We start from the raw sequence: 144,179 nt of genomic DNA on the forward strand, positions 1-144,179 counted from the left end.
CTCTCAACCTGTCCAAGAGGCCTGCTGCCCGCCGCACTCGCCGCCGGGCCGGCCCGCACCCCGCCATTGAGACTGAACGGGGATTATTATTTTTTTTAACTCGGCCTCCGGGCCGGGGCGGGCTTCGCCCCCGGTACCTCCAGCCGCTTCTATTTACGCGCGCCGCGTTCCAACATATTCACCCCGGCCAAGAGGCCTATTCCCCGGCCCGCACCCCGCCATTGAGACTGCAAGGGAATTATTATTTTTTTATCTCTCAACCTGTCCAAGAGGCCTGCTGCCCGCCGCAATTGCCGCCGGGCCGGCCCGCACCCTGCCATTGAGACTGAACGGGGATTATTTATTTTTTTAACTTGGCCGCCGGGCCAGGGCGGGCATCGCCCCCGGTACCTCCAGCCGCTACTATTTCCGCGGGCCGTGTTCCAACACTATTCACCCCGGCCAAGAGGCCTATTCCCCGGCCCGCACCCCGCCATTGAGACTGCACGGGAATTATTATTTTTTTATCTCTCAACCTGTCCAAGAGGCCTGCTGCCCGCCGCACTCGCCGCCGGGCCGGCCCGCACCCCGCCATTGAGACTGAACGGGGATTATTATTTTTTTTAACTCGGCCTCCGGGCCGGGGCGGGCTTCGCCCCCGGTACCTCCAGCCGCTTCTATTTACGCGCGCCGCGTTCCAACATATTCACCCCGGCCAAGAGGCCTATTCCCCGGCCCGCACCCCGCCATTGAGACTGCAAGGGAATTATTATTTTTTTATCTCTCAACCTGTCCAAGAGGCCTGCTGCCCGCCGCAATTGCCGCCGGGCCGGCCCGCACCCTGCCATTGAGACTGAACGGGAATTATTATTTTTTTATCTCTCAACCTGTCCAAGAGGCCTGCTGCCCGCCGCAATCGCCGCCGGGCCGGCCCGCACCCCGCCATTGAGACTGAACGGGGATTATTATTATTTTTAACTCGGCCTCCGGGCCGGGGCGGGCTTCGCCCCCGGTACCTCCAGCCGCTTCTATTTACGCGCGCCGCGTTCCAACATATTCACCCCGGCCAAGAGGCCTATTCCCCGGCCCGCACCCCGCCATTGAGACTGCACGGGAATTATTATTTTTTTATCTCTCAACCTGTCCAAGAGGCCTGCTGCCCGCCGCACTCGCCGCCGGGGCGGCCCGCACCCCGCCATTGAGACTGAACGGGGATTATTATTTTTTTTAACTCGGCCTCCGGGCCGGGGCGGGCTTCGCCCCCGGTACCTCCAGCCGCTTCTATTTACGCGCGCCGCGTTCCAACATATTCACCCCGGCCAAGAGGCCTATTCCCCGGCCCGCACCCCGCCATTGAGACTGCAAGGGAATTATTATTTTTTTATCTCTCAACCTGTCCAAGAGGCCTGCTGCCCGCCGCAATTGCCGCCGGGCCGGCCCGCACCCTGCCATTGAGACTGAACGGGGATTATTTATTTTTTTAACTTGGCCGCCGGGCCAGGGCGGGCATCGCCCCCGGTACCTCCAGCCGCTACTATTTCCGCGGGCCGTGTTCCAACACTATTCACCCCGGCCAAGAGGCCTATTCCCCGGCCCGCACCCCGCCATTGAGACTGCACGGGAATTATTATTTTTTTATCTCTCAACCTGTCCAAGAGGCCTGCTGCCCGCCGCACTCGCTGCCGGGCCGGCCCGCACCCCGCCATTGAGACTGAACGGGGATTATTATTTTTTTTAACTCGGCCTCCGGGCCGGGGCGGGCTTCGCCCCCGGTACCTCCAGCCGCTTCTATTTACGCGCGCCGCGTTCCAACATATTCACCCCGGCCAAGAGGCCTATTCCCCGGCCCGCACCCCGCCATTGAGACTGCAAGGGAATTATTATTTTTTTATCTCTCAACCTGTCCAAGAGGCCTGCTGCCCGCCGCAATCGCCGCCGGGCCGGCCCGCACCCTGCCATTGAGACTGAACGGGGATTATTTATTTTTTTAACTTGGCCGCCGGGCCAGGGCGGGCATCGCCCCCGGTACCTCCAGCCGCTACTATTTCCGCGGGCCGTGTTCCAACACTATTCACCCCGGCCAAGAGGCCTATTCCCCGGCCCGCACCCCGCCATTGAGACTGCACGGGAATTATTATTTTTTTATCTCTCAACCTGTCCAAGAGGCCTGCTGCCCGCCGCACTCGCTGCCGGGCCGGCCCGCACCCCGCCATTGAGACTGAACGGGGATTATTTTTTTTTTTAACTCGGCCTCCGGGCCGGGGCGGGCTTCGCCCCCGGTACCTCCAGCCGCTTCTATTTACGCGCGCCGCGTTCCAACATATTCACCCCGGCCAAGAGGCCTATTCCCCGGCCCGCACCCCGCCATTGAGACTGCATGGGAATTATTATTTTTTTATCTCTCAACCTGTCCAAGAGGCCTGCTGCCCGCCGCAATTGCCGCCGGGCCGGCCCGCACCCTGCCATTGAGACTGAACGGGAATTATTATTTTTTTATCTCTCAACCTGTCCAAGAGGCCTGCTGCCCGCCGCAATCGCCGCCGGGCCGGCCCGCACCCCGCCATTGAGACTGAACGGGGATTATTATTTTTTTTAACTCGGCCTCCGGGCCGGGGCGGGCTTCGCCCCCGGTACCTCCAGCCGCTTCTATTTACGCGCGCCGCGTTCCAACATATTCACCCCGGCCAAGAGGCCTATTCCCCGGCCCGCACCCCGCCATTGAGACTGCACGGGAATTATTATTTTTTTATCTCTCAACCTGTCCAAGAGGCCTGCTGCCCGCCGCACTCGCCGCCGGGGCGGCCCGCACCCCGCCATTGAGACTGAACGGGGATTATTATTTTTTTTAACTCGGCCTCCGGGCCGGGGCGGGCTTCGCCCCCGGTACCTCCAGCCGCTTCTATTTACGCGCGCCGCGTTCCAACATATTCACCCCGGCCAAGAGGCCTATTCCCCGGCCCGCACCCCGCCATTGAGACTGCAAGGGAATTATTATTTTTTTATCTCTCAACCTGTCCAAGAGGCCTGCTGCCCGCCGCAATTGCCGCCGGGCCGGCCCGCACCCTGCCATTGAGACTGAACGGGGATTATTTATTTTTTTAACTTGGCCGCCGGGCCAGGGCGGGCATCGCCCCCGGTACCTCCAGCCGCTACTATTTCCGCGGGCCGTGTTCCAACACTATTCACCCCGGCCAAGAGGCCTATTCCCCGGCCCGCACCCCGCCATTGAGACTGCACGGGAATTATTATTTTTTTATCTCTCAACCTGTCCAAGAGGCCTGCTGCCCGCCGCACTCGCTGCCGGGCCGGCCCGCACCCCGCCATTGAGACTGAACGGGGATTATTATTTTTTTTAACTCGGCCTCCGGGCCGGGGCGGGCTTCGCCCCCGGTACCTCCAGCCGCTTCTATTTACGCGCGCCGCGTTCCAACATATTCACCCCGGCCAAGAGGCCTATTCCCCGGCCCGCACCCCGCCATTGAGACTGCATGGGAATTATTATTTTTTTATCTCTCAACCTGTCCAAGAGGCCTGCTGCCCGCCGCAATCGCCGCCGGGCCGGCCCGCACCCTGCCATTGAGACTGAACGGGATTATTTATTTTTTTAACTTGGCCGCCGGGCCGGGGCGGGCATCGCCCCCGGTACCTCCAGCCGCTACTATTTCCGCGGGCCGTGTTCCAACACTATTCACCCCGGCCAAGAGGCCTATTCCCCGGCCCGCACCCCGCCATTGAGACTGCATGGGAATTATTATTTTTTTATCTCTCAACCTGTCCAAGAGGCCTGCTGCCCGCCGCACTCGCCGCCGGGCCGGCCCGCACCCCGCCATTGAGACTGAACGGGGATTATTATTTTTTTTAACTCGGCCTCCGGGCCGGGGCGGGCTTCGCCCCCGGTACCTCCAGCCGCTACTATTTCCGCGGGCCGTGTTCCAACACTATTCACCCCGGCCAAGAGGCCTATTCCCCGGCCCGCACCCCGCCATTGAAACTGCATGGGAATTATTATTTTTTTATCTCTCAACCTGTCCAAGAGGCCTGCTGCCCGCCGCACTCGCCGCCGGGCCGGCCCGCACCCCGCCATTGAGACTGAACGGGGATTATTATTTTTTTTAACTCGGCCTCCGGGCCGGGGCGGGCTTCGCCCCCGGTACCTCCAGCCGCTTCTATTTACGCGCGCCGCGTTCCAACATATTCACCCCGGCCAAGAGGCCTATTCCCCGGCCCGCACCCCGCCATTGAGACTGCACGGGAATTATTATTTTTTTATCTCTCAACCTGTCCAAGAGGCCTGCTGCCCGCCGCACTCGCCGCCGGGCCGGCCCGCACCCCGCCATTGAGACTGAACGGGGATTATTATTTTTTTTAACTCGGCCTCCGGGCCGGGGCGGGCTTCGCCCCCGGTCCCTCCAGCCGCTTCTATTTACGCGCGCCGCGTTCCAACATATTCACCCCGGCCAAGAGGCCTATTCCCCGGCCCGCACCCCGCCATTGAGACTGCATGGGAATTATTATTTTTTTATCTCTCAACCTGTCCAAGAGGCCTGCTGCCCGCCGCAATTGCCGCCGGGCCGGCCCGCACCCTGCCATTGAGACTGAACGGGAATTATTATTTTTTTATCTCTCAACCTGTCCAAGAGGCCTGCTGCCCGCCGCACTCGCAGCCGGGCCGGCCCGCACCCTGCCATTGAGACTGAACGGGGATTATTTATTTTTTTAACTTGGCCGCCGGGCCGGGGCGGGCATCGCCCCCGGTACCTCCAGCCGCTACTATTTCCGCGGGCCGTGTTCCAACACTATTCACCCCGGCCAAGAGGCCTATTCCCCGGCCCGCACCCCGCCATTGAGACTGCATGGGAATTATTATTTTTTTATCTCTCAACCTGTCCAAGAGGCCTGCTGCCCGCCGCAATCGCCGCCGGGCCGGCCCGCACCCTGCCATTGAGACTGAACGGGATTATTTATTTTTTTAACTTGGCCGCTGGGCCGGGGCGGGCATCGCCCCCGGTACCTCCAGCCGCTACTATTTCCGCGGGCCGTGTTCCAACACTATTCACCCCGGCCAAGAGTCCTATTCCCCGGCCCGCACCCCGCCATTGAGACTGCACGGGAATTATTATTTTTTTATCTCTCAACCTGTCCAAGAGGCCTGCTGCCCGCCGCACTCGCCGCCGGGCCGGCCCGCACCCCGCCATTGAGACTGAACGGGGATTATTATTTTTTTTAACTCGGCCTCCGGGCCGGGGCGGGCTTCGCCCCCGGTACCTCCAGCCGCTTCTATTTACGCGCGCCGCGTTCCAACATATTCACCCCGGCCAAGAGGCCTATTCCCCGGCCCGCACCCCGCCATTGAGACTGCATGGGAATTATTATTTTTTTATCTCTCAACCTGTCCAAGAGGCCTGCTGCCCGCCGCAATCGCCGCCGGGCCGGCCCGCACCCTGCCATTGAGACTGAACGGGATTATTTATTTTTTTAACTTGGCCGCCGGGCCGGGGCGGGCATCGCCCCCGGTACCTCCAGCCGCTACTATTTCCGCGGGCCGTGTTCCAACACTATTCACCCCGGCCAAGAGGCCTATTCCCCGGCCCGCACCCCGCCATTGAGACTGCACGGGAATTATTATTTTTTTATCTCTCAACCTGTCCAAGAGGCCTGCTGCCCGCCGCACTCGCCGCCGGGCCGGCCCGCACCCCGCCATTGAGACTGAACGGGGATTATTATTTTTTTTAACTCGGCCTCCGGGCCGGGGCGGGCTTCGCCCCCGGTACCTCCAGCCGCTTCTATTTACGCGCGCCGCGTTCCAACATATTCACCCCGGCCAAGAGGCCTATTCCCCGGCCCGCACCCCGCCATTGAGACTGCATGGGAATTATTATTTTTTTATCTCTCAACCTGTCCAAGAGGCCTGCTGCCCGCCGCAATCGCCGCCGGGCCGGCCCGCACCCTGCCATTGAGACTGAACGGGATTATTTATTTTTTTAACTTGGCCGCCGGGCCGGGGCGGGCATCGCCCCCGGTACCTCCAGCCGCTACTATTTCCGCGGGCCGTGTTCCAACACTATTCACCCCGGCCAAGAGGCCTATTCCCCGGCCCGCACCCCGCCATTGAGACTGCACGGGAATTATTATTTTTTTATCTCTCAACCTGTCCAAGAGGCCTGCTGCCCGCCGCACTCGCCGCCGGGCCGGCCCGCACCCCGCCATTGAGACTGAACGGGGATTATAATTTTTTTTAACTCGGCCTCCGGGCCGTGGCGGTCTTCGCCCCCGGTACCTCCAGCCGCTTCTATTTACGCGCGCCGTGTTCCAACATATTCACCCCGGCCAAGAGGCCTCTTCCCCGGCCACACTCGTCCGCCGGGCCGGCCCGCACCCCGCCATTGAGACTGCACGGGAATTATTATTTTTTTATCTCTCAACCTGTCCAAGAGGCCTGCTGCCCGCCGCACTCGCCGCCGGGCCGGCCCGCACCCCGCCATTGAGACTGAACGGGGATTATTATTTTTTTTAACTCGGCCTCCGGGCCGGGGCGGGCTTCGCCCCCGGTACCTCCAGCCGCTTCTATTTACGCGCGCCGTGTTCCAACATATTCACCCCGGCCAAGAGGCCTCTTCCCCGGCCACACTCGTCCGCCGGGCCGGCCCGCACCCCGCCGTTGAGACTGCACGGGAATTATTATTTTTTTATCTCTCAACCTGTCCAAGAGGCCTGCTGCCCGCCGCACTCGCCGCCGGGCCGGCCCGCACCCCGCCATTGAGACTGAACGGGGATTATTATTTTTTTTAACTCGGCCTCCGGGCCGGGGCGGGCTTCGCCCCCGGTACCTCCAGCCGCTTCTATTTACGCGCGCCGCGTTCCAACATATTCACCCCGGCCAAGAGGCCTCTTCCCCGGCCACACTCGTCCGCCGGGCCGGCCCGCACCCCGCCGTTGAGACTGCACGGGAATTATTATTTTTTTATCTCTCAACCTGTCCAAGAGGCCTGATGCCCGCCGCACTCGCCGCCGGGCCGGCCCGCACCCCGCCATTGAGACTGAACGGGGATTATTATTTTTTTTAACTCGGCCTCCGGGCCGGGGCGGGCTTCGCCCCCGGTACCTCCAGCCGCTTCTATTTACGCGCGCCCGTTCCAACATATTCACCCCGGCCAAGAGGCCTCTTCCCCGGCCACACTCGTCCGCCGGGCCGGCCCGCACCCCGCCGTTGAGACTGCACGGGAATTATTATTTTTTTATCTCTCAACCTGTCCAAGAGGCCTGCTGCCCGCCGCACTCGCCGCCGGGCCGGACCGCACCCCGCCATTGAGACTGAACGGGATTATTATTTTTTTTAACTCGGCCTCCGGGCCGGGGCGGGCTTCGCCCCCGGTACCTCCAGCCGCTTCTATTTACGCGCGCCGCGTTCCAACATATTCACCCCGGCCAAGAGGCCTATTCCCCGGCCCGCGCCCCGCCATTGAGACTGCACGGGAATTATTATTTTTTTATCTCTCAACCTGTCCAAGAGGCCTGCTGCCCGCCGCACTCGCCGCCGGGCCGGCCCGCACCCCGCCATTGAGACTGAACGGGGATTATTATTTTTTTTAACTCGGCCTCCGGGCCGGGGCGGGCTTCGCCCCCGGTACCTCCAGCCGCTTCTATTTACGCGCGCCGCGTTCCAACATATTCACCCCGGCCAAGAGGCCTATTCCCCGGCCCGCACCCCGCCATTGAGACTGCATGGGAATTATTATTTTTTTATCTCTCAACCTGTCCAAGAGGCCTGCTGCCCGCCGCAATCGCCGCCGGGCCGGCCCGCACCCTGCCATTGAGACTGAACGGGATTATTTATTTTTTTAACTTGGCCGCCGGGCCGGGGCGGGCATCGCCCCCGGTACCTCCAGCCGCTACTATTTCCGCGGGCCGTGTTCCAACACTATTCACCCCGGCCAAGAGGCCTATTCCCCGGCCCGCACCCCGCCATTGAGACTGCACGGGAATTATTATTTTTTTATCTCTCAACCTGTCCAAGAGGCCTGCTGCCCGCCGCACTCGCCGCCGGGCCGGCCCGCACCCCGCCATTGAGACTGAACGGGGATTATTATTTTTTTTAACTCGGCCTCCGGGCCGGGGCGGGCTTCGCCCCCGGTACCTCCAGCCGCTTCTATTTACGCGCGCCGCGTTCCAACATATTCACCCCGGCCAAGAGGCCTATTCCCCGGCCCGCACCCCGCCATTGAGACTGCACGGGAATTATTATTTTTTTATCTCTCAACCTGTCCAAGAGGCCTGCTGCCCGCCGCACTCGCCGCCGGGCCGGCCCGCACCCCGCCATTGAGACTGAACGGGGATTATTATTTTTTTTAACTCGGCCTCCGGGCCGGGGCGGGCTTCGCCCCCGGTACCTCCAGCCGCTTCTATTTACGCGCGCCGCGTTCCAACATATTCACCCCGGCCAAGAGGCCTATTCCCCGGCCCGCACCCCGCCATTGAGACTGCACGGGAATTATTATTTTTTTATCTCTCAACCTGTCCAAGAGGCCTGCTGCCCGCCGCACTCGCCGCCGGGCCGGCCCGCACCCCGCCATTGAGACTGAACGGGGATTATTATTTTTTTTAACTCGGCCTCCGGGCCGGGGCGGGCTTCGCCCCCGGTACCTCCAGCCGCTTCTATTTACGCGCGCCGCGTTCCAACATATTCACCCCGGCCAAGAGGCCTATTCCCCGGCCCGCACCCCGCCATTGAGACTGCAAGGGAATTATTATTTTTTTATCTCTCAACCTGTCCAAGAGGCCTGCTGCCCGCCGCAATTGCCGCCGGGCCGGCCCGCACCCTGCCATTGAGACTGAACGGGAATTATTATTTTTTTATCTCTCAACCTGTCCAAGAGGCCTGCTGCCCGCCGCAATCGCCGCCGGGCCGGCCCGCACCCCGCCATTGAGACTGAACGGGGATTATTATTTTTTTTAACTCGGCCTCCGGGCCGGGGCGGGCTTCGCCCCCGGTACCTCCAGCCGCTTGTATTTACGCGCGCCGCGTTCCAACATATTCACCCCGGCCAAGAGGCCTATTCCCCGGCCCGCACCCCGCCATTGAGACTGCACGGGAATTATTATTTTTTTATCTCTCAACCTGTCCAAGAGGCCTGCTGCCCGCCGCACTCGCCGCCGGGCCGGCCCGCACCCCGCCATTGAGACTGAACGGGGATTATTATTTTTTTTAACTCGGCCTCCGGGCCGGGGCGGGCTTCGCCCCCGGTACCTCCAGCCGCTTCTATTTACGCGCGCCGCGTTCCAACATATTCACCCCGGCCAAGAGGCCTATTCCCCGGCCCGCACCCCGCCATTGAGACTGCAAGGGAATTATTATTTTTTTATCTCTCAACCTGTCCAAGAGGCCTGCTGCCCGCCGCAATTGCCGCCGGGCCGGCCCGCACCCTGCCATTGAGACTGAACGGGGATTATTTATTTTTTTAACTTGGCCGCCGGGCCAGGGCGGGCATCGCCCCCGGTACCTCCAGCCGCTACTATTTCCGCCGGCCGTGTTCCAACACTATTCACCCCGGCCAAGAGGCCTATTCCCCGGCCCGCACCCCGCCATTGAGACTGCACGGGAATTATTATTTTTTTATCTCTCAACCTGTCCAAGAGGCCTGCTGCCCGCCGCACTCGCTGCCGGGCCGGCCCGCACCCCGCCATTGAGACTGAACGGGGATTATTATTTTTTTTAACTCGGCCTCCGGGCCGGGGCGGGCTTCGCCCCCGGTACCTCCAGCCGCTTCTATTTACGCGCGCCGCGTTCCAACATATTCACCCCGGCCAAGAGGCCTATTCCCCGGCCCGCACCCCGCCATTGAGACTGCATGGGAATTATTATTTTTTTATCTCTCAACCTGTCCAAGAGGCCTGCTGCCCGCCGCAATCGCCGCCGGGCCGGCCCGCACCCTGCCATTGAGACTGAACGGGATTATTTATTTTTTTAACTTGGCCGCCGGGCCGGGGCGGGCATCGCCCCCGGTACCTCCAGCCGCTACTATTTCCGCGGGCCGTGTTCCAACACTATTCACCCCGGCCAAGAGGCCTATTCCCCGGCCCGCACCCCGCCATTGAGACTGCACGGGAATTATTATTTTTTTATCTCTCAACCTGTCCAAGAGGCCTGCTGCCCGCCGCACTCGCTGCCGGGCCGGCCCGCACCCCGCCATTGAGACTGAACGGGGATTATTATTTTTTTTAACTCGGCCTCCGGGCCGGGGCGGGCTTCGCCCCCGGTACCTCCAGCCGCTTCTATTTACGCGCGCCGCGTTCCAACATATTCACCCCGGCCAAGAGGCCTATTCCCCGGCCCGCACCCCGCCATTGAGACTGCATGGGAATTATTATTTTTTTATCTCTCAACCTGTCCAAGAGGCCTGCTGCCCGCCGCAATCGCCGCCGGGCCGGCCCGCACCCTGCCATTGAGACTGAACGGGATTATTTATTTTTTTAACTTGGCCGCCGGGCCGGGGCGGGCATCGCCCCCGGTACCTCCAGCCGCTACTATTTCCGCGGGCCGTGTTCCAACACTATTCACCCCGGCCAAGAGGCCTATTCCCCGGCCCGCACCCCGCCATTGAGACTGCACGGGAATTATTATTTTTTTATCTCTCAACCTGTCCAAGAGGCCTGCTGCCCGCCGCACTCGCCGCCGGGCCGGCCCGCACCCCGCCATTGAGACTGAACGGGGATTATTATTTTTTTTAACTCGGCCTCCGGGCCGGGGCGGGCTTCGCCCCCGGTACCTCCAGCCGCTTCTATTTACGCGCGCCGCGTTCCAACATATTCACCCCGGCCAAGAGGCCTATTCCCCGGCCCGCACCCCGCCATTGAGACTGCACGGGAATTATTATTTTTTTATCTCTCAACCTGTCCAAGAGGCCTGCTGCCCGCCGCAATTGCCGCCGGGCCGGCCCGCACCCTGCCATTGAGACTGAACGGGGATTATTTATTTTTTTAACTTGGCCGCCGGGCCAGGGCGGGCATCGCCCCCGGTACCTCCAGCCGCTACTATTTCCGCCGGCCGTGTTCCAACACTATTCACCCCGGCCAAGAGGCCTATTCCCCGGCCCGCACCCCGCCATTGAGACTGCACGGGAATTATTATTTTTTTATCTCTCAACCTGTCCAAGAGGCCTGCTGCCCGCCGCACTCGCTGCCGGGCCGGCCCGCACCCCGCCATTGAGACTGAACGGGGATTATTATTTTTTTTAACTCGGCCTCCGGGCCGGGGCGGGCTTCGCCCCCGGTACCTCCAGCCGCTTCTATTTACGCGCGCCGCGTTCCAACATATTCACCCCGGCCAAGAGGCCTATTCCCCGGCCCGCACCCCGCCATTGAGACTGCATGGGAATTATTATTTTTTTATCTCTCAACCTGTCCAAGAGGCCTGCTGCCCGCCGCAATCGCCGCCGGGCCGGCCCGCACCCTGCCATTGAGACTGAACGGGATTATTTATTTTTTTAACTTGGCCGCCGGGCCGGGGCGGGCATCGCCCCCGGTACCTCCAGCCGCTACTATTTCCGCGGGCCGTGTTCCAACACTATTCACCCCGGCCAAGAGGCCTATTCCCCGGCCCGCACCCCGCCATTGAGACTGCACGGGAATTATTATTTTTTTATCTCTCAACCTGTCCAAGAGGCCTGCTGCCCGCCGCACTCGCTGCCGGGCCGGCCCGCACCCCGCCATTGAGACTGAACGGGGATTATTATTTTTTTTAACTCGGCCTCCGGGCCGGGGCGGGCTTCGCCCCCGGTACCTCCAGCCGCTTCTATTTACGCGCGCCGCGTTCCAACATATTCACCCCGGCCAAGAGGCCTATTCCCCGGCCCGCACCCCGCCATTGAGACTGCATGGGAATTATTATTTTTTTATCTCTCAACCTGTCCAAGAGGCCTGCTGCCCGCCGCAATCGCCGCCGGGCCGGCCCGCACCCTGCCATTGAGACTGAACGGGATTATTTATTTTTTTAACTTGGCCGCCGGGCCGGGGCGGGCATCGCCCCCGGTACCTCCAGCCGCTACTATTTCCGCGGGCCGTGTTCCAACACTATTCACCCCGGCCAAGAGGCCTATTCCCCGGCCCGCACCCCGCCATTGAGACTGCACGGGAATTATTATTTTTTTATCTCTCAACCTGTCCAAGAGGCCTGCTGCCCGCCGCACTCGCCGCCGGGCCGGCCCGCACCCCGCCATTGAGACTGAACGGGGATTATTATTTTTTTTAACTCGGCCTCCGGGCCGGGGCGGGCTTCGCCCCCGGTACCTCCAGCCGCTTCTATTTACGCGCGCCGCGTTCCAACATATTCACCCCGGCCAAGAGGCCTATTCCCCGGCCCGCACCCCGCCATTGAGACTGCACGGGAATTATTATTTTTTTATCTCTCAACCTGTCCAAGAGGCCTGCTGCCCGCCGCAATTGCCGCCGGGCCGGCCCGCACCCTGCCATTGAGACTGAACGGGGATTATTTATTTTTTTAACTTGGCCGCCGGGCCAGGGCGGGCATCGCCCCCGGTACCTCCAGCCGCTACTATTTCCGCGGGCCGTGTTCCAACACTATTCACCCCGGCCAAGAGGCCTATTCCCCGGCCCGCACCCCGCCATTGAGACTGCACGGGAATTATTATTTTTTTATCTCTCAACCTGTCCAAGAGGCCTGCTGCCCGCCGCACTCGCCGCCGGGCCGGCCCGCACCCCGCCATTGAGACTGAACGGGGATTATTATTTTTTTTAACTCGGCCTCCGGGCCGGGGCGGGCTTCGCCCCCGGTACCTCCAGCCGCTTCTATTTACGCCCGCGTTCCAACATATTCACCCCGGCCAAGAGGCCTATTCCCCGGCCCGCACCCCGCCATTGAGACTGCACGGGAATTATTATTTTTTTATCTCTCAACCTGTCCAAGAGGCCTGCTGCCCGCCGCACTCGCCGCCGGGCCGGCCCGCACCCCGCCATTGAGACTGAACGGGGATTATTATTTTTTTTAACTCGGCCTCCGGGCCGGGGCGGGCTTCGCCCCCGGTACCTCCAGCCGCTTCTATTTACGCGCGCCGCGTTCCAACATATTCACCCCGGCCAAGAGGCCTATTCCCCGGCCCGCACCCCGCCATTGAGACTGCAAGGGAATTATTATTTTTTTATCTCTCAACCTGTCCAAGAGGCCTGCTGCCCGCCGCAATTGCCGCCGGGCCGGCCCGCACCCTGCCATTGAGACTGAACGTTATTATTATTTTTTTATCTCTCAACCTGTCCAAGAGGCCTGCTGCCCGCCGCAATCGCCGCCGGGCCGGCCCGCACCCCGCCATTGAGACTGAACGGGGATTATTATTTTTTTTAACTCGGCCTCCGGGCCGGGGCGGGCTTCGCCCCCGGTACCTCCAGCCGCTTCTATTTACGCGCGCCGCGTTCCAACATATTCACCCCGGCCAAGAGGCCTATTCCCCGGCCCGCACCGCGCCATTGAGACTGCACGGGAATTATTATTTTTTTTATCTCTCAACCTGTCCAAGAGGCCTGCTGCCCGCCGCACTCGCCGCCGGGCCGGTCCGCACCCCGCCATTGAGACTGAACGGGGATTATTATTTTTTTTAACTCGGCCTCCGGGCCGGGGCGGGCTTCGCCCCCGGTACCTCCAGCCGCTTCTATTTACGCGCGCCGCGTTCCAACATATTCACCCCGGCCAAGAGGCCTATTCCCCGGCCCGCACCCCGCCATTGAGACTGCAAGGGAATTATTATTTTTTTATCTCTCAACCTGTCCAAGAGGCCTGCTGCCCGCCGCAATTGCCGCCGGGCCGGCCCGCACCCTGCCATTGAGACTGAACGGGGATTATTTATTTTTTTAACTTGGCCGCCGGGCCAGGGCGGGCATCGCCCCCGGTACCTCCAGCCGCTACTATTTCCGCCGGCCGTGTTCCAACACTATTCACCCCGGCCAAGAGGCCTATTCCCCGGCCCGCACCCCGCCATTGAGACTGCACGGGAATTATTATTTTTTTATCTCTCAACCTGTCCAAGAGGCCTGCTGCCCGCCGCACTCGCTGCCGGGCCGGCCCGCACCCCGCCATTGAGACTGAACGGGGATTATTATTTTTTTTAACTCGGCCTCCGGGCCGGGGCGGGCTTCGCCCCCGGTACCTCCAGCCGCTTCTATTTACGCGCGCCGCGTTCCAACATATTCACCCCGGCCAAGAGGCCTATTCCCCGGCCCGCACCCCGCCATTGAGACTGCATGGGAATTATTATTTTTTTATCTCTCAACCTGTCCAAGAGGCCTGCTGCCCGCTGCAATCGCCGCCGGGCCGGCCCGCACCCTGCCATTGAGACTGAACGGGATTATTTATTTTTTTAACTTGGCCGCCGGGCCGGGGCGGGCATCGCCCCCGGTACCTCCAGCCGCTACTATTTCCGCGGGCCGTGTTCCAACACTATTCACCCCGGCCAAGAGGCCTATTCCCCGGCCCGCACCCCGCCATTGAGACTGCACGGGAATTATTATTTTTTTATCTCTCAACCTGTCCAAGAGGCCTGCTGCCCGCCGCACTCGCTGCCGGGCCGGCCCGCACCCCGCCATTGAGACTGAACGGGGATTATTATTTTTTTTAACTCGGCCTCCGGGCCGGGGCGGGCTTCGCCCCCGGTACCTCCAGCCGCTTCTATTTACGCGCGCCGCGTTCCAACATATTCACCCCGGCCAAGAGGCCTATTCCCCGGCCCGCACCCCGCCATTGAGACTGCATGGGAATTATTATTTTTTTATCTCTCAACCTGTCCAAGAGGCCTGCTGCCCGCCGCAATCGCCGCCGGGCCGGCCCGCACCCTGCCATTGAGACTGAACGGGATTATTTATTTTTTTAACTTGGCCGCCGGGCCGGGGCGGGCATCGCCCCCGGTACCTCCAGCCGCTACTATTTCCGCGGGCCGTGTTCCAACACTATTCACCCCGGCCAAGAGGCCTATTCCCCGGCCCGCACCCCGCCATTGAGACTGCACGGGAATTATTATTTTTTTATCTCTCAACCTGTCCAAGAGGCCTGCTGCCCGCCGCACTCGCCGCCGGGCCGGCCCGCACCCCGCCATTGAGACTGAACGGGGATTATTATTTTTTTTAACTCGGCCTCCGGGCCGGGGCGGGCTTCGCCCCCGGTACCTCCAGCCGCTTCTATTTACGCGCGCCGCGTTCCAACATATTCACCCCGGCCAAGAGGCCTATTCCCCGGCCCGCACCCCGCCATTGAGACTGCACGGGAATTATTATTTTTTTATCTCTCAACCTGTCCAAGAGGCCTGCTGCCCGCCGCAATTGCCGCCGGGCCGGCCCGCACCCTGCCATTGAGACTGAACGGGGATTATTTATTTTTTTAACTTGGCCGCCGGGCCAGGGCGGGCATCGCCCCCGGTACCTCCAGCCGCTACTATTTCCGCGGGCCGTGTTCCAACACTATTCACCCCGGCCAAGAGGCCTATTCCCCGGCCCGCACCCCGCCATTGAGACTGCACGGGAATTATTATTTTTTTATCTCTCAACCTGTCCAAGAGGCCTGCTGCCCGCCGCACTCGCCGCCGGGCCGGCCCGCACCCCGCCATTGAGACTGAACGGGGATTATTATTTTTTTTAACTCGGCCTCCGGGCCGGGGCGGGCTTCGCCCCCGGTACCTCCAGCCGCTTCTATTTACGCGCGCCGCGTTCCAACATATTCACCCCGGCCAAGAGGCCTATTCCCCGGCCCGCACCCCGCCATTGAGACTGCACGGGAATTATTATTTTTTTATCTCTCAACCTGTCCAAGAGGCCTGCTGCCCGCCGCACTCGCCGCCGGGCCGGCCCGCACCCCGCCATTGAGACTGAACGGGGATTATTATTTTTTTTAACTCGGCCTCCGGGCCGGGGCGGGCTTCGCCCCCGGTACCTCCAGCCGCTTCTATTTACGCGCGCCGCGTTCCAACATATTCACCCCGGCCAAGAGGCCTATTCCCCGGCCCGCACCCCGCCATTGAGACTGCAAGGGAATTATTATTTTTTTATCTCTCAACCTGTCCAAGAGGCCTGCTGCCCGCCGCAATTGCCGCCGGGCCGGCCCGCACCCTGCCATTGAGACTGAACGTTATTATTATTTTTTTATCTCTCAACCTGTCCAAGAGGCCTGCTGCCCGCCGCAATCGCCGCCGGGCCGGCCCGCACCCCGCCATTGAGACTGAACGGGGATTATTATTTTTTTTAACTCGGCCTCCGGGCCGGGGCGGGCTTCGCCCCCGGTACCTCCAGCCGCTTCTATTTACGCGCGCCGCGTTCCAACATATTCACCCCGGCCAAGAGGCCTATTCCCCGGCCCGCACCCCGCCATTGAGACTGCACGGGAATTATTATTTTTTTTATCTCTCAACCTGTCCAAGAGGCCTGCTGCCCGCCGCACTCGCCGCCGGGCCGGTCCGCACCCCGCCATTGAGACTGAACGGGGATTATTATTTTTTTTAACTCGGCCTCCGGGCCGGGGCGGGCTTCGCCCCCGGTACCTCCAGCCGCTTCTATTTACGCGCGCCGCGTTCCAACATATTCACCCCGGCCAAGAGGCCTATTCCCCGGCCCGCACCCCGCCATTGAGACTGCAAGGGAATTATTATTTTTTTATCTCTCAACCTGTCCAAGAGGCCTGCTGCCCGCCGCAATTGCCGCCGGGCCGGCCCGCACCCTGCCATTGAGACTGAACGGGGATTATTTATTTTTTTAACTTGGCCGCCGGGCCAGGGCGGGCATCGCCCCCGGTACCTCCAGCCGCTACTATTTCCGCCGGCCGTGTTCCAACACTATTCACCCCGGCCAAGAGGCCTATTCCCCGGCCCGCACCCCGCCATTGAGACTGCACGGGAATTATTCATTCATTCATCTTCCATACCGCTTGATCCTCACTAGGGTCGCGGGGGGTGCTGGAGCCTATCCCAGCTGTCTCCGGGCAGTAGGCGGGGGACACCCTGAATTGGTTGCCAGCCAATCGCAGGGCACACAGAGACGAACAACCATCCGCGCTCACACTCACACCTAGGGACAATTCAGAGTGTTCAATCAGCCTGCCATGCATATTTTTGGAACGTGGGAGGAAACCGGAGTACCCGGAGAAAACCCACGCAGGCCCGGGGAGAACATGCAAACTCCACACAGGGAGGCCGGAGCTGGATTCGAACCCGGTACCTCTGCACTGTGAAGCCGACGTGCTAACCACTGGACTACCGGGCCGCCTGCACGGGAATTATTATTTTTTTTATCTCTCAACCTGTCCAAGAGGCCTGCTGCCCGCCGCACTCGCTGCCGGGCCGGCCCGCACCCCGCCATTGAGACTGAACGGGGATTATTATTTTTTTTAACTCGGCCTCCGGGCCGGGGCGGGCTTCGCCCCCGGTACCTCCAGCCGCTTCTATTTACGCGCGCCGCGTTCCAACATATTCACCCCGGCCAAGAGGCCTATTCCCCGGCCCGCACCCCGCCATTGAGACTGCATGGGAATTATTATTTTTTTTATCTCTCAACCTGTCCAAGAGGCCTGCTGCCCGCCGCAATCGCCGCCGGGCCGGCCCGCGCCCTGCCATTGAGACTGAACGGGATTATTTATTTTTTTAACTTGGCCGCCGGGCCGGGGCGGGCATCGCCCCCGGTACCTCCAGCCGCTACTATTTCCGCGGGCCGTGTTCCAACACTATTCACCCCGGCCAAGAGGCCTATTCCCCGGCCCGCACCCCGCCATTGAGACTGCACGGGAATTATTATTTTTTTTATCTCCCGACCTGTCCAAGAGGCCTGCTGCCCGCCGCACTCGCCGCCGGGCCGGCCCGAACCCCGCCATTGAGACTGAACGGGGATTATTATTTTTTTTAACTCGGCCTCCGGGCCGGGGCGGGCTTCGCCCCCGGTACCTCCAGCCGCTTCTATTTACGCGCGCCGCGTTCCAACATATTCACCCCAGCCAAGAGGCCTATTCCCCGGCCCGCACCCCGCCATTGAGACTGCACGGGAATTATTATTTTTTTATCTCTCAACCTGTCCAAGAGGCCTGCTGCCCGCCGCACTCGCCGCCGGGCCGGCCCGCACCCCGCCATTGAGACTGAACGGGGATTATTATTTTTTTTAACTCGGCCTCCGGGCCGGGGCGGGCTTCGCCCCCGGTACCTCCAGCCGCTTCTATTTACGCGCGCCGCGTTCCAACATATTCACCCCGGCCAAGAGGCCTATTCCCCGGCCCGCACCCCGCCATTGAGACTGCAAGGGAATTATTATTTTTTTATCTCTCAACCTGTCCAAGAGGCCTGCTGCCCGCCGCAATCGCCGCCGGGCCGGCCCGCACCCTGCCATTGAGACTGAACGGGGATTTTTTTTTTTTTTAACTTGGCCGCCGGGCCGGGGCGGGCATCGCCCCCGGTACCTCCAGCCGCTACCATTTCCGCGGGCCGTGTTCCAACACTATTCACCCCGGCCAAGAGGCCTATTCCCCGGCCCGCACCCCGCCATTGAAACTGCATGGGAATTATTATTTTTTTATCTCTCAACCTGTCCAAGAGGCCTGCTGCCCGCCGCACTCGCCGCCGGGCCGGCCCGCACCCCGCCATTGAGACTGAACGGGGATTATTATTTTTTTTAACTCGGCCTCCGGGCCGGGGCGGGCTTCGCCCCCGGTACCTCCAGCCGCTTCTATTTACGCGCGCCGCGTTCCAACATATTCACCCCGGCCAAGAGGCCTATTCCCCGGCCCGCACCCCGCCATTGAGACTGCATGGGAATTATTATTTTTTTATCTCTCAACCTGTCCAAGAGGCCTGCTGCCCGCCGCAATTGCCGCCGGGCCGGCCCGCACCCTGCCATTGAGACTGAACGGGAATTATTATTTTTTTATCTCTCAACCTGTCCAAGAGGCCTGCTGCCCGCCGCACTCGCCGCCGGGCCGGCCCGCACCCTGCCATTGAGACTGAACGGGGATTATTTATTTTTTTAACTTGGCCGCCGGGCCGGGGCGGGCATCGCCCCCGGTACCTCCAGCCGCTACTATTTCCGCGGGCCGTGTTCCAACACTATTCACCCCGGCCAAGAGGCCTATTCCCCGGCCCGCACCCCGCCATTGAGACTGCATGGGAATTATTATTTTTTTATCTCTCAACCTGTCCAAGAGGCCTGCTGCCCGCCGCAATCGCCGCCGGGCCGGCCCGCACCCTGCCATTGAGACTGAACGGGATTATTTATTTTTTTAACTTGGCCGCCGGGCCGGGGCGGGCATCGCACCCGGTACCTCCAGCCGCTACTATTTCCGCGGGCCGTGTTCCAACACTATTCACCCCGGCCAAGAGGCCTATTCCCCGGTCCGCACCCCGCCATTGAGACTGCACGGGAATTATTATTTTTTTATCTCTCAACCTGTCCAAGAGGCCTGCTGCCCGCCGCACTCGCCGCCGGGCCGGCCCGCACCCCGCCATTGAGACTGAACGGGGATTATTATTTTTTTTAACTCGGCCTCCGGGCCGGGGCGGGCTTCGCCCCCGGTACCTCCAGCCGCTTCTATTTACGCGCGCCGCGTTCCAACATATTCACCCCGGCCAAGAGGCCTATTCCCCGGCCCGCACCCCGCCATTGAGACTGCATGGGAATTATTATTTTTTTATCTCTCAACCTGTCCAAGAGGCCTGCTGCCCGCCGCAATTGCCGCCGGGCCGGCCCGCACCCTGCCATTGAGACTGAACGGGAATTATTATTTTTTTATCTCTCAACCTGTCCAAGAGGCCTGCTGCCCGCCGCACTCGCCGCCGGGCCGGCCCGCACCCTGCCATTGAGACTGAACGGGGATTATTTATTTTTTTAACTTGGCCGCCGGGCCGGGGCGGGCATCGCCCCCGGTACCTCCAGCCGCTACTATTTCCGCGGGCCGTGTTCCAACACTATTCACCCCGGCCAAGAGGCCTATTCCCCGGCCCGCACCCCGCCATTGAGACTGCATGGGAATTATTATTTTTTTATCTCTCAACCTGTCCAAGAGGCCTGCTGCCCGCCGCAATCGCCGCCGGGCCGGCCCGCACCCTGCCATTGAGACTGAACGGGATTATTTATTTTTTTAACTTGGCCGCCGGGCCGGGGCGGGCATCGCACCCGGTACCTCCAGCCGCTACTATTTCCGCGGGCCGTGTTCCAACACTATTCACCCCGGCCAAGAGGCCTATTCCCCGGCCCGCACCCCGCCATTGAGACTGCACGGGAATTATTATTTTTTTATCTCTCAACCTGTCCAAGAGGCCTGCTGCCCGCCGCACTCGCCGCCGGGCCGGCCCGCACCCCGCCATTGAGACTGAACGGGGATTATTATTTTTTTTTAACTCGGCCTCCGGGCCGGGGCGGGCTTCGCCCCCGGTACCTCCAGCCGCTTCTATTTACGCGCGCCGCGTTCCAACATATTCACCCCGGCCAAGAGGCCTATTCCCCGGCCCGCACCCCGCCATTGAGACTGCACGGGAATTATTATTTTTTTATCTCTCAACCTGTCCAAGAGGCCTGCTGCCCGCCGCACTCGCCGCCGGGCCGGCCCGCACCCCGCCATTGAGACTGAACGGGGATTATTATTTTTTTTAACTCGGCCTCCGGGCCGGGGCGGGCTTCGCCCCCGGTACCTCCAGCCGCTTCTATTTACGCGCGCCGCGTTCCAACATATTCACCCCGGCCAAGAGGCCTATTCCCCGGCCCGCACCCCGCCATTGAGACTGCAAGGGAATTATTATTTTTTTATCTCTCAACCTGTCCAAGAGGCCTGCTGCCCGCCGCAATTGCCGCCGGGCCGGCCCGCACCCTGCCATTGAGACTGAACGGGAATTATTATTTTTTTATCTCTCAACCTGTCCAAGAGGCCTGCTGCCCGCCGCAATCGCCGCCGGGCCGGCCCGCACCCCGCCATTGAGACTGAACGGGGATTATTATTTTTTTTAACTCGGCCTCCGGGCCGGGGCGGGCTTCGCCCCCGGTACCTCCAGCCGCTTGTATTTACGCGCGCCGCGTTCCAACATATTCACCCCGGCCAAGAGGCCTATTCCCCGGCCCGCACCCCGCCATTGAGACTGCACGGGAATTATTATTTTTTTATCTCTCAACCTGTCCAAGAGGCCTGCTGCCCGCCGCACTCGCCGCCGGGCCGGCCCGCACCCCGCCATTGAGACTGAACGGGGATTATTATTTTTTTTAACTCGGCCTCCGGGCCGGGGCGGGCTTCGCCCCCGGTACCTCCAGCCGCTTCTATTTACGCGCGCCGCGTTCCAACATATTCACCCCGGCCAAGAGGCCTATTCCCCGGCCCGCACCCCGCCATTGAGACTGCAAGGGAATTATTATTTTTTTTATCTCTCAACCTGTCCAAGAGGCCTGCTGCCCGCCGCAATTGCCGCCGGGCCGGCCCGCACCCTGCCATTGAGACTGAACGGGGATTATTTATTTTTTTAACTTGGCCGCCGGGCCAGGGCGGGCATCGCCCCCGGTACCTCCAGCCGCTACTATTTCCGCCGGCCGTGTTCCAACACTATTCACCCCGGCCAAGAGGCCTATTCCCCGGCCCGCACCCCGCCATTGAGACTGCACGGGAATTATTATTTTTTTATCTCTCAACCTGTCCAAGAGGCCTGCTGCCCGCCGCACTCGCTGCCGGGCCGGCCCGCACCCCGCCATTGAGACTGAACGGGGATTATTATTTTTTTTAACTCGGCCTCCGGGCCGGGGCGGGCTTCGCCCCCGGTACCTCCAGCCGCTTCTATTTACGCGCGCCGCGTTCCAACATATTCACCCCGGCCAAGAGGCCTATTCCCCGGCCCGCACCCCGCCATTGAGACTGCATGGGAATTATTATTTTTTTATCTCTCAACCTGTCCAAGAGGCCTGCTGCCCGCCGCAATCGCCGCCGGGCCGGCCCGCACCCTGCCATTGAGACTGAACGGGATTATTTATTTTTTTAACTTGGCCGCCGGGCCGGGGCGGGCATCGCCCCCGGTACCTCCAGCCGCTACTATTTCCGCGGGCCGTGTTCCAACACTATTCACCCCGGCCAAGAGGCCTATTCCCCGGCCCGCACCCCGCCATTGAGACTGCACGGGAATTATTATTTTTTTATCTCTCAACCTGTCCAAGAGGCCTGCTGCCCGCCGCACTCGCTGCCGGGCCGGCCCGCACCCCGCCATTGAGACTGAACGGGGATTATTATTTTTTTTAACTCGGCCTCCGGGCCGGGGCGGGCTTCGCCCCCGGTACCTCCAGCCGCTTCTATTTACGCGCGCCGCGTTCCAACATATTCACCCCGGCCAAGAGGCCTATTCCCCGGCCCGCACCCCGCCATTGAGACTGCATGGGAATTATTATTTTTTTATCTCTCAACCTGTCCAAGAGGCCTGCTGCCCGCCGCAATCGCCGCCGGGCCGGCCCGCACCCTGCCATTGAGACTGAACGGGATTATTTATTTTTTTAACTTGGCCGCCGGGCCGGGGCGGGCATCGCCCCCGGTACCTCCAGCCGCTACTATTTCCGCGGGCCGTGTTCCAACACTATTCACCCCGGCCAAGAGGCCTATTCCCCGGCCCGCACCCCGCCATTGAGACTGCACGGGAATTATTATTTTTTTATCTCTCAACCTGTCCAAGAGGCCTGCTGCCCGCCGCACTCGCCGCCGGGCCGGCCCGCACCCCGCCATTGAGACTGAACGGGGATTATTATTTTTTTTAACTCGGCCTCCGGGCCGGGGCGGGCTTCGCCCCCGGTACCTCCAGCCGCTTCTATTTACGCGCGCCGCGTTCCAACATATTCACCCCGGCCAAGAGGCCTATTCCCCGGCCCGCACCCCGCCATTGAGACTGCACGGGAATTATTATTTTTTTATCTCTCAACCTGTCCAAGAGGCCTGCTGCCCGCCGCACTCGCCGCCGGGCCGGCCCGCACCCCGCCATTGAGACTGAACGGGGATTATTATTTTTTTTAACTCGGCCTCCGGGCCGGGGCGGGCTTCGCCCCCGGTACCTCCAGCCGCTTCTATTTACGCGCGCCGCGTTCCAACATATTCACCCCGGCCAAGAGGCCTATTCCCCGGCCCGCACCCCGCCATTGAGACTGCAAGGGAATTATTATTTTTTTATCTCTCAACCTGTCCAAGAGGCCTGCTGCCCGCCGCAATTGCCGCCGGGCCGGCCCGCACCCTGCCATTGAGACTGAACGTTATTATTATTTTTTTATCTCTCAACCTGTCCAAGAGGCCTGCTGCCCGCCGCAATCGCCGCCGGGCCGGCCCGCACCCCGCCATTGAGACTGAACGGGGATTATTATTTTTTTTAACTCGGCCTCCGGGCCGGGGCGGGCTTCGCCCCCGGTACCTCCAGCCGCTTCTATTTACGCGCGCCGCGTTCCAACATATTCACCCCGGCCAAGAGGCCTATTCCCCGGCCCGCACCCCGCCATTGAGACTGCACGGGAATTATTATTTTTTTTATCTCTCAACCTGTCCAAGAGGCCTGCTGCCCGCCGCACTCGCCGCCGGGCCGGTCCGCACCCCGCCATTGAGACTGAACGGGGATTATTATTTTTTTTAACTCGGCCTCCGGGCCGGGGCGGGCTTCGCCCCCGGTACCTCCAGCCGCTTCTATTTACGCGCGCCGCGTTCCAACATATTCACCCCGGCCAAGAGGCCTATTCCCCGGCCCGCACCCCGCCATTGAGACTGCAAGGGAATTATTATTTTTTTATCTCTCAACCTGTCCAAGAGGCCTGCTGCCCGCCGCAATTGCCGCCGGGCCGGCCCGCACCCTGCCATTGAGACTGAACGGGGATTATTTATTTTTTTAACTTGGCCGCCGGGCCAGGGCGGGCATCGCCCCCGGTACCTCCAGCCGCTACTATTTCCGCCGGCCGTGTTCCAACACTATTCACCCCGGCCAAGAGGCCTATTCCCCGGCCCGCACCCCGCCATTGAGACTGCACGGGAATTATTATTTTTTTATCTCTCAACCTGTCCAAGAGGCCTGCTGCCCGCCGCACTCGCTGCCGGGCCGGCCCGCACCCCGCCATTGAGACTGAACGGGGATTATTATTTTTTTTAACTCGGCCTCCGGGCCGGGGCGGGCTTCGCCCCCGGTACCTCCAGCCGCTTCTATTTACGCGCGCCGCGTTCCAACATATTCACCCCGGCCAAGAGGCCTATTCCCCGGCCCGCACCCCGCCATTGAGACTGCATGGGAATTATTATTTTTTTATCTCTCAACCTGTCCAAGAGGCCTGCTGCCCGCCGCAATCGCCGCCGGGCCGGCCCGCGCCCAGCCATTGAGACTGAACGGGATTATTTATTTTTTTAACTTGGCCGCCGGGCCGGGGCGGGCATCGCCCCCGGTACCTCCAGCCGCTACTATTTCCGCGGGCCGTGTTCCAACACTATTCACCCCGGCCAAGAGGCCTATTCCCCGGCCCGCACCCCGCCATTGAGACTGCACGGGAATTATTATTTTTTTTATCTCTCGACCTGTCCAAGAGGCCTGCTGCCCGCCGCACTCGCCGCCGGGCCGGCCCGAACCCCGCCATTGAGACTGAACGGGGATTATTATTTTTTTTAACTCGGCCTCCGGGCCGGGGCGGGCTTCGCCCCCGGTACCTCCAGCCGCTTCTATTTACGCGCGCCGCGTTCCAACATATTCACCCCGGCCAAGAGGCCTATTCCCCGGCCCGCACCCCGCCATTGAGACTGCATGGGAATTATTATTTTTTTATCTCTCAACCTGTCCAAGAGGCCTGCTGCCCGCCGCAATTGCCGCCGGGCCGGCCCGCACCCTGCCATTGAGACTGAACGGGAATTATTATTTTTTTATCTCTCAACCTGTCCAAGAGGCCTGCTGCCCGCCGCACTCGCCGCCGGGCCGGCCCGCACCCTGCCATTGAGACTGAACGGGGATTATTTATTTTTTTAACTTGGCAGCCGGGCCGGGGCGGGCATCGCCCCCGGTACCTCCAGCCGCTACTATTTCCGCGGGCCGTGTTCCAACACTATTCACCCCGGCCAAGAGGCCTATTCCCCGGCCCGCACCCCGCCATTGAGACTGCATGGGAATTATTATTTTTTTATCTCTCAACCTGTCCAAGAGGCCTGCTGCCCGCCGCAATCGCCGCCGGGCCGGCCCGCACCCTGCCATTGAGACTGAACGGGATTATTTATTTTTTTAACTTGGCCGCCGGGCCGGGGCGGGCATCGCACCCGGTACCTCCAGCCGCTACTATTTCCGCGGGCCGTGTTCCAACACTATTCACCCCGGCCAAGAGGCCTATTCCCCGGCCCGCACCCCGCCATTGAGACTGCACGGGAATTATTATTTTTTTATCTCTCAACCTGTCCAAGAGGCCTGCTGCCCGCCGCACTCGCCGCCGGGCCGGCCCGCACCCCGCCATTGAGACTGAACGGGGATTATTATTTTTTTTAACTCGGCCTCCGGGCCGGGGCGGGCTTCGCCCCCGGTACCTCCAGCCGCTTCTATTTACGCGCGCCGCGTTCCAACATATTCACCCCGGCCAAGAGGCCTATTCCCCGGCCCGCACCCCGCCATTGAGACTGCATGGGAATTATTATTTTTTTATCTCTCAACCTGTCCAAGAGGCCTGCTGCCCGCCGCAATCGCCGCCGGGCCGGCCCGCACCGTGCCATTGAGACTGAACGGGATTATTTATTTTTTTAACTTGGCCGCCGGGCCGGGGCGGGCATCGCCCCCGGTACCTCCAGCCGCTACTATTTCCGCGGGCCGTGTTCCAACACTATTCACCCCGGCCAAGAGGCCTATTCCCCGGCCCGCACCCCGCCATTGAGACTGCACGGGAATTATTATTTTTTTATCTCTCAACCTGTCCAAGAGGCCTGCTGCCCGCCGCACTCGCTGCCGGGCCGGCCCGCACCCCGCCATTGAGACTGAACGGGGATTATTATTTTTTTTAACTCGGCCTCCGGGCCGGGGCGGGCTTCGCCCCCGGTACCTCCAGCCGCTTCTCTTTACGCGCGCCGCGTTCCAACATATTCACCCCGGCCAAGAGGCCTATTCCCCGGCCCGCACCCCGCCATTGAGACTGCATGGGAATTATTATTTTTTTATCTCTCAACCTGTCCAAGAGGCCTGCTGCACGCCGCAATCGCCGCCGGGCCGGCCCGCACCCTGCCATTGAGACTGAACGGGATTATTTATTTTTTTAACTTGGCCGCCGGGCCGGGGCGGGCATCGCCCCCGGTACCTCCAGCCGCTACTATTTCCGCGGGCCGTGTTCCAACACTATTCACCCCGGCCAAGAGGCCTATTCCCCGGCCCGCACCCCGCCATTGAGACTGCACGGGAATTATTATTTTTTTATCTCTCAACCTGTCCAAGAGGCCTGCTGCCCGCCGCACTCGCCGCCGGGCCGGCCCGCACCCCGCCATTGAGACTGAACGGGGATTATTATTTTTTTTAACTCGGCCTCCGGGCCGGGGCGGGCTTCGCCCCCGGTACCTCCAGCCGCTTCTATTTACGCGCGCCGCGTTCCAACATATTCACCCCGGCCAAGAGGCCTATTCCCCGGCCCGCACCCCGCCATTGAGACTGCACGGGAATTATTATTTTTTTATCTCTCAACCTGTCCAAGAGGCCTGCTGCCCGCCGCACTCGCCGCCGGGCCGGCCCGCACCCCGCCATTGAGACTGAACGGGGATTATTATTTTTTTTAACTCGGCCTCCGGGCCGGGGCGGGCTTCGCCCCCGGTACCTCCAGCCGCTTCTATTTACGCGCGCCGCGTTCCAACATATTCACCCCGGCCAAGAGGCCTATTCCCCGGCCCGCACCCCGCCATTGAGACTGCAAGGGAATTATTATTTTTTTATCTCTCAACCTGTCCAAGAGGCCTGCTGCCCGCCGCAATTGCCGCCGGGCCGGCCCGCACCCTGCCATTGAGACCGAACGGGAATTATTATTTTTTTATCTCTCAACCTGTCCAAGAGGCCTGCTGCCCGCCGCAATCGCCGCCGGGCCGGCCCGCACCCTGCCATTGAGACTGAACGGGGATTATTTATTTTTTTAACTTGGCCGCCGGGCCAGGGCGGGCATCGCCCCCGGTACCTCCAGCCGCTACTATTTCCGCGGGCCGTGTTCCAACACTATTCACCCCGGCCAAGAGGCCTATTCCCCGGCCCGCACCCCGCCATTGAGACTGCACGGGAATTATTATTTTTTTATCTCTCAACCTGTCCAAGAGGCCTGCTGCCCGCCGCACTCGCTGCCGGGCCGGCCCGCACCCCGCCATTGAGACTGAACGGGGATTATTATTTTTTTTAACTCGGCCTCCGGGCCGGGGCGGGCTTCGCCCCCGGTACCTCCAGCCGCTTCTATTTACGCGCGCCGCGTTCCAACATATTCACCCCGGCCAAGAGGCCTATTCCCCGGCCCGCACCCCGCCATTGAGACTGCATGGGAATTATTATTTTTTTATCTCTCAACCTGTCCAAGAGGCCTGCTGCCCGCCGCAATCGCCGCCGGGCCGGCCCGCACCCCGCCATTGAGACTGAACGGGGATTATTATTTTTTTTAACTCGGCCTCCGGGCCGGGGCGGGCTTCGCCCCCGGTACCTCCAGCCGCTTCTATTTACGCGCGCCGCGTTCCAACATATTCACCCCGGCCAAGAGGCCTATTCCCCGGCCCGCACCCCGCCATTGAGACTGCACGGGAATTATTATTTTTTTATCTCTCAACCTGTCCAAGAGGCCTGCTGCCCGCCGCACTCGCCGCCGGGCCGGCCCGCACCCCGCCATTGAGACTGAACAGGGATTATTATTTTTTTTAACTCGGCCTCCGGGCCGGGGCGGGCTTCGCCCCCGGTACCTCCAGCCGCTTCTATTTACGCGCGCCGCGTTCCAACATATTCACCCCGGCCAAGAGGCCTATTCCCCGGCCCGCACCCCGCCATTGAGACTGCACGGGAATTATTATTTTTTTATCTCTCAACCTGTCCAAGAGGCCTGCTGCCCGCCGCACTCGCCGCCGGGCCGGCCCGCACCCCGCCATTGAGACTGAACGGGGATTATTATTTTTTTTAACTCGGCCTCCGGGCCGGGGCGAGCTTCGCCCCCGGTACCTCCAGCCGCTTCTATTTACGCGCGCCGCGTTCCAACATATTCACCCCGGCCAAGAGGCCTATTCCCCGGCCCGCACCCCGCCATTGAGACTTCAAGGGAATTATTATTTTTTTATCTCTCAACCTGTCCAAGAGGCCTGCTGCCAGCCGCAATTGCCGCCGGGCCGGCCCGCACCCTGCCATTGAGACTGAACGGGAATTATTATTTTTTTATCTCTCAACCTGTCCAAGAGGCCTGCTGCCCGCCGCAATCGCCGCCGGGCCGGCCCGCACCCTGCCATTGAGACTGAACGGGGATTTTTTTTTTTTTTAACTTGGCCGCCGGGCCGGGGCGGGCATCGCCCCCGGTACCTCCAGCCGCTACTATTTCCGCGGGCCGTGTTCCAACACTATTCACCCCGGCCAAGAGGCCTATTCCCCGGCCCGCACCCCGCCATTGAAACTGCATGGGAATTATTATTTTTTTATCTCTCAACCTGTCCAAGAGGCCTGCTGCCCGCCGCACTCGCCGCCGGGCCGGCCCGCACCCCGCCATTGAGACTGAACGGGGATTATTATTTTTTTTAACTCGGCCTCCGGGCCGGGGCGGGCTTCGCCCCCGGTACCTCCAGCCGCTTCTATTTACGCGCGCCGCGTTGCAACATATTCACCCCGGCCAAGAGGCCTATTCCCCGGCCCGCACCCCGCCATTGAGACTGCACGGGAATTATTATTTTTTTATCTCTCAACCTGTCCAAGAGGCCTGCTGCCCGCCGCACTCGCCGCCGGGCCGGCCCGCACCCCGCCATTGAGACTGAACGGGGATTATTATTTTTTTTAACTCGGCCTCCGGGCCGGGGCGGGCTTCGCCCCCGGTCCCTCCAGCCGCTTCTATTTACGCGCGCCCCGTTCCAACATATTCACCCCGGCCAAGAGGCCTATTCCCCGGCCCGCACCCCGCCATTGAGACTGCATGGGAATTATTATTTTTTTATCTCTCAACCTGTCCAAGAGGCCTGCTGCCCGCCGCACTCGCAGCCGGGCCGGCCCGCACCCTGCCATTGAGACTGAACGGGGATTATTTATTTTTTTAACTTGGCCGCCGGGCCGGGGCGGGCATCGCCCCCGGTACCTCCAGCCGCTACTATTTCCGCGGGCCGTGTTCCAACACTATTCACCCCGGCCAAGAGGCATATTCCCCGGCCCGCACCCCGCCATTGAGACTGCATGGGAATTATTATTTTTTTATCTCTCAACCTGTCCAAGAGGCCTGCTGCCCGCCGCAATCGCCGCCGGGCCGGCCCGCACCCTGCCATTGAGACTGAACGGGATTATTTATTTTTTTAACTTGGCCGCCGGGCCGGGGCGGGCATCGCCCCCGGTACCTCCAGCCGCTACTATTTCCGCGGGCCGTGTTCCAACACTATTCACCCCGGCCAAGAGGCCTATTCCCCGGCCCGCACCCCGCCATTGAGACTGCATGGGAATTATTATTTTTTTATCTCTCAACCTGTCCAAGAGGCCTGCTGCCCGCCGCAATCGCCGCCGGGCCGGCCCGCACCCTGCCATTGAGACTGAACGGGATTATTTATTTTTTTAACTTGGCCGCCGGGCCGGGGCGCGCATCGCCCCCGGTACCTCCAGCCGCTACTATTTCCGCGGGCCGTGTTCCAACACTATTCACCCCGGCCAAGAGGCCTATTCCCCGGCCCGCACCCCGCCATTGAGACTGCACGGGAATTATTATTTTTTTATCTCTCAACCTGTCCAAGAGGCCTGCTGCCCGCCGCACTCGCCGCCGGGCCGGCCCGCACCCCGCCATTGAGACTGAACGGGGATTATTATTTTTTTTAACTCGGCCTCCGGGCCGGGGCGGGCTTCGCCCCCGGTACCTCCAGCCGCTTCTATTTACGCGCGCCGCGTTCCAACATATTCACCCCGGCCAAGAGGCCTATTCCCCGGCCCGCACCCCGCCATTGAGACTGCATGGGAATTATTATTTTTTTATCTCTCAACCTGTCCAAGAGGCCTGCTGCCCGCCGCAATCGCCGCCGGGCCGGCCCGCACCCTGCCATTGAGACTGAACGGGATTATTTATTTTTTTAACTTGGCCGCCGGGCCGGGGCGGGCATCGCCCCCGGTACCTCCAGCCGCTACTATTTCCGCGGGCCGTGTTCCAACACTATTCACCCCGGCCAAGAGGCCTATTCCCCGGCCCGCACCCCGCCATTGAGACTGCACGGGAATTATTATTTTTTTATCTCTCAACCTGTCCAAGAGGCCTGCTGCCCGCCGCACTCGCCGCCGGGCCGGCCCGCACCCCGCCATTGAGACTGAACGGGGATTATTATTTTTTTTAACTCGGCCTCCGGGCCGGGGCGGGCTTCGCCCCCGGTACCTCCAGCCGCTTCTATTTACGCGCGCCGCGTTCCAACATATTCACCCCGGCCAAGAGGCCTATTCCCCGGCCCGCACCCCGCCATTGAGACTGCATGGGAATTATTATTTTTTTATCTCTCAACCTGTCCAAGAGGCCTGCTGCCCGCCGCAATCGCCGCCGGGCCGGCCCGCACCCTGCCATTGAGACTGAACGGGGATTATTATTTTTTTTAACTCGGCCTCCGGGCCGGGGCGGGCTTCGCCCCCGGTACCTCCAGCCGCTTCTATTTACGCGCGCCGCGTTCCAACATATTCACCCCGGCCAAGAGGCCTATTCCCCGGCCCGCACCCCGCCATTGAGACTGCATGGGAATTATTATTTTTTTATCTCTCAACCTGTCCAAGAGGCCTGCTGCCCGCCGCAATCGCCGCCGGGCCGGCCCGCACCCTGCCATTGAGACTGAACGGGATTATTTATTTTTTTAACTTGGCCGCCGGGCCGGGGCGGGCATCGCCCCCGGTACCTCCAGCCGCTACTATTTCCGCGGGCCGTGTTCCAACACTATTCACCCCGGCCAAGAGGCCTATTCCCCGGCCCGCATCCCGCCATTGAGACTGCACGGGAATTATTATTTTTTTATCTCTCAACCTGTCCAAGAGGCCTGCTGCCCGCCGCACTCGCCGCCGGGCCGGCCCGCACCCCGCCATTGAGACTGAACGGGGATTATTATTTTTTTTAACTCGGCCTCCGGGCCGGGGCGGGCTTCGCCCCCGGTACCTCCAGCCGCTTCTATTTACGCGCGCCGCGTTCCAACATATTCACCCCGGCCAAGAGGCCTATTCCCCGGCCCGCACCCCGCCATTGAGACTGCATGGGAATTATTATTTTTTTTATCTCTCAACCTGTCCAAGAGGCCTGCTGCCCGCCGCAATCGCCGCCGGGCCGGCCCGCACCCTGCCATTGAGACTGAACGGGATTATTTATTTTTTTAACTTGGCCGCCGGGCCGGGGCGGGCATCGCCCCCGGTACCTCCAGCCGCTACTATTTCCGCGGGCCGTGTTCCAACACTATTCACCCCGGCCAAGAGGCCTATTCCCCGGCCCGCACCCCGCCATTGAGACTGCACGGGAATTATTATTTTTTTATCTCTCAACCTGTCCAAGAGGCCTGCTGCCCGCCGCACTCGCCGCCGGGCCGGCCCGCACCCCGCCATTGAGACTGAACGGGGATTATTATTTTTTTTAACTCGGCCTCCGGGCCGGGGCGGGCTTCGCCCCCGGTACCTCCAGCCGCTTCTATTTACGCGCGCCGTGTTCCAACATATTCACCCCGGCCAAGAGGCCTCTTCCCCGGCCACACTCGTCCGCCGGGCCGGCCCGCACCCCGCCATTGAGACTGCACGGGAATTATTATTTTTTTATCTCTCAACCTGTCCAAGAGGCCTGCTGCCCGCCGCACTCGCCGCCGGGCCGGCCCGCACCCCGCCATTGAGACTGAATGGGGATTATTATTTTTTTTAACTCGGCCTCCGGGCCGGGGCGGGCTTCGCCCCCGGTACCTCCAGCCGCTTCTATTTACGCGCGCCGTGTTCCAACATATTCACCCCGGCCAAGAGGCCTCTTCCCCGGCCACACTCGTCCGCCGGGCCGGCCCGCACCCCGCCGTTGAGACTGCACGGGAATTATTATTTTTTTATCTCTCAACCTGTCCAAGAGGCCTGCTGCCCGCCGCACTCGCCGCCGGGCCGGCCCGCACCCCGCCATTGAGACTGAACGGGGATTATTATTTTTTTTAACTCGGCCTCCGGGCCGGGGCGGGCTTCGCCCCCGGTACCTCCAGCCGCTTCTATTTACGCGCGCCGCGTTCCAACATATTCACCCCGGCCAAGAGGCCTCTTCCCCGGCCACACTCGTCCGCCGGGCCGGCCCGCACCCCGCCGTTGAGACTGCACGGGAATTATTATTTTTTTATCTCTCAACCTGTCCAAGAGGCCTGATGCCCGCCGCACTCGCCGCCGGGCCGGCCCGCACCCCGCCATTGAGACTGAACGGGGATTATTATTTTTTTTAACTCGGCCTCCGGGCCGGGGCGGGCTTCGCCCCCGGTACCTCCAGCCGCTTCTATTTACGCGCGCCGCGTTCCAACATATTCACCCCGGCCAAGAGGCCTCTTCCCCGGCCACACTCGTCCGCCGGGCCGGCCCGCACCCCGCCGTTGAGACTGCACGGGAATTATTATTTTTTTATCTCTCAACCTGTCCAAGAGGCCTGCTGCCCGCCGCACTCGCCGCCGGGCCGGACCGCACCCCGCCATTGAGACTGAACGGGATTATTATTTTTTTTAACTCGGCCTCCGGGCCGGGGCGGGCTTCGCCCCCGGTACCTCCAGCCGCTTCTATTTACGCGCGCCGCGTTCCAACATATTCACCCCGGCCAAGAGGCCTATTCCCCGGCGCGCGCCCCGCCATTGAGACTGCACGGGAATTATTATTTTTTTATCTCTCAACCTGTCCAAGAGGCCTGCTGCCCGCCGCACTCGCCGCCGGGCCGGCCCGCACCCCGCCATTGAGACTGAACGGGGATTATTATTTTTTTTAACTCGGCCTCCGGGCCGGGGCGGGCTTCGCCCCCGGTACCTCCAGCCGCTTCTATTTACGCGCGCCGCGTTCCAACATATTCACCCCGGCCAAGAGGCCTATTCCCCGGCCCGCACCCCGCCATTGAGACTGCATGGGAATTATTATTTTTTTATCTCTCAACCTGTTCAAGAGGCCTGCTGCCCGCAGCAATCGCCGCCGGGCCGGCCCGCACCCTGCCATTGAGACTGAACGGGATTATTTATTTTTTTAACTTGGCCGCCGGGCCGGGGCGGGCATCGCCCCCGGTACCTCCAGCCGCTACTATTTCCGCGGGCCGTGTTCCAACACTATTCACCCCGGCCAAGAGGCCTATTCCCCGGCCCGCACCCCGCCATTGAGACTGCACGGGAATTATTATTTTTTTATCTCTCAACCTGTCCAAGAGGCCTGCTGCCCGCCGCACTCGCCGCCGGGCCGGCCCGCACCCCGCCATTGAGACTGAACGGGGATTATTATTTTTTTTAACTCGGCCTCCGGGCCGGGGCGGGCTTCGCCCCCGGTACCTCCAGCCGCTTGTATTTACGCGCGCCGCGTTCCAACATATTCACCCCGGCCAAGAGGCCTATTCCCCGGCCCGCACCCCGCCATTGAGACTGCACGGGAATTATTATTTTTTTATCTCTCAACCTGTCCAAGAGGCCTGCTGCCCGCCGCACTCGCCGCCGGGCCGGCCCGCACCCCGCCATTGAGACTGAACGGGGATTATTATTTTTTTTAACTCGGCCTCCGGGCCGGGGCGGGCTTCGCCCCCGGTACCTCCAGCCGCTTCTATTTACGCGCGCCGCGTTCCAACATATTCACCCCGGCCAAGAGGCCTATTCCCCGGCCCGCACCCCGCCATTGAGACTGCAAGGGAATTATTATTTTTTTATCTCTCAACCTGTCCAAGAGGCCTGCTGCCCGCCGCAATTGCCGCCGGGCCGGCCCGCACCCTGCCATTGAGACTGAACGGGGATTATTTATTTTTTTAACTTGGCCGCCGGGCCAGGGCGGGCATCGCCCCCGGTACCTCCAGCCGCTACTATTTCCGCCGGCCGTGTTCCAACACTATTCACCCCGGCCAAGAGGCCTATTCCCCGGCCCGCACCCCGCCATTGAGACTGCACGGGAATTATTATTTTTTTATCTCTCAACCTGTCCAAGAGGCCTGCTGCCCGCCGCACTCGCTGCCGGGCCGGCCCGCACCCCGCCATTGAGACTGAACGGGGATTATTATTTTTTTTAACTCGGCCTCCGGGCCGGGGCGGGCTTCGCCCCCGGTACCTCCAGCCGCTTCTATTTACGCGCGCCGCGTTCCAACATATTCACCCCGGCCAAGAGGCCTATTCCCCGGCACGCACCCCGCCATTGAGACTGCATGGGAATTATTATTTTTTTATCTCTCAACCTGTCCAAGAGGCCTGCTGCCCGCCGCAATCGCCGCCGGGCCGGCCCGCACCCTGCCATTGAGACTGAACGGGATTATTTATTTTTTTAACTTGGCCGCCGGGCCGGGGCGGGCATCGCCCCCGGTACCTCCAGCCGCTACTATTTCCGCGGGCCGTGTTCCAACACTATTCACCCCGGCCAAGAGGCCTATTCCCCGGCCCGCACCCCGCCATTGAGACTGCACGGGAATTATTATTTTTTTATCTCTCAACCTGTCCAAGAGGCCTGCTGCCCGCCGCACTCGCCGCCGGGCCGGCCCGCACCCCGCCATTGAGACTGAACGGGGATTATTATTTTTTTTAACTCGGCCTCCGGGCCGGGGCGGGCTTCGCCCCCGGTACCTCCAGCCGCTTCTATTTACGCGCGCCGCGTTCCAACATATTCACCCCGGCCAAGAGGCCTATTCCCCGGCCCGCACCCCGCCATTGAGACTGCACGGGAATTATTATTTTTTTATCTCTCAACCTGTCCAAGAGGCCTGCTGCCCGCCGCACTCGCCGCCGGGCCGGCCCGCACCCCGCCATTGAGACTGAACGGGGATTATTATTTTTTTTAACTCGGCCTCCGGGCCGGGGCGGGCTTCGCCCCCGGTACCTCCAGCCGCTTCTATTTACGCGCGCCGCGTTCCAACATATTCACCCCGGCCAAGAGGCCTATTCCCCGGCCCGCACCCCGCCATTGAGACTGCAAGGGAATTATTATTTTTTTATCTCTCAACCTGTCCAAGAGGCCTGCTGCCCGCCGCAATTGCCGCCGGGCCGGCCCGCACCCTGCCATTGAGACTGAACGGGAATTATTATTTTTTTATCTCTCAACCTGTCCAAGAGGCCTGCTGCCCGCCGCAATCGCCGCCGGGCCGGCCCGCACCCCGCCATTGAGACTGAACGGGGATTATTATTTTTTTTAACTCGGCCTCCGGGCCGGGGCGGGCTTCGCCCCCGGTACCTCCAGCCGCTTGTATTTACGCGCGCCGCGTTCCAACATATTCACCCCGGCCAAGAGGCCTATTCCCCGGCCCGCACCCCGCCATTGAGACTGCACGGGAATTATTATTTTTTTATCTCTCAACCTGTCCAAGAGGCCTGCTGCCCGCCGCACTCGCCGCCGGGCCGGCCCGCACCCCGCCATTGAGACTGAACGGGGATTATTATTTTTTTTAACTCGGCCTCCGGGCCGGGGCGGGCTTCGCCCCCGGTACCTCCAGCCGCTTCTATTTACGCGCGCCGCGTTCCAACATATTCACCCCGGCCAAGAGGCCTATTCCCCGGCCCGCACCCCGCCATTGAGACTGCAAGGGAATTATTATTTTTTTATCTCTCAACCTGTCCAAGAGGCCTGCTGCCCGCCGCAATTGCCGCCGGGCCGGCCCGCACCCTGCCATTGAGACTGAACGGGGATTATTTATTTTTTTAACTTGGCCGCCGGGCCAGGGCGGGCATCGCCCCCGGTACCTCCAGCCGCTACTATTTCCGCCGGCCGTGTTCCAACACTATTCACCCCGGCCAAGAGGCCTATTCCCCGGCCCGCACCCCGCCATTGAGACTGCACGGGAATTATTATTTTTTTATCTCTCAACCTGTCCAAGAGGCCTGCTGCCCGCCGCACTCGCTGCCGGGCCGGCCCGCACCCCGCCATTGAGACTGAACGGGGATTATTATTTTTTTTAACTCGGCCTCCGGGCCGGGGCGGGCTTCGCCCCCGGTACCTCCAGCCGCTTCTATTTACGCGCGCCGCGTTCCAACATATTCACCCCGGCCAAGAGGCCTATTCCCCGGCACGCACCCCGCCATTGAGACTGCATGGGAATTATTATTTTTTTATCTCTCAACCTGTCCAAGAGGCCTGCTGCCCGCCGCAATCGCCGCCGGGCCGGCCCGCACCCTGCCATTGAGACTGAACGGGATTATTTATTTTTTTAACTTGGCCGCCGGGCCGGGGCGGGCATCGCCCCCGGTACCTCCAGCCGCTACTATTTCCGCGGGCCGTGTTCCAACACTATTCACCCCGGCCAAGAGGCCTATTCCCCGGCCCGCACCCCGCCATTGAGACTGCACGGGAATTATTATTTTTTTATCTCTCAACCTGTCCAAGAGGCCTGCTGCCCGCCGCACTCGCTGCCGGGCCGGCCCGCACCCCGCCATTGAGACTGAACGGGGATTATTATTTTTTTTAACTCGGCCTCCGGGCCGGGGCGGGCTTCGCCCCCGGTACCTCCAGCCGCTTCTATTTACGCGCGCCGCGTTCCAACATATTCACCCCGGCCAAGAGGCCTATTCCCCGGCCCGCACCCCGCCATTGAGACTGCATGGGAATTATTATTTTTTTATCTCTCAACCTGTCCAAGAGGCCTGCTGCCCGCCGCAATCGCCGCCGGGCCGGCCCGCACCCTGCCATTGAGACTGAACGGGATTATTTATTTTTTTAACTTGGCCGCCGGGCCGGGGCGGGCATCGCCCCCGGTACCTCCAGCCGCTACTATTTCCGCGGGCCGTGTTCCAACACTATTCACCCCGGCCAAGAGGCCTATTCCCCGGCCCGCACCCCGCCATTGAGACTGCACGGGAATTATTATTTTTTTATCTCTCAACCTGTCCAAGAGGCCTGCTGCCCGCCGCACTCGCCGCCGGGCCGGCCCGCACCCCGCCATTGAGACTGAACGGGGATTATTATTTTTTTTAACTCGGCCTCCGGGCCGGGGCGGGCTTCGCCCCCGGTACCTCCAGCCGCTTCTATTTACGCGCGCCGCGTTCCAACATATTCACCCCGGCCAAGAGGCCTATTCCCCGGCCCGCACCCCGCCATTGAGACTGCACGGGAATTATTATTTTTTTATCTCTCAACCTGTCCAAGAGGCCTGCTGCCCGCCGCACTCGCCGCCGGGCCGGCCCGCACCCCGCCATTGAGACTGAACGGGGATTATTATTTTTTTTAACTCGGCCTCCGGGCCGGGGCGGGCTTCGCCCCCGGTACCTCCAGCCGCTTCTATTTACGCGCGCCGCGTTCCAACATATTCACCCCGGCCAAGAGGCCTATTCCCCGGCCCGCACCCCGCCATTGAGACTGCAAGGGAATTATTATTTTTTTATCTCTCAACCTGTCCAAGAGGCCTGCTGCCCGCCGCAATTGCCGCCGGGCCGGCCCGCACCCTGCCATTGAGACTGAACGTTATTATTATTTTTTTATCTCTCAACCTGTCCAAGAGGCCTGCTGCCCGCCGCAATCGCCGCCGGGCCGGCCCGCACCCCGCCATTGAGACTGAACGGGGATTATTATTTTTTTTAACTCGGCCTCCGGGCCGGGGGCGGGCTTCGCCCCCGGTACCTCCAGCCGCTTCTATTTACGCGCGCCGCGTTCCAACATATTCACCCCGGCCAAGAGGCCTATTCCCCGGCCCGCACCCCGCCATTGAGACTGCACGGGAATTATTATTTTTTTTATCTCTCAACCTGTCCAAGAGGCCTGCTGCCCGCCGCACTCGCCGCCGGGCCGGTCCGCACCCCGCCATTGAGACTGAACGGGGATTATTATTTTTTTTAACTCGGCCTCCGGGCCGGGGCGGGCTTCGCCCCCGGTACCTCCAGCCGCTTCTATTTACGCGCGCCGCGTTCCAACATATTCACCCCGGCCAAGAGGCCTATTCCCCGGCCCGCACCCCGCCATTGAGACTGCAAGGGAATTATTATTTTTTTATCTCTCAACCTGTCCAAGAGGCCTGCTGCCCGCCGCAATTGCCGCCGGGCCGGCCCGCACCCTGCCATTGAGACTGAACGGGGATTTTTTATTTTTTTAACTTGGCCGCCGGGCCAGGGCGGGCATCGCCCCCGGTACCTCCAGCCGCTACTATTTCCGCCGGCCGTGTTCCAACACTATTCACCCCGGCCAAGAGGCCTATTCCCCGGCCCGCACCCCGCCATTGAGACTGCACGGGAATTATTATTTTTTTATCTCTCAACCTGTCCAAGAGGCCTGCTGCCCGCCGCACTCGCTGCCGGGCCGGCCCGCACCCCGCCATTGAGACTGAACGGGGATTATTATTTTTTTTAACTCGGCCTCCGGGCCGGGGCGGGCTTCGCCCCCGGTACCTCCAGCCGCTTCTATTTACGCGCGCCGCGTTCCAACATATTCACCCCGGCCAAGAGGCCTATTCCCCGGCCCGCACCCCGCCATTGAGACTGCATGGGAATTATTATTTTTTTTATCTCTCAACCTGTCCAAGAGGCCTGCTGCCCGCCGCAATCGCCGCCGGGCTGGCCCGCACCCTGCCATTGAGACTGAACGGGATTATTTATTTTTTTAACTTGGCCGCCGGGCCGGGGCGGGCATCGCCCCCGGTACCTCCAGCCGCTTCTATTTACGCGCGCCGCGTTCCAACATATTCACCCCGGCCAAGAGGCCTATTCCCCGGCCCGCACCCCGCCATTGAGACTGCACGGGAATTATTATTTTTTTATCTCTCAACCTGTCCAAGAGGCCTGCTGCCCGCCGCACTCGCCGCCGGGCCGGCCCGCACCCCGCCATTGAGACTGAACGGGGATTATTATTTTTTTTAACTCGGCCTCCGGGCCGGGGCGGGCTTCGCCCCCGGTACCTCCAGCCGCTTCTATTTACGCGCGCCGCGTTCCAACATATTCACCCCGGCCAAGAGGCCTATTCCCCGGCCCGCACCCCGCCATTGAGACTGCAAGGGAATTATTATTTTTTTTATCTCTCAACCTGTCCAAGAGGCCTGCTGCCCGCCGCAATTGCCGCCGGGCCGGCCCGCACCCTGCCATTGAGACTGAACGGGGATTATTTATTTTTTTAACTTGGCCGCCGGGCCAGGGCGGGCATCGCCCCCGGTACCTCCACCCGCTACTATTTCCGCGGGCCGTGTTCCAACACTATTCACCCCGGCCAAGAGGCCTATTCCCCGGCCCGCACCCCGCCATTGAGACTGCACGGGAATTATTATTTTTTTATCTCTCAACCTGTCCAAGAGGCCTGCTGCCCGCCGCACTCGCCGCCGGGCCGGCCCGCACCCCGCCATTGAGACTGAACGGGGATTATTATTTTTTTTAACTCGGCCTCCGGGCCGGGGCGGGCTTCGCCCCCGGTACCTCCAGCCGCTTCTATTTACGCGCGCCGCGTTCCAACATATTCACCCCGGCCAAGAGGCCTATTCCCCGGCCCGCACCCCGCCATTGAGACTGCAATGGAATTATTATTTTTTTATCTCTCAACCTGTCCAAGAGGCCTGCTGCCCGCCGCAATTGCCGCCGGGCCGGCCCGCACCCTGCCATTGAGACTGAACGGGGATTATTTATTTTTTTAACTTGGCCGCCGGGCCAGGGCGGGCATCGCCCCCGGTACCTCCAGCCGCTACTATTTCCGCGGGCCGTGTTCCAACACTATTCACCCCGGCCAAGAGGCCTATTCCCCGGCCCGCACCCCGCCATTGAGACTGCACGGGAATTATTATTTTTTTATCTCTCAACCTGTCCAAGAGGCCTGCTGCCCGCCGCACTCGCTGCCGGGCCGGCCCGCACCCCGCCATTGAGACTGAACGGGGATTATTATTTTTTTTAACTCGGCCTCCGGGCCGGGGCGGGCTTCGCCCCCGGTACCTCCAGCCGCTTCTATTTACGCGCGCCGCGTTCCAACATATTCACCCCGGCCAAGAGGCCTATTCCCCGGCCCGCACCCCGCCATTGAGACTGCAAGGGAATTATTATTTTTTTATCTCTCAACCTGTCCAAGAGGCCTGCTGCCCGCCGCAATTGCCGCCGGGCCGGCCCGCACCCTGCCATTGAGACTGAACGGGGATTATTTATTTTTTTAACTTGGCCGCCGGGCCAGGGCGGGCATCGCCCCCGGTACCTCCAGCCGCTACTATTTCCGGGGGCCGTGTTCCAACACTATTCACCCCGGCCAAGAGGCCTATTCCCCGGCCCGCACCCCGCCATTGAGACTGCACGGGAATTATTATTTTTTTATCTCTCAACCTGTCCAAGAGGCCTGCTGCCCGCCGCACTCGCTGCCGGGCCGGCCCGCACCCCGCCATTGAGACTGAACGGGGATTATTATTTTTTTTAACTCGGCCTCCGGGCCGGGGCGGGCTTCGCCCCCGGTACCTCCAGCCGCTTCTATTTACGCGCGCCGCGTTCCAACATATTCACCCCGGCCAAGAGGCCTATTCCCCGGCCCGCACCCCGCCATTGAGACTGCATGGGAATTATTATTTTTTTATCTCTCAACCTGTCCAAGAGGCCTGCTGCCCGCCGCAATCGCCGCCGGGCCGGCCCGCACCCCGCCATTGAGACTGAACGGGGATTATTATTTTTTTTAACTCGGCCTCCGGGCCGGGGCGGGCTTCGCCCCCGGTACCTCCAGCCGCTTCTATTTACGCGCGCCGCGTTCCAACATATTCACCCCGGCCAAGAGGCCTATTCCCCGGCCCGCACCCCGCCATTGAGACTGCATGGGAATTATTATTTTTTTATCTCTCAACCTGTCCAAGAGGCCTGCTGCCCGCCGCAATCGCCGCCGGGCTGGCCCGCACCCTGCCATTGAGACTGAACGGGATTATTTATTTTTTTAACTTGGCCGCCGGGCCGGGGCGGGCATCGCCCCCGGTACCTCCAGCCGCTTCTATTTACGCGCGCCGCGTTCCAACATATTCACCCCGGCCAAGAGGCCTATTCCCCGGCCCGCACCCCGCCATTGAGACTGCACGGGAATTATTATTTTTTTATCTCTCAACCTGTCCAAGAGGCCTGCTGCCCGCCGCACTCGCCGCCGGGCCGGCCCGCACCCCGCCATTGAGACTGAACGGGGATTATTATTTTTTTTAACTCGGCCTCCGGGCCGGGGCGGGCTTCGCCCCCGGTACCTCCAGCCGCTTCTATTTACGCGCGCCGCGTTCCAACATATTCACCCCGGCCAAGAGGCCTATTCCCCGGCCCGCACCCCGCCATTGAGACTGCAAGGGAATTATTATTTTTTTATCTCTCAACCTGTCCAAGAGGCCTGCTGCCCGCCGCAATTGCCGCCGGGCCGGCCCGCACCCTGCCATTGAGACTGAACGGGAATTATTATTTTTTTATCTCTCAACCTGTCCAAGAGGCCTGCTGCCCGCCGCAATCGCCGCCGGGCCGGCCCGCACCCCGCCATTGAGACTGAACGGGGATTATTATGTTTTTTAACTCGGCCTCCGGGCCGGGGCGGGCTTCGCCCCCGGTACCTCCAGCCGCTTCTATTTACGCGCGCCGCGTTCCAACATATTCACCCCGGCCAAGAGGCCTATTCCCCGGCCCGCACCCCGCCATTGAGACTGCACGGGAATTATTATTTTTTTATCTCTCAACCTGTCCAAGAGGCCTGCTGCCCGCCGCACTCGCCGCCGGGCCGGCCCGCACCCCGCCATTGAGACTGAACGGGGATTATTATTTTTTTTAACTCGGCCTCCGGGCCGGGGCGGGCTTCGCCCCCGGTACCTCCAGCCGCTTCTATTTACGCGCGCCGCGTTCCAACATATTCACCCCGGCAAAGAGGCCTCTTCCCCGGCCACACTCGTCCGCCGGGCCGGCCCGCACCCCGCCATTGAGACTGCACGGGAATTATTATTTTTTTATCTCTCAACCTGTCCAAGAGGCCTGCTGCCCGCCGCAATCGCCGCCGGGCCGGCCCGCACCCTGCCATTGAGACTGAACGGGGATTATTTATTTTTTTAACTTGGCCGCCGGCCCGGGACGGGCATCGCCCCCGGTACCTCCAGCCGCTACTATTTCCGCGGGCCGTGTTCCAACACTATTCACCCCGGCTAAGAGGCCTATTCCCCGGCCCGCACCCCGCCATTGAGACTGCATGGGAATTATTATTTTTTTTAACTCGGCCTCCGGGCCGGGGCGGGCTTCGCCCCCGGTACCTCCAGCCGCTTCTATTTACGCGCGCCGCGTTCCAACATATTCACCCCGGCCAAGAGGCCTATTCCCCGGCCCGCACCCCGCCATTGAGACTGCAAGGGAATTATTATTTTTTTATCTCTCAACCTGTCCAAGAGGCCTGCTGCCCGCCGCAATTGCCGCCGGGCCGGCCCGCACCCTGCCATTGAGACTGAACGGGGATTATTTATTTTTTTAACTTGGCCGCCGGGCCAGGGCGGGCATCGCCCCCGGTACCTCCAGCCGCTACTATTTCCGCGGGCCGTGTTCCAACACTATTCACCCCGGCCAAGAGGCCTATTCCCCGGCCCGCACCCCGCCATTGAGACTGCACGGGAATTATTATTTTTTTATCTCTCAACCTGTCCAAGAGGCCTGCTGCCCGCCGCACTCGCTGCCGGGCCGGCCCGCACCCCGCCATTGAGACTGAACGGGGATTATTATTTTTTTTAACTCGGCCTCCGGGCCGGGGCGGGCTTCGCCCCCGGTACCTCCAGCCGCTTCTATTTACGCGCGCCGCGTTCCAACATATTCACCCCGGCCAAGAGGCCTATTCCCCGGCCCGCACCCCGCCATTGAGACTGCAAGGGAATTATTATTTTTTTATCTCTCAACCTGTCCAAGAGGCCTGCTGCCCGCCGCAATTGCCGCCGGGCCGGCCCGCACCCTGCCATTGAGACTGAACGGGGATTATTTATTTTTTTAACTTGGCCGCCGGGCCAGGGCGGGCATCGCCCCCGGTACCTCCAGCCGGTACTATTTCCGCGGGCTGTGTTCCAACACTATTCACCCCGGCCAAGAGGCCTATTCCCCGGCCCGCACCCCGCCATTGAGACTGCACGGGAATTATTATTTTTTTATCTCTCAACCTGTCCAAGAGGCCTGCTGCCCGCCGCACTCGCTGCCGGGCCGGCCCGCACCCCGCCATTGAGACTGAACGGGGATTATTATTTTTTTTAACTCGGCCTCCGGGCCGGGGCGGGCTTCGCCCCCGGTACCTCCAGCCGCTTCTATTTACGCGCGCCGCGTTCCAACATATTCACCCCGGCCAAGAGGCCTATTCCCCGGCCCGCACCCCGCCATTGAGACTGCATGGGAATTATTATTTTTTTTAACTCGGCCTCCGGGCCGGGGCGGGCTTCGCCCCCGGTACCTCCAGCCGCTTCTATTTACGCGCGCCGCGTTCCAACATATTCACCCCGGCCAAGAGGCCTATTCCCCGGCCCGCACCCCGCCATTGAGACTGCAAGGGAATTATTATTTTTTTATCTCTCAACCTGTCCAAGAGGCCTGCTGCCCGCCGCAATTGCCGCCGGGCCGGCCCGCACCCTGCCATTGAGACTGAACGGGGATTATTTATTTTTTTAACTTGGCCGCCGGGCCAGGGCGGGCATCGCCCCCGGTACCTCCAGCCGCTACTATTTCCGCGGGCCGTGTTCCAACACTATTCACCCCGGCCAAGAGGCCTATTCCCCGGCCCGCACCCCGCCATTGAGACTGCACGGGAATTATTATTTTTTTATCTCTCAACCTGTCCAAGAGGCCTGCTGCCCGCCGCACTCGCTGCCGGGCCGGCCCGCTCCCCGCCATTGAGACTGAACGGGGATTATTATTTTTTTTAACTCGGCCTCCGGGCCGGGGCGGGCTTCGCCCCCGGTACCTCCAGCCGCTTCTATTTACGCGCGCCGCGTTCCAACATATTCACCCCGGCCAAGAGGCCTATTCCCCGGCCCGCACCCCGCCATTGAGACTGCAAGGGAATTATTATTTTTTTATCTCTCAACCTGTCCAAGAGGCCTGCTGCCCGCCGCAATTGCCGCCGGGCCGGCCCGCACCCTGCCATTGAGACTGAACGGGGATTATTTATTTTTTTAACTTGGCCGCCGGGCCAGGGCGGGCATCGCCCCCGGTACCTCCAGCCGCTACTATTTCCGCGGGCCGTGTTCCAACACTATTCACCACGGCCAAGAGGCCTATTCCCCGGCCCGCACCCCGCCATTGAGACTGCACGGGAATTATTATTTTTTTATCTCTCAACCTGTCCAAGAGGCCTGCTGCCCGCCGCACTCGCTGCCGGGCCGGCCCGCACCCCGCCATTGAGACTGAACGGGGATTATTATTTTTTTTAACTCGGCCTCCGGGCCGGGGCGGGCTTCGCCCCCGGTACCTCCAGCCGCTTCTATTTACGCGCGCCGCGTTCCAACATATTCACCCCGGCCAAGAGGCCTATTCCCCGGCCCGCACCCCGCCATTGAGACTGCATGGGAATTATTATTTTTTTATCTCTCAACCTGTCCAAGAGGCCTGCTGCCCGCCGCAATCGCCGCCGGGCCGGCCCGCACCCCGCCATTGAGACTGAACGGGGATTATTATTTTTTTTAACTCGGCCTCCGGGCGGGGGCGGGCTTCGCCCCCGGTACCTCCAGCCGCTTCTATTTACGCGCGCCGCGTTCCAACATATTCACCCCGGCCAAGAGGCCTATTCCCCGGCCCGCACCCCGCCATTGAGACTGCATGGGAATTATTATTTTTTTATCTCTCAACCTGTCCAAGAGGCCTGCTGCCCGCCGCAATCGCCGCCGGGCCGGCCCGCACCCTGCCATTGAGACTGAACGGGATTATTTATTTTTTTAACTTGGCCGCCGGGCCGGGGCGGGCATCGCCCCCGGTACCTCCAGCCGCTTCTATTTACGCGCGCCGCGTTCCAACATATTCACCCCGGCCAAGAGGCCTATTCCCCGGCCCGCACCCCGCCATTGAGACTGCACGGGAATTATTATTTTTTTATCTCTCAACCTGTCCAAGAGGCCTGCTGCCCGCCGCACTCGCCGCCGGGCCGGCCCGCACCCCGCCATTGAGACTGAACGGGGATTATTATTTTTTTTAACTCGGCCTCCGGGCCGGGGCGGGCTTCGCCCCCGGTACCTCCAGCCGCTTCTATTTACGCGCGCCGCGTTCCAACATATTCACCCCGGCCAAGAGGCCTATTCCCCGGCCCGCACCCCGCCATTGAGACTGCATGGGAATTATTATTTTTTTATCTCTCAACCTGTCCAAGAGGCCTGCTGCCCGCCGCAATCGCCGCCGGGCCGGCCCGCACCCTGCCATTGAGACTGAACGGGATTATTTATTTTTTTAACTTGGCCGCCGGGCCGGGGCGGGCATCGCCCCCGGTACCTCCAGCCGCTACTATTTCCGCGGGCCGTGTTCCAACACTATTCACCCCGGCCAAGAGGCCTATTCCCCGGCCCGCACCCCGCCATTGAGACTGCACGGGAATTATTATTTTTTTATCTCTCAACCTGTCCAAGAGGCCTGCTGCCCGCCGCACTCGCCGCCGGGCCGGCCCGCACCCCGCCATTGAGACTGAACGGGGATTATTATTTTTTTTAACTCGGCCTCCGGGCCGGGGCGGGCTTCGCCCCCGGTACCTCCAGCCGCTTCTATTTACGCGCGCCGCGTTCCAACATATTCACCCCGGCCAAGAGGCCTATTCCCCGGCCCGCACCCCGCCATTGAGACTGCACGGGAATTATTATTTTTTTATCTCTCAACCTGTCCAAGAGGCCTGCTGCCCGCCGCACTCGCCGCCGGGCCGGCCCGCACCCCGCCATTGAGACTGAACGGGGATTATTATTTTTTTTAACTCGGCCTCCGGGCCGGGGCGGGCTTCGCCCCCGGTACCTCCAGCCGCTTCTATTTACGCGCGCCGCGTTCCAACATATTCACCCCGGCCAAGAGGCCTATTCCCCGGCCCGCACCCCGCCATTGAGACTGCAAGGGAATTATTATTTTTTTATCTCTCAACCTGTCCAAGAGGCCTGCTGCCCGCCGCAATTGCCGCCGGGCCGGCCCGCACCCTGCCATTGAGACTGAACGGGAATTATTATTTTTTTATCTCTCAACCTGTCCAAGAGGCCTGCTGCCCGCCGCAATCGCCGCCGGGCCGGCCCGCACCCTGCCATTGAGACTGAACGGGATTATTTATTTTTTTAACTCGGCCTCCGGGCCGGGGCGGGCTTCGCCCCCGGTACCTCCAGCCGCTTCTATTTACGCGCGCCGCGTTCCAACATATTCACCCCGGCCAAGAGGCCTATTCCCCGGCCCGCACCCCGCCATTGAGACTGCATGGGAATTATTATTTTTTTATCTCTCAACCTGTCCAAGAGGCCTGCTGCCCGCCGCAATCGCCGCCGGGCCGGCCCGCACCCTGCCATTGAGACTGAACGGGATTATTTATTTTTTTAACTTGGCCGCCGGGCCGGGGCGGGCATCGCCCCCGATACCTCCAGCCGCTACTATTTCCGCGGGCTGTGTTCCAACACTATTCACCCCGGCCAAGAGGCCTATTCCCCGGCCCGCACCCCGCCATTGAGACTGCACGGGAATTATTATTTTTTTATCTCTCAACCTGTCCAAGAGGCCTGCTGCCCGCCGCACTCGCCGCCGGGCCGGCCCGCACCCCGCCATTGAGACTGAACGGGGATTATTATTTTTTTTAACTCGGCCTCCGGGCCGGGGCGGGCTTCGCCCCCGGTACCTCCAGCCGCTTCTATTTACGCGCGCCGTGTTCCAACATATTCACCCCGGCCAAGAGGCCTCTTCCCCGGCCACACTCGTCCGCCGGGCCGGCCCGCACCCCGCCATTGAGACTGCACGGGAATTATTATTTTTTTATCTCTCAACCTGTCCAAGAGGCCTGCTGCCCGCCGCACTCGCCGCCGGGCCGGCCCGCACCCCGCCATTGAGACTGAACGGGGATTATTATTTTTTTTAACTCGGCCTCCGGGCCGGGGCGGGCTTCGCCCCCGGTACCTCCAGCCGCTTCTATTTACGCGCGCCGCGTTCCAACATATTCACCCCGGCCAAGAGGCCTCTTCCCCGGCCACACTCGTCCGCCGGGCCGGCCCGCACCCCGCCGTTGAGACTGCACGGGAATTATTATTTTTTTATCTCTCAACCTGTCCAAGAGGCCTGCTGCCCGCCGCACTCGCCGCCGGGCCGGACCGCACCCCGCCATTGAGACTGAACGGGATTATTATTTTTTTTAACTCGGCCTCCGGGCCGGGGCGGGCTTCGCCCCCGGTACCTCCAGCCGCTTCTATTTACGCGCGCCGCGTTCCAACATATTCACCCCGGCCAAGAGGCCTATTCCCCGGCCCGCACCCCGCCATTGAGACTGCACGGGAATTATTATTTTTTTATCTCTCAACCTGTCCAAGAGGCCTGCTGCCCGCCGCACTCGCCGCCGGGCCGGCCCGCACCCCGCCATTGAGACTGAACGGGGATTATTATTTTTTTTAACTCGGCCTCCGGGCCGGGGCGTGCTTCGCCCCCGGTACCTCCAGCCGCTTCTATTTACGCGCGCTGCGTTCCAACATATTCACCCCGGCCAAGAGGCCTATTCCCCGGCCCGCACCCCGCCATTGAGACTGCATGGGAATTATTATTTTTTTATCTCTCAACCTGTCCAAGAGGCCTGCTGCCCGCCGCAATCGCCGCCGGGCCGGCCCGCACCCTGCCATTGAGACTGAACGGGATTATTTATTTTTTTAACTTGGCCGCCGGGCCGGGGCGGGCATCGCCCCCGGTACCTCCAGCCGCTACTATTTCCGCGGGCCGTGTTCCAACACTATTCACCCCGGCCAAGAGGCCTATTCCCCGGCCCGCACCCCGCCATTGAGACTGCACGGGAATTATTATTTTTTTATCTCTCAACCTGTCCAAGAGGCCTGCTGCCCGCCGCACTCGCCGCCGTGCCGGCCCGCACCCCGCCATTGAGACTGAACGGGGATTATTATTTTTTTTAACTCGGCCTCCGGGCCGGGGCGGGCTTCGCCCCCGGTACCTCCAGCCGCTTCTATTTACGCGCGCCGCGTTCCAACATATTCACCCCGGCCAAGAGGCCTATTCCCCGGCCCGCACCCCGCCATTGAGACTGCACGGGAATTATTATTTTTTTATCTCTCAACCTGTCCAAGAGGCCTGCTGCCCGCCGCACTCGCCGCCGGGCCGGCCCGCACCCCGCCATTGAGACTGAACGGGGATTATTATTTTTTTTAACTCGGCCTCCGGGCCGGGGCGGGCTTCGCCCCCGGTACCTCCAGCCGCTTCTATTTACGCGCGCCGCGTTCCAACATATTCACCCCGGCCAAGAGGCCTATTCCCCGGCCCGCACCCCGCCATTGAGACTGCAAGGGAATTATTATTTTTTTATCTCTCAACCTGTCCAAGAGGCCTGCTGCCCGCCGCAATTGCCGCCGGGCCGGCCCGCACCCTGCCATTGAGACTGAACGGGAATTATTATTTTTTTATCTCTCAACCTGTCCAAGAGGCCTGCTGCCCGCCGCAATCGCCGCCGGGCCGGCCCGCACCCTGCCATTGAGACTGAACGGGGATTATTTATTTTTTTAACTTGGCCGCCGGGCCAGGGCGGGCATCGCCCCCGGTACCTCCAGCCGCTACTATTTCCGCGGGCCGTGTTCCAACACTATTCACCCCGGCCAAGAGGCCTATTCCCCGGCCCGCACCCCGCCATTGAGACTGCACGGGAATTATTATTTTTTTATCTCTCAACCTGTCCAAGAGGCCTGCTGCCCGCCGCACTCGCTGCCGGGCCGGCCCGCACCCCGCCATTGAGACTGAACGGGGATTATTATTTTTTTTAACTCGGCCTCCGGGCCGGGGCGGGCTTCGCCCCCGGTACCTCCAGCCGCTTCTATTTACGCGCGCCGCGTTCCAACATATTCACCCCGGCCAAGAGGCCTATTCCCCGGCCCGCACCCCGCCATTGAGACTGCATGGGAATTATTATGTTTTTATCTCTCAACCTGTCCAAGAGGCCTGCTGCCCGCCGCAATCGCCGCCGGGCCGGCCCGCACCCTGCCATTGAGACTGAACGGGATTATTTATTTTTTTAACTTGGCCGCCGGGCCGGGGCGGGCATCGCCCCCGGTACCTCCAGCCGCTACTATTTCCGCGGGCCGTGTTCCAACACTATTCACCCCGGCCAAGAGGCCTATTCCCCGGCCCGCACCCCGCCATTGAGACTGCACGGGAATTATTATTTTTTTATCTCTCAACCTGTCCAAGAGGCCTGCTGCCCGCCGCACTCGCCGCCCGGCCGGCCCGCACCCCGCCATTGAGACTGAACGGGATTATTATTTTTTTTAACTCGGCCTCCGGGCCGGGGCGGGCTTCGCCCCCGGTACCTCCAGCCGCTTCTATTTACGCGCGCCGCGTTCCAACATATTCACCCCGGCCAAGAGGCCTATTCCCCGGCCCGCACCCCGCCATTGAGACTGCACGGGAATTATTATTTTTTTATCTCTCAACCTGTCCAAGAGGCCTGCTGCCCGCCGCACTCGCCGCCGGGCCGGCCCGCACCCCGCCATTGAGACTGAACGGGGATTATTATTTTTTTTAACTCGGCCTCCGGGCCGGGGCGGGCTTCGCCCCCGGTACCTCCAGCCGCTTCTATTTACGCGCGCCGCGTTCCAACATATTCACCCCGGCCAAGACTCCTATTCCCCGGCCCGCACCCCGCCATTGAGACTGCAAGGGAATTATTATTTTTTTATCTCTCAACCTGTCCAAGAGGCCTGCTGCCCGCCGCAATTGCCGCCGGGCCGGCCCGCACCCTGCCATTGAGACTGAACGGGAATTATTATTTTTTTATCTCTCAACCTGTCCAAGAGGCCTGCTGCCCGCCGCAATCGCCGCCGGGCCGGCCCGCACCCTGCCATTGAGACTGAACGGGGATTATTTATTTTTTTAACTTGGCCGCCGGGCCAGGGCGGGCATCGCCCCCGGTACCTCCAGCCGCTACTATTTCCGCGGGCCGTGTTCCAACACTATTCACCCCGGCCAAGAGGCCTATTCCCCGGCCCGCACCCCGCCATTGAGACTGCACGGGAATTATTATTTTTTTATCTCTCAACCTGTCCAAGAGGCCTGCTGCCCGCCGCACTCGCTGCCGGGCCGGCCCGCACCCCGCCATTGAGACTGAACGGGGATTATTATTTTTTTTAACTCGGCCTCCGGGCCGGGGCGGGCTTCGCCCCCGGTACCTCCAGCCGCTTCTATTTACGCGCGCCGCGTTCCAACATATTCACCCCGGCCAAGAGGCCTATTCCCCGGCCCGCACCCCGCCATTGAGACTGCATGGGAATTATTATTTTTTTATCTCTCAACCTGTCCAAGAGGCCTGCTGCCCGCCGCAATCGCCGCCGGGCCGGCCCGCACCCTGCCATTGAGACTGAACGGGAATTATTATTTTTTTATCTCTCAACCTGTCCAAGAGGCCTGCTGCCCGCCGCAATCGCCGCCGGGCCGGCCCGCACCCTGCCATTGAGACTGAACGGGGATTATTTATTTTTTTAACTTGGCCGCCGGGCCAGGGCGGGCATCGCCCCCGGTACCTCCAGCCGCTACTATTTCCGCGGGCCGTGTTCCAACACTATTCACCCCGGCCAAGAGGCCTATTCCCCGGCCCGCACCCCGCCATTGAGACTGCACGGGAATTATTATTTTTTTATCTCTCAACCTGTCCAAGAGGCCTGCTGCCCGCCGCACTCGCTGCCGGGCCGGCCCGCACCCCGCCATTGAGACTGAACGGGGATTATTATTTTTTTTAACTCGGCCTCCGGGCCGGGGCGGGCTTCGCCCCCGGTACCTCCAGCCGCTTCTATTTACGCGCGCCGCGTTCCAACATATTCACCCCGGCCAAGAGGCCTATTCCCCGGCCCGCACCCCGCCATTGAGACTGCATGGGAATTATTATTTTTTTATCTCTCAACCTGTCCAAGAGGCCTGCTGCCCGCCGCAATCGCCGCCGGGCCGGCCCGCACCCTGCCATTGAGACTGAACGGGATTATTTATTTTTTTAACTTGGCCGCCGGGCCGGGGCGGGCATCGCCCCCGGTACCTCCAGCCGCTACTATTTCCGCGGGCCGTGTTCCAACACTATTCACCCCGGCCAAGAGGCCTATTCCCCGGCCCGCACCCCGCCATTGAGACTGCACGGGAATTATTATTTTTTTATCTCTCAACCTGTCCAAGAGGCCTGCTGCCCGCCGCACTCGCCGCCGGGCCGGCCCGCACCCCGCCATTGAGACTGAACAGGGATTATTATTTTTTTTAACTCGGCCTCCGGGCCGGGGCGGGCTTCGCCCCCGGTACCTCCAGCCGCTTCTATTTACGCGAGCCGCGTTCCAACATATTCACCCCGGCCAAGAGGCCTATTCCCCGGCCCGCACCCCGCCATTGAGACTGCACGGGAATTATTATTTTTTTATCTCTCAACCTGTCCAAGAGGCCTGCTGCCCGCCGCACTCGCCGCCGGGCCGGCCCGCACCCCGCCATTGAGACTGAACGGGGATTATTATTTTTTTTAACTCGGCCTCCGGGCCGGGGCGGGCTTCGCCCCCGGTACCTCCAGCCGCTTCTATTTACGCGCGCCGCGTTCCAACATATTCACCCCGGCCAAGAGGCCTATTCCCCGGCCCGCACCCCGCCATTGAGACTTCAAGGGAATTATTATTTTTTTATCTCTCAACCTGTCCAAGAGGCCTGCTGCCCGCCGCAATTGCCGCCGGGCCGGCCCGCACCCTGCCATTGAGACTGAACGGGAATTATTATTTTTTTATCTCTCAACCTGTCCAAGAGGCCTGCTGCCCGCCGCAATCGCCGCCGGGCCGGCCCGCACCCTGCCATTGAGACTGAACGGGATTATTTATTTTTTTAACTTGGCCGCCGGGCCAGGGCGGGCATCGCCCCCGGTACCTCCAGCCGCTACTATTTCCGCGGGCCGTGTTCCAACACGATTCACCCCGGCCAAGAGGCCTATTCCCCGGCCCGCACCCCGCCATTGAGACTGCACGGGAATTATTATTTTTTTATCTCTCAACCTGTCCAAGAGGCCTGCTGCCCGCCGCACTCGCTGCCGGGCCGGCCCGCACCCCGCCATTGAGACTGAACGGGGATTATTATTTTTTTTAACTCGGCCTCCGGGCCGGGGCGGGCTTCGCCCCCGGTACCTCCAGCCGCTTCTATTTACGCGCGCCGCGTTCCAACATATTCACCCCGGCCAAGAGGCCTATTCCCCGGCCCGCACCCCGCCATTGAGACTGCATGGGAATTATTATTTTTTTATCTCTCAACCTGTCCAAGAGGCCTGCTGCCCGCCGCAATCGCCGCCGGGCCGGCCCGCACCCTGCCATTGAGACTGAACGGGATTATTTATTTTTTTAACTTGGCCGCCGGGCGGGGCGGGCATCGCCCCCGGTACCTCCAGCCGCTACTATTTCCGCGGGCCGTGTTCCAACACTATTCACCCCAGCCAAGAGGCCTATTCCCCGGCCCGCACCCCGCCATTGAGACTGCACGGGAATTATTATTTTTTTATCTCTCAACCTGTCCAAGAGGCCTGCTGCCCGCCGCACTCGCCGCCGGGCCGGCCCGCACCCCGCCATTGAGACTGAACGGGGATTATTATTTTTTTTAACTCGGCCTCCGGGCCGGGGCAGGCTTCGACCCCGGTACCTCCAGCCGCTTCTATTTACGCGCGCCGCGTTCCAACATATTCACCCCGGCCAAGAGGCCTCTTCCCCGGCCACACTCGTCCGCCGGGCCGGCCCGCACCCCGCCATTGAGACTACACGGGAATTATTTTTTTTTTTATCTCTCAACCTGTCCAAGAGGCCTGCTGCCCGCCGCAATCGCCGCCGGGCCGGCCCGCACCCTGCCATTGAGACTGAACGGGGATTATTTCTTTTTTTAACTCGGCCTCCGGGCCGGGGCAGGCTTCGACCCCGGTACCTCCAGCCGCTTCTATTTACGCGCGCCGCGTTCCAACATATTCACCCCGGCCAAGAGGCCTCTTCCCCGGCCACACTCGTCCGCCGGGCCGGCCCGCACCCCGCCATTGAGACTGCACGGGAATTATTATTTTTTTATCTCTCAACCTGTCCAAGAGGCCTGCTGCCCGCCGCACTCGCCGCCGGGCCGGCCCGCACCCCGCCATTGAGACTGAACGGGATTATTATTTTTTTTAACTCGGCCTCCGGGCCGGGGCGGGCTTCGCCCCCGGTACCTCCAGCCGCTTCTATTTACGCGCGCCGCGTTCCAACATATTCACCCCGGCAAAGAGGCCTCTTCCCCGGCCACACTCGTCCGCCGGGCCGGCCCGCACCCCGCCATTGAGACTGCACGGGAATTATTATTTTTTTATCTCTCAACCTGTCCAAGAGGCCTGCTGCCCGCCGCAATTGCCGCCGGGCCGGCCCGCACCCTGCCATTGAGACTGAACGGGAATTATTATTTTTTTATCTCTCAACCTGTCCAAGAGGCCTGCTGCCCGCCGCACTCGCCGCCGGGCCGGCCCGCACCCTGCCATTGAGACTGAACGGGGATTATTTATTTTTTTAACTTGGCCGCGGTGCCGGGGCGGGCATCGCCCCCGGTACCTCCAGCCGCTACTATTTCCGCGGGCCGTGTTCCAACACTATTCACCCCGGCCAAGAGGCCTATTCCCCGGCCCGCACCCCGCCATTGAGACTGCATGGGAATTATTATTTTTTTATCTCTCAACCTGTCCAAGAGGCCTGCTGCCCGCCGCAATCGCTGCCGGGCCGGCCCGCACCCTGCCATTGAGACTGAACGGGGATTTTTTTTTTTTTTAACTTGGCCGCCGGGCCGGGGCGGGCATCGCCCCCGGTACCTCCAGCCGCTACTATTTCCGCGGGCCGTGTTCCAACACTATTCACCCCGGCCAAGAGGCCTATTCCCCGGCCCGCACCCCGCCATTGAAACTGCATGGGAATTATTATTTTTTTATCTCTCAACCTGTCCAAGAGGCCTGCTGCCCGCCGCACTCGCCGCCGGGCCGGCCCGCACCCCGCCATTGAGACTGAACGGGGATTATTTTTTTTTTTAACTCGGCCTCCGGGCCGGGGCGGGCTTCGCCCCCGGTACCTCCAGCCGCTTCTATTTACGCGCGCCGCGTTCCAACATATTCACCCCGGCCAAGAGGCCTATTCCCCGGCCCGCACCCCGCCATTGAGACTGCATGGGAATTATTATTTTTTTATCTCTCAACCTGTCCAAGAGGCCTGCTGCCCGCCGCAATTGCCGCCGGGCCGGCCCGCACCCTGCCATTGAGACTGAACGGGAATTATTATTTTTTTATCTCTCAACCTGTCCAAGAGGCCTGCTGCCCGCCGCACTCGCCTCCGGGCCGGCCCGCACCCTGCCATTGAGACTGAACGGGGATTATTTATTTTTTTAACTTGGCCGCCGGGCCGGGGCGGGCATCGCCCCCGGTACCTCCAGCCGCTACTATTTCCGCGGGCCGTGTTCCAACACTATTCACCCCGGCCAAGAGGCCTATTCCCCGGCCCGCACCCCGCCATTGAGACTGCATGGGAATTATTATTTTTTTATCTCTCAACCTGTCCAAGAGGCCTGCTGCCCGCCGCAATCGCCGCCGGGCCGGCCCGCACCCTGCCATTGAGACTGAACGGGATTATTTATTTTTTTAACTTGGCCGCCGGGCCGGGGCGGGCATCGCCCCCGGTACCTCCAGCCGCTACTATTTCCGCGGGCCGTGTTCCAACACTATTCACCCCGGCCAAGAGGCCTATTCCCCGGCCCGCACCCCGCCATTGAGACTGCACGGGAATTATTATTTTTTTATCTCTCAACCTGTCCAAGAGGCCTGCTGCCCGCCGCACTCGCCGCCGGGCCGGCCCGCACCCCGCCATTGAGACTGAACGGGGATTATTATTTTTTTTAACTCGGCCTCCGGGCCGGGGCGGGCTTCGCCCCCGGTACCTCCAGCCGCTTCTATTTACGCGCGCCGCGTTCCAACATATTCACCCCGGCCAAGAGGCCTATTCCCCGGCCCGCACCCCGCCATTGAGACTGCACGGGAATTATTATTTTTTTATCTCTCAACCTGTCCAAGAGGCCTGCTGCCCGCCGCACTCGCCGCCGGGCCGGCCCGCACCCCGCCATTGAGACTGAACGGGGATTATTATTTTTTTTAACTCGGCCTCCGGGCCGGGGCGGGCTTCGCCCCCGGTACCTCCAGCCGCTTCTATTTACGCGCGCCGCGTTCCAACATATTCACCCCGGCCAAGAGGCCTATTCCCCGGCCCGCACCCCGCCATTGAGACTGCAAGGGAATTATTATTTTTTTATCTCTCAACCTGTCCAAGAGGCCTGCTGCCCGCCGCAATTGCCGCCGGGCCGGCCCGCACCCTGCCATTGAGACTGAACGGGAATTATTATTTTTTTATCTCTCAACCTGTCCAAGAGGCCTGCTGCCCGCCGCAATCGCCGCCGGGCCGGCCCGCACCCTGCCATTGAGACTGAACGGGGATTATTTATTTTTTTAACTTGGCCGCCGGGCCAGGGCGGGCATCGCCCCCGGTACCTCCAGCCGCTACTATTTCCGCGGGCCGTGTTCCAACACTATTCACCCCGGCCAAGAGGCCTATTCCCCGGCCCGCACCCCGCCATTGAGACTGCACGGGAATTATTATTTTTTTATCTCTCAACCTGTCCAAGAGGCCTGCTGCCCGCCGCACTCTCTGCCGGGCCGGCCCGCACCCCGCCATTGAGACTGAACGGGAATTATTATTTTTTTATCTCTCAACCTGTCCAAGAGGCCTGCTGCCCGCCGCAATCGCCGCCGGGCCGGCCCGCACCCTGCCATTGAGACTGAACGGGGATTATTTATTTTTTTAACTTGGCCGCCGGGCCAGGGCGGGCATCGCCCCCGGTACCTCCAGCCGCTACTATTTCCGCGGGCCGTGTTCCAACACTATTCACCCCGGCCAAGAGGCCTATTCCCCGGCCCGCACCCCGCCATTGAGACTGCACGGGAATTATTATTTTTTTATCTCTCAACCTGTCCAAGAGGCCTGCTGCCCGCCGCACTCGCTGCCGGGCCGGCCCGCACCCCGCCATTGAGACTGAACGGGGATTATTATTTTTTTTAACTCGGCCTCCGGGCCGGGGCGGGCTTCGCCCCCGGTACCTCCAGCCGCTTCTATTTACGCGCGCCGCGTTCCAACATATTCACCCCGGCCAAGAGGCCTAGTCCCCGGCCCGCACCCCGCCATTGAGACTGCATGGGAATTATTATTTTTTTATCTCTCAACCTGTCCAAGAGGCCTGCTGCCCGCCGCAATCGCCGCCGGGCCGGCCCGCACCCTGCCATTGAGACTGAACGGGATTATTTATTTTTTTAACTTGGCCGCCGGGCGGGGCGGGCATCGCCCCCGGTACCTCCAGCCGCTACTATTTCCGCGGGCCGTGTTCCAACACTATTCACCCCAGCCAAGAGGCCTATTCCCCGGCCCGCACCCCGCCATTGAGACTGCACGGGAATTATTATTTTTTTATCTCTCAACCTGTCCAAGAGGCCTGCTGCCCGCCGCACTCGCCGCCGGGCCGGCCCGCACCCCGCCATTGAGACTGAACGGGGATTATTATTTTTTTTAACTCGGCCTCCGGGCCGGGGCAGGCTTCGACCCCGGTACCTCCAGCCGCTTCTATTTACGCGCGCCGCGTTCCAACATATTCACCCCGGCCAAGAGGCCTCTTCCCCGGCCACACTCGTCCGCCGGGCCGGCCCGCACCCCGCCATTGAGACTACACGGGAATTATTTTTTTTTTTATCTCTCAACCTGTCCAAGAGGCCTGCTGCCCGCCGCAATCGCCGCCGGGCCGGCCCGCACCCTGCCATTGAGACTGAACGGGGATTATTTATTTTTTTAACTTGGCCGCCGGGCCGGGGCGGGCATCGCCCCCGGTACCTCCAGCCGCTACTATTTCCGCGGGCCGTGTTCCAACACTATTCACCCCGGCCAAGAGGCCTATTCCCCGGCCCGCACCCCGCCATTGAGACTGCACGGGAATTATTATTTTTTTATCTCTCAACCTGTCCAAGAGGCCTGCTGCCCGCCGCACTCGCCGCCGGGCCGGCCCGCACCCCGCCATTGAGACTGTACGGGGATTATTATTTTTTTTAACTCGGCCGCCGGGCCGGGGCGGGCTTCGCCCCCGGTACCTCCAGCCGCTTCTATTTACGCGCGCCGCGTTCCAACATATTCACCCCGGCCAAGAGGCCTCTTCCCCGGCCACACTCGTCCGCCGGGCCGGCCCGCACCCCGCCATTGAGACTGCACGGGAATTATTATTTTTTTATCTCTCAACCTGTCCAAGAGGCCTGCTGCCCGCCGCACTCGCCGCCGGGCCGGCCCGCACCCCGCCATTGAGACTGAACGGGATTATTATTTTTTTTAACTCGGCCTCCGGGCCGGGGCGGGCTTCGCCCCCGGTACCTCCAGCCGCTTCTATTTACGCGCGCCGCGTTCCAACATATTCACCCCGGCCAAGAGGCCTATTCCCCGGCCCGCACCCCGCCATTGAGACTGCATGGGAATTATTATTTTTTTATCTCTCAACCTGTCCAAGAGGCCTGCTGCCCGCCGCAATCGCCGCCGGGCCGGCCCGCACCCTGCCATTGAGACTGAACGGGATTATTTATTTTTTTAACTTGGCCGCCGGGCCGGGGCGGGCATCGCCCCCGGTACCTCCAGCCGCTACTATTTCCGCGGGCCGTGTTCCAACACTATTCACCCCGGCCAAGAGGCCTATTCCCCGGCCCGCACCCCGCCATTGAGACTGCACGGGAATTATTATTTTTTTATCTCTCAACCTGTCCAAGAGGCCTGCTGCCCGCCGCACTCGCCGCCGGGCCGGCCCGCACCCCGCCATTGAGACTGAACGGGGATTATTATTTTTTTTAACTCGGCCTCCGGGCCGGGGCGGGCTTCGCCCCCGGTACCTCCAGCCGCTTCTATTTACGCGCGCCGCGTTCCAACATATTCACCCCGGCCAAGAGGCCTATTCCCCGGCCCGCACCCCGCCATTGAGACTGCACGGGAATTATTATTTTTTTATCTCTCAACCTGTCCAAGAGGCCTGCTGCCCGCCGCACTCGCCGCCGGGCCGGCCCGCACCCCGCCATTGAGACTGAACGGGGATTATTATTTTTTTTAACTCGGCCTCCGGGCCGGGGCGGGCTTCGCCCCCGGTACCTCCAGCCGCTTCTATTTACGCGCGCCGCGTTCCAACATATTCACCCCGGCCAAGAGGCCTATTCCCCGGCCCGCACCCCGCCATTGAGACTGCAAGGGAATTATTATTTTTTTATCTCTCAACCTGTCCAAGAGGCCTGCTGCCCGCCGCAATTGCCGCCGGGCCGGCCCGCACCCTGCCATTGAGACTGAACGGGAATTATTATTTTTTTATCTCTCAACCTGTCCAAGAGGCCTGCTGCCCGCCGCAATCGCCGCCGGGCCGGCCCGCACCCTGCCATTGAGACTGAACGGGGATTATTTATTTTTTTAACTTGGCCGCCGGGCCAGGGCGGGCATCGCCCCCGGTACCTCCAGCCGCTACTATTTCCGCGGGCCGTGTTCCAACACGATTCACCCCGGCCAAGAGGCCTATTCCCCGGCCCGCACCCCGCCATTGAGACTGCACGGGAATTATTATTTTTTTATCTCTCAACCTGTCCAAGAGGCCTGCTGCCCGCCGCACTCGCTGCCGGGCCGGCCCGCACCCCGCCATTGAGACTGAACGGGGATTATTATTTTTTTTAACTCGGCCTCCGGGCCGGGGCGGGCTTCGCCCCCGGTACCTCCAGCCGCTTCTATTTACGCGCGCCGCGTTCCAACATATTCACCCCGGCCAAGAGGCCTAGTCCCCGGCCCGCACCCCGCCATTGAGACTGCATGGGAATTATTATTTTTTTATCTCTCAACCTGTCCAAGAGGCCTGCTGCCCGCCGCAATCGCCGCCGGGCCGGCCCGCACCCTGCCATTGAGACTGAACGGGATTATTTATTTTTTTAACTTGGCCGCCGGGCGGGGCGGGCATCGCCCCCGGTACCTCCAGCCGCTACTATTTCCGCGGGCCGTGTTCCAACACTATTCACCCCAGCCAAGAGGCCTATTCCCCGGCCCGCACCCCGCCATTGAGACTGCACGGGAATTATTATTTTTTTATCTCTCAACCTGTCCAAGAGGCCTGCTGCCCGCCGCACTCGCCGCCGGGCCGGCCCGCACCCCGCCATTGAGACTGAACGGGGATTATTATTTTTTTTAACTCGGCCTCCGGGCCGGGGCAGGCTTCGACCCCGGTACCTCCAGCCGCTTCTATTTACGCGCGCCGCGTTCCAACATATTCACCCCGGCCAAGAGGCCTCTTCCCCGGCCACACTCGTCCGCCGGGCCGGCCCGCACCCCGCCATTGAGACTACACGGGAATTATTTTTTTTTTTATCTCTCAACCTGTCCAAGAGGCCTGCTGCCCGCCGCAATCGCCGCCGGGCCGGCCCGCACCCTGCCATTGAGACTGAACGGGGATTATTTATTTTTTTAACTCGGCCTCCGGGCCGGGGCAGGCTTCGACCCCGGTACCTCCAGCCGCTTCTATTTACGCGCGCCGCGTTCCAACATATTCACCCCGGCCAAGAGGCCTCTTCCCCGGCCACACTCGTCCGCCGGGCCGGCCCGCACCCCGCCATTGAGACTGCACGGGAATTATTATTTTTTTATCTCTCAACCTGTCCAAGAGGCCTGCTGCCCGCCGCACTCGCCGCCGGGCCGGCCCGCACCCCGCCATTGAGACTGAACGGGATTATTATTTTTTTTAACTCGGCCTCCGGGCCGGGGCGGGCTTCGCCCCCGGTACCTCCAGCCGCTTCTATTTACGCGCGCCGCGTTCCAACATATTCACCCCGGCAAAGAGGCCTCTTCCCCGGCCACACTCGTCCGCCGGGCCGGCCCGCACCCCGCCATTGAGACTGCACGGGAATTATTATTTTTTTATCTCTCAACCTGTCCAAGAGGCCTGCTGCCCGCCGCAATTGCCGCCGGGCCGGCCCGCACCCTGCCATTGAGACTGAACGGGAATTATTATTTTTTTATCTCTCAACCTGTCCAAGAGGCCTGCTGCCCGCCGCACTCGCCGCCGGGCCGGCCCGCACCCTGCCATTGAGACTGAACGGGGATTATTTATTTTTTTAACTTGGCCGCGGTGCCGGGGCGGGCATCGCCCCCGGTACCTCCAGCCGCTACTATTTCCGCGGGCCGTGTTCCAACACTATTCACCCCGGCCAAGAGGCCTATTCCCCGGCCCGCACCCCGCCATTGAGACTGCATGGGAATTATTATTTTTTTATCTCTCAACCTGTCCAAGAGGCCTGCTGCCCGCCGCAATCGCTGCCGGGCCGGCCCGCACCCTGCCATTGAGACTGAACGGGGATTTTTTTTTTTTTTAACTTGGCCGCCGGGCCGGGGCGGGCATCGCCCCCGGTACCTCCAGCCGCTACTATTTCCGCGGGCCGTGTTCCAACACTATTCACCCCGGCCAAGAGGCCTATTCCCCGGCCCGCACCCCGCCATTGAAACTGCATGGGAATTATTATTTTTTTATCTCTCAACCTGTCCAAGAGGCCTGCTGCCCGCCGCACTCGCCGCCGGGCCGGCCCGCACCCCGCCATTGAGACTGAACGGGGATTATTTTTTTTTTTAACTCGGCCTCCGGGCCGGGGCGGGCTTCGCCCCCGGTACCTCCAGCCGCTTCTATTTACGCGCGCCGCGTTCCAACATATTCACCCCGGCCAAGAGGCCTATTCCCCGGCCCGCACCCCGCCATTGAGACTGCATGGGAATTATTATTTTTTTATCTCTCAACCTGTCCAAGAGGCCTGCTGCCCGCCGCAATTGCCGCCGGGCCGGCCCGCACCCTGCCATTGAGACTGAACGGGAATTATTATTTTTTTATCTCTCAACCTGTCCAAGAGGCCTGCTGCCCGCCGCACTCGCCTCCGGGCCGGCCCGCACCCTGCCATTGAGACTGAACGGGGATTATTTATTTTTTTAACTTGGCCGCCGGGCCGGGGCGGGCATCGCCCCCGGTACCTCCAGCCGCTACTATTTCCGCGGGCCGTGTTCCAACACTATTCACCCCGGCCAAGAGGCCTATTCCCCGGCCCGCACCCCGCCATTGAGACTGCATGGGAATTATTATTTTTTTATCTCTCAACCTGTCCAAGAGGCCTGCTGCCCGCCGCAATCGCCGCCGGGCCGGCCCGCACCCTGCCATTGAGACTGAATGGGATTATTTATTTTTTTAACTTGGCCGCCGGGCCGGGGCGGGCATCGCCCCCGGTACCTCCAGCCGCTACTATTTCCGCGGGCCGTGTTCCAACACTATTCACCCCGGCCAAGAGGCCTATTCCCCGGCCCGCACCCCGCCATTGAGACTGCACGGGAATTATTATTTTTTTATCTCTCAACCTGTCCAAGAGGCCTGCTGCCCGCCGCACTCGCCGCCGGGCCGGCCCGCACCCCGCCATTGAGACTGAACGGGGATTATTATTTTTTTTAACTCGGCCTCCGGGCCGGGGCGGGCTTCGCCCCCGGTACCTCCAGCCGCTTCTATTTACGCGCGCCGCGTTCCAACATATTCACCCCGGCCAAGAGGCCTATTCCCCGGCCCGCACCCCGCCATTGAGACTGCATGGGAATTATTATTTTTTTATCTCTCAACCTGTCCAAGAGGCCTGCTGCCCGCCGCAATCGCCGCCGGGCCGGCCCGCACCCTGCCATTGAGACTGAACGGGATTATTTATTTTTTTAACTTGGCCGCCGGGCCGGGGCGGGCATCGCCCCCGGTACCTCCAGCCGCTACTATTTCTGCGGGCCGTGTTCCAACACTATTCACCCCGGCCAAGAGGCCTATTCCCCGGCCCGCACCCCGCCATTGAGACTGCACGGGAATTATTATTTTTTTATCTCTCAACCTGTCCAAGAGGCCTGCTGCCCGCCGCAATCGCCGCCGGGCCGGCCCGCACCCTGCCATTGAGACTGAACGGGATTATTTATTTTTTTAACTTGGCCGCCGGGCCGGGGCGGGCATCGCCCCCGGTACCTCCAGCCGCTACTATTTCCGCGGGCCGTGTTCCAACACTATTCACCCCGGCCAAGAGGCCTATTCCCCGGCCCGCACCCCGCCATTGAGACTGCACGGGAATTATTATTTTTTTATCTCTCAACCTGTCCAAGAGGCCTGCTGCCCGCCGCACTCGCCGCCGGGCCGGCCCGCACCCCGCCATTGAGACTGAACGGGGATTATTATTTTTTTTAACTCGGCCTCCGGGCCGGGGCGGGCTTCGCCCCCGGTACCTCCAGCCGCTTCTATTTACGCGCGCCGTGTTCCAACATATTCACCCCGGCCAAGAGGCCTCTTCCCCGGCCACACTCGTCCGCCGGGCCGGCCCGCACCCCGCCATTGAGACTGCACGGGAATTATTATTTTTTTATCTCTCAACCTGTCCAAGAGGCCTGCTGCCCGCCGCACTCGCCGCCGGGCCGGCCCGCACCCCGCCATTGAGACTGAACGGGGATTATTATTTTTCTTAACTCGGCCTCCGGGCCGGGGCGGGCTTCGCCCCCGGTACCTCCAGCCGCTTCTATTTACGCGCGCCGCGTTCCAACATATTCACCCCGGCCAAGAGGCCTCTTCCCCGGCCACACTCGTCCGCCGGCCGGCCCGCACCCCGCCGTTGAGACTGCACGGGAATTATTATTTTTTTATCTCTCAACCTGTCCAAGAGGCCTGCTGCCCGCCGCACTCGCCGCCGGGCCGGACCGCACCCCGCCATTGAGACTGAACGGGATTATTATTTTTTTTAACTCGGCCTCCGGGCCGGGGCGGGCTTCGCCCCCGGTACCTCCAGCCGCTTCTATTTACGCGCGCCGCGTTCCAACATATTCACCCCGGCCAAGAGGCCTATTCCCCGGCCCGCACCCCGCCATTGAGACTGCACGGGAATTATTATTTTTTTATCTCTCAACCTGTCCAAGAGGAATGCTGCCCGCCGCACTCGCCGCCGGGCCGGCCCGCACCCCGCCATTGAGACTGAACGGGGATTATTATTTTTTTTAACTCGGCCTCAGGGCCGGGGCGTGCTTCGCCCCCGGTACCTCCAGCCGCTTCTATTTACGCGCGCCGCGTTCCAACATATTCACCCCGGCCAAGAGGCCTATTCCCCGGCCCGCACCCCGCCATTGAGACTGCATGGGAATTATTATTTTTTTATCTCTCAACCTGTCCAAGAGGCCTGCTGCCCGCCGCAATCGCCGCCGGGCCGGCCCGCACCCTGCCATTGAGACTGAACGGGATTATTTATTTTTTTAACTTGGCCGCCGGGCCGGGGCGGGCATCGCCCCCGGTACCTCCAGCCGCTACTATTTCCGCGGGCCGTGTTCCAACACTATTCACCCCGGCCAAGAGGCCTATTCCCCGGCCCGCACCCCGCCATTGAGACTGCACGGGAATTATTATTTTTTTATCTCTCAACCTGTCCAAGAGGCCTGCTGCCCGCCGCACTCGCCGCCGGGCCGGCCCGCACCCCGCCATTGAGACTGAACGGGGATTATTATTTTTTTTAACTCGGCCTCCGGGCCGGGGCGGGCTTCGCCCCCGGTACCTCCAGCCGCTTCTATTTACGCGCGCCGCGTTCCAACATATTCACCCCGGCCAAGAGGCCTATTCCCCGGCCCGCACCCCGCCATTGAGACTGCACGGGAATTATTATTTTTTTATCTCTCAACCTGTCCAAGAGGCCTGCTGCCCGCCGCACTCGCCGCCGGGCCGGCCCGCACCCCGCCATTGAGACTGAACGGGGATTATTATTTTTTTTAACTCGGCCTCCGGGCCGGGGCGGGCTTCGCCCCCGGTACCTCCAGCCGCTTCTATTTACGCGCGCCGCGTTCCAACATATTCACCCCGGCCAAGAGGCCTATTCCCCGGCCCGCACCCCGCCATTGAGACTGCAAGGGAATTATTATTTTTTTATCTCTCAACCTGTCCAAGAGGCCTGCTGCCCGCCGCAATTGCCGCCGGGCCGGCCCGCACCCTGCCATTGAGACTGAACGGGAATTATTATTTTTTTATCTCTCAACCTGTCCAAGAGGCCTGCTGCCCGCCGCAATCGCCGCCGGGCCGGCCCGCACCCTGCCATTGAGACTGAACGGGGATTATTTATTTTTTTAACTTGGCCGCCGGGCCAGGGCGGGCATCGCCCCCGGTACCTCCAGCCGCTACTATTTCCGCGGGCCGTGTTCCAACACTATTCACCCCGGCCAAGAGGCCTATTCCCCGGCCCGCACCCCGCCATTGAGACTGCACGGGAATTATTATTTTTTTATCTCTCAACCTGTCCAAGAGGCCTGCTGCCCGCCGCACTCGCTGCCGGGCCGGCCCGCACCCCGCCATTGAGACTGAACGGGAATTATTATTTTTTTATCTCTCAACCTGTCCAAGAGGCCTGCTGCCCGCCGCACTCGCTGCCGGGCCGGCCCGCACCCTGCCATTGAGACTGAACGGGAATTATTATTTTTTTATCTCTCAACCTGTCCAAGAGGCCTGCTGCCCGCCGCAATCGCCGCCGGGCCGGCCCGCACCCTGCCATTGAGACTGAACGGGGATTATTTATTTTTTTAACTTGGCCGCCGGGCCAGGGCGGGCATCGCCCCCGGTACCTCCAGCCGCTACTATTTCCGCGGGCCGTGTTCCAACACTATTCACCCCGGCCAAGAGGCCTATTCCCCGGCCCGCACCCCGCCATTGAGACTGCACGGGAATTATTATTTTTTTATCTCTCAACCTGTCCAAGAGGCCTGCTGCCCGCCGCACTCGCTGCCGGGCCGGCCCGCACCCCGCCATTGAGACTGAACGGGGATTATTATTTTTTTTAACTCGGCCTCCGGGCCGGGGCGGGCTTCGCCCCCGGTACCTCCAGCCGCTTCTATTTACGCGCGCCGCGTTCCAACATATTCACCCCGGCCAAGAGGCCTAGTCCCCGGCCCGCACCCCGCCATTGAGACTGCATGGGAATTATTATTTTTTTATCTCTCAACCTGTCCAAGAGGCCTGCTGCCCGCCGCAATCGCCGCCGGGCCGGCCCGCACCCTGCCATTGAGACTGAACGGGATTATTTATTTTTTTAACTTGGCCGCCGGGCGGGGCGGGCATCGCCCCCGGTACCTCCAGCCGCTACTATTTCCGCGGGCCGTGTTCCAACACTATTCACCCCAGCCAAGAGGCCTATTCCCCGGCCCGCACCCCGCCATTGAGACTGCACGGGAATTATTATTTTTTTATCTCTCAACCTGTCCAAGAGGCCTGCTGCCCGCCGCACTCGCCGCCGGGCCGGCCCGCACCCCGCCATTGAGACTGAACGGGGATTATTATTTTTTTTAACTCGGCCTCCGGGCCGGGGCAGGCTTCGACCCCGGTACCTCCAGCCGCTTCTATTTACGCGCGCCGCGTTCCAACATATTCACCCCGGCCAAGAGGCCTCTTCCCCGGCCACACTCGTCCGCCGGGCCGGCCCGCACCCCGCCATTGAGACTACACGGGAATTATTTTTTTTTTTATCTCTCAACCTGTCCAAGAGGCCTGCTGCCCGCCGCAATCGCCGCCGGGCCGGCCCGCACCCTGCCATTGAGACTGAACGGGGATTATTTATTTTTTTAACTTGGCCGCCGGGCCGGGGCGGGCATCGCCCCCGGTACCTCCAGCCGCTACTATTTCCGCGGGCCGTGTTCCAACACTATTCACCCCGGCCAAGAGGCCTATTCCCCGGCCCGCACCCCGCCATTGAGACTGCACGGGAATTATTATTTTTTTATCTCTCAACCTGTCCAAGAGGCCTGCTGCCCGCCGCACTCGCCGCCGGGCCGGCCCGCACCCCGCCATTGAGACTGTACGGGGATTATTATTTTTTTTAACTCGGCCGCCGGGCCGGGGCGGGCTTCGCCCCCGGTACCTCCAGCCGCTTCTATTTACGCGCGCCGCGTTCCAACATATTCACCCCGGCCAAGAGGCCTCTTCCCCGGCCACACTCGTCCGCCGGGCCGGCCCGCACCCCGCCATTGAGACTGCACGGGAATTATTATTTTTTTATCTCTCAACCTGTCCAAGAGGCCTGCTGCCCGCCGCACTCGCCGCCGGGCCGGCCCGCACCCCGCCATTGAGACTGAACGGGATTATTATTTTTTTTAACTCGGCCTCCGGGCCGGGGCGGGCTTCGCCCCCGGTACCTCCAGCCGCTTCTATTTACGCGCGCCGCGTTCCAACATATTCACCCCGGCAAAGAGGCCTCTTCCCCGGCCACACTCGTCCGCCGGGCCGGCCCGCACCCCGCCATTGAGACTGCACGGGAATTATTATTTTTTTATCTCTCAACCTGTCCAAGAGGCCTGCTGCCCGCCGCACTCGCTGCCGGGCCGGCCCGCACCCCGCCATTGAGACTGAACGGGGATTATTATTTTTTTTAACTCGGCCTCCGGGCCGGGGCGGGCTTCGCCCCCGGTACCTCCAGCCGCTTCTATTTACGCGCGCCGCGTTCCAACATATTCACCCCGGCCAAGAGGCCTATTCCCCGGCCCGCACCCCGCCATTGAGACTGCATGGGAATTATTATTTTTTTATCTCTCAACCTGTCCAAGAGGCCTGCTGCCCGCCGCAATCGCCGCCGGGCCGGCCCGCACCCTGCCATTGAGACTGAACGGGATTATTTATTTTTTTAACTTGGCCGCCGGGCCGGGGCGGGCATCGCACCCGGTACCTCCAGCCGCTACTATTTCCGCGGGCCGTGTTCCAACACTATTCACCCCGGCCAAGAGGCCTATTCCCCGGCCCGCACCCCGCCATTGAGACTGCACGGGAATTATTATTTTTTTATCTCTCAACCTGTCCAAGAGGCCTGCTGCCCGCCGCACTCGCCGCCGGGCCGGCCCGCACCCCGCCATTGAGACTGAACGGGGATTATTATTTTTTTTTAACTCGGCCTCCGGGCCGGGGCGGGCTTCGCCCCCGGTACCTCCAGCCGCTTCTATTTACGCGCGCCGCGTTCCAACATATTCACCCCGGCCAAGAGGCCTATTCCCCGGCCCGCACCCCGCCATTGAGACTGCACGGGAATTATTATTTTTTTATCTCTCAACCTGTCCAAGAGGCCTGCTGCCCGCCGCACTCGCCGCCGGGCCGGCCCGCACCCCGCCATTGAGACTGAACGGGGATTATTATTTTTTTTAACTCGGCCTCCGGGCCGGGGCGGGCTTCGCCCCCGGTACCTCCAGCCGCTTCTATTTACGCGCGCCGCGTTCCAACATATTCACCCCGGCCAAGAGGCCTATTCCCCGGCCCGCACCCCGCCATTGAGACTGCAAGGGAATTATTATTTTTTTATCTCTCAACCTGTCCAAGAGGCCTGCTGCCCGCCGCAATTGCCGCCGGGCCGGCCCGCACCCTGCCATTGAGACTGAACGGGAATTATTATTTTTTTTAACTCGGCCTCCGGGCCGGGGCGGGCTTCGCCCCCGGTACCTCCAGCCGCTTCTATTTACGCGCGCCGCGTTCCAACATATTCACCCCGGCCAAGAGGCCTATTCCCCGGCCCGCACCCCGCCATTGAGACTGCAAGGGAATTATTATTTTTTTATCTCTCAACCTGTCCAAGAGGCCTGCTGCCCGCCGCAATTGCCGCCGGGCCGGCCCGCACCCTGCCATTGAGACTGAACGGGAATTATTATTTTTTTATCTCTCAACCTGTCCAAGAGGCCTGCTGCCCGCCGCAATCGCCGCCGGGCCGGCCCGCACCCTGCCATTGAGACTGAACGGGGATTATTTATTTTTTTAACTTGGCCGCCGGGCCAGGGCGGGCATCGCCCCCGGTACCTCCAGCCGCTACTATTTCCGCGGGCCGTGTTCCAACACTATTCACCCCGGCCAAGAGGCCTATTCCCCGGCCCGCACCCCGCCATTGAGACTGCACGGGAATTATTATTTTTTTATCTCTCAACCTGTCCAAGAGGCCTGCTGCCCGCCGCACTCGCTGCCGGGCCGGCCCGCACCCCGCCATTGAGACTGAACGGGGATTATTATTTTTTTTAACTCGGCCTCCGGGCCGGGGCGGGCTTCGCCCCCGGTACCTCCAGCCGCTTCTATTTACGCGCGCCGCGTTCCAACATATTCACCCCGGCCAAGAGGCCTAGTCCCCGGCCCGCACCCCGCCATTGAGACTGCATGGGAATTATTATTTTTTTATCTCTCAACCTGTCCAAGAGGCCTGCTGCCCGCCGCAATCGCCGCCGGGCCGGCCCGCACCCTGCCATTGAGACTGAACGGGATTATTTATTTTTTTAACTTGGCCGCCGGGCGGGGCGGGCATCGCCCCCGGTACCTCCAGCCGCTACTATTTCCGCGGGCCGTGTTCCAACACTATTCACCCCAGCCAAGAGGCCTATTCCCCGGCCCGCACCCCGCCATTGAGACTGCACGGGAATTATTATTTTTTTATCTCTCAACCTGTCCAAGAGGCCTGCTGCCCGCCGCACTCGCCGCCGGGCCGGCCCGCACCCCGCCATTGAGACTGAACGGGGATTATTATTTTTTTTAACTCGGCCTCCGGGCCGGGGCAGGCTTCGACCCCGGTACCTCCAGCCGCTTCTATTTACGCGCGCCGCGTTCCAACATATTCACCCCGGCCAAGAGGCCTCTTCCCCGGCCACACTCGTCCGCCGGGCCGGCCCGCACCCCGCCATTGAGACTACACGGGAATTATTTTTTTTTTTATCTCTCAACCTGTCCAAGAGGCCTGCTGCCCGCCGCAATCGCCGCCGGGCCGGCCCGCACCCTGCCATTGAGACTGAACGGGGATTATTTATTTTTTTAACTTGGCCGCCGGGCCGGGGCGGGCATCGCCCCCGGTACCTCCAGCCGCTACTATTTCCGCGGGCCGTGTTCCAACACTATTCACCCCGGCCAAGAGGCCTATTCCCCGGCCCGCACCCCGCCATTGAGACTGCACGGGAATTATTATTTTTTTATCTCTCAACCTGTCCAAGAGGCCTGCTGCCCGCCGCACTCGCCGCCGGGCCGGCCCGCACCCCGCCATTGAGACTGTACGGGGATTATTATTTTTTTTAACTCGGCCGCCGGGCCGGGGCGGGCTTCGCCCCCGGTACCTCCAGCCGCTTCTATTTACGCGCGCCGCGTTCCAACATATTCACCCCGGCCAAGAGGCCTCTTCCCCGGCCACACTCGTCCGCCGGGCCGGCCCGCACCCCGCCATTGAGACTGCACGGGAATTATTATTTTTTTATCTCTCAACCTGTCCAAGAGGCCTGCTGCCCGCCGCACTCGCCGCCGGGCCGGCCCGCACCCCGCCATTGAGACTGAACGGGATTATTATTTTTTTTAACTCGGCCTCCGGGCCGGGGCGGGCTTCGCCCCCGGTACCTCCAGCCGCTTCTATTTACGCGCGCCGCGTTCCAACATATTCACCCCGGCAAAGAGGCCTCTTCCCCGGCCACACTCGTCCGCCGGGCCGGCCCGCACCCCGCCATTGAGACTGCACGGGAATTATTATTTTTTTATCTCTCAACCTGTCCAAGAGGCCTGCTGCCCGCCGCAATTGCCGCCGGGCCGGCCCGCACCCTGCCATTGAGACTGAACGGGATTATTTATTTTTTTAACTTGGCCTCCGGGCCGGGGCGGGCTTCGCCCCCGGTACCTCCAGCCGCTTCTATTTCCGCGGGCCGTGTTCCAACACTATTCACCCCGGCCAAGAGGCCTATTCCCCGGCCCGCACCCCGCCATTGAGACTGCATGGGAATTATTATTTTTTTATCTCTCAACCTGTCCAAGAGGCCTGCTGCCCGCCGCAATCGCCGCCGGGCCGGCCCGCACCCTGCCATTGAGACTGAACGGGGATTTTATTTTTTTTTAACTTGGCCGCCGGGCCGGGGCGGGCATCGCCCCCGGTACCTCCAGCCGCTACTATTTCCGCGGGCCGTGTTCCAACACTATTCACCCCGGCCAAGAGGCCTATTCCCCGGCCCGCACCCCGCCATTGAAACTGCATGGGAATTATTATTTTTTTATCTCTCAACCTGTCCAAGAGGCCTGCTGCCCGCCGCACTCGCCGCCGGGCCGGCCCGCACCCCGCCATTGAGACTGAACGGGGATTATTTTTTTTTTTAACTCGGCCTCCGGGCCGGGGCGGGCTTCGCCCCCGGTACCTCCAGCCGCTTCTATTTACGCGCGCCGCGTTCCAACATATTCACCCCGGCCAAGAGGCCTATTCCCCGGCCCGCACCCCGCCATTGAGACTGCATGGGAATTATTATTTTTTTATCTCTCAACCTGTCCAAGAGGCCTGCTGCCCGCCGCAATTGCCGCCGGGCCGGCCCGCACCCTGCCATTGAGACTGAACGGGAATTATTATTTTTTTATCTCTCAACCTGTCCAACAGGCCTGCTGCCCGCCGCACTCGCCGCCGGGCCGGCCCGCACCCTGCCATTGAGACTGAACGGGGATTATTTATTTTTTTAACTTGGCCGCCGGGCCGGGGCGGGCATCGCCCCCGGTACCTCCAGCCGCTACTATTTCCGCGGGCCGTGTTCCAACACTATTCACCCCGGCCAAGAGGCCCCGGCCCGCACCCCGCCATTGAGACTGCATGGGAATTATTATTTTTTTATCTCTCAACCTGTCCAAGAGGCCTGCTGCCCGCCGCAATCGCCGCCGGGCCGGCCCGCACCCTGCCATTGAGACTGAACGGGATTATTTATTTTTTTAACTTGGCCGCCGGGCCGGGGCGGGCATCGCCCCCGGTACCTCCAGCCGCTACTATTTCCGCGGGCCGTGTTCCAACACTATTCACCCCGGCCAAGAGGCCTATTCCCCGGCCCGCACCCCGCCATTGAGACTGCACGGGAATTATTATTTTTTTATCTCTCAACCTGTCCAAGAGGCCTGCTGCCCGCCGCACTCGCCGCCGGGCCGGCCCGCACCCCGCCATTGAGACTGAACGGGGATTATTTTTTTTTTTAACTCGGCCTCCGGGCCGGGGCGGGCTTCGCCCCCGGTACCTCCAGCCGCTTCTATTTACGCGCGCCGCGTTCCAACATATTCACCCCGGCCAAGAGGCCTATTCCCCGGCCCGCACCCCGCCATTGAGACTGCATGGGAATTATTATTTTTTTATCTCTCAACCTGTCCAAGAGGCCTGCTGCCCGCCGCAATCGCCGCCGGGCCGGCCCGCACCCTGCCATTGAGACTGAACGGGATTATTTATTTTTTTAACTTGGCCGCCGGGCCGGGGCGGGCATCGCCCCCGGTACCTCCAGCCGCTACTATTTCTGCGGGCCGTGTTCCAACACTATTCACCCCGGCCAAGAGGCCTATTCCCCGGCCCGCACCCCGCCATTGAGACTGAACGGGAATTATTATTTTTTTATCTCTCAACCTGTCCAAGAGGCCTGCTGCCCGCCGCACTCGCCGCCTGGCCGGCCCGCACCCCGCCATTGAGACTGAACGGGGATTATTATTTTTTTTAACTCGGCCTCCGGGCCGGGGCGGGCTTCGCCCCCGGTACCTCCAGCCGCTTCTATTTACGCGCGCCGCGTTCCAACATATTCACCCCGGCCAAGAGGCCTATTCCCCGGCCCGCACCCCGCCATTGAGACTGCATGGGAATTATTATTTTTTTATCTCTCAACCTGTCCAAGAGGCCTGCTGCCCGCCGCAATCGCCGCCGGGCCGGCCCGCACCCTGCCATTGAGACTGAACGGGATTATTTATTTTTTTAACTTGGCCGCCGGGCCGGGGCGGGCATCGCCCCCGGTACCTCCAGCCGCTTCTATTTACGCGCGCCGCGTTCCAACATATTCACCCCGGCCAAGAGGCCTTTTCCCCGGCCCGCACCCCGCCATTGAGACTGCACGGGAATTATTATTTTTTTATCTCTCAACCTGTCCAAGAGGCCTGCTGCCCGCCGCACTCGCCGCCGGGCCGGCCCGCACCCCGCCATTGAGACTGAACGGGGATTATTATTTTTTTTAACTCGGCCTCCGGGCCGGGGCGGGCTTCGCCCCCGGTACCTCCAGCCGCTTCTATTTACGCGCGCCGCGTTCCAACATATTCACCCCGGCCAAGAGGCCTATTCCCCGGCCCGCACCCCGCCATTGAGACTGCATGGGAATTATTATTTTTTTATCTCTCAACCTGTCCAAGAGGCCTGCTGCCCGCCGCAATCGCCGCCGGGCCGGCCCGCACCCTGCCATTGAGACTGAACGGGATTATTTATTTTTTTAACTTGGCCGCCGGGCCGGGGCGGGCATCGCCCCCGGTACCTCCAGCCGCTACTATTTCCGCGGGCCGTGTTCCAACACTATTCACCCCGGCCAAGAGGCCTATTCCCCGGCCCGCACCCCGCCATTGAGACTGCACGGGAATTATTATTTTTTTATCTCTCAACCTGTCCAAGAGGCCTGCTGCCCGCCGCACTCGCCGCCGGGCCGGCCCGCACCCCGCCATTGAGACTGAACGGGGATTATTATTTTTTTTAACTCGGCCTCCGGGCCGGGGCGGGCTTCGCCCCCGGTACCTCCAGCCGCTTCTATTTACGCGCGCAGCGTTCCAACATATTCACCCCGGCCAAGAGGCCTATTCCCCGGCCCGCACCCCGCCATTGAGACTGCACGGGAATTATTATTTTTTTATCTCTCAACCTGTCCAAGAGGCCTGCTGCCCGCCGCACTCGCCGCCGGGCCGGCCCGCACACCGCCATTGAGACTGAACGGGGATTATTATTTTTTTTAACTCGGCCTCCGGGCCGGGGCGGGCTTCGCCCCCGGTACCTCCAGCCGCTTCTATTTACGCGCGCCGCGTTCCAACATATTCACCCCGGCCAAGAGGCCTATTCCCCGGCCCGCACCCCGCCATTGAGACTGCAAGGGAATTATTATTTTTTTATCTCTCAACCTGTCCAAGAGGCCTGCTGCCCGCTGCAATTGCCGCCGGGCCGGCCCGCACCCTGCCATTGAGACTGAACGGGAATTATTATTTTTTTATCTCTCAACCTGTCCAAGAGGCCTGCTGCCCGCCGCAATCGCCGCCGGGCCGGCCCGCACCCCGCCATTGAGACTGAACGGGGATTATTATTTTTTTTAACTCGGCCTCCGGGCCGGGGCGGGCTTCGCCCCCGGTACCTCCAGCCGCTTCTATTTACGCGCGCCGCGTTCCAACATATTCACCCCGGCCAAGAGGCCTATTCCCCGGCCCGCACCCCGCCATTGAGACTGCACGGGAATTATTATTTTTTTATCTCTCAACCTGTCCAAGAGGCCTGCTGCCCGCCGCACTCGCCGCCGGGCCGGCCCGCACCCCGCCATTGAGACTGAACGGGGATTATTATTTTTTTTAACTCGGCCTCCGGGCCGGGGCGGGCTTCGCCCCCGGTACCTCCAGCCGCTTCTATTTACGCGCGCCGCGTTCCAACATATTCACCCCGGCCAAGAGGCCTATTCCCCGGCCCGCACCCCGCCATTGAGACTGCAAGGGAATTATTATTTTTTTATCTCTCAACCTGTCCAAGAGGCCTGCTGCCCGCCGCAATTGCCGCCGGGCCGGCCCGCACCCTGCCATTGAGACTGAACGGGGATTATTTATTTTTTTAACTTGGCCGCCGGGCCAGGGCGGGCATCGCCCCCGGTACCTCCAGCCGCTACTATTTCCGCGGGCCGTGTTCCAACACTATTCACCCCGGCCAAGAGGCCTATTCCCCGGCCCGCACCCCGCCATTGAGACTGCACGGGAATTATTATTTTTTTATCTCTCAACCTGTCCAAGAGGCCTGCTGCCCGCCGCACTCGCCGCCGGGCCGGCCCGCACCCCGCCATTGAGACTGAACGGGGATTATTATTTTTTTTAACTCGGCCTCCGGGCCGGGGCGGGCTTCGCCCCCGGTACCTCCAGCCGCTTCTATTTACGCGCGCCGCGTTCCAACATATTCACCCCGGCCAAGAGGCCTATTCCCCGGCCCGCACCCCGCCATTGAGACTGCACGGGAATTATTATTTTTTTTATCTCTCAACCTGTCCAAGAGGCCTGCTGCCCGCCGCACTCGCCGCCGGGCCGGCCCGCACCCCGCCATTGAGACTGAACGGGGATTATTATTTTTTTTAACTCGGCCTCCGGGCCGGGGCGGGCTTCGCCCCCGGTACCTCCAGCCGCTTCTATTTACGCGCGCCGCGTTCCAACATATTCACCCCGGCCAAGAGGCCTATTCCCCGGCCCGCACCCCGCCATTGAGACTGCAAGGGAATTATTATTTTTTTATCTCTCAACCTGTCCAAGAGGCCTGCTGCCCGCCGCAATTGCCGCCGGGCCGGCCCGCACCCTGCCATTGAGACTGAACGGGAATTATTATTTTTTTATCTCTCAACCTGTCCAAGAGGCCTGCTGCCCGCCGCAATCGCCGCCGGGCCGGCCCGCACCCCGCCATTGAGACTGAACGGGGATTATTATTTTTTTTAACTCGGCCTCCGGGCCGGGGCGGGCTTCGCCCCCGGTACCTCCAGCCGCTTCTATTTACGCGCGCCGCGTTCCAACATATTCACCCCGGCCAAGAGGCCTATTCCCCGGCCCGCACCCCGCCATTGAGACTGCACGGGAATTATTATTTTTTTATCTCTCAACCTGTCCAAGAGGCCTGCTGCCCGCCGCACTCGCCGCCGGGGCGGCCCGCACCCCGCCATTGAGACTGAACGGGGATTATTATTTTTTTTAACTCGGCCTCCGGGCCGGGGCGGGCTTCGCCCCCGGTACCTCCAGCCGCTTCTATTTACGCGCGCCGCGTTCCAACATATTCACCCCGGCCAAGAGGCCTATTCCCCGGCCCGCACCCCGCCATTGAGACTGCAAGGGAATTATTATTTTTTTATCTCTCAACCTGTCCAAGAGGCCTGCTGCCCGCCGCAATTGCCGCCGGGCCGGCCCGCACCCTGCCATTGAGACTGAACGGGGATTATTTATTTTTTTAACTTGGCCGCCGGGCCAGGGCGGGCATCGCCCCCGGTACCTCCAGCCGCTACTATTTCCGCGGGCCGTGTTCCAACACTATTCACCCCGGCCAAGAGGCCTATTCCCCGGCCCGCACCCCGCCATTGAGACTGCACGGGAATTATTATTTTTTTATCTCTCAACCTGTCCAAGAGGCCTGCTGCCCGCCGCACTCGCTGCCGGGCCGGCCCGCACCCCGCCATTGAGACTGAACGGGGATTATTATTTTTTTTAACTCGGCCTCCGGGCCGGGGCGGGCTTCGCCCCCGGTACCTCCAGCCGCTTCTATTTACGCGCGCCGCGTTCCAACATATTCACCCCGGCCAAGAGGCCTCTTCCCCGGCCACACTCGTCCGCCGGGCCGGCCCGCACCCCGCCATTGAGACTGCATTGGAATTATTATTTTTTTATCTCTCAACCTGTCCAAGAGGCCTGCTGCCCGCCGCACTCGCCGCCGGGCCGGCCCGCACCCCGCCATTGAGACTGAACGGGATTATTATTTTTTTTAACTCGGCCTCCGGGCCGGGGCGGGCTTCGCCCCCGGTACCTCCAGCCGCTTCTATTTACGCGCGCCGCGTTCCAACATATTCACCCCGGCCAAGAGGCCTATTCCCCGGCCCGCACCCCGCCATTGAGACTGCATGGGAATTATTATTTTTTTATCTCTCAACCTGTCCAAGAGGCCTGCTGCCCGCCGCAATCGCCGCCGGGCCGGCCCGCACCCTGCCATTGAGACTGAACGGGATTATTTATTTTTTTAACTTGGCCGCCGGGCCGGGGCGGGCATCGCCCCCGGTACCTCCAGCCGCTACTATTTCCGCGGGCCGTGTTCCAACACTATTCACCCCGGCCAAGAGGCCTATTCCCCGGCCCGCACCCCGCCATTGAGACTGCACGGGAATTATTATTTTTTTATCTCTCAACCTGTCCAAGAGGCCTGCTGCCCGCCGCACTCGCCGCCGGGCCGGCCCGCACCCCGCCATTGAGACTGAACGGGGATTATTATTTTTTTTAACTCGGCCTCCGGGCCGGGGCGGGCTTCGCCCCCGGTACCTCCAGCCGCTTCTATTTACGCGCGCCGCGTTCCAACATATTCACCCCGGCCAAGAGGCCTATTCCCCGGCCCGCACCCCGCCATTGAGACTGCACGGGAATTATTATTTTTTTATCTCTCAACCTGTCCAAGAGGCCTGCTGCCCGCCGCACTCGCCGCCGGGCCGGCCCGCACCCCGCCATTGAGACTGAACGGGGATTATTATTTTTTTTAACTCGGCCTCCGGGCCGGGGCGGGCTTCGCCCCCGGTACCTCCAGCCGCTTCTATTTACGCGCGCCGCGTTCCAACATATTCACCCCGGCCAAGAGGCCTATTCCCCGGCCCGCACCCCGCCATTGAGACTGCAAGGGAATTATTATTTTTTTATCTCTCAACCTGTCCAAGAGGCCTGCTGCCCGCCGCAATTGCCGCCGGGCCGGCCCGCACCCTGCCATTGAGACTGAACGGGAATTATTATTTTTTTATCTCTCAACCTGTCCAAGAGGCCTGCTGCCCGCCGCAATCGCCGCCGGGCCGGCCCGCACCCTGCCATTGAGACTGAACGGGGATTATTTATTTTTTTAACTTGGCCGCCGGGCCAGGGCGGGCATCGCCCCCGGTACCTCCAGCCGCTACTATTTCCGCGGGCCGTGTTCCAACACGATTCACCCCGGCCAAGAGGCCTATTCCCCGGCCCGCACCCCGCCATTGAGACTGCACGGGAATTATTATTTTTTTATCTCTCAACCTGTCCAAGAGGCCTGCTGCCCGCCGCACTCGCTGCCGGGCCGGCCCGCACCCCGCCATTGAGACTGAACGGGGATTATTATTTTTTTTAACTCGGCCTCCGGGCCGGGGCGGGCTTCGCCCCCGGTACCTCCAGCCGCTTCTATTTACGCGCGCCGCGTTCCAACATATTCACCCCGGCCAAGAGGCCTAGTCCCCGGCCCGCACCCCGCCATTGAGACTGCATGGGAATTATTATTTTTTTATCTCTCAACCTGTCCAAGAGGCCTGCTGCCCGCCGCAATCGCCGCCGGGCCGGCCCGCACCCTGCCATTGAGACTGAACGGGATTATTTATTTTTTTAACTTGGCCGCCGGGCGGGGCGGGCATCGCCCCCGGTACCTCCAGCCGCTACTATTTCCGCGGGCCGTGTTCCAACACTATTCACCCCAGCCAAGAGGCCTATTCCCCGGCCCGCACCCCGCCATTGAGACTGCACGGGAATTATTATTTTTTTATCTCTCAACCTGTCCAAGAGGCCTGCTGCCCGCCGCACTCGCCGCCGGGCCGGCCCGCACCCCGCCATTGAGACTGAACGGGGATTATTATTTTTTTTAACTCGGCCTCCGGGCCGGGGCAGGCTTCGACCCCGGTACCTCCAGCCGCTTCTATTTACGCGCGCCGCGTTCCAACATATTCACCCCGGCCAAGAGGCCTCTTCCCCGGCCACACTCGTCCGCCGGGCCGGCCCGCACCCCGCCATTGAGACTACACGGGAATTATTTTTTTTTTTATCTCTCAACCTGTCCAAGAGGCCTGCTGCCCGCCGCAATCGCCGCCGGGCCGGCCCGCACCCTGCCATTGAGACTGAACGGGGATTATTTATTTTTTTAACTCGGCCTCCGGGCCGGGGCAGGCTTCGACCCCGGTACCTCCAGCCGCTTCTATTTACGCGCGCCGCGTTCCAACATATTCACCCCGGCCAAGAGGCCTCTTCCCCGGCCACACTCGTCCGCCGGGCCGGCCCGCACCCCGCCATTGAGACTGCACGGGAATTATTATTTTTTTATCTCTCAACCTGTCCAAGAGGCCTGCTGCCCGCCGCACTCGCCGCCGGGCCGGCCCGCACCCCGCCATTGAGACTGAACGGGATTATTATTTTTTTTAACTCGGCCTCCGGGCCGGGGCGGGCTTCGCCCCCGGTACCTCCAGCCGCTTCTATTTACGCGCGCCGCGTTCCAACATATTCACCCCGGCAAAGAGGCCTCTTCCCCGGCCACACTCGTCCGCCGGGCCGGCCCGCACCCCGCCATTGAGACTGCACGGGAATTATTATTTTTTTATCTCTCAACCTGTCCAAGAGGCCTGCTGCCCGCCGCAATTGCCGCCGGGCCGGCCCGCACCCTGCCATTGAGACTGAACGGGAATTATTATTTTTTTATCTCTCAACCTGTCCAAGAGGCCTGCTGCCCGCCGCACTCGCCGCCGGGCCGGCCCGCACCCTGCCATTGAGACTGAACGGGGATTATTTATTTTTTTAACTTGGCCGCGGTGCCGGGGCGGGCATCGCCCCCGGTACCTCCAGCCGCTACTATTTCCGCGGGCCGTGTTCCAACACTATTCACCCCGGCCAAGAGGCCTATTCCCCGGCCCGCACCCCGCCATTGAGACTGCATGGGAATTATTATTTTTTTATCTCTCAACCTGTCCAAGAGGCCTGCTGCCCGCCGCAATCGCTGCCGGGCCGGCCCGCACCCTGCCATTGAGACTGAACGGGGATTTTTTTTTTTTTTAACTTGGCCGCCGGGCCGGGGCGGGCATCGCCCCCGGTACCTCCAGCCGCTACTATTTCCGCGGGCCGTGTTCCAACACTATTCACCCCGGCCAAGAGGCCTATTCCCCGGCCCGCACCCCGCCATTGAAACTGCATGGGAATTATTATTTTTTTATCTCTCAACCTGTCCAAGAGGCCTGCTGCCCGCCGCACTCGCCGCCGGGCCGGCCCGCACCCCGCCATTGAGACTGAACGGGGATTATTTTTTTTTTTAACTCGGCCTCCGGGCCGGGGCGGGCTTCGCCCCCGGTACCTCCAGCCGCTTCTATTTACGCGCGCCGCGTTCCAACATATTCACCCCGGCCAAGAGGCCTATTCCCCGGCCCGCACCCCGCCATTGAGACTGCATGGGAATTATTATTTTTTTATCTCTCAACCTGTCCAAGAGGCCTGCTGCCCGCCGCAATTGCCGCCGGGCCGGCCCGCACCCTGCCATTGAGACTGAACGGGAATTATTATTTTTTTATCTCTCAACCTGTCCAAGAGGCCTGCTGCCCGCCGCACTCGCCTCCGGGCCGGCCCGCACCCTGCCATTGAGACTGAACGGGGATTATTTATTTTTTTAACTTGGCCGCCGGGCCGGGGCGGGCATCGCCCCCGGTACCTCCAGCCGCTACTATTTCCGCGGGCCGTGTTCCAACACTATTCACCCCGGCCAAGAGGCCTATTCCCCGGCCCGCACCCCGCCATTGAGACTGCATGGGAATTATTATTTTTTTATCTCTCAACCTGTCCAAGAGGCCTGCTGCCCGCCGCAATCGCCGCCGGGCCGGCCCGCACCCTGCCATTGAGACTGAATGGGATTATTTATTTTTTTAACTTGGCCGCCGGGCCGGGGCGGGCATCGCCCCCGGTACCTCCAGCCGCTACTATTTCCGCGGGCCGTGTTCCAACACTATTCACCCCGGCCAAGAGGCCTATTCCCCGGCCCGCACCCCGCCATTGAGACTGCACGGGAATTATTATTTTTTTATCTCTCAACCTGTCCAAGAGGCCTGCTGCCCGCCGCACTCGCCGCCGGGCCGGCCCGCACCCCGCCATTGAGACTGAACGGGGATTATTATTTTTTTTAACTCGGCCTCCGGGCCGGGGCGGGCTTCGCCCCCGGTACCTCCAGCCGCTTCTATTTACGCGCGCCGCGTTCCAACATATTCACCCCGGCCAAGAGGCCTATTCCCCGGCCCGCACCCCGCCATTGAGACTGCATGGGAATTATTATTTTTTTATCTCTCAACCTGTCCAAGAGGCCTGCTGCCCGCCGCAATCGCCGCCGGGCCGGCCCGCACCCTGCCATTGAGACTGAACGGGATTATTTATTTTTTTAACTTGGCCGCCGGGCCGGGGCGGGCATCGCCCCCGGTACCTCCAGCCGCTACTATTTCTGCGGGCCGTGTTCCAACACTATTCACCCCGGCCAAGAGGCCTATTCCCCGGCCCGCACCCCGCCATTGAGACTGCACGGGAATTATTATTTTTTTATCTCTCAACCTGTCCAAGAGGCCTGCTGCCCGCCGCAATCGCCGCCGGGCCGGCCCGCACCCTGCCATTGAGACTGAACGGGATTATTTATTTTTTTAACTTGGCCGCCGGGCCGGGGCGGGCATCGCCCCCGGTACCTCCAGCCGCTACTATTTCCGCGGGCCGTGTTCCAACACTATTCACCCCGGCCAAGAGGCCTATTCCCCGGCCCGCACCCCGCCATTGAGACTGCACGGGAATTATTATTTTTTTATCTCTCAACCTGTCCAAGAGGCCTGCTGCCCGCCGCACTCGCCGCCGGGCCGGCCCGCACCCCGCCATTGAGACTGAACGGGGATTATTATTTTTTTTAACTCGGCCTCCGGGCCGGGGCGGGCTTCGCCCCCGGTACCTCCAGCCGCTTCTATTTACGCGCGCCGTGTTCCAACATATTCACCCCGGCCAAGAGGCCTCTTCCCCGGCCACACTCGTCCGCCGGGCCGGCCCGCACCCCGCCATTGAGACTGCACGGGAATTATTATTTTTTTATCTCTCAACCTGTCCAAGAGGCCTGCTGCCCGCCGCACTCGCCGCCGGGCCGGCCCGCACCCCGCCATTGAGACTGAACGGGGATTATTATTTTTCTTAACTCGGCCTCCGGGCCGGGGCGGGCTTCGCCCCCGGTACCTCCAGCCGCTTCTATTTACGCGCGCCGCGTTCCAACATATTCACCCCGGCCAAGAGGCCTCTTCCCCGGCCACACTCGTCCGCCGGCCGGCCCGCACCCCGCCGTTGAGACTGCACGGGAATTATTATTTTTTTATCTCTCAACCTGTCCAAGAGGCCTGCTGCCCGCCGCACTCGCCGCCGGGCCGGACCGCACCCCGCCATTGAGACTGAACGGGATTATTATTTTTTTTAACTCGGCCTCCGGGCCGGGGCGGGCTTCGCCCCCGGTACCTCCAGCCGCTTCTATTTACGCGCGCCGCGTTCCAACATATTCACCCCGGCCAAGAGGCCTATTCCCCGGCCCGCACCCCGCCATTGAGACTGCACGGGAATTATTATTTTTTTATCTCTCAACCTGTCCAAGAGGAATGCTGCCCGCCGCACTCGCCGCCGGGCCGGCCCGCACCCCGCCATTGAGACTGAACGGGGATTATTATTTTTTTTAACTCGGCCTCAGGGCCGGGGCGTGCTTCGCCCCCGGTACCTCCAGCCGCTTCTATTTACGCGCGCCGCGTTCCAACATATTCACCCCGGCCAAGAGGCCTATTCCCCGGCCCGCACCCCGCCATTGAGACTGCATGGGAATTATTATTTTTTTATCTCTCAACCTGTCCAAGAGGCCTGCTGCCCGCCGCAATCGCCGCCGGGCCGGCCCGCACCCTGCCATTGAGACTGAACGGGATTATTTATTTTTTTAACTTGGCCGCCGGGCCGGGGCGGGCATCGCCCCCGGTACCTCCAGCCGCTACTATTTCCGCGGGCCGTGTTCCAACACTATTCACCCCGGCCAAGAGGCCTATTCCCCGGCCCGCACCCCGCCATTGAGACTGCACGGGAATTATTATTTTTTTATCTCTCAACCTGTCCAAGAGGCCTGCTGCCCGCCGCACTCGCCGCCGGGCCGGCCCGCACCCCGCCATTGAGACTGAACGGGGATTATTATTTTTTTTAACTCGGCCTCCGGGCCGGGGCGGGCTTCGCCCCCGGTACCTCCAGCCGCTTCTATTTACGCGCGCCGCGTTCCAACATATTCACCCCGGCCAAGAGGCCTATTCCCCGGCCCGCACCCCGCCATTGAGACTGCACGGGAATTATTATTTTTTTATCTCTCAACCTGTCCAAGAGGCCTGCTGCCCGCCGCACTCGCCGCCGGGCCGGCCCGCACCCCGCCATTGAGACTGAACGGGGATTATTATTTTTTTTAACTCGGCCTCCGGGCCGGGGCGGGCTTCGCCCCCGGTACCTCCAGCCGCTTCTATTTACGCGCGCCGCGTTCCAACATATTCACCCCGGCCAAGAGGCCTATTCCCCGGCCCGCACCCCGCCATTGAGACTGCAAGGGAATTATTATTTTTTTATCTCTCAACCTGTCCAAGAGGCCTGCTGCCCGCCGCAATTGCCGCCGGGCCGGCCCGCACCCTGCCATTGAGACTGAACGGGAATTATTATTTTTTTATCACTCAACCTGTCCAAGAGGCCTGCTGCCCGCCGCAATCGCCGCCGGGCCGGCCCGCACCCTGCCATTGAGACTGAACGGGGATTATTTATTTTTTTAACTTGGCCGCCGGGCCAGGGCGGGCATCGCCCCCGGTACCTCCAGCCGCTACTATTTCCGCGGGCCGTGTTCCAACACTATTCACCCCGGCCAAGAGGCCTATTCCCCGGCCCGCACCCCGCCATTGAGACTGCACGGGAATTATTATTTTTTTATCTCTCAACCTGTCCAAGAGGCCTGCTGCCCGCCGCACTCGCTGCCGGCCCGGCCCGCACCCCGCCATTGAGACTGAACGGGAATTATTATTTTTTTATCTCTCAACCTGTCCAAGAGGCCTGCTGCCCGCCGCACTCGCTGCCGGGCCGGCCCGCACCCTGCCATTGAGACTGAACGGGAATTATTATTTTTTTATCTCTCAACCTGTCCAAGAGGCCTGCTGCCCGCCGCAATCGCCGCCGGGCCGGCCCGCACCCTGCCATTGAGACTGAACGGGGATTATTTATTTTTTTAACTTGGCCGCCGGGCCAGGGCGGGCATCGCCCCCGGTACCTCCAGCCGCTACTATTTCCGCGGGCCGTGTTCCAACACTATTCACCCCGGCCAAGAGGCCTATTCCCCGGCCCGCACCCCGCCATTGAGACTGCACGGGAATTATTATTTTTTTATCTCTCAACCTGTCCAAGAGGCCTGCTGCCCGCCGCACTCGCTGCCGGGCCGGCCCGCACCCCGCCATTGAGACTGAACGGGGATTATTATTTTTTTTAACTCGGCCTCCGGGCCGGGGCGGGCTTCGCCCCCGGTACCTCCAGCCGCTTCTATTTACGCGCGCCGCGTTCCAACATATTCACCCCGGCCAAGAGGCCTATTCCCCGGCCCGCACCCCGCCATTGAGACTGCAAGGGAATTATTATTTTTTTATCTCTCAACCTGTCCAAGAGGCCTGCTGCCCGCCGCAATTGCCGCCGGGCCGGCCCGCACCCTGCCATTGAGACTGAACGGGGATTATTTATTTTTTTAACTTGGCCGCCGGGCCAGGGCGGGCATCGCCCCCGGTACCTCCAGCCGGTACTATTTCCGCGGGCTGTGTTCCAACACTATTCACCCCGGCCAAGAGGCCTATTCCCCGGCCCGCACCCCGCCATTGAGACTGCACGGGAATTATTATTTTTTTATCTCTCAACCTGTCCAAGAGGCCTGCTGCCCGCCGCACTCGCTGCCGGGCCGGCCCGCACCCCGCCATTGAGACTGAACGGGGATTATTATTTTTTTTAACTCGGCCTCCGGGCCGGGGCGGGCTTCGCCCCCGGTACCTCCAGCCGCTTCTATTTACGCGCGCCGCGTTCCAACATATTCACCCCGGCCAAGAGGCCTATTCCCCGGCCCGCACCCCGCCATTGAGACTGCATGGGAATTATTATTTTTTTTAACTCGGCCTCCGGGCCGGGGCGGGCTTCGCCCCCGGTACCTCCAGCCGCTTCTATTTACGCGCGCCGCGTTCCAACATATTCACCCCGGCCAAGAGGCCTATTCCCCGGCCCGCACCCCGCCATTGAGACTGCAAGGGAATTATTATTTTTTTATCTCTCAACCTGTCCAAGAGGCCTGCTGCCCGCCGCAATTGCCGCCGGGCCGGCCCGCACCCTGCCATTGAGACTGAACGGGGATTATTTATTTTTTTAACTTGGCCGCCGGGCCAGGGCGGGCATCGCCCCCGGTACCTCCAGCCGCTACTATTTCCGCGGGCCGTGTTCCAACACTATTCACCCCGGCCAAGAGGCCTATTCCCCGGCCCGCACCCCGCCATTGAGACTGCACGGGAATTATTATTTTTTTATCTCTCAACCTGTCCAAGAGGCCTGCTGCCCGCCGCACTCGCTGCCGGGCCGGCCCGCTCCCCGCCATTGAGACTGAACGGGGATTATTATTTTTTTTAACTCGGCCTCCGGGCCGGGGCGGGCTTCGCCCCCGGTACCTCCAGCCGCTTCTATTTACGCGCGCCGCGTTCCAACATATTCACCCCGGCCAAGAGGCCTATTCCCCGGCCCGCACCCCGCCATTGAGACTGCAAGGGAATTATTATTTTTTTATCTCTCAACCTGTCCAAGAGGCCTGCTGCCCGCCGCAATTGCCGCCGGGCCGGCCCGCACCCTGCCATTGAGACTGAACGGGGATTATTTATTTTTTTAACTTGGCCGCCGGGCCAGGGCGGGCATCGCCCCCGGTACCTCCAGCCGCTACTATTTCCGCGGGCCGTGTTCCAACACTATTCACCCCGGCCAAGAGGCCTATTCCCCGGCCCGCACCCCGCCATTGAGACTGCACGGGAATTATTATTTTTTTATCTCTCAACCTGTCCAAGAGGCCTGCTGCCCGCCGCACTCGCTGCCGGGCCGGCCCGCACCCCGCCATTGAGACTGAACGGGGATTATTATTTTTTTTAACTCGGCCTCCGGGCCGGGGCGGGCTTCGCCCCCGGTACCTCCAGCCGCTTCTATTTACGCGCGCCGCGTTCCAACATATTCACCCCGGCCAAGAGGCCTCTTCCCCGGCCACACTCGTCCGCCGGGCCGGCCCGCACCCCGCCATTGAGACTGCACGGGAATTATTATTTTTTTATCTCTCAACCTGTCCAAGAGGCCTGCTGCCCGCCGCACTCGCCGCCGGGCCGGCCCGCACCCCGCCATTGAGACTGAACGGGGATTATTATTTTTTTTAACTCGGCCTCCGGGCCGGGGCGTGCTTCGCCCCCGGTACCTCCAGCCGCTTCTATTTACGCGCGCTGCGTTCCAACATATTCACCCCGGCCAAGAGGCCTATTCCCCGGCCCGCACCCCGCCATTGAGACTGCATGGGAATTATTATTTTTTTATCTCTCAACCTGTCCAAGAGGCCTGCTGCCCGCCGCAATCGCCGCCGGGCCGGCCCGCACCCTGCCATTGAGACTGAACGGGATTATTTATTTTTTTAACTTGGCCGCCGGGCCGGGGCGGGCATCGCCCCCGGTACCTCCAGCCGCTACTATTTCCGCGGGCCGTGTTCCAACACTATTCACCCCGGCCAAGAGGCCTATTCCCCGGCCCGCACCCCGCCATTGAGACTGCACGGGAATTATTATTTTTTTATCTCTCAACCTGTCCAAGAGGCCTGCTGCCCGCCGCACTCGCCGCCGTGCCGGCCCGCACCCCGCCATTGAGACTGAACGGGGATTATTATTTTTTTTAACTCGGCCTCCGGGCCGGGGCGGGCTTCGCCCCCGGTACCTCCAGCCGCTTCTATTTACGCGCGCCGCGTTCCAACATATTCACCCCGGCCAAGAGGCCTATTCCCCGGCCCGCACCCCGCCATTGAGACTGCACGGGAATTATTATTTTTTTATCTCTCAACCTGTCCAAGAGGCCTGCTGCCCGCCGCACTCGCCGCCGGGCCGGCCCGCACCCCGCCATTGAGACTGAACGGGGATTATTATTTTTTTTAACTCGGCCTCCGGGCCGGGGCGGGCTTCGCCCCCGGTACCTCCAGCCGCTTCTATTTACGCGCGCCGCGTTCCAACATATTCACCCCGGCCAAGAGGCCTATTCCCCGGCCCGCACCCCGCCATTGAGACTGCAAGGGAATTATTATTTTTTTATCTCTCAACCTGTCCAAGAGGCCTGCTGCCCGCCGCAATTGCCGCCGGGCCGGCCCGCACCCTGCCATTGAGACTGAACGGGAATTATTATTTTTTTATCTCTCAACCTGTCCAAGAGGCCTGCTGCCCGCCGCAATCGCCGCCGGGCCGGCCCGCACCCTGCCATTGAGACTGAACGGGGATTATTTATTTTTTTAACTTGGCCGCCGGGCCAGGGCGGGCATCGCCCCCGGTACCTCCAGCCGCTACTATTTCCGCGGGCCGTGTTCCAACACTATTCACCCCGGCCAAGAGGCCTATTCCCCGGCCCGCACCCCGCCATTGAGACTGCACGGGAATTATTATTTTTTTATCTCTCAACCTGTCCAAGAGGCCTGCTGCCCGCCGCACTCGCTGCCGGGCCGGCCCGCACCCCGCCATTGAGACTGAACGGGGATTATTATTTTTTTTAACTCGGCCTCCGGGCCGGGGCGGGCTTCGCCCCCGGTACCTCCAGCCGCTTCTATTTACGCGCGCCGCGTTCCAACATATTCACCCCGGCCAAGAGGCCTATTCCCCGGCCCGCACCCCGCCATTGAGACTGCATGGGAATTATTATGTTTTTATCTCTCAACCTGTCCAAGAGGCCTGCTGCCCGCCGCAATCGCCGCCGGGCCGGCCCGCACCCTGCCATTGAGACTGAACGGGATTATTTATTTTTTTAACTTGGCCGCCGGGCCGGGGCGGGCATCGCCCCCGGTACCTCCAGCCGCTACTATTTCCGCGGGCCGTGTTCCAACACTATTCACCCCGGCCAAGAGGCCTATTCCCCGGCCCGCACCCCGCCATTGAGACTGCACGGGAATTATTATTTTTTTATCTCTCAACCTGTCCAAGAGGCCTGCTGCCCGCCGCACTCGCCGCCCGGCCGGCCCGCACCCCGCCATTGAGACTGAACGGGATTATTATTTTTTTTAACTCGGCCTCCGGGCCGGGGCGGGCTTCGCCCCCGGTACCTCCAGCCGCTTCTATTTACGCGCGCCGCGTTCCAACATATTCACCCCGGCCAAGAGGCCTATTCCCCGGCCCGCACCCCGCCATTGAGACTGCACGGGAATTATTATTTTTTTATCTCTCAACCTGTCCAAGAGGCCTGCTGCCCGCCGCACTCGCCGCCGGGCCGGCCCGCACCCCGCCATTGAGACTGAACGGGGATTATTATTTTTTTTAACTCGGCCTCCGGGCCGGGGCGGGCTTCGCCCCCGGTACCTCCAGCCGCTTCTATTTACGCGCGCCGCGTTCCAACATATTCACCCCGGCCAAGACTCCTATTCCCCGGCCCGCACCCCGCCATTGAGACTGCAAGGGAATTATTATTTTTTTATCTCTCAACCTGTCCAAGAGGCCTGCTGCCCGCCGCAATTGCCGCCGGGCCGGCCCGCACCCTGCCATTGAGACTGAACGGGAATTATTATTTTTTTATCTCTCAACCTGTCCAAGAGGCCTGCTGCCCGCCGCAATCGCCGCCGGGCCGGCCCGCACCCTGCCATTGAGACTGAACGGGGATTATTTATTTTTTTAACTTGGCCGCCGGGCCAGGGCGGGCATCGCCCCCGGTACCTCCAGCCGCTACTATTTCCGCGGGCCGTGTTCCAACACTATTCACCCCGGCCAAGAGGCCTATTCCCCGGCCCGCACCCCGCCATTGAGACTGCACGGGAATTATTATTTTTTTATCTCTCAACCTGTCCAAGAGGCCTGCTGCCCGCCGCACTCGCTGCCGGGCCGGCCCGCACCCCGCCATTGAGACTGAACGGGGATTATTATTTTTTTTAACTCGGCCTCCGGGCCGGGGCGGGCTTCGCCCCCGGTACCTCCAGCCGCTTCTATTTACGCGCGCCGCGTTCCAACATATTCACCCCGGCCAAGAGGCCTATTCCCCGGCCCGCACCCCGCCATTGAGACTGCATGGGAATTATTATTTTTTTATCTCTCAACCTGTCCAAGAGGCCTGCTGCCCGCCGCAATCGCCGCCGGGCCGGCCCGCACCCTGCCATTGAGACTGAACGGGAATTATTATTTTTTTATCTCTCAACCTGTCCAAGAGGCCTGCTGCCCGCCGCAATCGCCGCCGGGCCGGCCCGCACCCTGCCATTGAGACTGAACGGGGATTATTTATTTTTTTAACTTGGCCGCCGGGCCAGGGCGGGCATCGCCCCCGGTACCTCCAGCCGCTACTATTTCCGCGGGCCGTGTTCCAACACTATTCACCCCGGCCAAGAGGCCTATTCCCCGGCCCGCACCCCGCCATTGAGACTGCACGGGAATTATTATTTTTTTATCTCTCAACCTGTCCAAGAGGCCTGCTGCCCGCCGCACTCGCTGCCGGGCCGGCCCGCACCCCGCCATTGAGACTGAACGGGGATTATTATTTTTTTTAACTCGGCCTCCGGGCCGGGGCGGGCTTCGCCCCCGGTACCTCCAGCCGCTTCTATTTACGCGCGCCGCGTTCCAACATATTCACCCCGGCCAAGAGGCCTATTCCCCGGCCCGCACCCCGCCATTGAGACTGCATGGGAATTATTATTTTTTTATCTCTCAACCTGTCCAAGAGGCCTGCTGCCCGCCGCAATCGCCGCCGGGCCGGCCCGCACCCTGCCATTGAGACTGAACGGGATTATTTATTTTTTTAACTTGGCCGCCGGGCCGGGGCGGGCATCGCCCCCGGTACCTCCAGCCGCTACTATTTCCGCGGGCCGTGTTCCAACACTATTCACCCCGGCCAAGAGGCCTATTCCCCGGCCCGCACCCCGCCATTGAGACTGCACGGGAATTATTATTTTTTTATCTCTCAACCTGTCCAAGAGGCCTGCTGCCCGCCGCACTCGCCGCCGGGCCGGCCCGCACCCCGCCATTGAGACTGAACAGGGATTATTATTTTTTTTAACTCGGCCTCCGGGCCGGGGCGGGCTTCGCCCCCGGTACCTCCAGCCGCTTCTATTTACGCGAGCCGCGTTCCAACATATTCACCCCGGCCAAGAGGCCTATTCCCCGGCCCGCACCCCGCCATTGAGACTGCACGGGAATTATTATTTTTTTATCTCTCAACCTGTCCAAGAGGCCTGCTGCCCGCCGCACTCGCCGCCGGGCCGGCCCGCACCCCGCCATTGAGACTGAACGGGGATTATTATTTTTTTTAACTCGGCCTCCGGGCCGGGGCGGGCTTCGCCCCCGGTACCTCCAGCCGCTTCTATTTACGCGCGCCGCGTTCCAACATATTCACCCCGGCCAAGAGGCCTATTCCCCGGCCCGCACCCCGCCATTGAGACTTCAAGGGAATTATTATTTTTTTATCTCTCAACCTGTCCAAGAGGCCTGCTGCCCGCCGCAATTGCCGCCGGGCCGGCCCGCACCCTGCCATTGAGACTGAACGGGAATTATTATTTTTTTATCTCTCAACCTGTCCAAGAGGCCTGCTGCCCGCCGCAATCGCCGCCGGGCCGGCCCGCACCCTGCCATTGAGACTGAACGGGATTATTTATTTTTTTAACTTGGCCGCCGGGCCAGGGCGGGCATCGCCCCCGGTACCTCCAGCCGCTACTATTTCCGCGGGCCGTGTTCCAACACGATTCACCCCGGCCAAGAGGCCTATTCCCCGGCCCGCACCCCGCCATTGAGACTGCACGGGAATTATTATTTTTTTATCTCTCAACCTGTCCAAGAGGCCTGCTGCCCGCCGCACTCGCTGCCGGGCCGGCCCGCACCCCGCCATTGAGACTGAACGGGGATTATTATTTTTTTTAACTCGGCCTCCGGGCCGGGGCGGGCTTCGCCCCCGGTACCTCCAGCCGCTTCTATTTACGCGCGCCGCGTTCCAACATATTCACCCCGGCCAAGAGGCCTATTCCCCGGCCCGCACCCCGCCATTGAGACTGCATGGGAATTATTATTTTTTTATCTCTCAACCTGTCCAAGAGGCCTGCTGCCCGCCGCAATCGCCGCCGGGCCGGCCCGCACCCTGCCATTGAGACTGAACGGGATTATTTATTTTTTTAACTTGGCCGCCGGGCGGGGCGGGCATCGCCCCCGGTACCTCCAGCCGCTACTATTTCCGCGGGCCGTGTTCCAACACTATTCACCCCAGCCAAGAGGCCTATTCCCCGGCCCGCACCCCGCCATTGAGACTGCACGGGAATTATTATTTTTTTATCTCTCAACCTGTCCAAGAGGCCTGCTGCCCGCCGCACTCGCCGCCGGGCCGGCCCGCACCCCGCCATTGAGACTGAACGGGGATTATTATTTTTTTTAACTCGGCCTCCGGGCCGGGGCAGGCTTCGACCCCGGTACCTCCAGCCGCTTCTATTTACGCGCGCCGCGTTCCAACATATTCACCCCGGCCAAGAGGCCTCTTCCCCGGCCACACTCGTCCGCCGGGCCGGCCCGCACCCCGCCATTGAGACTACACGGGAATTATTTTTTTTTTTATCTCTCAACCTGTCCAAGTGGCCTGCTGCCCGCCGCAATCGCCGCCGGGCCGGCCCGCACCCTGCCATTGAGACTGAACGGGGATTATTTCTTTTTTTAACTCGGCCTCCGGGCCGGGGCAGGCTTCGACCCCGGTACCTCCAGCCGCTTCTATTTACGCGCGCCGCGTTCCAACATATTCACCCCGGCCAAGAGGCCTCTTCCCCGGCCACACTCGTCCGCCGGGCCGGCCCGCACCCCGCCATTGAGACTGCACGGGAATTATTATTTTTTTATCTCTCAACCTGTCCAAGAGGCCTGCTGCCCGCCGCACTCGCCGCCGGGCCGGCCCGCACCCCGCCATTGAGACTGAACGGGATTATTATTTTTTTTAACTCGGCCTCCGGGCCGGGGCGGGCTTCGCCCCCGGTACCTCCAGCCGCTTCTATTTACGCGCGCCGCGTTCCAACATATTCACCCCGGCAAAGAGGCCTCTTCCCCGGCCACACTCGTCCGCCGGGCCGGCCCGCACCCCGCCATTGAGACTGCACGGGAATTATTATTTTTTTATCTCTCAACCTGTCCAAGAGGCCTGCTGCCCGCCGCAATTGCCGCCGGGCCGGCCCGCACCCTGCCATTGAGACTGAACGGGAATTATTATTTTTTTATCTCTCAACCTGTCCAAGAGGCCTGCTGCCCGCCGCACTCGCCGCCGGGCCGGCCCGCACCCTGCCATTGAGACTGAACGGGGATTATTTATTTTTTTAACTTGGCCGCGGTGCCGGGGCGGGCATCGCCCCCGGTACCTCCAGCCGCTACTATTTCCGCGGGCCGTGTTCCAACACTATTCACCCCGGCCAAGAGGCCTATTCCCCGGCCCGCACCCCGCCATTGAGACTGCATGGGAATTATTATTTTTTTATCTCTCAACCTGTCCAAGAGGCCTGCTGCCCGCCGCAATCGCTGCCGGGCCGGCCCGCACCCTGCCATTGAGACTGAACGGGGATTTTTTTTTTTTTTAACTTGGCCGCCGGGCCGGGGCGGGCATCGCCCCCGGTACCTCCAGCCGCTACTATTTCCGCGGGCCGTGTTCCAACACTATTCACCCCGGCCAAGAGGCCTATTCCCCGGCCCGCACCCCGCCATTGAAACTGCATGGGAATTATTATTTTTTTATCTCTCAACCTGTCCAAGAGGCCTGCTGCCCGCCGCACTCGCCGCCGGGCCGGCCCGCACCCCGCCATTGAGACTGAACGGGGATTATTTTTTTTTTTAACTCGGCCTCCGGGCCGGGGCGGGCTTCGCCCCCGGTACCTCCAGCCGCTTCTATTTACGCGCGCCGCGTTCCAACATATTCACCCCGGCCAAGAGGCCTATTCCCCGGCCCGCACCCCGCCATTGAGACTGCATGGGAATTATTATTTTTTTATCTCTCAACCTGTCCAAGAGGCCTGCTGCCCGCCGCAATTGCCGCCGGGCCGGCCCGCACCCTGCCATTGAGACTGAACGGGAATTATTATTTTTTTATCTCTCAACCTGTCCAAGAGGCCTGCTGCCCGCCGCACTCGCCTCCGGGCCGGCCCGCACCCTGCCATTGAGACTGAACGGGGATTATTTATTTTTTTAACTTGGCCGCCGGGCCGGGGCGGGCATCGCCCCCGGTACCTCCAGCCGCTACTATTTCCGCGGGCCGTGTTCCAACACTATTCACCCCGGCCAAGAGGCCTATTCCCCGGCCCGCACCCCGCCATTGAGACTGCATGGGAATTATTATTTTTTTATCTCTCAACCTGTCCAAGAGGCCTGCTGCCCGCCGCAATCGCCGCCGGGCCGGCCCGCACCCTGCCATTGAGACTGAACGGGATTATTTATTTTTTTAACTTGGCCGCCGGGCCGGGGCGGGCATCGCCCCCGGTACCTCCAGCCGCTACTATTTCCGCGGGCCGTGTTCCAACACTATTCACCCCGGCCAAGAGGCCTATTCCCCGGCCCGCACCCCGCCATTGAGACTGCACGGGAATTATTATTTTTTTATCTCTCAACCTGTCCAAGAGGCCTGCTGCCCGCCGCACTCGCCGCCGGGCCGGCCCGCACCCCGCCATTGAGACTGAACGGGGATTATTATTTTTTTTAACTCGGCCTCCGGGCCGGGGCGGGCTTCGCCCCCGGTACCTCCAGCCGCTTCTATTTACGCGCGCCGCGTTCCAACATATTCACCCCGGCCAAGAGGCCTATTCCCCGGCCCGCACCCCGCCATTGAGACTGCACGGGAATTATTATTTTTTTATCTCTCAACCTGTCCAAGAGGCCTGCTGCCCGCCGCACTCGCCGCCGGGCCGGCCCGCACCCCGCCATTGAGACTGAACGGGGATTATTATTTTTTTTAACTCGGCCTCCGGGCCGGGGCGGGCTTCGCCCCCGGTACCTCCAGCCGCTTCTATTTACGCGCGCCGCGTTCCAACATATTCACCCCGGCCAAGAGGCCTATTCCCCGGCCCGCACCCCGCCATTGAGACTGCAAGGGAATTATTATTTTTTTATCTCTCAACCTGTCCAAGAGGCCTGCTGCCCGCCGCAATTGCCGCCGGGCCGGCCCGCACCCTGCCATTGAGACTGAACGGGAATTATTATTTTTTTATCTCTCAACCTGTCCAAGAGGCCTGCTGCCCGCCGCAATCGCCGCCGGGCCGGCCCGCACCCTGCCATTGAGACTGAACGGGGATTATTTATTTTTTTAACTTGGCCGCCGGGCCAGGGCGGGCATCGCCCCCGGTACCTCCAGCCGCTACTATTTCCGCGGGCCGTGTTCCAACACTATTCACCCCGGCCAAGAGGCCTATTCCCCGGCCCGCACCCCGCCATTGAGACTGCACGGGAATTATTATTTTTTTATCTCTCAACCTGTCCAAGAGGCCTGCTGCCCGCCGCACTCTCTGCCGGGCCGGCCCGCACCCCGCCATTGAGACTGAACGGGAATTATTATTTTTTTATCTCTCAACCTGTCCAAGAGGCCTGCTGCCCGCCGCAATCGCCGCCGGGCCGGCCCGCACCCTGCCATTGAGACTGAACGGGGATTATTTATTTTTTTAACTTGGCCGCCGGGCCAGGGCGGGCATCGCCCCCGGTACCTCCAGCCGCTACTATTTCCGCGGGCCGTGTTCCAACACTATTCACCCCGGCCAAGAGGCCTATTCCCCGGCCCGCACCCCGCCATTGAGACTGCACGGGAATTATTATTTTTTTATCTCTCAACCTGTCCAAGAGGCCTGCTGCCCGCCGCACTCGCTGCCGGGCCGGCCCGCACCCCGCCATTGAGACTGAACGGGGATTATTATTTTTTTTAACTCGGCCTCCGGGCCGGGGCGGGCTTCGCCCCCGGTACCTCCAGCCGCTTCTATTTACGCGCGCCGCGTTCCAACATATTCACCCCGGCCAAGAGGCCTAGTCCCCGGCCCGCACCCCGCCATTGAGACTGCATGGGAATTATTATTTTTTTATCTCTCAACCTGTCCAAGAGGCCTGCTGCCCGCCGCAATCGCCGCCGGGCCGGCCCGCACCCTGCCATTGAGACTGAACGGGATTATTTATTTTTTTAACTTGGCCGCCGGGCGGGGCGGGCATCGCCCCCGGTACCTCCAGCCGCTACTATTTCCGCGGGCCGTGTTCCAACACTATTCACCCCAGCCAAGAGGCCTATTCCCCGGCCCGCACCCCGCCATTGAGACTGCACGGGAATTATTATTTTTTTATCTCTCAACCTGTCCAAGAGGCCTGCTGCCCGCCGCACTCGCCGCCGGGCCGGCCCGCACCCCGCCATTGAGACTGAACGGGGATTATTATTTTTTTTAACTCGGCCTCCGGGCCGGGGCAGGCTTCGACCCCGGTACCTCCAGCCGCTTCTATTTACGCGCGCCGCGTTCCAACATATTCACCCCGGCCAAGAGGCCTCTTCCCCGGCCACACTCGTCCGCCGGGCCGGCCCGCACCCCGCCATTGAGACTACACGGGAATTATTTTTTTTTTTATCTCTCAACCTGTCCAAGAGGCCTGCTGCCCGCCGCAATCGCCGCCGGGCCGGCCCGCACCCTGCCATTGAGACTGAACGGGGATTATTTATTTTTTTAACTTGGCCGCCGGGCCGGGGCGGGCATCGCCCCCGGTACCTCCAGCCGCTACTATTTCCGCGGGCCGTGTTCCAACACTATTCACCCCGGCCAAGAGGCCTATTCCCCGGCCCGCACCCCGCCATTGAGACTGCACGGGAATTATTATTTTTTTATCTCTCAACCTGTCCAAGAGGCCTGCTGCCCGCCGCACTCGCCGCCGGGCCGGCCCGCACCCCGCCATTGAGACTGTACGGGGATTATTATTTTTTTTAACTCGGCCGCCGGGCCGGGGCGGGCTTCGCCCCCGGTACCTCCAGCCGCTTCTATTTACGCGCGCCGCGTTCCAACATATTCACCCCGGCCAAGAGGCCTCTTCCCCGGCCACACTCGTCCGCCGGGCCGGCCCGCACCCCGCCATTGAGACTGCACGGGAATTATTATTTTTTTATCTCTCAACCTGTCCAAGAGGCCTGCTGCCCGCCGCACTCGCCGCCGGGCCGGCCCGCACCCCGCCATTGAGACTGAACGGGATTATTATTTTTTTTAACTCGGCCTCCGGGCCGGGGCGGGCTTCGCCCCCGGTACCTCCAGCCGCTTCTATTTACGCGCGCCGCGTTCCAACATATTCACCCCGGCCAAGAGGCCTATTCCCCGGCCCGCACCCCGCCATTGAGACTGCATGGGAATTATTATTTTTTTATCTCTCAACCTGTCCAAGAGGCCTGCTGCCCGCCGCAATCGCCGCCGGGCCGGCCCGCACCCTGCCATTGAGACTGAACGGGATTATTTATTTTTTTAACTTGGCCGCCGGGCCGGGGCGGGCATCGCCCCCGGTACCTCCAGCCGCTACTATTTCCGCGGGCCGTGTTCCAACACTATTCACCCCGGCCAAGAGGCCTATTCCCCGGCCCGCACCCCGCCATTGAGACTGCACGGGAATTATTATTTTTTTATCTCTCAACCTGTCCAAGAGGCCTGCTGCCCGCCGCACTCGCCGCCGGGCCGGCCCGCACCCCGCCATTGAGACTGAACGGGGATTATTATTTTTTTTAACTCGGCCTCCGGGCCGGGGCGGGCTTCGCCCCCGGTACCTCCAGCCGCTTCTATTTACGCGCGCCGCGTTCCAACATATTCACCCCGGCCAAGAGGCCTATTCCCCGGCCCGCACCCCGCCATTGAGACTGCACGGGAATTATTATTTTTTTATCTCTCAACCTGTCCAAGAGGCCTGCTGCCCGCCGCACTCGCCGCCGGGCCGGCCCGCACCCCGCCATTGAGACTGAACGGGGATTATTATTTTTTTTAACTCGGCCTCCGGGCCGGGGCGGGCTTCGCCCCCGGTACCTCCAGCCGCTTCTATTTACGCGCGCCGCGTTCCAACATATTCACCCCGGCCAAGAGGCCTATTCCCCGGCCCGCACCCCGCCATTGAGACTGCAAGGGAATTATTATTTTTTTATCTCTCAACCTGTCCAAGAGGCCTGCTGCCCGCCGCAATTGCCGCCGGGCCGGCCCGCACCCTGCCATTGAGACTGAACGGGAATTATTATTTTTTTATCTCTCAACCTGTCCAAGAGGCCTGCTGCCCGCCGCAATCGCCGCCGGGCCGGCCCGCACCCTGCCATTGAGACTGAACGGGGATTATTTATTTTTTTAACTTGGCCGCCGGGCCAGGGCGGGCATCGCCCCCGGTACCTCCAGCCGCTACTATTTCCGCGGGCCGTGTTCCAACACGATTCACCCCGGCCAAGAGGCCTATTCCCCGGCCCGCACCCCGCCATTGAGACTGCACGGGAATTATTATTTTTTTATCTCTCAACCTGTCCAAGAGGCCTGCTGCCCGCCGCACTCGCTGCCGGGCCGGCCCGCACCCCGCCATTGAGACTGAACGGGGATTATTATTTTTTTTAACTCGGCCTCCGGGCCGGGGCGGGCTTCGCCCCCGGTACCTCCAGCCGCTTCTATTTACGCGCGCCGCGTTCCAACATATTCACCCCGGCCAAGAGGCCTCTTCCCCGGCCACACTCGTCCGCCGGGCCGGCCCGCACCCCGCCATTGAGACTACACGGGAATTATTTTTTTTTTTATCTCTCAACCTGTCCAAGAGGCCTGCTGCCCGCCGCAATCGCCGCCGGGCCGGCCCGCACCCTGCCATTGAGACTGAACGGGGATTATTTATTTTTTTAACTCGGCCTCCGGGCCGGGGCAGGCTTCGACCCCGGTACCTCCAGCCGCTTCTATTTACGCGCGCCGCGTTCCAACATATTCACCCCGGCCAAGAGGCCTCTTCCCCGGCCACACTCGTCCGCCGGGCCGGCCCGCACCCCGCCATTGAGACTGCACGGGAATTATTATTTTTTTATCTCTCAACCTGTCCAAGAGGCCTGCTGCCCGCCGCACTCGCCGCCGGGCCGGCCCGCACCCCGCCATTGAGACTGAACGGGATTATTATTTTTTTTAACTCGGCCTCCGGGCCGGGGCGGGCTTCGCCCCCGGTACCTCCAGCCGCTTCTATTTACGCGCGCCGCGTTCCAACATATTCACCCCGGCAAAGAGGCCTCTTCCCCGGCCACACTCGTCCGCCGGGCCGGCCCGCACCCCGCCATTGAGACTGCACGGGAATTATTATTTTTTTATCTCTCAACCTGTCCAAGAGGCCTGCTGCCCGCCGCAATTGCCGCCGGGCCGGCCCGCACCCTGCCATTGAGACTGAACGGGAATTATTATTTTTTTATCTCTCAACCTGTCCAAGAGGCCTGCTGCCCGCCGCACTCGCCGCCGGGCCGGCCCGCACCCTGCCATTGAGACTGAACGGGGATTATTTATTTTTTTAACTTGGCCGCGGTGCCGGGGCGGGCATCGCCCCCGGTACCTCCAGCCGCTACTATTTCCGCGGGCCGTGTTCCAACACTATTCACCCCGGCCAAGAGGCCTATTCCCCGGCCCGCACCCCGCCATTGAGACTGCATGGGAATTATTATTTTTTTATCTCTCAACCTGTCCAAGAGGCCTGCTGCCCGCCGCAATCGCTGCCGGGCCGGCCCGCACCCTGCCATTGAGACTGAACGGGGATTTTTTTTTTTTTTAACTTGGCCGCCGGGCCGGGGCGGGCATCGCCCCCGGTACCTCCAGCCGCTACTATTTCCGCGGGCCGTGTTCCAACACTATTCACCCCGGCCAAGAGGCCTATTCCCCGGCCCGCACCCCGCCATTGAAACTGCATGGGAATTATTATTTTTTTATCTCTCAACCTGTCCAAGAGGCCTGCTGCCCGCCGCACTCGCCGCCGGGCCGGCCCGCACCCCGCCATTGAGACTGAACGGGGATTATTTTTTTTTTTAACTCGGCCTCCGGGCCGGGGCGGGCTTCGCCCCCGGTACCTCCAGCCGCTTCTATTTACGCGCGCCGCGTTCCAACATATTCACCCCGGCCAAGAGGCCTATTCCCCGGCCCGCACCCCGCCATTGAGACTGCATGGGAATTATTATTTTTTTATCTCTCAACCTGTCCAAGAGGCCTGCTGCCCGCCGCAATTGCCGCCGGGCCGGCCCGCACCCTGCCATTGAGACTGAACGGGAATTATTATTTTTTTATCTCTCAACCTGTCCAAGAGGCCTGCTGCCCGCCGCACTCGCCTCCGGGCCGGCCCGCACCCTGCCATTGAGACTGAACGGGGATTATTTATTTTTTTAACTTGGCCGCCGGGCCGGGGCGGGCATCGCCCCCGGTACCTCCAGCCGCTACTATTTCCGCGGGCCGTGTTCCAACACTATTCACCCCGGCCAAGAGGCCTATTCCCCGGCCCGCACCCCGCCATTGAGACTGCATGGGAATTATTATTTTTTTATCTCTCAACCTGTCCAAGAGGCCTGCTGCCCGCCGCAATCGCCGCCGGGCCGGCCCGCACCCTGCCATTGAGACTGAATGGGATTATTTATTTTTTTAACTTGGCCGCCGGGCCGGGGCGGGCATCGCCCCCGGTACCTCCAGCCGCTACTATTTCCGCGGGCCGTGTTCCAACACTATTCACCCCGGCCAAGAGGCCTATTCCCCGGCCCGCACCCCGCCATTGAGACTGCACGGGAATTATTATTTTTTTATCTCTCAACCTGTCCAAGAGGCCTGCTGCCCGCCGCACTCGCCGCCGGGCCGGCCCGCACCCCGCCATTGAGACTGAACGGGGATTATTATTTTTTTTAACTCGGCCTCCGGGCCGGGGCGGGCTTCGCCCCCGGTACCTCCAGCCGCTTCTATTTACGCGCGCCGCGTTCCAACATATTCACCCCGGCCAAGAGGCCTATTCCCCGGCCCGCACCCCGCCATTGAGACTGCATGGGAATTATTATTTTTTTATCTCTCAACCTGTCCAAGAGGCCTGCTGCCCGCCGCAATCGCCGCCGGGCCGGCCCGCACCCTGCCATTGAGACTGAACGGGATTATTTATTTTTTTAACTTGGCCGCCGGGCCGGGGCGGGCATCGCCCCCGGTACCTCCAGCCGCTACTATTTCTGCGGGCCGTGTTCCAACACTATTCACCCCGGCCAAGAGGCCTATTCCCCGGCCCGCACCCCGCCATTGAGACTGCACGGGAATTATTATTTTTTTATCTCTCAACCTGTCCAAGAGGCCTGCTGCCCGCCGCAATCGCCGCCGGGCCGGCCCGCACCCTGCCATTGAGACTGAACGGGATTATTTATTTTTTTAACTTGGCCGCCGGGCCGGGGCGGGCATCGCCCCCGGTACCTCCAGCCGCTACTATTTCCGCGGGCCGTGTTCCAACACTATTCACCCCGGCCAAGAGGCCTATTCCCCGGCCCGCACCCCGCCATTGAGACTGCACGGGAATTATTATTTTTTTATCTCTCAACCTGTCCAAGAGGCCTGCTGCCCGCCGCAATCGCCGCCGGGCCGGCCCGCACCCTGCCATTGAGACTGAACGGGAATTATTAATTTTTAATCTCTCAACCTGTCCAAGAGGCCTGCTGCCCGCCGCACTCGCCGCCGGGCCGGCCCGCACCCTGCCATTGAGACTGAACGGGGATTATTTATTTTTTTAACTTGGCCGCCGGGCCGGGGCGGGCATCGCCCCCGGTACCTCCAGCCGCTACTATTTCCGCGGGCCGTGTTCCAACACTATTCACCCCGGCCAAGAGGCCTATTCCCCGGCCCGCACCCCGCCATTGAGACTGCACGGGAATTATTATTTTTTTATCTCTCAACCTGTCCAAGAGGCCTGCTGCCCGCCGCACTCGCCGCCGGGCCGGCCCGCACCCCGCCATTGAGACTGAACGGGGATTATTATTTTTTTTAACTCGGCCTCCGGGCCGGGGCGGGCTTCGCCCCCGGTACCTCCAGCCGCTTCTATTTACGCGCGCCGCGTTCCAACATATTCACCCCGGCCAAGAGGCCTATTCCCCGGCCCGCACCCCGCCATTGAGACTGCACGGGAATTATTATTTTTTTATCTCTCAACCTGTCCAAGAGGCCTGCTGCCCGCCGCACTCGCCGCCGGGCCGGCCCGCACCCCGCCATTGAGACTGAACGGGATTATTATTTTTTTTAACTCGGCCTCCGGGCCGGGGCGGGCTTCGCCCCCGGTACCTCCAGCCGCTTCTATTTACGCGCGCCGCGTTCCAACATATTCACCCCGGCCAAGAGGCCTATTCCCCGGCCCGCACCCCGCCATTGAGACTGCATGGGAATTATTATTTTTTTATCTCTCAACCTGTCCAAGAGGCCTGCTGCCCGCCGCAATCGCCGCCGGGCCGGCCCGCACCCTGCCATTGAGACTGAACGGGATTATTTATTTTTTTAACTTGGCCGCCGGGCCGGGGCGGGCATCGCCCCCGGTACCTCCAGCCGCTACTATTTCCGCGGGCCGTGTTCCAACACTATTCACCCCGGCCAAGAGGCCTATTCCCCGGCCCGCACCCCGCCATTGAGACTGCACGGGAATTATTATTTTTTTATCTCTCAACCTGTCCAAGAGGCCTGCTGCCCGCCGCACTCGCCGCCGGGCCGGCCCGCACCCCGCCATTGAGACTGAACGGGGATTATTATTTTTTTTAACTCGGCCTCCGGGCCGGGGCGGGCTTCGCCCCCGGTACCTCCAGCCGCTTCTATTTACGCGCGCCGTGTTCCAACATATTCACCCCGGCCAAGAGGCCTCTTCCCCGGCCACACTCGTCCGCCGGGCCGGCCCGCACCCCGCCATTGAGACTGCACGGGAATTATTATTTTTTTATCTCTCAACCTGTCCAAGAGGCCTGCTGCCCGCCGCACTCGCCGCCGGGCCGGCCCGCACCCCGCCATTGAGACTGAACGGGGATTATTATTTTTTTTAACTCGGCCTCCGGGCCGGGGCGGGCTTCGCCCCCGGTACCTCCAGCCGCTTCTATTTACGCGCGCCGCGTTCCAACATATTCACCCCGGCCAAGAGGCCTCTTCCCCGGCCACACTCGTCCGCCGGGCCGGCCCGCACCCCGCCGTTGAGACTGCACGGGAATTATTATTTTTTTATCTCTCAACCTGTCTAAGAGGCCTGCTGCCCGCCGCACTCGCCGCCGGGCCGGCCCGCACCCCGCCATTGAGACTGAACGGGGATTATTATTTTTTTTAACTCGGCCTCCGGGCCGGGGCGGGCTTCGCCCCCGGTACCTCCAGCCGCTTCTATTTACGCGCGCCGTGTTCCAACATATTCACCCCGGCCAAGAGGCCTCTTCCCCGGCCACACTCGTCCGCCGGGCCGGCCCGCACCCCGCCATTGAGACTGCACGGGAATTATTATTTTTTTATCTCTCAACCTGTCCAAGAGGCCTGCTGCCCGCCGCACTCGCCGCCGGGCCGGCCCGCACCCCGCCATTGAGACTGAACGGGGATTATTATTTTTTTTAACTCGGCCTCCGGGCCGGGGCGGGCTTCGCCCCCGGTACCTCCAGCCGCTTCTATTTACGCGCGCCGCGTTCCAACATATTCACCCCGGCCAAGAGGCCTCTTCCCCGGCCACACTCGTCCGCCGGGCCGGCCCGCACCCCGCCGTTGAGACTGCACGGGAATTATTATTTTTTTATCTCTCAACCTGTCCAAGAGGCCTGCTGCCCGCCGCACTCGCCGCCGGGCCGGCCCGCACCCCGCCATTGAGACTGAACGGGGATTATTATTTTTTTTAACTCGGCCTCCGGGCCGGGGCGGGCTTCGCCCCCGGTACCTCCAGCCGCTTCTATTTACGCGCGCCGCGTTCCAACATATTCACCCCGGCCAAGAGGCCTCTTCCCCGGCCACACTCGTCCGCCGGGCCGGCCCGCACCCCGCCGTTGAGACTGCACGGGAATTATTATTTTTTTATCTCTCAACCTGTCCAAGAGGCCTGCTGCCCGCCGCACTCGCCGCCGGGCCGGACCGCACCCCGCCATTGAGACTGAACGGGATTATTATTTTTTTTAACTCGGCCTCCGGGCCGGGGCGGGCTTCGCCCCCGGTACCTCCAGCCGCTTCTATTTACGCGCGCCGCGTTCCAACATATTCACCCCGGCCAAGAGGCCTATTCCCCGGCCCGCACCCCGCCATTGAGACTGCACGGGAATTATTATTTTTTTATCTCTCAACCTGTCCAAGAGGCCTGCTGCCCGCCGCACTCGCCGCCGGGCCGGCCCGCACCCCGCCATTGAGACTGAACGGGGATTATTATTTTTTTTAACTCGGCCTCCGGGCCGGGGCGGGCTTCGCCCCCGGTACCTCCAGCCGCTTCTATTTACGCGCGCCGCGTTCCAACATATTCACCCCGGCCAAGAGGCCTATTCCCCGGCCCGCACCCCGCCATTGAGACTGCATGGGAATTATTATTTTTTTATCTCTCAACCTGTCCAAGAGGCCTGCTGCCCGCCGCAATCGCCGCCGGGCCGGCCCGCACCCTGCCATTGAGACTGAACGGGATTATTTATTTTTTTAACTTGGCCGCCGGGCCGGGGCGGGCATCGCCCCCGGTACCTCCAGCCGCTACTATTTCCGCGGGCCGTGTTCCAACACTATTCACCCCGGCCAAGAGGCCTATTCCCCGGCCCGCACCCCGCCATTGAGACTGCACGGGAATTATTATTTTTTTATCTCTCAACCTGTCCAAGAGGCCTGCTGCCCGCCGCACTCGCCGCCGGGCCGGCCCGCACCCCGCCATTGAGACTGAACGGGGATTATTATTTTTTTTAACTCGGCCTCCGGGCCGGGGCGGGCTTCGCCCCCGGTACCTCCAGCCGCTTCTATTTACGCGCGCCGCGTTCCAACATATTCACCCCGGCCAAGAGGCCTATTCCCCGGCCCGCACCCCGCCATTGAGACTGCACGGGAATTATTATTTTTTTATCTCTCAACCTGTCCAAGAGGCCTGCTGCCCGCCGCACTCGCCGCCGGGCCGGCCCGCACCCCGCCATTGAGACTGAACGGGGATTATTATTTTTTTTAACTCGGCCTCCGGGCCGGGGCGGGCTTCGCCCCCGGTACCTCCAGCCGCTTCTATTTACGCGCGCCGCGTTCCAACATATTCACCCCGGCCAAGAGGCCTATTCCCCGGCCCGCACCCCGCCATTGAGACTGCAAGGGAATTATTATTTTTTTATCTCTCAACCTGTCCAAGAGGCCTGCTGCCCGCCGCAATTGCCGCCGGGCCGGCCCGCACCCTGCCATTGAGACTGAACGGGAATTATTATTTTTTTATCTCTCAACCTGTCCAAGAGGCCTGCTGCCCGCCGCAATCGCCGCCGGGCCGGCCCGCACCCTGCCATTGAGACTGAACGGGATTATTTATTTTTTTAACTCGGCCTCCGGTTCCGGGGCGGGCTTCGCCCCCGGTACCTCCAGCCGCTTCTATTTACGCGCGCCGCGTTCCAACATATTCACCCCGGCCAAGAGGCCTATTCCCCGGCCCACACCCCGCCATTGAGACTGCATGGGAATTATTATTTTTTTATCTCTCAACCTGTCCAAGAGGCCTGCTGCCCGCCGCACTCGCCGCCGGGCCGGCCCACACCCTGCCATTGAGACTGAACGGGGATTATTTATTTTTTTAACTTGGCCGCCGGCCCGGGGCGGGCATCGCCCCCGGTACCTCCAGCCGCTACTATTTCCGCGGGCCGTGTTCCAACACTATTCACCCCGGCCAAGAGGCCTATTCCCCGGCCCGCACCCCGCCATTGAGACTGCATGGGAATTATTATTTTTTTATCTCTCAACCTGTCCAAGAGGCCTGCTGCCCGCCGCACTCGCCGCCGGGCCGGCCCGCACCCCGCCATTGAGACTGAACGGGGATTATTATTTTTTTTAACTCGGCCTCCGGGCCGGGGCGGGCTTCGCCCCCGGTACCTCCAGCCGCTTCTATTTACGCGCGCCGCGTTCCAACATATTCACCCCGGCCAAGAGGCCTCTTCCCCGGCCACACTCGTCCGCCGGGCCGGCCCGCACCCCGCCGTTGAGACTGCACGGGAATTATTATTTTTTTATCTCTCAACCTGTCCAAGAGGCCTGCTGCCCGCCGCACTCGCCGCCGGGCCGGCCCGCACCCCGCCATTGAGACTGAACGGGGATTATTATTTTTTTTAACTCGGCCTCCGGGCCGGGGCGGGCTTCGCCCCCGGTACCTCCAGCCGCTTCTATTTACGCGCGCCGCGTTCCAACATATTCACCCCGGCCAAGAGGCCTCTTCCCCGGCCACACTCGTCCGCCGGGCCGGCCCGCACCCCGCCGTTGAGACTGCACGGGAATTATTATTTTTTTATCTCTCAACCTGTCCAAGAGGCCTGCTGCCCGCCGCACTCGCCGCCGGGCCGGACCGCACCCCGCCATTGAGACTGAACGGGATTATTATTTTTTTTAACTCGGCCTCCGGGCCGGGGCGGGCTTCGCCCCCGGTACCTCCAGCCGCTTCTATTTACGCGCGCCGCGTTCCAACATATTCACCCCGGCCAAGAGGCCTATTCCCCGGCCCGCACCCCGCCATTGAGACTGCACGGGAATTATTATTTTTTTATCTCTCAACCTGTCCAAGAGGCCTGCTGCCCGCCGCACTCGCCGCCGGGCCGGCCCGCACCCCGCCATTGAGACTGAACGGGGATTATTATTTTTTTTAACTCGGCCTCCGGGCCGGGGCGGGCTTCGCCCCCGGTACCTCCAGCCGCTTCTATTTACGCGCGCCGCGTTCCAACATATTCACCCCGGCCAAGAGGCCTATTCCCCGGCCCGCACCCCGCCATTGAGACTGCATGGGAATTATTATTTTTTTATCTCTCAACCTGTCCAAGAGGCCTGCTGCCCGCCGCAATCGCCGCCGGGCCGGCCCGCACCCTGCCATTGAGACTGAACGGGATTATTTATTTTTTTAACTTGGCCGCCGGGCCGGGGCGGGCATCGCCCCCGGTACCTCCAGCCGCTACTATTTCCGCGGGCCGTGTTCCAACACTATTCACCCCGGCCAAGAGGCCTATTCCCCGGCCCGCACCCCGCCATTGAGACTGCACGGGAATTATTATTTTTTTATCTCTCAACCTGTCCAAGAGGCCTGCTGCCCGCCGCACTCGCCGCCGGGCCGGCCCGCACCCCGCCATTGAGACTGAACGGGGATTATTATTTTTTTTAACTCGGCCTCCGGGCCGGGGCGGGCTTCGCCCCCGGTACCTCCAGCCGCTTCTATTTACGCGCGCCGCGTTCCAACATATTCACCCCGGCCAAGAGGCCTATTCCCCGGCCCGCACCCCGCCATTGAGACTGCAAGGGAATTATTATTTTTTTATCTCTCAACCTGTCCAAGAGGCCTGCTGCCCGCCGCAATTGCCGCCGGGCCGGCCCGCACCCTGCCATTGAGACTGAACGGGGATTATTTATTTTTTTAACTTGGCCGCCGGGCCAGGGCGGGCATCGCCCCCGGTACCTCCAGCCGCTTCTATTTACGCGCGCCGCGTTCCAACATATTCACCCCGGCCAAGAGGCCTATTCCCCGGCCCGCACCCCGCCATTGAGACTGCACGGGAATTATTATTTTTTTATCTCTCAACCTGTCCAAGAGGCCTGCTGCCCGCCGCACTCGCCGCCGGGCCGGCCCGCACACCGCCATTGAGACTGAACGGGGATTATTATTTTTTTTAACTCGGCCTCCGGGCTGGGGCGGGCTTCGCCCCCGGTACCTCCAGCCGCTTCTATTTACGCGCGCCGCGTTCCAACATATTCACCCCGGCAAAGAGGCCTATTCCCCGGCCCGCACCCCGCCATTGAGACTGCAAGGGAATTATTATTTTTTTATCTCTCAACCTGTCCAAGAGGCCTGCTGCCCGCTGCAATTGCCGCCGGGCCGGCCCGCACCCTGCCATTGAGACTGAACGGGAATTATTATTTTTGTATCTCTCAACCTGTCCAAGAGGCCTGCTGCCCGCCGCAATCGCCGCCGGGCCGGCCCGCACCCCGCCATTGAGACTGAACGGGGATTATTATTTTTTTTAACTCGGCCTCCGGGCCGGGGCGGGCTTCGCCCCCGGTACCTCCAGCCGCTTCTATTTACGCACGCCGCGTTCCAACATATTCACCCCGGCCAAGAGGCCTATTCCCCGGCCCGCACCCCGCCATTGAGACTGCACGGGAATTATTATTTTTTTATCTCTCAACCTGTCCAAGAGGCCTGCTGCCCGCCGCAATTGCCGCCGGGCCGGCCCGCACCCTGCCATTGAGACTGAACGGGGATTATTTATTTTTTTAACTTGGCCGCCGGGCCAGGGCGGGCATCGCCCCCGGTACCTCCAGCCGCTACTATTTCCGCGGGCCGTGTTCCAACACTATTCACCCCGGCCAAGAGGCCTATTCCCCGGCCCGCACCCCGCCATTGAGACTGCACGGGAATTATTATTTTTTTATCTCTCAACCTGTCCAAGAGGCCTGCTGCCCGCCGCACTCGCCGCCGGGCCGGCCCGCACCCCGCCATTGAGACTGAACGGGGATTATTATTTTTTTTAACTCGGCCTCCGGGCCGGGGCGGGCTTCGCCCCCGGTACCTCCAGCCGCTTCTATTTACGCGCGCCGCGTTCCAACATATTCACCCCGGCCAAGAGGCCTATTCCCCGGCCCGCACCCCGCCATTGAGACTGCACGGGAATTATTATTTTTTTTATCTCTCAACCTGTCCAAGAGGCCTGCTGCCCGCCGCACTCGCCGCCGGGCCGGCCCGCACCCCGCCATTGAGACTGAACGGGGATTATTATTTTTTTTAACTCGGCCTCCGGGCCGGGGCGGGCTTCGCCCCCGGTACCTCCAGCCGCTTCTATTTACGCGCGCCGCGTTCCAACATATTCACCCCGGCCAAGAGGCCTATTCCCCGGCCCGCACCCCGCCATTGAGACTGCAAGGGAATTATTATTTTTTTATCTCTCAACCTGTCCAAGAGGCCTGCTGCCCGCCGGAATTGCCGCCGGGCCGGCCCGCACCCTGCCATTGAGACTGAACGGGAATTATTATTTTTTTATCTCTCAACCTGTCCAAGAGGCCTGCTGCCCGCCGCAATCGCCGCCGGGCCGGCCCGCACCCCGCCATTGAGACTGAACGGGGATTATTATTTTTTTTAACTCGGCCTCCGGGCCGGGGCGGGCTTCGCCCCCGGTACCTCCAGCCGCTTCTATTTACGCGCGCCGCGTTCCAACATATTCACCCCGGCCAAGAGGCCTATTCCCCGGCCCGCACCCCGCCATTGAGACTGCACGGGAATTATTATTTTTTTATCTCTCAACCTGTCCAAGAGGCCTGCTGCCCCCCGCCGTCGCCGCCGGGCCGGCCCGCACCCCGCCATTGAGACTGAACGGGGATTATTATTTTTTTTAACTCGGCCTCCGGGCCGGGGCGGGCTTCGCCCCCGGTACCTCCAGCCGCTTCTATTTACGCGCGCCGCGTTCCAACATATTCACCCCGGCCAAGAGGCCTATTCCCCGGCCCGCACCCCGCCATTGAGACTGCAAGGGAATTATTATTTTTTTATCTCTCAACCTGTCCAAGAGGCCTGCTGCCCGCCGCAATTGCCGCCGGGCCGGCCCGCACCCTGCCATTGAGACTGAACGGGGATTATTTATTTTTTTAACTTGGCCGCCGGGCCAGGGCGGGCATCGCCCCCGGTACCTCCAGCCGCTACTATTTCCGCGGGCCGTGTTCCAACACTATTCACCCCGGCCAAGAGGCCTATTCCCCGGCCCGCACCCCGCCATTGAGACTGCACGGGAATTATTATTTTTTTATCTCTCAACCTGTCCAAGAGGCCTGCTGCCCGCCGCACTCGCTGCCGGGCCGGCCCGCACCCCGCCATTGAGACTGAACGGGGATTATTATTTTTTTTAACTCGGCCTCCGGGCCGGGGCGGGCTTCGCCCCCGGTACCTCCAGCCGCTTCTATTTACGCGCGCCGCGTTCCAACATATTCACCCCGGCCAAGAGGCCTATTCCCCGGCCCGCACCCCGCCATTGAGACTGCAAGGGAATTATTATTTTTTTATCTCTCAACCTGTCCAAGAGGCCTGCTGCCCGCCGCAATTGCCGCCGGGCCGGCCCGCACCCTACCATTGAGACTGAACGGGGATTATTTATTTTTTTAACTTGGCCGCCGGGCCAGGGCGGGCATCGCCCCCGGTACCTCCAGCCGGTACTATTTCCGCGGGCTGTGTTCCAACACTATTCACCCCGGCCAAGAGGCCTATTCCCCGGCCCGCACCCCGCCATTGAGACTGCACGGGAATTATTATTTTTTTATCTCTCAACCTGTCCAAGAGGCCTGCTGCCCGCCGCACTCGCTGCCGGGCCGGCCCGCACCCCGCCATTGAGACTGCACGGGAATTATTATTTTTTTATCTCTCAACCTGTCCAAGAGGCCTGCTGCCCGCCGCACTCGCTGCCGGGCCGGCCCGCACCCCGCCATTGAGACTGAACGGGGATTATTATTTTTTTTAACTCGGCCTCCGGGCCGGGGCGGGCTTCGCCCCCGGTACCTCCAGCCGCTTCTATTTACGCGCGCCGCGTTCCAACATATTCACCCCGGCCAAGAGGCCTATTCCCCGGCCCGCACCCCGCCATTGAGACTGCATGGGAATTATTATTTTTTTTAACTCGGCCTCCGGGCCGGGGCGGGCTTCGCCCCCGGTACCTCCAGCCGCTACTATTTCCGCGGGCCGTGTTCCAACACTATTCACCCCGGCCAAGAGGCCTATTCCCCGGCCCGCACCCCGCCATTGAGACTGCACGGGAATTATTATTTTTTTATCTCTCAACCTGTCCAAGAGGCCTGCTGCCCGCCGCACTCGCCGCCGGGCCGGCCCGCACCCCGCCATTGAGACTGAACGGGGATTATTATTTTTTTTAACTCGGCCTCCGGGCCGGGGCGGGCTTCGCCCCCGGTACCTCCAGCCGCTTCTATTTACGCGCGCCGCGTTCCAACATATTCACCCCGGCCAAGAGGCCTATTCCCCGGCCCGCACCCCGCCATTGAGACTGCACGGGAATTATTATTTTTTTATCTCTCAACCTGTCCAAGAGGCCTGCTGCCCGCCGCACTCGCCGCCGGGCCGGCCCGCACCCCGCCATTGAGACTGAACGGGGATTATTTTTTTTTTTTAACTCGGCCTCCGGGCCGGGGCGGGCTTCGCCCCCGGTACCTCCAGCCGCTTCTATTTACGCGCGCCGCGTTCCAACATATTCACCCCGGCCAAGAGGCCTATTCCCCGGCCCGCACCCCGCCATTGAGACTGCAAGGGAATTATTATTTTTTTATCTCTCAACCTGTCCAAGAGGCCTGCTGCCCGCCGCAATTGCCGCCGGGCCGGCCCGCACCCTGCCATTGAGACTGAACGGGAATTATTATTTTTTTATCTCTCAACCTGTCCAAGAGGCCTGCTGCCCGCCGCAATCGCCGCCGGGCCGGCCCGCACCCTGCCATTGAGACTGAACGGAGATTATTTATTTTTTTAACTTGGCCGCCGGGCCAGGGCGGGCATCGCCCCCGGTACCTCCAGCCGCTACTATTTCCGCGGGCCGTGTTCCAACACTATTCACCCCGGCCAAGAGGCCTATTCCCCGGCCCGCACCCCGCCATTGAGACTGCACGGGAATTATTATTTTTTTATCTCTCAACCTGTCCAAGAGGCCTGCTGCCCGCCGCACTCGCTGCCGGGCCGGCCCGCACCCCGCCATTGAGACTGAACGGGGATTATTATTTTTTTTAACTCGGCCTCCGGGCCGGGGCGGGCTTCGCCCCCGGTACCTCCAGCCGCTTCTATTTAGCGCGCCGCGTTCCAACATATTCACCCCGGCCAAGAGGCCTATTCCCCGGCCCGCACCCCGCCATTGAGACTGCATGGGAATTATTATTTTTTTATCTCTCAACCTGTCCAAGAGGCCTGCTGCCCGCCGCACTCGCCGCCGGGCCGGCCCGCACCCCGCCATTGAGACTGAACGGGGATTATTATTTTTTTTAACTCGGCCTCCGGGCCGGGGCAGGCTTCGACCCCGGTACCTCCAGCCGCTTCTATTTACGCGCGCCGCGTTCCAACATATTCACCCCGGCCAAGAGGCCTCTTCCCCGGCCACACTCGTCCGCCGGGCCGGCCCGCACCCCGCCATTGAGACTACACGGGAATTATTTTTTTTTTTATCTCTCAACCTGTCCAAGAGGCCTGCTGCCCGCCGCAATCGCCGCCGGGCCGGCCCGCACCCTGCCATTGAGACTGAACGGGGATTATTTATTTTTTTAACTTGGCCGCCGGGCCGGGGCGGGCATCGCCCCCGGTACCTCCAGCCGCTACTATTTCCGCGGGCCGTGTTCCAACACTATTCACCCCGGCCAAGAGGCCTATTCCCCGGCCCGCACCCCGCCATTGAGACTGCACGGGAATTATTATTTTTTTATCTCTCAACCTGTCCAAGAGGCCTGCTGCCCGCCGCACTCGCCGCCGGGCCGGCCCGCACCCCGCCATTGAGACTGTACGGGGATTATTATTTTTTTTAACTCGGCCGCCGGGCCGGGGCGGGCTTCGCCCCCGGTACCTCCAGCCGCTTCTATTTACGCGCGCCGCGTTCCAACATATTCACCCCGGCCAAGAGGCCTATTCCCCGGCCACACTCGTCCGCCGGGCCGGCCCGCACCCCGCCATTGAGACTACACGGGAATTATTATTTTTTTTATCTCTCAACCTGTCCAAGAGGCCTGCTGCCCGCCGCAATCGCCGCCGGGCCGGCCCGCACCCTGCCATTGAGACTGAACGGGGATTATTTATTTTTTTAACTTGGCCGCCGGGCCGGGGCGGGCATCGCCCCCGGTACCTCCAGCCGCTACTATTTCCGCGGGCCGTGTTCCAACACTATTCACCCCGGCCAAGAGGCCTATTCCCCGGCCCGCACCCCGCCATTGAGACTGCACGGGAATTATTATTTTTTTATCTCTCAACCTGTCCAAGAGGCCTGCTGCCCGCCGCACTCGCCGCCGGGCCGGCCCGCACCCCGCCATTGAGACTGTACGGGGATTATTATTTTTTTTAACTCGGCCGCCGGGCCGGGGCGGGCTTCGCCCCCGGTACCTCCAGCCGCTTCTATTTACGCGCGCCGCGTTCCAACATATTCACCCCGGCCAAGAGGCCTCTTCCCCGGCCACACTCGTCCGCCGGGCCGGCCCGCACCCCGCCATTGAGACTGCACGGGAATTATTATTTTTTTATCTCTCAACCTGTCCAAGAGGCCTGCTGCCCGCCGCACTCGCCGCCGGGCCGGCCCGCACCCCGCCATTGAGACTGAACGGGGATTATTATTTTTTTTAACTCGGCCTCCGGGCCGGGGCGGGCTTCGCCCCCGGTACCTCCAGCCGCTTCTATTTACGCGCGCCGCATTCCAACATATTCACCCCGGCAAAGAGGCCTCTTCCCCGGCCACACTCGTCCGCCGGGCCGGCCCGCACCCCGCCATTGAGACTGCACGGGAATTATTATTTTTTTATCTCTCAACCTGTCCAAGAGGCCTGCTGCCCGCCGCAATCGCCGCCGGGCCGGCCCGCACCCTGCCATTGAGACTGAACGGGGATTATTTATTTTTTTAACTTGGCCGCCGGCCCGGGACGGGCATCGCCCCCGGTACCTCCAGCCGCTACTATTTCCGCGGGCCGTGTTCCAACACTATTCACCCCGGCCAAGAGGCCTAGTCCCCGGCCCGCACCCCGCCATTGAAACTGCATGGGAATTATTATTTTTTTATCTCTCAACCTGTCCAAGAGGCCTGCTGCCCGCCGCACTCGCCGCCGGGCCGGCCTGCACCCCGCCATTGAGACTGAACGGGGATTATTTTTTTTTTTAACTCGGCCTCCGGGCCGGGGCGGGCTTCGCCCCCGGTACCTCCAGCCGCTTCTATTTACGCGCGCCGCGTTCCAACATATTCACCCCGGCCAAGAGGCCTATTCCCCGGCCCGCACCCCGCCATTGAGACTGCATGGGAATTACTATTTTTTTATCTCTCAACCTGTCCAAGAGGCCTGCTGCCCGCCGCAATTGCCGCCGGGCCGGCCCGCACCCTGCCATTGAGACTGAACGGGAATTATTATTTTTTTATCTCTCAACCTGTCCAAGAGGCCTGCTGCCCGCCGCACTCGCCGCCGGGCCGGCCCGCACCCTGCCATTGAGATTGAACGGGGATTATTTATTTTTTTAACTTGGCCGCCGGGCCGGGGCGGGCATCGCCCCCGGTACCTCCAGCCGCTACTATTTCCGCGGGCCGTGTTCCAACACTATTCACCCCGGCCAAGAGGCCTATTCCCCGGCCCGCACCCCGCCATTGAGACTGCATGGGAATTATTATTTTTTTATCTCTCAACCTGTCCAAGAGGCCTGCTGCCCGCCGCAATCGCCGCCGGGCCGGCCCGCACCCTGCCATTGAGACTGAACGGGGATTTTTTTTTTTTTTAACTTGGCCGCCGGGCCGGGGCGGGCATCGCCCCCGGTACCTCCAGCCGCTACTATTTCCGCGGGCCGTGTTCCAACACTATTCACCCCGGCCAAGAGGCCTATTCCCCGGCCCGCACCCCGCCATTGAAAGTGCATGGGAATTATTATTTTTTTATCTCTCAACCTGTCCAAGAGGCCTGCTGCCCGCCGCACTCGCCGCCGGGCCGGCCCGCACCCCGCCATTGAGACTGAACGGGGATTATTTTTTTTTTTAACTCGGCCTCCGGGCCGGGGCGGGCTTCGCCCCCGGTACCTCCAGCCGCTTCTATTTACGCGCGCCGCGTTCCAACATATTCACCCCGGCCAAGAGGCCTATTCCCCGGCCCGCACCCCGCCATTGAGACTGCATGGGAATTATTATTTTTTTATCTCTCAACCTGTCCAAGAGGCCTGCTGCCCGCCGCAATTGCCGCCGGGCCGGCCCGCACCCTGCCATTGAGACTGAACGGGAATTATTATTTTTTTATCTCTCAACCTGTCCAAGAGGCCTGCTGCCCGCCGCACTCGCCGCCGGGCCGGCCCGCACCCTGCCATTGAGACTGAACGGGGATTATTTATTTTTTTAAATTGGCCGCCGGGCCGGGGCGGGCATCGCCCCCGGTACCTCCAGCCGCTACTATTTCCGCGGGCCGTGTTCCAACACTATTCACCCCGGCCAAGAGGCCTATTCCCCGGCCCGCACCCCGCCATTGAGACTGCATGGGAATTATTATTTTTTTATCTCTCAACCTGTCCAAGAGGCCTGCTGCCCGCCGCAATCGCCGCCGGGCCGGCCCGCACCCTGCCATTGAGACTGAACGGGATTATTTATTTTTTTAACTTGGCCGCCGGGCCGGGGCGGGCATCGCCCCCGGTACCTCCAGCCGATACTATTTCCGCGGGCCGTGTTCCAACACTATTCACCCCGGCCAAGAGGCCTATTCCCCGGCCCGCACCCCGCCATTGAGACTGCACGGGAATTATTATTTTTTTATCTCTCAACCTGTCCAAGAGGCCTGCTGCCCGCCGCACTCGCCGCCGGGCCGGCCCGCACCCCGCCATTGAGACTGAACGGGGATTATTATTTTTTTTAACTCGGCCTCCGGGCCGGGGCGGGCTTCGCCCCCGGTACCTCCAGCCGCTTCTATTTACGCGCGCCGCGTTCCAACATATTCACCCCGGCCAAGAGGCCTATTCCCCGGCCCGCACCCCGCCATTGAGACTGCATGGGAATTATTATTTTTTTATCTCTCAACCTGTCCAAGAGGCCTGCTGCCCGCCGCAATCGCCGCCGGGCCGGCCCGCACCCTGCCATTGAGACTGAACGGGATTATTTATTTTTTTAACTTGGCCGCCGGGCCGGGGCGGGCATCGCCCCCGGTACCTCCAGCCGCTACTATTTCTGCGGGCCGTGTTCCAACACTATTCACCCCGGCCAAGAGGCCTATTCCCCGGCCCGCACCCCGCCATTGAGACTGCACGGGAATTATTATTTTTTTATCTCTCAACCTGTCCAAGAGGCCTGCTGCCCGCCGCACTCGCCGCCTGGCAGGCCCGCACCCCGCCATTGAGACTGAACGGGGATTATTATTTTTTTTAACTCGGCCTCCGGGCCGGGGCGGGCTTCGCCCCCGGTACCTCCAGCCGCTTCTATTTACGCGCGCCGCGTTCCAACATATTCACCCCGGCCAAGAGGCCTATTCCCCGGCCCGCACCCCGCCATTGAGACTGCATGGGAATTATTATTTTTTTATCTCTCAACCTGTCCAAGAGGCCTGCTGCCCGCCGCAATCGCCGCCGGGCCGGCCCGCACCCTGCCATTGAGACTGAACGGGATTATTTATTTTTTTAACTTGGCCGCCGGGCCGGGGCGGGCATCGCCCCCGGTACCTCCAGCCGCTTCTATTTACGCGCGCCGCGTTCCAACATATTCACCCCGGCCAAGAGGCCTATTCCCCGGCCCGCACCCCGCCATTGAGACTGCACGGGAATTATTATTTTTTTATCTCTCAACCTGTCCAAGAGGCCTGCTGCCCGCCGCACTCGCCGCCGGGCCGGCCCGCACCCCGCCATTGAGACTGAACGGGGATTATTATTTTTTTTAACTCGGCCTCCGGGCCGGGGCGGGCTTCGCCCCCGGTACCTCCAGCCGCTTCTATTTACGCGCGCCGCGTTCCAACATATTCACCCCGGCCAAGAGGCCTATTCCCCGGCCCGCACCCCGCCATTGAGACTGCAAGGGAATTATTATTTTTTTATCTCTCAACCTGTCCAAGAGGCCTGCTGCCCGCCGCAATTGCCGCCGGGCCGGCCCGCACCCTGCCATTGAGACCGAACGGGAATTATTATTTTTTTATCTCTCAACCTGTCCAAGAGGCCTGCTGCCCGCCGCAATCGCCGCCGGGCCGGCCCGCACCCTGCCATTGAGACTGAACGGGGATTATTTATTTTTTTAACTTGGCCGCCGGGCCAGGGCGGGCATCGCCCCCGGTACCTCCAGCCGCTACTATTTCCGCGGGCCGTGTTCCAACACTATTCACCCCGGCCAAGAGGCCTATTCCCCGGCCCGCACCCCGCCATTGAGACTGCACGGGAATTATTATTTTTTTATCTCTCAACCTGTCCAAGAGGCCTGCTGCCCGCCGCACTCGCTGCCGGGCCGGCCCGCACCCCGCCATTGAGACTGAACGGGGATTATTATTTTTTTTAACTCGGCCTCCGGGCCGGGGCGGGCTTCGCCCCCGGTACCTCCAGCCGCTACTATTTCCGCGGGCCGTGTTCCAACACTATTCACCCCGGCCAAGAGGCCTATTCCCCGGCCCGCACCCCGCCATTGAAACTGCATGGGAATTATTATTTTTTTATCTCTCAACCTGTCCAAGAGGCCTGCTGCCCACCGCACTCGCCGCCGGGCCGGCCCGCACCCCGCCATTGAGACTGAACGGGGATTATTATTTTTTTTAACTCGGCCTCCGGGCCGGGGCGGGCTTCGCCCCCGGTACCTCCAGCCGCTTCTATTTACGCGCGCCGCGTTCCAACATATTCACCCCGGCCAAGAGGCCTATTCCCCGGCCCGCACCCCGCCATTGAGACTGCACGGGAATTATTATTTTTTTATCTCTCAACCTGTCCAAGAGGCCTGCTGCCCGCCGCACTCGCCGCCGGGCCGGCCCGCACCCCGCCATTGAGACTGAACAGGGATTATTATTTTTTTTAACTCGGCCTCCGGGCCGGGGCGGGCTTCGCCCCCGGTACCTCCAGCCGCTTCTATTTACGCGCGCCGCGTTCCAACATATTCACCCCGGCCAAGAGGCCTATTCCCCGGCCCGCACCCCGCCATTGAGACTGCACGGGAATTATTATTTTTTTATCTCTCAACCTGTCCAAGAGGCCTGCTGCCCGCCGCACTCGCCGCCGGGCCGGCCCGCACCCCGCCATTGAGACTGAACGGGGATTATTATTTTTTTTAACTCGGCCTCCGGGCCGGGGCGGGCTTCGCCCCCGGTACCTCCAGCCGCTTCTATTTACGCGCGCCGCGTTCCAACATATTCACCCCGGCCAAGAGGCCTATTCCCCGGCCCGCACCCCGCCATTGAGACTTCAAGGGAATTATTATTTTTTTATCTCTCAACCTGTCCAAGAGGCCTGCTGCCAGCCGCAATTGCCGCCGGGCCGGCCCGCACCCTGCCATTGAGACTGAACGGGAATTATTATTTTTTTATCTCTCAACCTGTCCAAGAGGCCTGCTGCCCGCCGCAATCGCCGCCGGGCCGGCCCGCACCCTGCCATTGAGACTGAACGGGGATTTTTTTTTTTTTTAACTTGGCCGCCGGGCCGGGGCGGGCATCGCCCCCGGTACCTCCAGCCGCTACTATTTCCGCGGGCCGTGTTCCAACACTATTCACCCCGGCCAAGAGGCCTATTCCCCGGCCCGCACCCCGCCATTGAAACTGCATGGGAATTATTATTTTTTTATCTCTCAACCTGTCCAAGAGGCCTGCTGCCCGCCGCACTCGCCGCCGGGCCGGCCCGCACCCCGCCATTGAGACTGAACGGGGATTATTATTTTTTTTAACTCGGCCTCCGGGCCGGGGCGGGCTTCGCCCCCGGTACCTCCAGCCGCTTCTATTTACGCGCGCCGCGTTCCAACATATTCACCCCGGCCAAGAGGCCTATTCCCCGGCCCGCACCCCGCCATTGAGACTGCACGGGAATTATTATTTTTTTATCTCTCAACCTGTCCAAGAGGCCTGCTGCCCGCCGCACTCGCCGCCGGGCCGGCCCGCACCCCGCCATTGAGACTGAACGGGGATTATTATTTTTTTTAACTCGGCCTCCGGGCCGGGGCGGGCTTCGCCCCCGGTACCTCCAGCCGCTTCTATTTACGCGCGCCGCGTTCCAACATATTCACCCCGGCCAAGAGGCCTATTCCCCGGCCCGCACCCCGCCATTGAGACTGCACGGGAATTATTATTTTTTTATCTCTCAACCTGTCCAAGAGGCCTGCTGCCCGCCGCACTCGCCGCCGGGCCGGCCCGCACCCCGCCATTGAGACTGAACGGGGATTATTATTTTTTTTAACTCGGCCTCCGGGCCGGGGCGGGCTTCGCCCCCGGTACCTCCAGCCGCTTCTATTTACGCGCGCCGCGTTCCAACATATTCACCCCGGCCAAGAGGCCTATTCCCCGGCCCGCACCCCGCCATTGAGACTGCAAGGGAATTATTATTTTTTTATCTCTCAACCTGTCCAAGAGGCCTGCTGCCCGCCGCAATTGCCGCCGGGCCGGCCCGCACCCTGCCATTGAGACCGAACGGGAATTATTATTTTTTTATCTCTCAACCTGTCCAAGAGGCCTGCTGCCCGCCGCAATCGCCGCCGGGCCGGCCCGCACCCTGCCATTGAGACTGAACGGGGATTATTTATTTTTTTAACTTGGCCGCCGGGCCAGGGCGGGCATCGCCCCCGGTACCTCCAGCCGCTACTATTTCCGCGGGCCGTGTTCCAACACTATTCACCCCGGCCAAGAGGCCTATTCCCCGGCCCGCACCCCGCCATTGAGACTGCACGGGAATTATTATTTTTTTATCTCTCAACCTGTCCAAGAGGCCTGCTGCCCGCCGCACTCGCTGCCGGGCCGGCCCGCACCCCGCCATTGAGACTGAACGGGGATTATTATTTTTTTTAACTCGGCCTCCGGGCCGGGGCGGGCTTCGCCCCCGGTACCTCCAGCCGCTTCTATTTACGCGCGCCGCGTTCCAACATATTCACCCCGGCCAAGAGGCCTATTCCCCGGCCCGCACCCCGCCATTGAGACTGCATGGGAATTATTATTTTTTTATCTCTCAACCTGTCCAAGAGGCCTGCTGCCCGCCGCAATCGCCGCCGGGCCGGCCCGCACCCTGCCATTGAGACTGAACGGGATTATTTATTTTTTTAACTTGGCCGCCGGGCCGGGGCGGGCATCGCCCCCGGTACCTCCAGCCGCTACTATTTCCGCGGGCCGTGTTCCAACACTATTCACCCCGGCCAAGAGGCCTATTCCCCGGCCCGCACCCCGCCATTGAGACTGCATGGGAATTATTATTTTTTTATCTCTCAACCTGTCCAAGAGGCCTGCTGCCCGCCGCACTCGCCGCCGGGCCGGCCCGCACCCCGCCATTGAGACTGAACGGGGATTATTATTTTTTTTAACTCGGCCTCCGGGCCGGGGCGGGCTTCGCCCCCGGTACCTCCAGCCGCTTCTATTTACGCGCGCCGCGTTCCAACATATTCACCCCGGCCAAGAGGCCTATTCCCCGGCCCGCACCCCGCCATTGAGACTGCACGGGAATTATTATTTTTTTATCTCTCAACCTGTCCAAGAGGCCTGCTGCCCGCCGCACTCGCCGCCGGGCCGGCCCGCACCCCGCCATTGAGACTGAACGGGGATTATTATTTTTTTTAACTCGGCCTCCGGGCCGGGGCGGGCTTCGCCCCCGGTACCTCCAGCCGCTTCTATTTACGCGCGCCGCGTTCCAACATATTCACCCCGGCCAAGAGGCCTATTCCCCGGCCCGCACCCCGCCATTGAGACTGCACGGGAATTATTATTTTTTTATCTCTCAACCTGTCCAAGAGGCCTGCTGCCCGCCGCACTCGCCGCCGGGCCGGCCCGCACCCCGCCATTGAGACTGAACGGGGATTATTATTTTTTTTAACTCGGCCTCCGGGCCGGGGCGGGCTTCGCCCCCGGTACCTCCAGCCGCTTCTATTTACGCGCGCCGCGTTCCAACATATTCACCCCGGCCAAGAGGCCTATTCCCCGGCCCGCACCCCGCCATTGAGACTTCAAGGGAATTATTATTTTTTTATCTCTCAACCTGTCCAAGAGGCCTGCTGCCAGCCGCAATTGCCGCCGGGCCGGCCCGCACCCTGCCATTGAGACTGAACGGGAATTATTATTTTTTTATCTCTCAACCTGTCCAAGAGGCCTGCTGCCCGCCGCAATCGCCGCCGGGCCGGCCCGCACCCTGCCATTGAGACTGAACGGGGATTTTTTTTTTTTTTAACTTGGCCGCCGGGCCGGGGCGGGCATCGCCCCCGGTACCTCCAGCCGCTACTATTTCCGCGGGCCGTGTTCCAACACTATTCACCCCGGCCAAGAGGCCTATTCCCCGGCCCGCACCCCGCCATTGAAACTGCATGGGAATTATTATTTTTTTATCTCTCAACCTGTCCAAGAGGCCTGCTGCCCGCCGCACTCGCCGCCGGGCCGGCCCGCACCCCGCCATTGAGACTGAACGGGGATTATTATTTTTTTTAACTCGGCCTCCGGGCCGGGGCGGGCTTCGCCCCCGGTACCTCCAGCCGCTTCTATTTACGCGCGCCGCGTTCCAACATATTCACCCCGGCCAAGAGGCCTATTCCCCGGCCCGCACCCCGCCATTGAGACTGCACGGGAATTATTATTTTTTTATCTCTCAACCTGTCCAAGAGGCCTGCTGCCCGCCGCACTCGCCGCCGGGCCGGCCCGCACCCCGCCATTGAGACTGAACGGGGATTATTATTTTTTTTAACTCGGCCTCCGGGCCGGGGCGGGCTTCGCCCCCGGTCCCTCCAGCCGCTTCTATTTACGCGCGCCCCGTTCCAACATATTCACCCCGGCCAAGAGGCCTATTCCCCGGCCCGCACCCCGCCATTGAGACTGCATGGGAATTATTATTTTTTTATCTCTCAACCTGTCCAAGAGGCCTGCTGCCCGCCGCACTCGCAGCCGGGCCGGCCCGCACCCTGCCATTGAGACTGAACGGGATTATTTATTTTTTTAACTTGGCCGCCGGGCCGGGGCGGGCATCGCCCCCGGTACCTCCAGCCGCTACTATTTCCGCGGGCCGTGTTCCAACACTATTCACCCCGGCCAAGAGGCCTATTCCCCGGCCCGCACCCCGCCATTGAGACTGCACGGGAATTATTATTTTTTTATCTCTCAACCTGTCCAAGAGGCCTGCTGCCCGCCGCACTCGCCGCCGGGCCGGCCCGCACCCCGCCATTGAGACTGAACGGGATTATTATTTTTTTTAACTCGGCCTCCGGGCCGGGGCGGGCTTCGCCCCCGGTACCTCCAGCCGCTTCTATTTACGCGCGCCGCGTTCCAACATATTCACCCCGGCCAAGAGGCCTATTCCCCGGCCCGCACCCCGCCATTGAGACTGCATGGGAATTATTATTTTTTTATCTCTCAACCTGTCCAAGAGGCCTGCTGCCCGCCGCAATCGCCGCCGGGCCGGCCCGCACCCTGCCATTGAGACTGAACGGGATTATTTATTTTTTTAACTTGGCCGCCGGGCCGGGGCGGGCATCGCCCCCGGTACCTCCAGCCGCTACTATTTCCGCGGGCCGTGTTCCAACACTATTCACCCCGGCCAAGAGGCCTATTCCCCGGCCCGCACCCCGCCATTGAGACTGCACGGGAATTATTATTTTTTTATCTCTCAACCTGTCCAAGAGGCCTGCTGCCCGCCGCACTCGCCGCCGGGCCGGCCCGCACCCCGCCATTGAGACTGAACGGGGATTATTATTTTTTTTAACTCGGCCTCCGGGCCGGGGCGGGCTTCGCCCCCGGTACCTCCAGCCGCTTCTATTTACGCGCGCCGTGTTCCAACATATTCACCCCGGCCAAGAGGCCTCTTCCCCGGCCACACTCGTCCGCCGGGCCGGCCCGCACCCCGCCATTGAGACTGCACGGGAATTATTATTTTTTTATCTCTCAACCTGTCCAAGAGGCCTGCTGCCCGCCGCACTCGCCGCCGGGCCGGCCCGCACCCCGCCATTGAGACTGAACGGGGATTATTATTTTTTTTAACTCGGCCTCCGGGCCGGGGCGGGCTTCGCCCCCGGTACCTCCAGCCGCTTCTATTTACGCGCGCCGCGTTCCAACATATTCACCCCGGCCAAGAGGCCTCTTCCCCGGCCACACTCGTCCGCCGGGCCGGCCCGCACCCCGCCGTTGAGACTGCACGGGAATTATTATTTTTTTATCTCTCAACCTGTCCAAGAGGCCTGCTGCCCGCCGCACTCGCCGCCGGGCCGGCCCGCACCCCGCCATTGAGACTGAACGGGGATTATTATTTTTTTTAACTCGGCCTCCGGGCCGGGGCGGGCTTCGCCCCCGGTACCTCCAGCCGCTTCTATTTACGCGCGCCGTGTTCCAACATATTCACCCCGGCCAAGAGGCCTCTTCCCCGGCCACACTCGTCCGCCGGGCCGGCCCGCACCCCGCCATTGAGACTGCACGGGAATTATTATTTTTTTATCTCTCAACCTGTCCAAGAGGCCTGCTGCCCGCCGCACTCGCCGCCGGGCCGGCCCGCACCCCGCCATTGAGACTGAACGGGGATTATTATTTTTTTTAACTCGGCCTCCGGGCCGGGGCGGGCTTCGCCCCCGGTACCTCCAGCCGCTTCTATTTACGCGCGCCGCGTTCCAACATATTCACCCCGGCCAAGAGGCCTCTTCCCCGGCCACACTCGTCCGCCGGGCCGGCCCGCACCCCGCCGTTGAGACTGCACGGGAATTATTATTTTTTTATCTCTCAACCTGTCCAAGAGGCCTGCTGCCCGCCGCACTCGCCGCCGGGCCGGCCCGCACCCCGCCATTGAGACTGAACGGGGATTATTATTTTTTTTAACTCGGCCTCCGGGCCGGGGCGGGCTTCGCCCCCGGTACCTCCAGCCGCTTCTATTTACGCGCGCCGCGTTCCAACATATTCACCCCGGCCAAGAGGCCTCTTCCCCGGCCACACTCGTCCGCCGGGCCGGCCCGCACCCCGCCGTTGAGACTGCACGGGAATTATTATTTTTTTATCTCTCAACCTGTCCAAGAGGCCTGCTGCCCGCCGCACTCGCCGCCGGGCCGGACCGCACCCCGCCATTGAGACTGAACGGGATTATTATTTTTTTTAACTCGGCCTCCGGGCCGGGGCGGGCTTCGCCCCCGGTACCTCCAGCCGCTTCTATTTACGCGCGCCGCGTTCCAACATATTCACCCCGGCCAAGAGGCCTATTCCCCGGCCCGCACCCCGCCATTGAGACTGCACGGGAATTATTATTTTTTTATCTCTCAACCTGTCCAAGAGGCCTGCTGCCCGCCGCACTCGCCGCCGGGCCGGCCCGCACCCCGCCATTGAGACTGAACGGGGATTATTATTTTTTTTAACTCGGCCTCCGGGCCGGGGCGGGCTTCGCCCCCGGTACCTCCAGCCGCTTCTATTTACGCGCGCCGCGTTCCAACATATTCACCCCGGCCAAGAGGCCTATTCCCCGGCCCGCACCCCGCCATTGAGACTGCATGGGAATTATTATTTTTTTATCTCTCAACCTGTCCAAGAGGCCTGCTGCCCGCCGCAATCGCCGCCGGGCCGGCCCGCACCCTGCCATTGAGACTGAACGGGATTATTTATTTTTTTAACTTGGCCGCCGGGCCGGGGCGGGCATCGCCCCCGGTACCTCCAGCCGCTACTATTTCCGCGGGCCGTGTTCCAACACTATTCACCCCGGCCAAGAGGCCTATTCCCCGGCCCGCACCCCGCCATTGAGACTGCACGGGAATTATTATTTTTTTATCTCTCAACCTGTCCAAGAGGCCTGCTGCCCGCCGCACTCGCCGCCGGGCCGGCCCGCACCCCGCCATTGAGACTGAACGGGGATTATTATTTTTTTTAACTCGGCCTCCGGGCCGGGGCGGGCTTCGCCCCCGGTACCTCCAGCCGCTTCTATTTACGCGCGCCGCGTTCCAACATATTCACCCCGGCCAAGAGGCCTATTCCCCGGCCCGCACCCCGCCATTGAGACTGCACGGGAATTATTATTTTTTTATCTCTCAACCTGTCCAAGAGGCCTGCTGCCCGCCGCACTCGCCGCCGGGCCGGCCCGCACCCCGCCATTGAGACTGAACGGGGATTATTATTTTTTTTAACTCGGCCTCCGGGCCGGGGCGGGCTTCGCCCCCGGTACCTCCAGCCGCTTCTATTTACGCGCGCCGCGTTCCAACATATTCACCCCGGCCAAGAGGCCTATTCCCCGGCCCGCACCCCGCCATTGAGACTGCAAGGGAATTATTATTTTTTTATCTCTCAACCTGTCCAAGAGGCCTGCTGCCCGCCGCAATTGCCGCCGGGCCGGCCCGCACCCTGCCATTGAGACTGAACGGGAATTATTATTTTTTTATCTCTCAACCTGTCCAAGAGGCCTGCTGCCCGCCGCAATCGCCGCCGGGCCGGCCCGCACCCTGCCATTGAGACTGAACGGGATTATTTATTTTTTTAACTCGGCCTCCGGTTCCGGGGCGGGCTTCGCCCCCGGTACCTCCAGCCGCTTCTATTTACGCGCGCCGCGTTCCAACATATTCACCCCGGCCAAGAGGCCTATTCCCCGGCCCACACCCCGCCATTGAGACTGCATGGGAATTATTATTTTTTTATCTCTCAACCTGTCCAAGAGGCCTGCTGCCCGCCGCACTCGCCGCCGGGCCGGCCCACACCCTGCCATTGAGACTGAACGGGGATTATTTATTTTTTTAACTTGGCCGCCGGCCCGGGGCGGGCATCGCCCCCGGTACCTCCAGCCGCTACTATTTCCGCGGGCCGTGTTCCAACACTATTCACCCCGGCCAAGAGGCCTATTCCCCGGCCCGCACCCCGCCATTGAGACTGCATGGGAATTATTATTTTTTTATCTCTCAACCTGTCCAAGAGGCCTGCTGCCCGCCGCACTCGCCGCCGGGCCGGCCCGCACCCCGCCATTGAGACTGAACGGGGATTATTATTTTTTTTAACTCGGCCTCCGGGCCGGGGCGGGCTTCGCCCCCGGTACCTCCAGCCGCTTCTATTTACGCGCGCCGCGTTCCAACATATTCACCCCGGCCAAGAGGCCTCTTCCCCGGCCACACTCGTCCGCCGGGCCGGCCCGCACCCCGCCGTTGAGACTGCACGGGAATTATTATTTTTTTATCTCTCAACCTGTCCAAGAGGCCTGCTGCCCGCCGCACTCGCCGCCGGGCCGGCCCGCACCCCGCCATTGAGACTGAACGGGGATTATTATTTTTTTTAACTCGGCCTCCGGGCCGGGGCGGGCTTCGCCCCCGGTACCTCCAGCCGCTTCTATTTACGCGCGCCGCGTTCCAACATATTCACCCCGGCCAAGAGGCCTCTTCCCCGGCCACACTCGTCCGCCGGGCCGGCCCGCACCCCGCCGTTGAGACTGCACGGGAATTATTATTTTTTTATCTCTCAACCTGTCCAAGAGGCCTGCTGCCCGCCGCACTCGCCGCCGGGCCGGACCGCACCCCGCCATTGAGACTGAACGGGATTATTATTTTTTTTAACTCGGCCTCCGGGCCGGGGCGGGCTTCGCCCCCGGTACCTCCAGCCGCTTCTATTTACGCGCGCCGCGTTCCAACATATTCACCCCGGCCAAGAGGCCTATTCCCCGGCCCGCACCCCGCCATTGAGACTGCACGGGAATTATTATTTTTTTATCTCTCAACCTGTCCAAGAGGCCTGCTGCCCGCCGCACTCGCCGCCGGGCCGGCCCGCACCCCGCCATTGAGACTGAACGGGGATTATTTTTTTTTTTAACTCGGCCTCCGGGCCGGGGCGGGCTTCGCCCCCGGTACCTCCAGCCGCTTCTATTTACGCGCGCCGCGTTCCAACATATTCACCCCGGCCAAGAGGCCTATTCCCCGGCCCGCACCCCGCCATTGAGACTGCATGGGAATTATTATTTTTTTATCTCTCAACCTGTCCAAGAGGCCTGCTGCCCGCCGCAATCGCCGCCGGGCCGGCCCGCACCCTGCCATTGAGACTGAACGGGATTATTTATTTTTTTAACTTGGCCGCCGGGCCGGGGCGGGCATCGCCCCCGGTACCTCCAGCCGCTACTATTTCCGCGGGCCGTGTTCCAACACTATTCACCCCGGCCAAGAGGCCTATTCCCCGGCCCGCACCCCGCCATTGAGACTGCACGGGAATTATTATTTTTTTATCTCTCAACCTGTCCAAGAGGCCTGCTGCCCGCCGCACTCGCCGCCGGGCCGGCCCGCACCCCGCCATTGAGACTGAACGGGGATTATTATTTTTTTTAACTCGGCCTCCGGGCCGGGGCGGGCTTCGCCCCCGGTACCTCCAGCCGCTTCTATTTACGCGCGCCGCGTTCCAACATATTCACCCCGGCCAAGAGGCCTATTCCCCGGCCCGCACCCCGCCATTGAGACTGCACGGGAATTATTATTTTTTTATCTCTCAACCTGTCCAAGAGGCCTGCTGCCCGCCGCACTCGCCGCCGGGCCGGCCCGCACCCCGCCATTGAGACTGAACGGGGATTATTATTTTTTTTAACTCGGCCTCCGGGCCGGGGCGGGCTTCGCCCCCGGTACCTCCAGCCGCTTCTATTTACGCGCGCCGCGTTCCAACATATTCACCCCGGCCAAGAGGCCTATTCCCCGGCCCGCACCCCGCCATTGAGACTGCAAGGGAATTATTATTTTTTTATCTCTCAACCTGTCCAAGAGGCCTGCTGCCCGCCGCAATTGCCGCCGGGCCGGCCCGCACCCTGCCATTGAGACTGAACGGGAATTATTATTTTTTTATCTCTCAACCTGTCCAAGAGGCCTGCTGCCCGCCGCAATCGCCGCCGGGCCGGCCCGCACCCTGCCATTGAGACTGAACGGGATTATTTATTTTTTTAACTCGGCCTCCGGTTCCGGGGCGGGCTTCGCCCCCGGTACCTCCAGCCGCTTCTATTTACGCGCGCCGCGTTCCAACATATTCACCCCGGCCAAGAGGCCTATTCCCCGGCCCACACCCCGCCATTGAGACTGCATGGGAATTATTATTTTTTTATCTCTCAACCTGTCCAAGAGGCCTGCTGCCCGCCGCACTCGCCGCCGGGCCGGCCCACACCCTGCCATTGAGACTGAACGGGGATTATTTATTTTTTTAACTTGGCCGCCGGCCCGGGGCGGGCATCGCCCCCGGTACCTCCAGCCGCTACTATTTCCGCGGGCCGTGTTCCAACACTATTCACCCCGGCCAAGAGGCCTATTCCCCGGCCCGCACCCCGCCATTGAGACTGCATGGGAATTATTATTTTTTTATCTCTCAACCTGTCCAAGAGGCCTGCTGCCCGCCGCAATCGCCGCCGGGCCGGCCCGCACCCTGCCATTGAGACTGAACGGGAATTATTATTTTTTTATCTCTCAACCTGTCCAAGAGGCCTGCTGCCCGCCGCACTCGCCGCCGGGCCGGCCCGCACCCCGCCATTGAGACTGAACGGGGATTATTATTTTTTTTAACTCGGCCTCCGGGCCGGGGCGGGCTTCGCCCCCGGTACCTCCAGCCGCTTCTATTTACGCGCGCCGCGTTCCAACATATTCACCCCGGCCAAGAGGCCTCTTCCCTGGCCACACTCGTCCGCCGGGCCGGCCCGCACCCCGCCCTTGAGACTGCACGGGAATTATTATTTTTTTATCTCTCAACCTGTCCAAGAGGCCTGCTGCCCGCCGCACTCGCCACCGGGCCGGCCCGCAACCCGCCATTGAGACTGAAGGGGATTATTATTTTTTTTAACTCGGCCTTCGGGCCGGGGCGGGCTTCGCCCCCGGTACCTCCAGCCGCTTCTATTTACGCGCGCCGCGTTCCAACATATTCACCCCGGCCAAGAGGCCTCTTCCCCCGCCACACTCGTCCGCCGGGCCGGCCCGCACCCCGCCATTGAGACTGCACGGGAATTATTATTTTTATATCTCTCAACCTGTCCAAGAGGCCTGCTGCCCGCCGCAATCGCCGCCGGGCCGGCCCGCACCCTGCCATTGAGACTGAACGGGGATTATTTATTTTTTTAACTTGGCCGCCGGCCCGGGGCGGGCATCGCCCCCGGTACCTCCAGCCGCTACTATTTCCGCGGGCCGTGTTCCAACACTATTCACCCCGGCCAAGAGGCCTATTCCCCGGCCGGCACCCCGCCATTGAGACTGCACGGGAATTATTATTTTTTTATCTCTCAACCTGTCCAAGAGGCCTGCTGCCCGCCGCAATCGCCGCCGGGCCGGCCCGCACCCCGCCATTGATACTGCATGGGAATTATTATTTTTTTATCTCTCAACCTGTCCAAGAGGCCTGCTGCCCACCGCAATCGCCGCCGGGCCGGCCCGCACCCCGCCATTGAGACTGAACGGGGATTATTTATTTTTTTAACTTGGCCGCCGGCCCGGGGCGGGCATCGCCCCCGGTACCTCCAGCCGCTACTATTTCCGCGGGCCGTGTTCCAACACTATTCACCCCGGCCAAGAGGCCTATTCCCCGGCCGGCACCCCGCCATTGAGACTGCACGGGAATTATTATTTTTTTATCTCTCAACCTGTCCAAGAGGCCTGCTGCCCGCCGCAATCGCCGCCGGGCCGGCCCGCACCCCGCCATTGATACTGCATGGGAATTATTATTTTTTTATCTCTCAACCTGTCCAAGAGGCCTGCTGCCCACCGCAATCGCCGCCGGGCCGGCCCGCACCCCGCCATTGAGACTGAACGGGGATTATTTATTTTTTTTAACTTGGCCGCCGGGCCGGGGCGGGCATCGCCCCCGGTACCTCCAGCCGCTACTATTTCCGCGGGCCGTGTTCCAACACTATTCACCCCGGCCAAGAGGCCTATTCCCCGGCCCGCACCCCGCCATTGAGACTGCATGGGAATTATTATTTTTTTATCTCTCAACCTGTCCAAGAGGCCTGCTGCCCGCCGCAATCGCCGCCGGGCCGGCCCACACCCTGCCATTGAGACTGAACGGGGATTATTTATTTTTTTAACTTGGCCGCCGGCCCGGGGCGGGCATCGCCCCCGGTACCTCCAGCCGCTACTATTTCCGCGGGCCGTGTTCCAACACTATTCACCCCGGCCAAGAGGCCTATTCCCCGGCCCGCACCCCGCCATTGAGACTGCATGGGAATTATTATTTTTTTATCTCTCAACCTGTCCAAGAGGCCTGCTGCCCGCCGCAATCGCCGCCGGGCCGGCCCGCACCCTGCCATTGAGACTGAACGGGGATTATTTATTTTTTTAACTTGGCCGCCGGCCCGGGGCGGGCATCGCCCCCGGTACCTCCAGCCGCTACTATTTCCGCAGGCCGTGTTCCAACACTATTCACCCCGGCCAAGAGGCCCATTCCCCGGCCCGCACCCCGCCATTGAGACTGCATGGGAATTATTATTTTTTTATCTCTCAACCTGTCCAAGAGGCCTGCTGCCCGCCGCAATCGCCGCCGGGCCGGCCCGCACCCTGCCATTGAGACTGAACGGGGATTATTTATTTTTTTAACTTGGCCGCCGGCCCGGGGCGGGCATCGCCCCCGGTACCTCCAGCCGCTTCTATTTACGGGCGCCGCGTTCCAACATATTCACCCCGGCCAAGAGGCCTATTCCCCGGCCCGCACCCCGCCATTGAGACTGCAAGGGAATTATTATTTTTTTATCTCTCAACCTGTCCAAGAGGCCTGCTGCCCGCCGCAATTGCCGCCGGGCCGGCCCGCACCCTGCCATTGAGACTGAACGGGATTATTTATTTTTTTAACTCGGCCTCCGGGCCGGGGCGGGCTTCGCCCCCGGTACCTCCAGCCGCTTCTATTTACGCGCGCCCCGTTCCAACATATTCACCCCGGCCAAGAGGCCTATTCCCCGGCCCGCACCCCGCCATTGAGACTGCATGGGAATTATTATTTTTTTATCTCTCAACCTGTCCAAGAGGCCTGCTGCCCGCCGCACTCGCAGCCGGGCCGGCCCGCACCCTGCCATTGAGACTGAACGGGATTATTTATTTTTTTAACTTGGCCGCCGGGCCGGGGCGGGCATCGCCCCCGGTACCTCCAGCCGCTACTATTTCCGCGGGCCGTGTTCCAACACTATTCACCCCGGCCAAGAGGCCTATTCCCCGGCCCGCACCCCGCCATTGAGACTGCACGGGAATTATTATTTTTTTATCTCTCAACCTGTCCAAGAGGCCTGCTGCCCGCCGCACTCGCCGCCGGGCCGGCCCGCACCCCGCCATTGAGACTGAACGGGATTATTATTTTTTTTAACTCGGCCTCCGGGCCGGGGCGGGCTTCGCCCCCGGTACCTCCAGCCGCTTCTATTTACGCGCGCCGCGTTCCAACATATTCACCCCGGCCAAGAGGCCTATTCCCCGGCCCGCACCCCGCCATTGAGACTGCACGGGAATTATTATTTTTTTATCTCTCAACCTGTCCAAGAGGCCTGCTGCCCGCCGCACTCGCCGCCGGGCCGGCCCGCACCCCGCCATTGAGACTGAACGGGGATTATTATTTTTTTTAACTCGGCCTCCGGGCCGGGGCGGGCTTCGCCCCCGGTACCTCCAGCCGCTTCTATTTACGCGCGCCGTGTTCCAACATATTCACCCCGGCCAAGAGGCCTCTTCCCCGGCCACACTCGTCCGCCGGGCCGGCCCGCACCCCGCCATTGAGACTGCACGGGAATTATTATTTTTTTATCTCTCAACCTGTCCAAGAGGCCTGCTGCCCGCCGCACTCGCCGCCGGGCCGGCCCGCACCCCGCCATTGAGACTGAACGGGGATTATTATTTTTTTTAACTCGGCCTCCGGGCCGGGGCGGGCTTCGCCCCCGGTACCTCCAGCCGCTTCTATTTACGCGCGCCGCGTTCCAACATATTCACCCCGGCCAAGAGGCCTCTTCCCCGGCCACACTCGTCCGCCGGGCCGGCCCGCACCCCGCCGTTGAGACTGCACGGGAATTATTATTTTTTTATCTCTCAACCTGTCCAAGAGGCCTGCTGCCCGCCGCACTCGCCGCCGGGCCGGCCCGCACCCCGCCATTGAGACTGAACGGGGATTATTATTTTTTTTAACTCGGCCTCCGGGCCGGGGCGGGCTTCGCCCCCGGTACCTCCAGCCGCTTCTATTTACGCGCGCCGTGTTCCAACATATTCACCCCGGCCAAGAGGCCTCTTCCCCGGCCACACTCGTCCGCCGGGCCGGCCCGCACCCCGCCATTGAGACTGCACGGGAATTATTATTTTTTTATCTCTCAACCTGTCCAAGAGGCCTGCTGCCCGCCGCACTCGCCGCCGGGCCGGCCCGCACCCCGCCATTGAGACTGAACGGGGATTATTATTTTTTTTAACTCGGCCTCCGGGCCGGGGCGGGCTTCGCCCCCGGTACCTCCAGCCGCTTCTATTTACGCGCGCCGCGTTCCAACATATTCACCCCGGCCAAGAGGCCTCTTCCCCGGCCACACTCGTCCGCCGGGCCGGCCCGCACCCCGCCGTTGAGACTGCACGGGAATTATTATTTTTTTATCTCTCAACCTGTCCAAGAGGCCTGCTGCCCGCCGCACTCGCCGCCGGGCCGGCCCGCACCCCGCCATTGAGACTGAACGGGGATTATTATTTTTTTTAACTCGGCCTCCGGGCCGGGGCGGGCTTCGCCCCCGGTACCTCCAGCCGCTTCTATTTACGCGCGCCGCGTTCCAACATATTCACCCCGGCCAAGAGGCCTCTTCCCCGGCCACACTCGTCCGCCGGGCCGGCCCGCACCCCGCCGTTGAGACTGCACGGGAATTATTATTTTTTTATCTCTCAACCTGTCCAAGAGGCCTGCTGCCCGCCGCACTCGCCGCCGGGCCGGACCGCACCCCGCCATTGAGACTGAACGGGATTATTATTTTTTTTAACTCGGCCTCCGGGCCGGGGCGGGCTTCGCCCCCGGTACCTCCAGCCGCTTCTATTTACGCGCGCCGCGTTCCAACATATTCACCCCGGCCAAGAGGCCTATTCCCCGGCCCGCACCCCGCCATTGAGACTGCACGGGAATTATTATTTTTTTATCTCTCAACCTGTCCAAGAGGCCTGCTGCCCGCCGCACTCGCCGCCGGGCCGGCCCGCACCCCGCCATTGAGACTGAACGGGGATTATTATTTTTTTTAACTCGGCCTCCGGGCCGGGGCGGGCTTCGCCCCCGGTACCTCCAGCCGCTTCTATTTACGCGCGCCGCGTTCCAACATATTCACTCCGGCCAAGAGGCCTATTCCCCGGCCCGCACCCCGCCATTGAGACTGCATGGGAATTATTATTTTTTTATCTCTCAACCTGTCCAAGAGGCCTGCTGCCCGCCGCAATCGCCGCCGGGCCGGCCCGCACCCTGCCATTGAGACTGAACGGGATTATTTATTTTTTTAACTTGGCCGCCGGGCCGGGGCGGGCATCGCCCCCGGTACCTCCAGCCGCTACTATTTCCGCGGGCCGTGTTCCAACACTATTCACCCCGGCCAAGAGGCCTATTCCCCGGCCCGCACCCCGCCATTGAGACTGCACGGGAATTATTATTTTTTTATCTCTCAACCTGTCCAAGAGGCCTGCTGCCCGCCGCACTCGCCGCCGGGCCGGCCCGCACCCCGCCATTGAGACTGAACGGGGATTATTATTTTTTTTAACTCGGCCTCCGGGCCGGGGCGGGCTTCGCCCCCGGTACCTCCAGCCGCTTCTATTTACGCGCGCCGCGTTCCAACATATTCACCCCGGCCAAGAGGCCTATTCCCCGGCCCGCACCCCGCCATTGAGACTGCACGGGAATTATTATTTTTTTATCTCTCAACCTGTCCAAGAGGCCTGCTGCCCGCCGCACTCGCCGCCGGGCCGGCCCGCACCCCGCCATTGAGACTGAACGGGGATTATTATTTTTTTTAACTCGGCCTCCGGGCCGGGGCGGGCTTCGCCCCCGGTACCTCCAGCCGCTTCTATTTACGCGCGCCGCGTTCCAACATATTCACCCCGGCCAAGAGGCCTATTCCCCGGCCCGCACCCCGCCATTGAGACTGCAAGGGAATTATTATTTTTTTATCTCTCAACCTGTCCAAGAGGCCTGCTGCCCGCCGCAATTGCCGCCGGGCCGGCCCGCACCCTGCCATTGAGACTGAACGGGAATTATTATTTTTTTATCTCTCAACCTGTCCAAGAGGCCTGCTGCCCGCCGCAATCGCCGCCGGGCCGGCCCGCACCCTGCCATTGAGACTGAACGGGATTATTTATTTTTTTAACTCGGCCTCCGGTTCCGGGGCGGGCTTCGCCCCCGGTACCTCCAGCCGCTTCTATTTACGCGCGCCGCGTTCCAACATATTCACCCCGGCCAAGAGGCCTATTCCCCGGCCCACACCCCGCCATTGAGACTGCATGGGAATTATTATTTTTTTATCTCTCAACCTGTCCAAGAGGCCTGCTGCCCGCCGCACTCGCCGCCGGGCCGGCCCACACCCTGCCATTGAGACTGAACGGGGATTATTTATTTTTTTAACTTGGCCGCCGGCCCGGGGCGGGCATCGCCCCCGGTACCTCCAGCCGCTACTATTTCCGCGGGCCGTGTTCCAACACTATTCACCCCGGCCAAGAGGCCTATTCCCCGGCCCGCACCCCGCCATTGAGACTGCATGGGAATTATTATTTTTTTATCTCTCAACCTGTCCAAGAGGCCTGCTGCCCGCCGCAATCGCCGCCGGGCCGGCCCGCACCCTGCCATTGAGACTGAACGGGAATTATTATTTTTTTATCTCTCAACCTGTCCAAGAGGCCTGCTGCCCGCCGCACTCGCCGCCGGGCCGGCCCGCACCCCGCCATTGAGACTGAACGGGGATTATTATTTTTTTTAACTCGGCCTCCGGGCCGGGGCGGGCTTCGCCCCCGGTACCTCCAGCCGCTTCTATTTACGCGCGCCGCGTTCCAACATATTCACCCCGGCCAAGAGGCCTCTTCCCCCGCCACACTCGTCCGCCGGGCCGGCCCGCACCCCGCCATTGAGACTGCACGGGAATTATTATTTTTATATCTCTCAACCTGTCCAAGAGGCCTGCTGCCCGCCGCAATCGCCGCCGGGCCGGCCCGCACCCTGCCATTGAGACTGAACGGGGATTATTTATTTTTTTAACTTGGCCGCCGGCCCGGGGCGGGCATCGCCCCCGGTACCTCCAGCCGCTACTATTTCCGCGGGCCGTGTTCCAACACTATTCACCCCGGCCAAGAGGCCTATTCCCCGGCCGGCACCCCGCCATTGAGACTGCACGGGAATTATTATTTTTTTATCTCTCAACCTGTCCAAGAGGCCTGCTGCCCGCCGCAATCGCCGCCGGGCCGGCCCGCACCCCGCCATTGATACTGCATGGGAATTATTATTTTTTTATCTCTCAACCTGTCCAAGAGGCCTGCTGCCCACCGCAATCGCCGCCGGGCCGGCCCGCACCCCGCCATTGAGACTGAACGGGGATTATTTATTTTTTTTAACTTGGCCGCCGGGCCGGGGCGGGCATCGCCCCCGGTACCTCCAGCCGCTACTATTTCCGCGGGCCGTGTTCCAACACTATTCACCCCGGCCAAGAGGCCTATTCCCCGGCCCGCACCCCGCCATTGAGACTGCATGGGAATTATTATTTTTTTATCTCTCAACCTGTCCAAGAGGCCTGCTGCCCGCCGCAATCGCCGCCGGGCCGGCCCACACCCTGCCATTGAGACTGAACGGGGATTATTTATTTTTTTAACTTGGCCGCCGGCCCGGGGCGGGCATCGCCCCCGGTACCTCCAGCCGCTACTATTTCCGCGGGCCGTGTTCCAACACTATTCACCCCGGCCAAGAGGCCTATTCCCCGGCCCGCACCCCGCCATTGAGACTGCATGGGAATTATTATTTTTTTATCTCTCAACCTGTCCAAGAGGCCTGCTGCCCGCCGCAATCGCCGCCGGGCCGGCCCGCACCCTGCCATTGAGACTGAACGGGGATTATTTATTTTTTTAACTTGGCCGCCGGCCCGGGGCGGGCATCGCCCCCGGTACCTCCAGCCGCTACTATTTCCGCAGGCCGTGTTCCAACACTATTCACCCCGGCCAAGAGGCCCATTCCCCGGCCCGCACCCCGCCATTGAGACTGCATGGGAATTATTATTTTTTTATCTCTCAACCTGTCCAAGAGGCCTGCTGCCCGCCGCAATCGCCGCCGGGCCGGCCCGCACCCTGCCATTGAGACTGAACGGGGATTATTTATTTTTTTAACTTGGCCGCCGGCCCGGGGCGGGCATCGCCCCCGGTACCTCCAGCCGCTTCTATTTACGGGCGCCGCGTTCCAACATATTCACCCCGGCCAAGAGGCCTATTCCCCGGCCCGCACCCCGCCATTGAGACTGCAAGGGAATTATTATTTTTTTATCTCTCAACCTGTCCAAGAGGCCTGCTGCCCGCCGCAATTGCCGCCGGGCCGGCCCGCACCCTGCCATTGAGACTGAACGGGATTATTTATTTTTTTAACTCGGCCTCCGGGCCGGGGCGGGCTTCGCCCCCGGTACCTCCAGCCGCTTCTATTTACGCGCGCCGCGTTCCAACATATTCACCCCGGCCAAGAGGCCTATTCCCCGGCCCACACCCCGCCATTGAGACTGCATGGGAATTATTATTTTTTTATCTCTCAACCTGTCCAAGAGGCCTGCTGCCCGCCGCAATCGCCGCCGGGCCGGCCCACACCCTGCCATTGAGACTGAACGGGGATTATTTATTTTTTTAACTTGGCCGCCGGCCCGGGGCGGGCATCGCCCCCGGTACCTCCAGCCGCTACTATTTCCGCGGGCCGTGTTCCAACACTATTCACCCCGGCCAAGAGGCCTATTCCCCGGCCCGCACCCCGCCATTGAGACTGCATGGGAATTATTATTTTTTTATCTCTCAACCTGTCCAAGAGGCCTGCTGCCCGCCGCAATCGCCGCCGAGCCGGCCCGCACCCTGCCATTGAGACTGAACGGGAATTATTATTTTTTTATCTCTCAACCTGTCCAAGAGGCCTGCTGCCCGCCGCACTCGCCGCCGGGCCGGCCCGCACCCCGCCATTGAGACTGAACGGGGATTATTATTTTTTTTAACTCGGCCTCCGGGCCGGGGCGGGCTTCGCCCCCGGTACCTCCAGCCGCTTCTATTTACGCGCGCCGCGTTCCAACATATTCACCCCGGCCAAGAGGCCTCTTCCCTGGCCACACTCGTCCGCCGGGCCGGCCCGCACCCCGCCCTTGAGACTGCACGGGAATTATTATTTTTTTATCTCTCAACCTGTCCAAGAGGCCTGCTGCCCGCCGCACTCGCCACCGGGCCGGCCCGCAACCCGCCATTGAGACTGAAGGGGATTATTATTTTTTTTAACTCGGCCTTCGGGCCGGGGCGGGCTTCGCCCCCGGTACCTCCAGCCGCTTCTATTTATGCGCGCCGCGTTCCAACATATTCACCCCGGCCAAGAGGCCTCTTCCCCGGCCACACTCGTCCGCCGGGCCGGCCCGCACCCCGCCATTGAGACTGCACGGGAATTATTATTTTTATATCTCTCAACCTGTCCAAGAGGCCTGCTGCCCGCCGCAATCGCCGCCGGGCCGGCCCGCACCCTGCCATTGAGACTGAACGGGGATTATTTATTTTTTTAACTTGGCCGCCGGCCCGGGGCGGGCATCGCCCCCGGTACCTCCAGCCGCTACTATTTCCGCGGGCCGTGTTCCAACACTATTCACCCCGGCCAAGAGGCCTATTCCCCGGCCGGCACCCCGCCATTGAGACTGCACGGGAATTATTATTTTTTTATCTCTCAACCTGTCCAAGAGGCCTGCTGCCCGCCGCAATCGCCGCCGGGCCGGCCCGCACCCCGCCATTGAGACTGCATGGGAATTATTATTTTTTTATCTCTCAACCTGTCCAAGAGGCCTGCTGCCCACCGCAATCGCCGCCGGGCCGGCCCGCACCCCGCCATTGAGACTGAACGGGGATTATTTATTTTTTTTAACTTGGCCGCCGGGCCGGGGCGGGCATCGCCCCCGGTACCTCCAGCCGCTACTATTTCCGCGGGCCGTGTTCCAACACTATTCACCCCGGCCAAGAGGCCTATTCCCCGGCCCGCACCCCGCCATTGAGACTGCATGGGAATTATTATTTTTTTATCTCTCAACCTGTCCAAGAGGCCTGCTGCCCGCCGCAATCGCCGCCGGGCCGGCCCGCACCCTGCCATTGAGACTGAACGGGGATTATTTATTTTTTTAACTTGGCCGCCGGCCCGGGGCGGGCATCGCCCCCGGTACCTCCAGCCGCTACTATTTCCGCAGGCCGTGTTCCAACACTATTCACCCCGGCCAAGAGGCCCATTCCCCGGCCCGCACCCCGCCATTGAGACTGCATGGGAATTATTATTTTTTTATCTCTCAACCTGTCCAAGAGGCCTGCTGCCCGCCGCAATCGCCGCCGGGCCGGCCCGCACCCTGCCATTGAGACTGAACGGGGATTATTTATTTTTTTAACTTGGCCGCCGGCCCGGGGCGGGCATCGCCCCCGGTACCTCCAGCCGCTTCTATTTACGGGCGCCGCGTTCCAACATATTCACCCCGGCCAAGAGGCCTATTCCCCGGCCCGCACCCCGCCATTGAGACTGCAAGGGAATTATTATTTTTTTATCTCTCAACCTGTCCAAGAGGCCTGCTGCCCGCCGCAATTGCCGCCGGGCCGGCCCGCACCCTGCCATTGAGACTGAACGGGATTATTTATTTTTTTAACTCGGCCTCCGGGCCGGGGCGGGCTTCGCCCCCGGTACCTCCAGCCGCTTCTATTTACGCGCGCCGCGTTCCAACATATTCACCCCGGCCAAGAGGCCTATTCCCCGGTCCACACCCCGCCATTGAGACTGCATGGGAATTATTATTTTTTTATCTCTCAACCTGTCCAAGAGGCCTGCTGCCCGCCGCAATCGCCGCCGGGCCGGCCCACACCCTGCCATTGAGACTGAACGGGGATTATTTATTTTTTTAACTTGGCCGCCGGCCCGGGGCGGGCATCGCCCCCGTTACCTCCAGCCGCTACTATTTCCGCGGGCCGTGTTCCAACACTATTCACCCCGGCCAAGAGGCCTATTCCCCGGCCCGCACCCCGCCATTGAGACTGCATGGGAATTATTATTTTTTTATCTCTCAACCTGTCCAAGAGGCCTGCTGCCCGCCGCAATCGCCGCCGGGCCGGCCCGCACCCTGCCATTGAGACTGAACGGGAATTATTATTTTTTTATCTCTCAACCTGTCCAAGAGGCCTGCTGCCCGCCGCACTCGCCGCCGGGCCGGCCCGCACCCCGCCATTGAGACTGAACGGGGATTATTATTTTTTTTAACTCGGCCTCCGGGCCGGGGCGGGCTTCGCCCCCGGTACCTCCAGCCGCTTCTATTTACGCGCGCCGCGTTCCAACATATTCACCCCGGCCAAGAGGCCTCTTCCCTGGCCACACTCGTCCGCCGGGCCGGCCCGCACCCCGCCCTTGAGACTGCACGGGAATTATTATTTTTTTATCTCTCAACCTGTCCAAGAGGCCTGCTGCCGGCCGCACTCGCCACCGGGCCGGCCCGCAACCCGCCATTGAGACTGAAGGGGATTATTATTTTTTTTAACTCGGCCTTCGGGCCGGGGCGGGCTTCGCCCCCGGTACCTCCAGCCGCTTCTATTTACGCGCGCCGCGTTCCAACATATTCACCCCGGCCAAGAGGCCTCTTCCCCGGCCACACTCGTCCGCCGGGCCGGCCCGCACCCCGCCATTGAGACTGCACGGGAATTATTATTTTTATATCTCTCAACCTGTCCAAGAGGCCTGCTGCCCGCCGCAATCGCCGCCGGGCCGGCCCGCACCCTGCCATTGAGACTGAACGGGAATTATTATTTTTTTATCTCTCAACCTGTCCAAGAGGCCTGCTGCCCGCCGCAATCGCCGCCGGGCCGGCCCGCACCCCGCCATTGAGACTGAACGGGGATTATTTATTTTTTTTAACTTGGCCGCCGGGCCGGGGCGGGCATCGCCCCCGGTACCTCCAGCCGCTACTATTTCCGCGGGCCGTGTTCCAACACTATTCACCCCGGCCAAGAGGCCTATTCCCCGGCCCGCACCCCGCCATTGAGACTGCATGGGAATTATTATTTTTTTATCTCTCAACCTGTCCAAGAGGCCTGCTGCCCGCCGCAATCGCCGCCGGGCCGGCCCGCACCCTGCCATTGAGACTGAACGGGGATTATTTATTTTTTTAACTTGGCCGCCGGCCCGGGGCGGGCATCGCCCCCGGTACCTCCAGCCGCTACTATTTCCGCGGGCCGTGTTCCAACACTATTCACCCCGGCCAAGAGGCCTATTCCCCGGCCCGCACCCCGCCATTGAGACTGCATGGGAATTATTATTTTTTTATCTCTCAACCTGTCCAAGAGGCCTGCTGCCCGCCGCACTCGCCGCCGGGCCGGCCCGCACCCCGCCATTGAGACTGAACGGGGATTTTTTTTTTTTTAACTCGGCCTCCGGGCCGGGGCAGGCTTCGACCCCGGTACCTCCAGCCGCTTCTATTTACGCGCGCCGCGTTCCAACATATTCACCCCGGCCAAGAGGCCTCTTCCCCGGCCACACTCGTCCGCCGGGCCGGCCCGCACCCCGCCATTGAGACTACACGGGAATTATTTTTTTTTTTATCTCTCAACCTGTCCAAGAGGCCTGCTGCCCGCCGCAATCGCCGCCGGGCCGGCCCGCACCCTGCCATTGAGACTGAACGGGGATTATTTATTTTTTTAACTTGGCCGCCGGGCCGGGGCGGGCATCGCCCCCGGTACCTCCAGCCGCTTCTATTTACGCGCGCCGCGTTCCAACATATTCACCCCGGCCAAGAGGCCTATTCCCCGGCCCACACCCCGCCATTGAGACTGCATGGGAATTATTATTTTTTTATCTCTCAACCTGTCCAAGAGGCCTGCTGCACGCCGCAATCGCCGCCGGGCCGGCCCGCACCCTGCCATTGAGACTGAACGGGATTATTTATTTTTTTAACTTGGCCGCCGGGCCGGGGCGGGCATCGCCCCCGGTACCTCCAGCCGCTACTATTTCCGCGGGCCGTGTTCCAACACTATTCACCCCGGCCAAGAGGCCTATTCCCCGGCCCGCACCCCGCCATTGAGACTGCACGGGAATTATTATTTTTTTATCTCTCAACCTGTCCAAGAGGCCTGCTGCCCGCCGCACTCGCCGCCGGGCCGGCCCGCACCCCGCCATTGAGACTGAACGGGGATTATTATTTTTTTTAACTCGGCCTCCGGGCCGGGGCGGGCTTCGCCCCCGGTACCTCCAGCCGCTTCTATTTACGCGCGCCGCGTTCCAACATATTCACCCCGGCCAAGAGGCCTATTCCCCGGCCCGCACCCCGCCATTGAGACTGCACGGGAATTATTATTTTTTTATCTCTCAACCTGTCCAAGAGGCCTGCTGCCCGCCGCACTCGCCGCCGGGCCGGCCCGCACCCCGCCATTGAGACTGAACGGGGATTATTATTTTTTTTAACTCGGCCTCCGGGCCGGGGCGGGCTTCGCCCCCGGTACCTCCAGCCGCTTCTATTTACGCGCGCCGCGTTCCAACATATTCACCCCGGCCAAGAGGCCTATTCCCCGGCCCGCACCCCGCCATTGAGACTGCAAGGGAATTATTATTTTTTTATCTCTCAACCTGTCCAAGAGGCCTGCTGCCCGCCGCAATTGCCGCCGGGCCGGCCCGCACCCTGCCATTGAGACTGAACGGGAATTATTATTTTTTTATCTCTCAACCTGTCCAAGAGGCCTGCTGCCCGCCGCAATCGCCGCCGGGCCGGCCCGCACCCTGCCATTGAGACTGAACGGGGATTATTTATTTTTTTAACTTGGCCGCCGGGCCAGGGCGGGCATCGCCCCCGGTACCTCCAGCCGCTACTATTTCCGCGGGCCGTGTTCCAACACTATTCACCCCGGCCAAGAGGCCTATTCCCCGGCCCGCACCCCGCCATTGAGACTGCACGGGAATTATTATTTTTTTATCTCTCAACCTGTCCAAGAGGCCTGCTGCCCGCCGCACTCGCTGCCGGGCCGGCCCGCACCCCGCCATTGAGACTGAACGGGGATTATTATTTTTTTAACTCGGCCTCCGGGCCGGGGCGGGCTTCGCCCCCGGTACCTCCAGCCGCTTCTATTTACGCGCGCCGCGTTCCAACATATTCACCCCGGCCAAGAGGCCTATTCCCCGGCCCGCACCCCGCCATTGAGACTGCATGGGAATTATTATTTTTTTATCTCTCAACCTGTCCAAGAGGCCTGCTGCCCGCCGCAATCGCCGCCGGGCCGGCCCGCACCCTGCCATTGAGACTGAACGGGATTATTTATTTTTTTAACTTGGCCGCCGGGCCGGGGCGGGCATCGCCCCCGGTACCTCCAGCCGCTACTATTTCCGCGGGCCGTGTTCCAACACTATTCACCCCGGCCAAGAGGCCTATTCCCCGGCCCGCACCCCGCCATTGAGACTGCATGGGAATTATTATTTTTTTATCTCTCAACCTGTCCAAGAGGCCTGCTGCCCGCCGCAATCGCCGCCGGGCCGGCCCGCACCCTGCCATTGAGACTGAACGGGATTATTTATTTTTTTAACTTGGCCGCCGGGCCGGGGCGGGCATCGCCCCCGGTACCTCCAGCCGCTACTATTTCCGCGGGCCGTGTTCCAACACTATTCACCCCGGCCAAGAGGCCTATTCCCCGGCCCGCACCCCGCCATTGAGACTGCATGGGAATTATTATTTTTTTATCTCTCAACCTGTCCAAGAGGCCTGCTGCCCGCCGCACTCGCCGCCGGGCCGGCCCGCACCCCGCCATTGAGACTGAACGGGGATTATTATTTTTTTTAACTCGGCCTCCGGGCCGGGGCGGGCTTCGCCCCCGGTACCTCCAGCCGCTTCTATTTACGCGCGCCGCGTTCCAACATATTCACCCCGGCCAAGAGGCCTATTCCCCGGCCCGCACCCCGCCATTGAGACTGCACGGGAATTATTATTTTTTTATCTCTCAACCTGTCCAAGAGGCCTGCTGCCCGCCGCACTCGCCGCCGGGCCGGCCCGCACCCCGCCATTGAGACTGAACAGGGATTATTATTTTTTTTAACTCGGCCTCCGGGCCGGGGCGGGCTTCGCCCCCGGTACCTCCAGCCGCTTCTATTTACGCGCGCCGCGTTCCAACATATTCACCCCGGCCAAGAGGCCTATTCCCCGGCCCGCACCCCGCCATTGAGACTGCACGGGAATTATTATTTTTTTATCTCTCAACCTGTCCAAGAGGCCTGCTGCCCGCCGCACTCGCCGCCGGGCCGGCCCGCACCCCGCCATTGAGACTGAACGGGGATTATTATTTTTTTTAACTCGGCCTCCGGGCCGGGGCGGGCTTCGCCCCCGGTACCTCCAGCCGCTTCTATTTACGCGCGCCGCGTTCCAACATATTCACCCCGGCCAAGAGGCCTATTCCCCGGCCCGCACCCCGCCATTGAGACTTCAAGGGAATTATTATTTTTTTATCTCTCAACCTGTCCAAGAGGCCTGCTGCCCGCCGCAATTGCCGCCGGGCCGGCCCGCACCCTGCCATTGAGACTGAACGGGAATTATTATTTTTTTATCTCTCAACCTGTCCAAGAGGCCTGCTGCCCGCCGCAATCGCCGCCGGGCCGGCCCGCACCCTGCCATTGAGACTGAACGGGGATTTTTTTTTTTTTTAACTTGGCCGCCGGGCCGGGGCGGGCATCGCCCCCGGTACCTCCAGCCGCTACTATTTCCGCGGGCCGTGTTCCAACACTATTCACCCCGGCCAAGAGGCCTATTCCCCGGCCCGCACCCCGCCATTGAAACTGCATGGGAATTATTATTTTTTTATCTCTCAACCTGTCCAAGAGGCCTGCTGCCCGCCGCACTCGCCGCCGGGCCGGCCCGCACCCCGCCATTGAGACTGAACGGGGATTATTATTTTTTTTAACTCGGCCTCCGGGCCGGGGCGGGCTTCGCCCCCGGTACCTCCAGCCGCTTCTATTTACGCGCGCCGCGTTCCAACATATTCACCCCGGCCAAGAGGCCTATTCCCCGGCCCGCACCCCGCCATTGAGACTGCACGGGAATTATTATTTTTTTATCTCTCAACCTGTCCAAGAGGCCTGCTGCCCGCCGCACTCGCAGCCGGGCCGGCCCGCACCCTGCCATTGAGACTGAACGGGGATTATTTATTTTTTTAACTTGGCCGCCGGGCCGGGGCGGGCATCGCCCCCGGTACCTCCAGCCGCTACTATTTCCGCGGGCCGTGTTCCAACACTATTCACCCCGGCCAAGAGGCCTATTCCCCGGCCCGCACCCCGCCATTGAGACTGCATGGGAATTATTATTTTTTTATCTCTCAACCTGTCCAAGAGGCCTGCTGCCCGCCGCAATCGCCGCCGGGCCGGCCCGCACCCTGCCATTGAGACTGAACGGGATTATTTATTTTTTTAACTTGGCCGCCGGGCCGGGGCGGGCATCGCCCCCGGTACCTCCAGCCGCTACTATTTCCGCGGGCCGTGTCTCAACACTATTCACCCCGGCCAAGAGGCCTATTCCCCGGCCCGCACCCCGCCATTGAGACTACACGGGAATTATTATTTTTTTATCTCTCAACCTGTCCAAGAGGCCTGCTGCCCGCCGCACTCGCCGCCGGGCCGGCCCGCACCCCGCCATTGAGACTGAACGGGGATTATTATTTTTTTTAACTCGGCCTCCGGGCCGGGGCGGGCTTCGCCCCCGGTACCTCCAGCCGCTTCTATTTACGCGCGCCGCGTTCCAACATATTCACCCCGGCCAAGAGGCCTATTCCCCGGCCCGCACCCCGCCATTGAGACTGCATGGGAATTATTATTTTTTTATCTCTCAACCTGTCCAAGAGGCCTGCTGCCCGCCGCAATCGCCGCCGGGCCGGCCCGCACCCTGCCATTGAGACTGAACGGGATTATTTATTTTTTTAACTTGGCCGCCGGGCCGGGGCGGGCATCGCCCCCGGTACCTCCAGCCGCTACTATTTCCGCGGGCCGTGTTCCAACACTATTCACCCCGGCCAAGAGGCCTATTCCCCGGCCCGCACCCCGCCATTGAGACTGCACGGGAATTATTATTTTTTTATCTCTCAACCTGTCCAAGAGGCCTGCTGCCCGCCGCACTCGCCGCCGGGCCGGCCCGCACCCCGCCATTGAGACTGAACGGGGATTATTATTTTTTTTAACTCGGCCTCCGGGCCGGGGCGGGCTTCGCCCCCGGTACCTCCAGCCGCTTCTATTTACGCGCGCCGCGTTCCAACATATTCACCCCGGCCAAGAGGCCTATTCCCCGGCCCGCACCCCGCCATTGAGACTGCATGGGAATTATTATTTTTTTATCTCTCAACCTGTCCAAGAGGCCTGCTGCCCGCCGCAATCGCCGCCGGGCCGGCCCGCACCCTGCCATTGAGACTGAACGGGATTATTTATTTTTTTAACTTGGCCGCCGGGCCGGGGCGGGCATCGCCCCCGGTACCTCCAGCCGCTACTATTTCCGCGGGCCGTGTTCCAACACTATTCACCCCGGCCAAGAGGCCTATTCCCCGGCCCGCACCCCGCCATTGAGACTGCACGGGAATTATTATTTTTTTATCTCTCAACCTGTCCAAGAGGCCTGCTGCCCGCCGCACTCGCCGCCGGGCCGGCCCGCACCCCGCCATTGAGACTGAACGGGGATTATTATTTTTTTTAACTCGGCCTCCGGGCCGGGGCGGGCTTCGCCCCCGGTACCTCCAGCCGCTTCTATTTACGCGCGCCGTGTTCCAACATATTCACCCCGGCCAAGAGGCCTCTTCCCCGGCCACACTCGTCCGCCGGGCCGGCCCGCACCCCGCCATTGAGACTGCACGGGAATTA

Source organism: Hippocampus zosterae, chromosome 5, assembly GCF_025434085.1.
Source record: "Hippocampus zosterae strain Florida chromosome 5, ASM2543408v3, whole genome shotgun sequence".
NCBI classification, from domain to species: domain Eukaryota; kingdom Metazoa; phylum Chordata; class Actinopteri; order Syngnathiformes; family Syngnathidae; genus Hippocampus; species Hippocampus zosterae.